Genomic DNA, 144,179 nt, shown 5'->3' with positions numbered 1-144,179 from the left:
TTGACTAGCAACCAGGCATGGGGAAGGACTGTGAGGTGATGGGCTGTATCCTGCTTGAATGATTGTAGATACTGGGGCTGCGGCAGGACCAGTGCACGGGGGAGGGGCTTGGGGTGTTCTCTGGTTCTTCTACAGGAAGCCTGGAGGCCCACAGGCATGTGATGTACTTCTTGGCACCTAGTGGAGATTCAGTAGATGAATGAATGTATATTGGATATATATTAATATTATATACAGTTGTATATAATACATATCCATTTTCTGTGTGTTTGTGTGTGCTCAGTTGTGTCTGACTCTGTGACCCCATGGACTGTGGCCCACCAGGCTCCTCTGTCCATGGAATTTCCCAGGCAAGCATACTGGAATGGGTTGCCATTTCCGACTCCAATATATGATATGTACATATATCAGTTCAGTCACTCAGTCGTGTCCGACTCTTTGCAGCCCCATGGATTGCAGCACGACAGGCCTCCTTGTCCATCACTAACTCCCAGAATTTACTCAAACTCATGTCCATCGAGCCAGTGGTGCTATCCAACCATCTCATCCTCTGTTATCCCCTTCTCCATCCGCCTTCAATCTTTCCCAGCATCAGGGTCTTTTCCAATGAGTCAGTTCTTTGCATCAGGTGGCCAAAGAATTGGAGTTTCAGCTTCAGCATCAGTCCTTCCAATGAATATTCAGGACTGACTTCCTTTAAGATGGACTGGTTAAATATATAATAACATATACGTCCATTTTTTCAAACAAAAATGCCCAATATATAGTCAAGGCTAATTAAATAATACTCGAAAACATGTTATACTTATCTCAGATTTTAAATAATTGTGAATTATGAAATATAAGACATTATAAAGAAATGTCTTCAGTTTATATAAAAGAGCTTGTGAAGATATCAAGACAGTTATTAAAAGCATGTTTAAATGAGATCTGAAAAAATGTCACCATTTCATTCTTATGACATCGTAGAATACTGGCCAAACTGATAATTTTGCACAGGAGCAAATATGGCCAGAATGTTGCTAACTCTCTGTGTTTTGAAACAAAACCCCTAACTATGTAGCTAGCAGTCCCTGGGGGTACTCATTGGACTTGCACCTGTCATCCAGCTGCTCACAGACCAGAAGGGAGTGTCTAGTATTTGGTGATTTCAATGTGTCCTGTACAATAAGGTCATAGGATGCACAGAGCCTGTAGGAAGAGAGGCAGGACACCAGCAGAGGAAGCGGAGTGGTGTTAACAGAAGCTGGGTTCTGGGATTCCTGCAGACAGCTCTGTAACTGAGACACGAGAGAGGAGATAACGTGATTCGGGGAATGAAAAAGTGCAAGAAAAAGACAGAAGAGTGAGAAGGGGCAGATCAGCAAACAGGTGAGTGCAGCTGGAGGAGAAGAGCGAGAGAGATGACCTTGGCCAACTCACCAAGGGCCGCATTTGCCAACTTAACACCCCTGACCTCTGAGTTGCAGGCTTCAAGTCAATGACATTGCGATAACGGCTTTATCACTGTGAATTTCAAACCTTACCATATGCTCAGGGATGTTTAAAAGTATGTCAGCAACACACTAAGCTATGCACTTAGGATGCAAGTCATAAAGACAGTCACTGACAGAGGATCATGGATTAGCCAAAGAAAGTCACATGTGTGAAATGGATAAGTGCACTCTTTCAGAATTGTCAAAAAGTAAGCACCTTCCTGAAACACTTGTATAGCAAATCCCAAAATATTTCATCCTGTGCTAAAAAATGGAACTCCAAACAACAAACAAAACCCTCATCTTTTTTCACAATTCTGTAATGCAAAGTGTAAGTCATGTTTTACCCATAATTTCTTCTTGAATGCTCAATTTTCAAAAGCAATCAGAGTGAGTCAGATCCAAGGGTCTGTATTTCACCAACTTATAGAGTATTAAATTTACTGTTTGGTGGGGTAGAGCCATAAATTTGAGAGGATTGCATATGGAGCATGTAAAAGGTATTCTGCTGTGTGGGCTTCAATACACTTACTTATTTTGTCCTGGCCAAAAAAAGAAAACCCTGCTGTGAATGTTAAATAGTGTTCTATTACTTAAAAAGCCTTTGGGTACAATTCAAGACCTTGACTTCACAAATATTAGGGATGGGACATTTTTAGTGCACATTCTTATTAAGGCTGTTTAGTTCTAATGAGTATGAAATGCAGTGGTAATCACACTCATTTCCAGTTCTTTGTTCCTTTTTTAATTGAAAAGAACAAAACTTTAACAACCATTTACACATGTCCTTTTAGGCACATGACAAATATTCATTCAAAACTGACAAAAATAAATCCAAAGGTCTCTACAACAAAGTGCTTGGCTGTTAATTGTTAACGGTTAGAGTAAATTTAGGGGCTTCCCAGATGGCTCAGTGGTAAAGAATCCACCTGCCAATGCAGGAGAGATTGGAGATGCGGTTCAATCCCTGTGTCAGGAAGATCCTCTGGAGGAGGAAACAGCAACCCAATCCATTATTCTTGCCTGGGAAATCCCATAGACAGAGGAGCCCCAAGGGCTAGTGTCCATGGGGTTGCAAAGAGTGGGACATGACTGAGCAACTGAGCATGCATGCAGAGTAAATTTTCCACAAAATATTTTAGATTGAAAGCTAGACAATGTTTCCCTCTCTTCCATGTTACACAAGAAGAATTCAAAACAGTACAGCAAAATGCACAAGAACGAAACGTCCTTAACTCATGCCTCACTTGATAGGTGTTTGTGATAACCCCTGATGGAAGTTATCCTACTCCAAAACACAATTCCAAGTAGTTCTGACTTCTATTTTCATTCAAAAATGATCATGGAAGTTGAGACATTACCTGGAAGCAGATTATCAAATGTAGAGCTTGAGTTCTTCAGAATAACTATAAAACTCTTTCTACATGTTTTAGTATTTCCTTCCTCAAGGTCCCTGACCTGTGCTCCATTGCTTTAAGAGACCTTCCCAAACATCTCCTAATTCCTTTCAAACACCTGTAGACAATACTTTTGTATAAGAGATTCACTTAGCTTCAGGACCTGTAGAATTGCTTTCTGCAGGTAGCTGTAATAAAAGTGTATAGAAGGAACCTTAGACCTTAAAGGACCTTTTTGTGCATTAATTTCCAACTTCCAACTTAATGCCATTATCTCCTTCAATTTAAGTACTCTTGGACAATTCTCAGTGGCAGAAAACAACACACCGCTTCAAAAACAGTCATTGCTGGATAATCTCAACTACCAAAATTCTTCCTTAAAATAGGAAGCTATCAACATTGTTGACCAAACATATAAAAATTAGCACAGGTTGTTACTATGTGTTGAGACTCATCTTTATTGACTGAATTTATTTCAATGGGTGTTTACTTGTTTCATAATTCAAGTAACTGGAATAGCTGCAATAAGACTTCCTTATATTGCTTGAAAGATGAATATGCTAAGATGAGCTCTTTGGGGCTAGAGAAAACAAGCTTCATGTGTCAACTTTGTCAATATGTAACAACTTTGGGATCTGGCTCCTGACCAGTGCCCAGAATGACCTGCTCCTTTTAATGGAAGAAACTGTGGAAAATTCTGAAAGAGATGGGAATACCAGACCACCTGACCTGCCTCTTGAGAAATTTGTATGCAGGTCACAAAGCAACAGTTAGAACTGGACATGGAACAACAGACGGGTTCCAAATAGGAAAAGGAGTTCGTCAAGGCTGTATATTGTCACCCTGCTTATTTAACTTCTATGCAGAGTACATCATGAGAAACGCTGGACTGGAAGAAACACAAGCTGGAATCAAGATTGCCGGGGGAAATATCAATAACCTCAGATATGCAGATGACACCACCCTTGTGGCAGAAAGTGAAGAGGAACTCAAAAGCCTCTTGATGAAAGTGAAAGTGGAGAGTGAAAAAGTTGGCTTAAAGCTCAACATTCAGAAAACGAAGATCATGGCATCCGGTCCCACCACTTCATGGGAAATAGATGGGGAAACAGTGGAAACAGTGTCAGACTTTATTTTTCTGGGCTCCAAAATCACTACAGATGGTGACTGCAGCCACGAAATTAAAAGACGCTTACGCCTTGGAAGGAAAGTTATGACCAACCAAGATAGCATATTCAAAAGCAGAGACATTACTTTGCCAACAAAGGTCTGTCTAGTCAAGGCTGTGGTTTTTCCAGTGGTCATGTATGGATGTGAGAGTTGGACTGTGAAGAAGGCTGAGTGCCGAAGAATTGATGCTTTTGAACTGTGGTGTTGGAGAAGACTCTTGAGAGTCCCTTAGACTGCAAGGAGATCCAACCAGTCCATTCTGAAGGAGATCAGCCCTGGGATTTCTTTGGAAGGAATGATGCTGAAGCTGAAACTCCAGTACTTTGGCCACTTCATGCGAAGAGTTGACTCATTGGAAAAGACTCTGATGCTGGGAGGGATTGGGGGCAGGAGGAGAAGGGGACGACAGAGGATGAGATGGCTGGATGGCATCACTGACTCGATGGACATGAGTCTGGGTGAACTCCGGGAGTTGGTGATGGACAGGGAGGCCTGGCGTGCTGCGATTCATGGGGTTGCAAAGAGTCGGACACGACTGAGTGACTGATCTGATCTGAAGGTTGCTTTTGTGTCTGGGCAGTTGGGTTGCACCATTGACTTGTGTAGAGTTATTTGTAATGAAATATTGAGTTATTTATGCTCTGTCATCCTCTGTAACTTGGACAGTGCCAGTTTCACCAACTTTAGTTCATTGTTTCTAGTTCATCACAACATCAGTAGCAAAGTGATTCTTATTAACTGTTTCTTGTGTGGTAAGAAGAGTTATGAGACTTTGATTTGCACTATTTCAATTAATTCTCAGAGAAGCACTGTCTGGCACACCAGTGGTAATTTGAAGCAAACTGCTTGAATCTTCGGAATACAAGAATTGTATCTGACTCTATGTTATCACCTTCTACTGGCAGTGGGAACTTAGAAAACTCACTTTCACCAGGTGGGTCTCACTTGCCTGAACAATAAAACGAGTACTGTAATGGCTCCCTGAAATTATAGATAATATTCTAGAGGGTTAGAAATGACTACCAGAAAATCAAGAATGAAGAGATGCTTAAATTTCTGAAAAGTTGCTTTAGTAAAGTATGTAGTACCTTGCTACTTAAAGTGTGGTTTGAGGCCAGCAGCACTGCCTGGGAACTCAGTGGACATTCAAATTCTCAGGCCCTGACCCAGACCCAGACCCAGATCTACTGAATCAGAATCTGCAACGTCACAAGACTCTCAGGTCATTCCTAAGCACGAGCAGCTCTGCAAGTGGGGTGGATTGTGGGGGTAGAGCTGCATGGAGAGGGCAGGGCTGCTGTGTAAGTCCTAGCTTCAAACACAGCAGCTGTTTGCACAAGTCATTTCGACCTTTTCATAAAAAAAAAAAAAGAAAGAAAGAAAGGAAAAGAAAAACACTACTACCTCAAGTTGCAGTTTAAAATAAACTAGATTAAATATACGTAAGTGATCAACGCTCTACCTAGAATATCACTGATATCTTTTACATATTTGTTGAATCCAAACATGGGTATTTTAAAACCATGCTTTCTCTTCTCTGATTTTAAAAATAATACCTCTTCATTGCAGAAAACTGGCAAAATGCATTTTTATGTGCAGTTTTTATTTCCGTTTAAAGCTGTAAAAGACAACTAAAATGTTTATGGGTATTCTGTCAAATTAAGTAGCAGTTGTAACAACAAAAAAAAAACCAAAGCACTTGCACTGCACTTTAGGAAATCAGATTCTATTTTCTTAAAGCAATTCTATGATAACAAGAACAGTACATGCAGTGCGCTTTGCATAATAAGCTTCATAAGGGGTACAGACAAGCTGAGCAAGCCCGGAGTTGCGAATCTGGGAGAGGCAAGTACGGATCCAGAGGTGTCATTGAATAGATGGATGATGTCAGGCACGGTGCTCATGTCTCCTGAACTGCAGTTTCTTCACCTTGAAGTCTGTTGTGGAGAAGATTTAGTTGAGAGGAGAGGCTCAGCTCAGGGGCCGACAGGGAGTATGCCCTTCATAAATGGTGATGATCTCTGTGCTAGGGTGTGAAGACACTCCGTTTCTGACAGCCCATTCAAAGAGAAACTTGGAACAAGTTTTCATATCTATGTGGGATTCCAGATACACAACGTAACCAAGGCAGGAAGGATAGGAGAGAGGGCTGAGAATTCTCCTTGTGATGGGATTTGACATTGCAAAGGCGACAGTTCTCCTGTCAAAGCAGTGTAAACCACAGCTCTATGATAGAAATGATTATATGAAATCACTTGACTATCTGCAAAATGCCCATGCCTTTTCAGACTGGGAGTGATCAGAACACAGAGGACAGTCTAGGAGGACCAAGGTGTGTTTGTCAGGAGTTTATTAAAAGGATGGGTTGCCAATCACATTTCTAGTTGGTCTTTAAATCTCTTTTCATGTTTTCTGGTCATTGGGACCTTTTCAAGTGAGTCAGTGGGTGAGTAATAGTTCATTATTTGTGACACAGTGATAAAGAATCTATAGAAGATGTGGGTTCAATCCCCGTGTTGGGAAGATCCCCTGGAGAAGGGAATGACTACCCACTCCAGTATTCTTGCCTGGGAGATCCCACGGACAGAAGAGCCTGGTGGGCTACAATCCATGAGGTTGCAAAGAGTAGGGCATGATTGAGCACTCAGCACTTAAGATCATAATGGGGATGTAAGATAGCATAACTGATAGAATCTGGTTGAAAACCCACCAGGTAAGAATTGTGTGGAAGATGACAAACAAGCTTTGCTGCAGAGAAAAAGTCTGAACTGAGCTCAAGAAGAATCATTCCAGAGGAGCTACAAGAAGCAGCTCACTTTTGTTTTTGTCCTGCAACGCGTGGCTGCAAAATGCAGTTGGGGTGCAGGGAAGACGGACACTGTGCTGAGGTGTGACGATCCTGCCCGAGGAGCCCAGTGTCTGGAAGAGCATTTCTGAGCCCAGCCTGCTGACCGAGTTACCACACTTACATGTGTGGTGGGCTCAGTGTGTGTGATCGGTTCCAGCTTCCTGCCGATGTACAAGGATTAGAGCCAGTTCCACTCAGATGTCTCCTTCAGTCTTCTTCTCACTCTTGTCATGAGTTCTTCTGCTTTTAATGGAAAATGGAAAAAAAATGCAGTGTAAAAAATGGTTCACAGAGTAAAGGCTGAAGCAATTTTCTACAGAGTTTTGAAGAGAAATATGCGGACATAGACCACTCCCTAAATGCACGTGTTGATACGGAATATGCTTTCGAACCATGCCATCTTTGAATGGGTCAGCATAGTTGTGACTCTATAATTGGTTCATATGCACTGAAATGGGCTTCCCTGGTGGCTCAGACTGTAAAGAATTCACCTGTAATTCAGGAGACCGGGGTTCAATCCCTGGGTGGGGAAGATCCCCTGAAGGAGGGCATGGCAGCCCTCCAGTATTTTGTCTGGAGAATCCCATGGACAGAGGAACCTGGTGGGTTACAGTCCATAGGGTCACAGAGAGTTGGACAAGACTGAGCAACTAACACTATGCATTGAGATGCTGTTTGGTTCGGGTCACTCTTGGGGAATCTCATGAGAAGGAGCATAGAGCAGCAGGTGTCCATAGGTGTCCATAGAACATTGGACACCAGGAGAGAACACGATGCAAACATGTACACAGTTACATAAAATCAACATTTAACACAACAAGGGATGGGCCTCGAGGCAGCAGGGACTTCAGACTGCTTGGATGGTTAGAGGGAGGTGGGGCTTCCAGGGGAGGAACCTGGTACCCCAGAGGAATCCAGAGTTTCTGCAGGTCCTCTTCTGAAAGGTAGACAGATTCCAAGTGTGCAGAGACGAGAAGGAAGGGGAGAACCATGAGCCACAGCTGCAGAAAGTGCTAGGTTTTGTCCTGGAAACATGGATTTTTAAGTTATTTTTCTGTAAGTCTCTCTCTGTGTTACTATATATAAAGTGTTAAAAAAAAAACCTGTTAGAACTCAATTACAAAATGATTTTCTATAACTAATTTTAAGTTGGATACATGCACACCAATGTTCATTGCAGCACTATTTACAATAGCCAAGACATGGAAGCAACTGAAATGTCCATTGGTCATACAATGGATGATTACTCAGCTATGAAAAAGAATGAAATAATGTCATTTGCAAAAACACGGATGGACCTGGAGATTATCATATTAAGTGGTAAGTCAGGCAGAGAAAGACAAATATCATATGATATCACTTATGCATAGAATCTTAAAAAAAAAGACACCACTGAACTTATTTGCAAAAGAGAAACAAACTCAGATTAAGAGAATGAATTCATGGTTACCAGTGAGGGGAGGGATAGAGTAAGAGTTTGAGATTGACAGTAACCTGTGTACACAGTACTATATTTAAAATAAAATGCCTTTCCATGAAATAAAGAAAAAAAGGAGTTTGGAGTAAATAAATCAGATCAGATCAGATCAGTCGCTCAGTCATGTCCGACTCTTTGCGACCCCATGAAACGCAGCACACCAGGCCTCCCTGTCCATCACCAACTCCTGGAGTTAACTCAGATTCACGTCCATCGAGTCAGTGATGCCATCCAGCCATCTCATCCTCTGTCGTCCCCTTTTCCTCTTGCCTCCATCCCTCCCAGCATCAGTCTTTTCCAATGAGTCAACTCTTTGCATGAGATGGCCAAAGGACTGGAGTTTCAGCTTCAGCATCATTCCTTCCAAAGAAATCCCAGGGCTGATCTCCTTCAGAATAGACTGGTTGGATCTCCTTGCAGTCCAAGGGACTTTCAAGAGTCTTCTCCAACACCACAGTTCAAAAGCATCAATTCTTCGGTGCTCAGCCTTCTTCACAGTCCAACTCTCACATCCATACATGACCACAGGAAAAACCATAGCCTTGACTAGATGGACCTTTGTTGGCAAAGTAATGTCTCTGCTTTTGAATATGCTATCTAGGTTGGTCATAACTCTCCTTCCAAGGAGTAAGCGTCTTTTAATTTCATGGCTGCAGTCACCATCTGCAGTGATTTTGGAGCCCCCAAAAATAAAGTCTGACACTGTTTCCTCATCTATTTCCCATGAAGTGATGGGACCCGATGCCATGATCTTCGTTTTCTGAATGTTGAGCTTTAAGCCAACTTTTTCACTCTCCACTTTCACTTTCATCAAGAGGCTTTTGAGTTCCTCTTCACTTTCTGCCATAAGGGTGGTGTCATCTGCATATCTGAGGTTATTGATATTTCTCCCAGCAATCTTGATTCCAGCTTGTGTTTCTTCCAGTCCAGCGTTTCTCATGATGTACTATGCATATAAGTTAAAAAAGCAGGGTGACAATATACAGCCTTGATGTACTCCTTTTCCTATTTGGAACCAGTCTGTTGTTCCACGTCCAGTTCTAACTGTTGCTTCATGACCTGCATACAAATTTCTCAAGAGGCAGGTCAGGTGATCTGGTATTCCCATCTCTTTCAGAATTTCCCACAGTTTCTTGTGATCCACACAGTCAAAGGCTTTGTCATAGCCAATAAAGAAGAAATAGATGTTTTTCTGGAACTCTCTTGCTTTTTCCATGATCCAGTGGATGTTGGCAATTTGATCTTTGGTTCCTCTGCCTTTTCTAAAACCAGCTTGAACATCAGGAAGTTCACGGTTCACATATTGCTGAAGCCTGGCTTGGAGAATTTTGAGCATTGCTTTACTAGTGTGTGAGATGATAAATAGGAAATACAAAAAAATGACTTTTCTGGTTGATTGTGTGTGTGTGTGTGTGGCCAAAATAAATATTAGCTGACTCAAGTAGACATGTGAAAAATCCTTGGCCAGTCTTAACTCTTTAAAATCAAATATTTACCTCCCTGGAGTTCTCAAAATAAAAGTTTCTGCTTAAAAATTATTGCCAGCAAAACAAATGATTTTTTTGCACGACACTGCAACTGGTCTGTGATACTGCCAAATAAATGATCACTAAACAGTATTCTGTTTGGAAAATGACTATAATTGGTCATAGAGCCCAAGAGTTAAAGTTAGTTTTTTTGTAGGTGAGTAATAGTGTGGGACACTCTACAAAAAGAGTGTCAGTAAATCAGGCGATGTTTGCTCTGTGGATATGACACACTTCAAAACATTGGTGAAGTTCCTCCGCAAAGGTACATACTCGCCTGTAAAATAAACACTCCCTGGAAGGTGCATACTGCACATCCCCTGGCTTGACCACGAGCAGCCCAGCTACCATCTCCAACCTTCACAAATGTTAGTAGAGATTTTGTTGTGGAAAACAAGCTCAATCAACCAGACTCCCCTAACTTTGAATTTGTAAATTGCTTAAAGAAGTGAGCTTGAGATCATCCTTTTATAGTGAAAGAGTAAGAATGATTTCAGGGTCACTTTTTAAGGCAACTTAATAGATGGAGTTATTTTTATGTGATGTGGGAAACATTTATTTGCAGGTCACTCCAACCTATGGATTTAACCAAGTTCCCTCCAGATCCTCTTGGATACGTGGACTTGCAGTCACTTCGAGGGTTTTACTGTCAAAGTTTTGTTTTGTATGGTCTTAAAAGTTGCATGTATTTATATTGTTCTCAACTTTGTCTTCTGTGCCCAGTTTCTATGAATCTGGGACATTTTCTTTGAAGAAAGTTACACTGGTTACACTGAAACAGCAGAAATGGATGAGCTCACTCTTCTGGAGGCTACAATCCTGAAATCATGGTGTTGGCCATGAGCGAAGAACGGTTCCAGGCCAGTTTGTGGACTTGCGGTGTTGGGCTGACAATCTCCTGTATTCCTTGGCTCAGAGATACATCACTCCCACATCTGCCTGCTTCTTCACCTGGTGTTCTCCCGGTGCCCAAAGTCCCCCTTTTTATAGCAACCCAGCCATATTAGATTAGAGCTCACCCTAAAGACCTGATGTTAATTTGATCATCTACAAAAACCTTACTTTCAAATTGGTCCTATCCACTCCCTCATACTGGAAGTTAAACCATCAACATCTTTTTAGGGGCCATAATTTAACCCATAATACCATAAATCCTCTGGAGAAAGAAATGGCAACCCACTCCAGTATTCCTACCTGGGAAATCCCATGGACAGAGGAGCCTGATGAGCCACAGTCCATGGAGTCCCAAAGAGTTGAACACAATCAAACAACAACAGAACAGAACCATAGGACCTAGTGATCCCACATCCAGCTATTTTTCCTCAAAAGGCTTTGTGAACATTGTTGTTGTTATTTAGTCACTAAGTCATATCCAACTTTTTGCAACCCCATGAACTGTAGCCTTTCAGGTCCTCTGTCCATGGGATTTTACAGGCAAGAATACTGGCGTGGGTTACCGTTTCCTACTCCAGGGGATCTTCCTGATCCAGGGATACAATCCACGTCTCTTGTATCAGCAGGCTGGTTCTTTGCTACTGAGCAACCAGGGAAGCCCTTGTGAAGATTATATGAAATGTATTTATTTTTAATTTTTTAAAAAAAATTTAAGTGTAGTCAACATACAATGATATGTTTAATTTCTGTCAGAGGAAGTACCATGAAGAAAGTGACAACTGATGTCATCTTAAAAGCTCTGGACAAGTAGAGAGAAAGGCAGTCCAGGTGGTGAAAGAGTAAAAGTCAGGTAAAGGAGATGGGGTGCATAGAAATATGTGGAAAACCTATATATCACTGATAGGAGGAGGGAAGCGTGGGCGAGGTGGGCTTTGGGGAAATATCACTGCATCAGGGGATGGTCCAGGAGGCCATCAGCACAGGAGCTCTGTGTTCTGAAGGCAATAAGGAAAGAAGGGACGCACCTGGAACAGGAGAACGGTGATATTCGTGCTTTTTCAGCAAGTTTATCTTGCATGGGGTGTTGTGCAGTGTGATCAAAAAGGGGAGTATGGCATGGGGGCCACTCAGTGGTTGAAAAAGGGAGGAGATGCCCCCTGACAGGAGCTCCATCTACCTTCCCTTTGGGAAGGCTGTTTGCTCAACTGGCCTTGTACATATCAGCCCATTTTCTTTTAACACCAGTCCAGCAAAGGGTGTGTCTAAGTGGTCAGAGAGGCTGTTGGTCCCTCTAGTTAGGCTAAAAGAGCAACTATTACCTGATGCTGCCATTTCTTCCTTCTCCCATAAGAGAAAAGCTCTTGATCATGCAGTGATACTGGAATAATGCAACGATCAGCTTTATCTTTGCAGAAAAAGCAGCAGCATTTTTTTCAGAATAAAATCTCTGGATCACCAGCATTTAAGATAATTCCAGTGCCACCGTTCTTCCAAGGCTAAATCTTACACCACTGTTACTGCATTATTCTTCTAGGGGAAGGCACCCAAGCATTTAGGGCTATAGCTCAAGTTGTGCAGATTCCCAAATAGCCCTTCACAGCAATATCTTTCAAGGTCAATGGCCAGACAAACAATCTCTGTGAGAAAATCTGAGAATGGCTTGATTGCATAGTAAACTCATAAAATTGGTGATTTAGGGGGGCAAAGTTGAAGGACTTCTAATCCTTTAATTTTATGTCTCTCCTTAAATATGATCATAAAGGTAGACTTGGTATCCTCCTTTCACTAATATATCAGGAGACTAAGAGAGGAAATGGTGGTGGTTTAGTTGCTAAGTCATATCTGACTCATTGTGACCCCATGGACTATGGCCTGCAAGAGTCCTGGAGTGGGTTGCTATTTCCTTCTCCAGGGGATCTTCCCCACTAGAGACTGAAACTGGGTCTCCTGCATTGCAGGTGGATTCTTTACCAACTGAGCCACCAGGGAACCCAATCCCTCACCCAAATATCTCATTCAGTTCAGTTCAGTCCAGTCACTCAGTCGTGTCCGACTCTTTGCGACCCCATGAATCAAAGCACGCCAGGCCTCCCTGTCCATCACCAACTCCTGGAGTCTACCCAAATCCATGTCCATCAAGTCGGTGATGCCATCCAACCATCTCATCCTCTGTCGTCCCCTTCTCCTCCTGCCCCCAATCCTTCCCAGCATCAGGGTCTTTTCCAATGAGTCAGCTCTCCGCATGAGGTGGCCAAAGTATTGGATTTTCAGCTTCAACATCAGTCCCTCCAATGAACATCCAGGACTGATCTCCTTTAGGATGGACTAGTTTGGATCTTCTTTCACTCCAAGGGACTCTCAAGAGTCTTCTCCAACACTACAGTTCAAAAGCATCAATTCTTCGGTGCTCAGCTTTCTTCACCGTCCAACTCTCACATCCATACATGACTACTGGAAAAACCATGCTCCTTCCCAATAAGTTGCTACCATTGCTTCCCTGTTTCTCCAGTGGAGCTGTGTCTTTTAGGACAAGCTCAGTGACTGTGGGGTGAGAACCAGCTTGGAGAAAAGGCTTCAGGTCTCTCCAGATGGCTGGGAGATTGCAGTGTACCAGGCAGACTTCTCACGTATGTAGCTTCAGGAAAGAGGAGGCTCCCTCAGGAAGGCAGCTCCGGATGCCGATCTGTCTCTCATGCACAACAGATGAGTTTGAGAACAATTAAGTCGAATGCACTCACACACCATCTCTGTGAGTTCTCCAGGAAGCATTTTAAGCAGGAAGCAAAATGTTTATTACTATGTAAAGCTCTGAGTTTCCTGGATAAAAAAATCTGTTCCCATATTTATTTATGCCTTAGTTCATATATACCTACGGAGAAGAGCAAAATATTTTAGGCAGGAGCCTCTCTGCAAGGCAGGCTTGTATTTTTAAGGAAGATATTTGAAAGTGGTGATATTTGGTGATCTGAGAACCAAAGGACTCTGTGGTGGTGGTTTTAGTCGCTAAGTTGTGTCCGACACTTTCAGCCCCATGTACTGTACTGTAGTCGCTCTGTCCATGGGATTTCACAGGCAAGAATGCTGGAATGGGTTGCCATTTCCTTCTCCGGGGGATCTTCTGATCCAGGGATTGAACCTATGTCTCATACACTGCCGTCTCTTCATTGCAGGCAGGTTCTTTACCAACTAAGCCACCAGGGAATCACTTTTAAAGGAGTCTGTGGCTTAATGAAGAATTCAGCTGAAAGTTAAAGCAAGTAAATAATTCTCCAAGGTCCCCAGATGAATTGCTGGCTGATTTGAAATCTGGTCCTCACCTTTTGATTCCCTGCTTCTATTATGTCCCCAAATTCAGTGGCTCAAGATAATAGCAATTATTTGGGTTTTTTACATTAATTTTTATTGGAATAAAGTTGATTTGCAATGCTGTGTTAGTTCTAGGTATACAGAAAAGTGAATCAGTTAGATGTATACATACATCCACTTTTTTAAGATTCTTTTCCTGCAGAGGTCATTACAGAGCGCTGAGTAGAGCTCCCTGTGCTATATCGTAGCTCCTTGCACTATATGTGCTCAGTTGTATCCAACTCTTTGCAAACCCATGGCCTGCCAGGCTCCTCAGTCCATGGAATTTTCTAGTCCAGAATACTGGAGTGAGTTGCTGTCTCCTACTCCAGGGGATCTTGCAGGCCCAGGGATTGAACCTGTGGCTCCTGCATCTCCTGTGTTAGCAGGAGGGTTCTTTACCAGTAGCACCAAAGGATTGTGCTGCTGCTGCTAAGTCGCTTCAGTCGTGTCCGACTCTGTGCGATCCCACAGACGCCAGCCCACCAGGCTCTCCCGTCCCTGGGGGAATGTAATTATTGTTTTAATTTGCATTTCCTGGTGAGAGATGATGTTGCCTTCTTTTCCTATGCTTGTTTGCAATCTGTACATCTTCTCTGGCGATTTATCTGCTGAGGTCTTTGGCCCATTTTTCAGGTTGGTTTGTTCCTTTTCTGATGGTTGAGTTTTAAGAGCACTTTGAGTGCTTTAGATAACAGTCTTTTAGTGGATGTGCTTTTGCAAATATCTGCTCCCAATTGGTGGCTTGTCTTGTAATTCTCTTGATATTGTCTTTTGCAGAACAGAAGCTTTGAATTTTAATGAAGTCCAGCTTATCAATTATTTATTTCATGGATGGTGCCTTTGGTGTCGCATCTAAAAAAATAATTACCTTACCTATTGCCATCTAGGTTTTCTCCTGTGCTATCTTCTATGATTTTATAGTTTTGTGTTTTACATTTGGGTCTGAGATCTATTTTGACATGGTATTTGTGCAGAGTGTAAGGTCTGTGTCTATATTCTTTTTTTTTCTTTTGCATTTGAGCACCTAGATGCTCCACCACTGTGTTGAAAAACTGTCTTTGCTCCTTTACGTTGCCTTTGTCCGTGCATCAAAGATAGTTGACTGTATTTGTGTAAGTCTATTTTTGGACTCTCTATTCATCTCATTGATCTATTTTTTTTCTATCCTTTCACCAATACCAGGCTCTCTTGATTACTATCGCTTTATAGTAAGTCTTGAAGTCAGATAATGTCAGTTTTCCAACTTTCTTCTTCTCCAATATTACCTTGGATATTCTTGGTCATACCTTTCTCTATGGATGAAAGAATATTGCCTCTGAAAACCCATGGGATCTCTCCCATTCCCTCAGTCTATGAGTTTTAAATCCCTTTTACATTATTTAAAAAATTATTTATTTATTTATTTTGATGTGAACAGTTTATAAATTCTTTATTGAATTTATTACAATATTGCTTCTTTTTTTACGTTTTGGTTTTGTAGCATGTCTGATCTTAGCTCCCCAACCAGGTATCAGATCTGTACCCTCTGCATTGGAAGACAAAGTCTTAACCACTGGACTGCCAGGGAATTCACCCCTTTTGAGGCTTTTAAGAGTGAAAATTGTGTAAATCAGGTTTCTGTCTTAGCCATGCTGTTGTTTTGACCTACATCACTACTGTGAGCTGAGTTGTACAGTTGTTAACACACTCTTGTGCTTGGGCCATTGTTTACATTGCTGTGGTCACTTTACTTACATGTTGAGGCCACAGTACTATAGTGAAAAGTGGAAATGTTATTTGCTCGGTCGTGTCCGACTCTGTGCGACCCCATGAACTGCAGCCTGCCAGGCTCCTCTGTGCATGGAATTTTCCAGGCAAGAATACTGGAGTGGGTTTCCATTCCCTTCTCCAGGGAATCTTCCCAACCCAGGGATGGAACACAGGTCTCCCACATTGCAAGCAGATTCTTTACCATCTGAGCCACCAGGATACACTTATGTAATCCCAGGGATGTTGTTCTTAGTGTAGCTTCAGGAACAACCTCAGTACATACAACACTTTCAAAGAAAGCCTGTTTCCTGCTGAACCCTGCATAAGAATAATACATCTTTACCCATGGTGATTTTTGAAATGCGATTCTCTGGGTTAAATGTCCTTTCCGTACATTGTTGTGGTTTTAGGACAAACATAGCATTTAACTTTGATTACACAGGGAGTAGATGTGAATTTAAACTAGTGGAACTCAATTATCAGACTGATTAAACAAGAAATATATGTTGTCTATTTTAATCTGCTTAATTATTGAAACAAGCTTTTCTTTTAAAATTACTCCATTAGTCAAAAGAGCAAAATCAATGCATATTCAATATTAATTATACAATAGATTCAAAGTTGAGTCAGGTTTAGCACAGTCCAATAATGTGGTTTTTGTATTGGTAAATTGAAAGTTCATTTACTGAAAGAGAGTAGGGTGCTTTTGACTGTATTTAGAATCACCATGAAGGCCAAATTCTAAATGTCAAAGCCATCTCAGACTCCAAGGGGTTTGTTTGAGTGTATGCAAGTCTGGGTGGGGGGTGTAATATGACTCTGTTCCCTCTGCTTCTAGAAGAACAACTTTTAAAAGATCCAAAGAATAAATTTCCTAGACTCAATTTATAATTTTAAGATCTAGTCTAATTGGCCACAGCCATATAAATTGAGTCCAGGTGATTTATTCTTTCGGTCTTGACCAAAGGGAGGGCAACACAAACATGATTTTTCAATGATTTCCATGCCATGAAGGCTGGAAGTAGAATAGAGTTTATATGGGCAAGAAACAATTTACCATTCTGGATACAGTAATTCTCAATGCATTTGGATTTCACCATTTCTAATTTGTCAGTTCTCTTATCTTGTGATGAATGGACAGAGAGAAAGAAGATGAAGGTAGCATGCCTTTTAGGATGCTTTGGGATTCTTATATATAAACAGACAGAGGGCTTCCCACCAGTTTTTCCCTTTTCCTATCTTCCTCTCCAGGTCTCCTGGGCATATGTTTCCTAGGGTGTCTCTCTCCGATCTAAATCACCAAGTCGTGTGTACCTTTCTCTTAAGAGACAGCATACAGACTTTAAAAATAAACCCTTAGAAATAAGTAATTAAGATAGACAGTGAACAGCCATTAATCATGTGGTTGGCATTTAGGTCCTTTTTGATGACTCACCACTCATTTGCCAAACATTTGCTGCTTCCTGAAAACCCTTGTCTTCACACCTTGGTGTCTGCATTCCTTTCTGAGTGCTGCCTGCCTGGCAGACGGCTGTACACGCTTAGCTTCATTTCCTATCTTCAAGCTTCTACATCCAGCTCACATATCATTTATTCTTGAACCCAATGCCCATTCAAATTTCTTCTGCTAAAACAATAGTCTTTTTTTTTTTTTTTGAGAGGGGTTCTTTTTTCAAGGCTCTTAACCTATGAAGATTGGATGGATTTGAGTTCACCTCCAAGCACTGTGATGGGTGAACGCTGATTGGCCCAATCAAAATAAAACATTCACCTTAATTTGTTGTTGTTCAGTCACTAAGTCATGCCTGACTCTTTGTGACCCATGGACTGCAGCATGCCAGGCTTCTCTGTCCTTTACCATCTAACAGAGTTTACACAAACTCATGTCCATTGAGTCGGTGATACTTTCCAACCATCTCATCCTCTGCTGCCCCCTTCTCCTTTTGTCTTCAGTCCTTCCCAGAATCAGGGTCTTATCCAATGAGTCGGCTCTTCGAAACAGGTGGCCAAAGTATTGGAGCTTCAACTTCAACATCAATCCTTCCAATGAATATTCAGGGTTGATTTCCTTTAGGATTGACTGATCTGATCTCATTGGAGTCCAAGGGACTCTCAAGAGTCTTCTCTAGCACCACAGTTCAAAAGCATAAATTCTTTAGCGCTCAGCCTTCTTTATGGTCCAACTCACACATCCATAGATGACTACTGGAAAAAAAAGAGCTTTGACCAATAAGATACAAAAGACTTCTGCTGGATCTCCTGAAAACATGCAGGTTAACATTATGCCTGGTGTCCTTGAACCTGGAAAAATGTAGTACTGGAGCTGATGCAGACATCATGCCCTGACACGTGATTTGAAAATGTAGCCCCCTCCCACCTGCTGAATGGACCCAACAGAAAAATGAGAGTCTAGTAAAGCCAACTGAGCTCCTCAACCCAATCCTCCCTGGAACAAGTATTAGCATCACTACTCCATAGATACTCTCTTATTTTTTTAAGGCAATCTGGGTTGTGTTTTTGGCTGTTTTCCATGGATAACACATTAACTGACATGCTTTGCCAACCATACCAGGCAGAATGGATGGCTCCCTTCTCTGCATCCTCAAAATGCTTTGTTTATAGCACTACTGGATCACTTGTCAAATGGTTTATAGTTAGTTATATGTGTCTCTAAGCCTCTGGAGGGCATTAACTGTGGTTAATTTCTCTTTCCAACTCCCAGCTGCAAGCACAGAGCCTGGCACATGGTGGGGGCTCCATCAGGGTTTGTTCAATTAAATAACAATTTTACTGCTCTTCCTCTGTCAGCTTCAAATTGGCTTCCCTCTCTATGTTTACAAGCTTCAACAGAATGGGAATGTATCAGCACAATGTTTTAATGATTAAAATAATTAAAAGACAATAGAGCTACATTATCTTGACAACCTCCTCAAAGGTTGAACCAAGTTAGACACTGTTAACTGATTACCATCAGAGGGAAACCAAATGTAGGAAATTGTCAATTATCTGCCAAAAACTGTCACCATGGTTTTTAAGGCATATTTTTTGGACTTAGGTTATGTTAATCCTTCCATAGGCATCAGAGACCTTTGAAAAAAATGAAGTATGAGTATCCTATTGATGAAAAGATAACCTTTCAGGGATTTTAGAGGAAAAGAAATAGCAATTCCTGAGAGTGCCTTCCAAAGCCTTATAAAAATGCTACCAGCTGAATTATTATGGTATTTCTACTTCATTTCAGAAAATCCATGCCTGCCATGTTTGAAACATACCAGCAAATTAGCCATCCAGACAGCATGAGCGCTTCCATTAGACTTCAGATCCTTGCTGAATCTCTCCCTTGCTCCCACACACAGCACACAGCTGGCTCATGCTTCCCATGCGCATGTAATCAACAGAGCAGACTCGTCATTTTTTCACTCTGGTTGCTCGGCAAAACTATGCAGAGTGAGTTCACTCCCACTGTCCATATATTTATGTTTTATCACAATTTTCACAATATCCTTTCCTCACCTTAAATGAATGGAAAGGTCATAGTAGACTTTTATCTATTATTTCTTGCCCTGATCACTAAAGCCAACACATGCTGCTTCTGTTTTTCCATAAGATACTGGCACATTTATCATTAACTGACCTTAAGAGTGTTTTTTGTGCTGTGCTCAGTCACTTCCCAACTCTTTGCAACTCTATGGACTGAAGCCCACCACGCTCCTCTGTCCATGGGATTCTCCAGGCAAGAATACTAGAGAGGGTTGCCATGTCCTCTTCCAGTGGATCTTCCTGACCCAGGGATCGAACCTAAGTCTCCTGTGTCTTCTGCATTTCCAGTGGATTCTTTACCGCTGAGCCACCAGGGAAGTCCAGTAGTGCTTTTTACCATCAGGTAATGGTTTTTCCAGTGGTCATGTACGGATGTGAGAGTTGGACTGTGAAGAAAGCTGAGCCCTGAAGAATTGATGCTTTTGAACTGTGGTGTTGGAGAAGACTCTTGAGAGTCCCTTGGACTGCAAGGAGATCCAACCAGTCCATTCTGAAGGAGATCAGCCCTGGGTGATCTTTGGAAGGACTGATGCTAAAGCTGAAACTCCAATACTATGGCCACCTCACGAGAAGAGTTGACTCATTGGAAAAGACTCTGATGCTGGGAGGGATTGGGGGCAGGAGGAGAAGGGGATGACAGAGGATGAGATGGCTGGATGGCATCACTGACTCGATGGACAAGAGTTTGTGTGAACTCCGGGAGTTAGTGATGGACAGGGAGGCCTGGCGTGCTGCAGTTCATGGGGTCACAAAGAATCAGACACGACTGATCGACTGAACTGAACTGACTAAATAATGCTTTTGAATTTCACCTTCAAAGTGTGGTTTCAGGAAGAGGAATAAAGTAACATGGTGGATGCTAGGACAGTTGGCTGTTTCTGACTCTGGGTTTATGGTTCTTGGTGATATGTGAAAAATCACTTCTCTTTCTTTGACCTCACAGGCTTGTCAAAGAAAAGATATTGGTATAGGTAGTCTATAAAGTGTTAGTCACTCTGTCTTGTCTGACTCTTTTGCAACCCCATGGACTGTAGCCCACCAGGTTCCTCTGTCCATGGGATTCTCTAGGCAAGAATACTGGAGTGGGTTGCCGTTTCCTTCTCTGGGGAATCTTCCTAACCCAGGGATCAAACCTGCATTTTTTGAGTCTTCAGCATTGACAGGTAGTCTCCTGCATTGAACCACCTGAGAAGACCACACAATAGTGTGTGTGTGTGTGTGTGTGTGTGTGTGTTAGTTGCTCAGTTGTGTCTGACTCTTTTGCAACCCCATGGACTGTAACCCATCAGATTCCTCTGTCCATGAGATTCTCCAGGCAAGAATACTGGAGTGGGTTGCCATTGCCTTCTCCAGGGGCTCTTTCTGACCCAGGGATGGAACCTGGGGGCTCCCATATTACAGGCCAGGTTTTACTGTCTGAGCCACCAGGGAAGCCCATAAGAATGGTAATAATATTAATATATTTCTAATACTATATTGATTTTCCCTGAGAAGGTGACTTGCTGATCCATGTACATGGAATGCAATGAAGGTTATTCACAGAACACTTAGAACATCTTGCTTACATTTGGCAATACACATTTTTTTTTCTTTCAAGTTACTTTGCTCAGTTGTTAACTGGGGAACATAGGCTTGCTTAAAGCTGTCTTTCTTGTTTTGGAAATAAAGAAAATAAAGAACTGCAATCATGTGCTAGAAGAAATAGAGCTTTCCTTACCATTAAATCACATGGAAGTGTGCTAGTATTCAAATAAATTCTTGGAATATTAATGAATTTTGAAATATATTACTTTAAGGGTTCTTCTTTTTGTTTGTTGATAATATAACTCAAACTGTCTGATCTAGAGAATTTCTAGTGGCTTGTAGAACTCTGCTCAGGCCTGGCCTGCTCCAGAAGGTCTGCCTGAGAGTCCTGAGCCTTGGTTAGACACCTCTTCTCTGTATCTCCCTGGTACACACCAGCCTTTACACCCCACATGCCATTGTGTTTAGGTCCTTTCAATTATATCAATTTTCTACACACTGAATTCCTTGAAGACAGTATTTTGTGTTCCTCTCTATATGCCTAAGACCCAGCCTAACAGAAAGCATGTTATAAAAATCACAGTCAGTGTATGGAAAGTAGATTTAGATAAAACTTATTAACAAAAATCTTAAATAATACTGATAGACTAACATGCAATGCAAAAAGATTCCCAGAAATGTGTATGGGAAATAGGAAATGAATTAACCAGGGCTGGGAAGACATAGAGGAAAAGAAATAACATTAGAAAAAGAAAAGTATGAATAAATATGAAAGGAAAGTAATGTGCTTTTTATGATTAAGAACCATGATTAGTTCAATATGGCTCAGGAATGTTAGAAAGTCAGGTTGAGGGGAAATTAGAAGAAGCTTTGAAGATTAGGCTGAGACTTAATGGACACATCGATTGGCCAGGCGGAGATGTTTATGAATATATCCTGTGGGCAATTCAATCCTGCATGTGTGTTGTAAAGATAGAATCTCCCCAAGCCTCGGTTCCTCACATGTGAAGCCAAAAGGTTAGATTCCAAGGTGACCCCTAAGGTCTCTTTATGATCCTTTCTCTATGATCTAGGGCTGGACTGGCTTACTCCACACTGACAGCCCTTTGGAAAGTGTTCACCTCACTGGGTCAGTGTTCTCTAAGCCCAGGGTATCAAGTAAATGCAATTATCACCTTGGCCTGTTCATTTAGCTTTCTTTCCTAACTCTCTTTTTATTTGTTTTCTCTTTTTTGTTGATTTATAATTGACACATAACATGATATCAGTTTCAAGTTTCAACATCAGTTCAGTTCAGTTCAGTCGCTCAGTCGTGTCCGACTCTTTGCGGCCCCATGAATCACAGCACGCCAGGCCTCCCTGTCCATCACCAACTCCTGGAGTTCACTCAGACTCATGTCCATGGAGTCAGTGATGCCATCCAACCATCTCATCCTCTGTCGTCCCCTTCTCCTCCTGCCCCCAATCCCTCCCAGCATCAGAGTCGTTTCCAATGAGTCAACTCTTTGCATGAGGTGGCCAAAGGACTGGAGTTTCAGCTTTAACATCATTCCTTCCAAAGAAATCCCAGGGCTGATCTCCTTCAGAATGGACTGGTTGGATCTCCTTGCAGTCCAAGGGACTCTCAAGAGTCTTCTCCATCACCACAGTTCAAAAGCATCAATTCTTCAGCGCTCAGCCTTCTTCACAGTCCAACTCTCACATCCATACATGATGTCAACATAATGTGTCAACATAATGATTTGCTATTTTTGTACACTAAGAAATGGTCACTGCAAAAAGTCTAGTTACTCTTCATCACCATCATATTTACAGATATTTTTTCTCATAAGGAAAACTTTTAAGATGTATTTTCTCAGCAACTTTCAAGTATGAAGTATAGTGTTAATATCTGTAGTCAGCATGCTGTACATGACGTCTCCCAGGCTCATGAATTTTATAGCTGGATGTTTATACCCTTTGACTCTTTTCAACCATTTTTCCCACCCTCTACCCTTTCCTAAACGTCTTGAAGACAATTCGTTAAGTAGCTCCTGCTCAGTTGTGTCCAACTCTTTGTGACCCCATGGACTGTAGTCCACCAGGCTCTTCTGTCCATGGGATTTCCCAGGTAAGAGTACTGGAGTGAGTTGTCATTTTCTCCTCCAGGAAATCTGGAGAAGAAGATCCAGGGGATCTTCCCAATTCTTTAACTCAGCTCTTTAGAAACATAAGATAATTAGTTCAAGAGAACCAAACACACTTTACTGACCTCAGGGAAGTGCTTTTCTCTGGGCACAGCTCAGTCAGAAACCAGGACCTAGAACCAGAGCTGGTTTGACTTCATATTGAGGAGGATGGAGAAATTCTGAAAAGGAGCTGGAAATTGAGGCCAGAACTCCAGAGTATGTGGTGTAGGTATGAGCAAGGAAAGATCTGAAACTCTGAAGTCATTGTGGCCAGGCCCAGAGAGGGTCAAAGTGTTCCAAGGAACCCCAGCAGACTACTGTGGTTGATTAGTTGTGTGTCCATGAGTTTGCGTTCCTAACCACTTCCCATGGGTATCTCCACTTGTGTTTCAGAGAAACATAGAGGCCCCAAGTTACTTATGATGGTTTGGAGGCAAACTGACCACGCAGAAGCTCAGATTGGCCAATACAAAGGCACTTTGGCAAATAGTTGAGTGAAATGCATTTATTATTGTACATAGCAAGCAACTGGAGGAGGAAATGGTGACCCTATCCAGTATTCTTGCCTGGGAAATCCCACGGACAGAAGAGCCGGATGGGCTACTGTCGGACACAGAGTCAGACACAACTGAGCAACTAAACAACAGCAATAGTAAGCAATTTGCATGGTTCTGTGGCAAAATAAAAATAGGACGTGGACCTTTGGATACAAAAAATTTTTGTCTACTATAATCTAGACTCAAAAAAAAAAAAAAGACTTTATATGTGAGGAGTTCCTCTGACTGCTTCTTTCACAAGATGCTTTGACTCGGTTGTTTATTCACACTTGTGGGATAAAACATGACCCAAACACATGAAGTTAAGGTTTTTGAGCTTACAGAGTTTTATAGGAACAATGAGGATCATAAAACACACCTCTATTTACAGAGCCAGGCTCACACGCTTATAATCTGTATTGTCACACCATGCCCATGCTCAGCAGGGTCCCACCATTGGTTCAAAGCTCTGGGATCACCACCTTGAAATTCTCATCATTTTTGAAAAAGGATTCAATATTTTTATTTTGTGCTGCAGTCCTACAAATTATGTAGTGATCCTGTCTGTGTGTGTAGATAGAAAGATGGGTAGATAGATGACAGATGATTGATAGATGATGTATAGAAATAGATGATGATAATGATGATGATGATGGTGATACAGAGAAATCTGAGTGAAGAAAATGAACCTTGGGGATGGGGATCTATTTTCTACCATATGTTGAGTTGTTGGGCCTTTATTTTTCTGCAGATTCACTCTTCTTCTGCTCATTCACATCCTGTCTAGAGAGAACATTTCCATCCTATTATTAAAAGAGAATTTAAATGCGCTAAAGCACCTGATTTTTATGAGCTGCCCTAAGATTAGTTTGCACGCTTCATTAAATGGAGTCAACATTATTTATGTGGGTATTTTAAAAGAGATTAGAAAGCCACTTTTTCCTGAAAAGGTAGTATATTTGTCAATAACCTTCTCTTGACTTCTCTTTATCATAACTTCATGCCTCAGAACTAATCCTCAGTGAGAAAGATGACTCATGAACTCAAGATCATCCTGGATAAGCAAACTCGGACTTTGGGCCTGAGCTGCAAAGTGACTAAGGGAGATGCATTCTGAAGGCCATTCTGTGACAGCTGAGGATCCTTATACGGAGAGAAAGGGTCACTATGACAAGATGAGTATATTTTACAAAATAAGTTGCTTGAGATTCTCTAAACCTCAGTGTTAATCCACACCGCATTATTATTTTGATGATTACATATGAGTGGTTTCCTGCCTTCCCATCATCCAGTTATTCTACATTTGGGTTACATAAAAATATATATGGACTTCCCGGATGGCTCAGTGGTAAAGAATCTGCCTGCCAGTGCATAAGATGCAGGAGGTGTGGGTTTGACTCCTGGGTTGGGAAGATCCCCTGGAGAAGGAAATAGCAAACCACTCCAGTATTCTTGCCTGGAAAATCCCATGGCCAGAAGAGCCTGGCAGGCTACGTAGTCTGTGGGGTCACAGCATTGGACATGACTGAGCATACATGCAAAAAAATATATATGTTTTCTTTCTAGTGAAGGAAAAATCACTGATTCCTGAATTATTAGAGCTGGAAGGTTTATTTGGCATTACTTACTTCATTGTTTTATACTTTTTCAAGTATTTGGTATTAGCTTCAGATACCAAATATTTGAAACAACAATATCCATTAAATTCTGGCTTTAATAAACTAATTTTATGTTTTTCAAAACAAACATACACACATATGCGTAACTACTTTTTCCTAAAGTTTATCTATGATGATCTAAAAAATGGTTCATGTTTTTCTCTAAAAATATACAAGTTGAACAGAGGTGTAATTCAAACTTCTCCTGGTACACATGAGCCAGTGAAAGCAGAATGAGCTTATTAAAATAAAAACACAGATTATCCCACAACCCAATTAAAAATCAGTCTTAGAAATAAATTTCACAATCTTTATTCTGCATTTTCTTACCTCTTTGGAAAAGTCACTTAAAATCCTTGAACCTCAGTTTTGTCATATGTGGAACCTGAGTTTAATCAGCATCCTAGCTCATAGGATATTCCAAAGCAAGGAGGAAAGTTCGTGGTGGGGGTGACAGTGACAGATGACATGTGACCTGATCATGACAGTGAATATAATTCTGAGTGACAGAAGAGACCACCACCCAAGGTCACAGAGTCATCATAACACAAGGGTAGTTGACAGAGCATGAACAAAACCCAACTTTCCTAACTCTCCATTCAATGACCTTGGTGCCGAATGAAATAAGCTAATTAGATGTTGAATAAACTTCCCTGAAATCATGCTTCTGTTTCCAAAGCACTGGGTTTTTATATGGCTGATGGTGTTCACAGATCACTGATAACACTTTTTGATGAAAATATATGAGTACAGTATTGCCTAACGGTCACTGGTTCCATAATTCTTTTCTGACATGGTGGCCTCCCTGCAATTTATCTCTGAAGCAAAAGGTAGGATGGTTGGTTCCTTTCTGATTTTTCTTTCAATCTAACATATGGTTCTGTTTAAATGTGTCCATGTTTGCAACTTACAGTTGACGTTTTTGGCACTCGGAATAGTATCTTGCAATTATACTTAGTTTAGAAAGAAGGGTTTGCTTTAACAGCAGAATGCATGAAATAAAAAAAGTGCAAGTCAAATTTATTGGCTGCTGAGAGTGCTCGAGAATGTAGACGTCTGGTCTGGGGGAACTCAATGGATTTCTGTTCTTGGTACATGCACCCACTTACGTGCTCGTGTCCACCCCCATCCTCACAGCCATTACATGAAAGCATCTGAGTGTTGTACAAGGCTAAAGCTTTTTGTGTTAATCTGTCCCATATGGAGTAGGCATTAAACAGACAGCGAATTCACTCAAGGCCTGGGGGTAAGCATGCATTTGTAACACGGGGACACTGTCAAGGGACTTGTGTAGCAAAGAATAAGGGAAAAAAAATAGAAATGAGCAATAGAGAAATGTGAAAAGTAGTACCTCCTCGGCTACATTCAGCCTGAAAATAATTGTTTTTGAAGACTATGGTGGTTGAGGACATGCACAAACAGCTGAGGGGGCTGTCCTTGGAGGAAGGCTACTCTCCTGCAATTCTGAGCCCAGGAGACACAGATTTTTCCTGTTTCTGGGTCTCCCTGCAGAAATTAGACCCAGAAAGAGAATGATTCAGTGAAACCCAATCATATCCCAGCACCAGATTCTAGACATATGGAAATTAATCAAACACAGGAGTTCTGCAAATGTAACAGAAATGCACATGCAGACCCCTTTGTAATTTAAGCAGGACGATTTTATGTTTTAGGTGCTAGCTTTAAGCAAATGAGAGAGAGATTGAGAGATTTTGGTGGCTAGAGTATCTGTACCAAAGCAAGACATGGTCAGGCCACTTGGTCACGTCTCAGCCGACCCCAGAGATCTGGGATGGCTCCAGGGCAACAGAAGTTTCTGGGGCAAACTAGGAGAGAGAGGCATTTGTATACATGACCTTGGTTCAAGGACAGATTTGCCCCGCTCCCTCCAGAAGGGAGTAATGGAAACTTAATACCAAAACACAGCAATTAGATTGGTTTATTTCTATAACGTCTTATGTACATTTTTGCTTGTTTATTAGATTTAAAATAGCTTTTTCTAGAATGTGGATCCATTTCTTCTGGGCAATTTTACTCTTTATCTGTCCTCACACAGTTCTCAAAGGACTCTCTCAGGTGATGCAACCCTAACATCTATTAATGGAAACCTCTTACACAGAATGAACCCATGCAAAGCCTGAAAAGTCATTTACCAAGCAGAACACATGCCCTAGTGAGTTTGTGAAGAGATGGAGTTTGGAGTTGGATGATGTCTAAATTTTCTTTTAGCTCTGAGACTATTATTCAGTGAAAGTTCCCTGGCTTCAAAAAGCCCAGCAAACATGACTCCCTGGACTGTACTTCTACCCTGCTTCCAGGGACTGAACAGCTCTGTGAGTCATTCAGATCAACATTCTTCTAGTTAATGCAGTTCTGTTCAACAGATACTCAGAATGTGCTATGAGCCCAGTACCGAGGACACAAAGTGAGAAAAACAGGCATAATCTCAGTTCCCATGGAGGTGACAGTTTCGAGGAGCAAATGTCACTCAAAGAACCACAATCAAAAGGACACCCATGAGAGTGCATAGACACAGTTGGAAGGAAAAGAACATGATTTCAGGCACCTCATTACCAAAGAGTCTGAGTCAGACTGGACAGTCAGGGAAGGATTCGTGGAGGAGGTGGTATTTGAGCCAAAATCTGGAGTAAGAGAATTTGACATGGGAAAGGGGAACATGAGAGATGAAACAGCTAAGCCCAAGGGGAAATTGTGACATTAAAAAAAAAAAAAAAAGCCTAGATAGAGGCCAGTGGTCCAGAGTAGAAAGGTGGAGAGAAGTGATGGACCTTCCCTAGTGCAGGAGCTGCTCACAGACTCAGAGATCAGGTGTTGACCCTAAAGGGTGGAGGAAGACACTGGAGGTTTCTAAGCTGAAGGTTAACAAAATTGGAGTTGAATTTGAAAGCATCAATTTGGCATCCACTTATCCAGAAACAACCAAACCTAAATAGTCTTTGTATCAATAGCCAGGAGATCAAACCAGTCAACCCTAAAGGAAATCAACCCTGAATATTCATTGGAAGGACTGATGCTGAAGCTGAAACTCCAATACTTTGGCCACCTGATGCAAAGAACCAACTCACTGGAAAAGACCCTGATGCTGGTAAAGATTGAAGGCAAAAGGAGAAGGGGATGGCAGTGGGTGAGATACTTAGTATCACCAACTCAATGGACATGAATTTGAACAGACTCTGGGAGATAGTCAAGGACAGGAAAGCCTGGCATGCTGCAGTCCATGGGGTCACAGAAAGTCAGACATGACTTAGCGACTGAACAACAACTCTCTTTTACACAATCTTAGTAGATAATTCTCACAAAATCTCCACTGCTAGGTGCCTGCTCTGTGTATCAGTGGCTGGGCTAATTAGCACATGATATCTTAGACCTAGTGGATACTACACACTGGGGTTTCCTGGCCATTTTGTGCAGAAGAGCCTCTTTGATTTCCTTGAAAAGTTAAAGTCTTTGGGAAAAAGCCAGGAGACACAGAGAGGTGTCTGAACAGAGACTGTGTTTGGAGAAGAAATATAATTAACTAACAAGACTGAACAATGGAGTTTTGAGAGATGGGATGTGGGAAGAACAGTCCAGAAAGGTATCAGAAATCCAGTTTCCGATTAGATGGAACACAGAGCCACTTTGCACTTCTGTTTACTTGCTTATAAAATAGGATCTGTTCATTCACACTGCACCTATGCTCTTTCTTATTTTTAAACAATGCAGCCATGCACCAAATCCTGTGCTAAGCTCAAGGGATAAAAAAAAAAGCATGGGGCTAGCCTTCAAGTCGGTTTTCCAGGTGGCTCAGTGGTAAAGAATCCACCTGCCAACGCCGGAGATGCTGGAGATTAGGTTCGATCCCTGGGTTGGGAAGACCCCTTGGAGTAGGAAATGGCAACTGGCTCCAGGATTTTATCTGGGAAATCCCAAGGACAGAGGACCACGGGGGTCCCAAAAGGGTCAGACATGACTGATAGACTGAGCACACACACAGCCTTCAAGTCACTGGTATTCTCCCTGGGGAGGCAAAAATCCAGCATGTATCAAACCCTGACCCCCTTCTAGACCCTGGGCTTGGCGCTTTCACATGTGTTCCATTTTTTTGGTCCTGAGCACAACCAGGTGAGATCAGAGACCTCTTGGCTCCACTCTTACAAATGAGAAAACTGAGACTGAGAGAGAGGGGGGCCCTCGACCCAAGATCTGCAAGCGGCGGAGCCAAATGTCACATGCAGGTCGGTGCAATTCCAAGCCCCTCGTCCACCCCACCACAACACAGTGTGAGCAAGTCATGAGAGAGCAGACCGAGGAGTGTTTGCGCTGAGGTATGTGGCAGGAATGAGGGCAGCAGGGTGCGGAGACACTAAGAATAGCCCCTCTGCCGCCGTGCAGGGCTGTCCCCAGGATCACAGGCGCTGATGGACTTGAAAGTGCCCTGGACATTAAAAAGTGCCGTGTAAATAGAAAGGATTACTCTCACCCACACAACCGGATCTGCTAAGTGGAGGCTCTGAGTAACTCTCAGGGTGAGGTTGCAGGCTGGGATGGTGGCTATTTCATTCATTCTTTTCCAGGACTTTCTTGGCATTTGAGACACCACCGCAGGGGTGGGTCTGCCAGCCAGCAGTCCCACACTTTTTAAATGGAAGCCAAAACCTGACAGCTGTGTGGGGACATTCCTGGGCGCTGAGTGCTGGAATGACACTTAAGGTTTTTATCTCCAAGCCGAGAGGGAAAGGGTTGATCTAGTCTGGAGCGGTCCCAAGGAGCACCCTCTTTCTCTCCCTCCCCTGGGCCTGAGACCCCAGAACTCAGAATCAGAGTCCTCCAGTGATCAGCAATGTGCGCCCCCCGCCTCCACCCCCAGGCCCTCAGCTGTTTCTGGTGGGATTGCCTGGGTTGGGCTGAGTCACGTCTCTACCTTGCTGCTGAGGCGGGGTGGTGGGGCATGCTCAGGAATGGCTTGGGGACAAAGCCTGTTTAAGATTACAGGGGTTTTCCAGGCTGCCCTGGGTGGGGGCTGTGTGGATTATAAACAGCTGTGTTCAGTAGCCAGCGAGTGGCACCAGGGCTTTGTGACCCGGCTGGAGTCCTTGAGGAGACATCTGTGGCCAGGCTCAGGGCGGAAATTCTCACACTGACAGTCCTGGTGTTGTGGTTAGTGTGGGCACTGCCTGTCTGAATGTGTATTAGTGTGTGTCCCGGGGGAAGAGGGGAGGGAGACAGTGGGTGACAGTCTTGCTTTTCCCTTGTCAGGAGAATTACCCTCTCAAGGCAGACTCATATGCCAACTTCTGACACAAGGAATTTTATTTACTTATTTGCTTTTTTTTTTTTTTTTTGAGATTTTTGTGACAAGAAGTAGAAAAGCAGAGAGATGGAAACAACTGAAAAAGAGAAAAGGCGGAACCAGAGGGTCAGGTGATGAGCATCTCGGTGCTGGGAGGAGAGGAGGAGGTGGAGACCTTCCTGACTTCCAGCCACGCGAGAAGAGACGTTTCTGAGGCCTATCAGAAAGATTCTGTGGTTTACACAACATTGTTGTTGTTCAGCTGCTAAGTCGTGTCCAGTTCTTTGCGACCCCATGGATGGCAGCACACCAGGCTTCCCTGTCCTTCACTGTCTCCCAGAGTTTGCTCAAGCTCATGTCCACTGTGTTGGTAGTGCCATCCAGCCATCTCATCCTCAGTCATCCCCTTCTCCTTCTGCCTTCAATCTTTTCTGGCATCGGGGTCTTTCCAATGAATTGGTTCTTTGCATCAGGTGGTCAAAGTATTGGAGCTTCAGCTTTAGCATCAGTCCTTCCAATGAATATTCAGGGTTGATTTCCTTTAGGGTTGACTGGTTTGATCTCCTTGCTGTCCAAGGGACTCTCAAGAGTCTTCTTGCAGGTGGTGCTAGTGGTAAAGAACCCACCTGCCAATGTAGGAGATGCGAGACACGGGGATTCAATTCCTGGGTCAGGAAGATGCCCTGGAGGAGGTCATAGAAATGCACTCCAATATTCTTGCCTGGAAAATCACATGGACAGAGGAGCCTGGTGGGCTACAGTCCATCGGGTTGCAAAGAGTCGGACACGACTGAAGTAACTTAGCATGCAATGAGAGTTTCAGGTTTTCAGGACTCCCATGTGGCACAATACCTACCAGGACTTGAAATACCTTTTCCAAAAAATGAGTCAGTCTGGATAAGCCACCTGAATATTAAATGCCAGATTTCTCTGAAAGAAAACTGCAGAAGCGTCATCCATGAAGGACCACAAATGTGCCTAACTTTGGACCTGGTATCCACACACATCGTAGTTCCCGTCCACAGAAGCTCTGGCCTTTGGACCTGGTATCCACACACATCGTAGTTCCCGTCCACAGAAGCTCTGGCCTTTGGACCTGGTATCCACACACATCGTAGTTCCCGTCCACAGAAGCTCTGGCCTTTGGACCTGGTATCCACACACATCGTAGTTCCCGTCCACAGAAGCTCTGGCCTTTGGACCTGGTATCCACACACATCGTAGTTCCCGTCCACAGAAGCTCTGGCCTTTGGACCTGGTATCCACACACATCGTAGTTCCCATCCACAGAAGCTCTGGCCTTGTGCTGATTTAAGAAAACCATGCAGCACTCTTTCATTTATATTTTTGTGAGGACCGTGGGGTCACAGACAAAAGGTTATTTTCATGTCTGTCTTCAGCACTATTATTTTAAGAAATTAATATCACCCACCTTATCTAGGAATGCTTTTAGGGTCACAACCTGACCCGAACCGTCAATGAACTCCAAACTGAATGGAACCATATTAATTTGCAAAACCAGCCACTGAAACTGAAACCGTGTAGTGATTTTTAGCTGAAATGTACACTGAAACGACATCTTCTAAAAATGTGACTTGGCTTGATATATTTCGAAAGCTAATGAAGGGATGTAAAAACGTCTCTGACCGATGGGTCATCCAAGCCTTATTTGTAATATGAGTCAAAGCACATGCAGTGTGACTAAAATAATTAAAGAAGAGAAAAACCATGCAGGACCTTTGCCACGACTGAGCCATCGGCTTTCCAGACGGTTCTGCTGGGGAAAGTGAGGGTGGGGTGGGAGGCAGCCAAGGCTGGGAGGGGAACGGGGACTGAGGGAGCAAGGCTGAGCCTGGGAGTCAGGCTGGGAGGAGAGAAAGTGAAATAGTGAGTGGGGGACCTCTTCCTGGGGAGTTCAATGAACAGACTGAAGTCTTCTCTTGACGCTGATGAAAAAGGAACGTGCCAGATGGCAAGTGATCCTCACACTGATGACATAATTGAATTAGAAACTTGCCTTGGTCCACGCCACTTTGGGATACTGCTTTTAGTTTAAAGCACAGCTTTGTGGTGGTAGGTCCAGATTGGGGATGCAGGGTCAGGGAGGATAAAGAAAGAAAGAATCTAGAAGGACTTCCCTTGTCTCTTGCACGAAGGACTCCCTGAGAAAGCAGCCCCCGAAGGCCCTGATTCCTCTGAGGTTCCTGCCCCCAAGCCCAGGCCTCCAGATTCACCGTCATGTCCATCCTGTCTTAGCCTCGCCCATCTGTGGACAGACAAATGACTGTATGAATGCCCCAAATACTCTCCTTGCTCTTCCATCCTCCTCTTTGCCCCATGCCATGCCAGCCTGAAATGCATTCATTCAGGGTCCTTTCCCCTGGGTCACAGGCCCTGACTCTCCATCTCCATCTCCATCTCATTCTAATTCCTCCATTCCCTTGCTTGGGTGTTTGTATACTTGGTCTCCCAGTTGTGTCTGACTCTTGAGACCCCATGGAGCCCTCTAGGCTCCTCTGTCCATGGGATTTCCCAGGCAAGAATACTGGAGTGGGTTGCCATTTCCTTCTCCAGGGGACCTTCCCAAACCAGGGATCGAACTCACACCTCTTGTGTCTCATGCCTTGGCAGGCAGATTCTTTACCACTGTGCCACCTGGGAAGCCCTCATTCTCTTGCTTAGCTGCTTTGAAATAATCCTTTTCCTTCAAATACCTTCTACTTGAATTATCATCTTATCTTTCCTTTTACTTTAATAGTTGTATTCACTTCCTAGGGTTGTCTTAACCATGGTTTACAAAGCATTTGGCCTAAAACAGCAGCAATTTATTTTCTTCCAGTTTTGGAAGCTAGAAGCCCCAAACTGAGATGCTTGTAAGGTTGTGCTCCTCTCTTAAATTTTAGAAAAATGGCATGTGTTGAATTCTGTTCCCCCAAATTCACATGCTGAAGTCCTAATGTCCAGTTTCTCGGAATGTGACTTTGTAACTTAATTTGGAAATAGGTTCATTGTAGAGGTAATTAGCTAAGATGAGGTTATACTAGGGCTGGTGTCCTTGTGAAAGGGGGATGAGGGGACACAGCAGAAGCCCAGGGAGAATAGCAAGTGAGGATGAAGCCAGAGAGTGGAGTCATGCATCTAGAGGGAATATGAGACAGTGCCAGCAAATGACCAGTATCGGGAGAGAGGCAGGAACTGACCCTTCTCCTCCCTGAGAACCTTCAGAGGGACCATGGTCCCCCAGCATCAGACTTTCTCCTCCAGAATTGAGACAACAACTGCCCGTTACTGAAGCCATCAACTGGTAGTACTTTGTCCTGGCTGCCTGAGCAGACATGGGGAGACCCCTTCCCAGCCTCCCCCAGCTCTGCTGACTGCCAGCCATCCTGAGCACCCCCTGGTTTGCAGCCGCCCCCTCTGAGCCCTGCCTCATCATCACACAGGTTTCTCCTGTAGCTCTGGGTCTACATTTCCCTCCTCTTATGAGTCATCTCGGAGAAGGCAATGGCACCCCACTCTAGTACTCTTGCCTAGAAAATCCCATGGACAGAGGAGCCTGGTAGGCTACAGTCCATGGGATCGCTAAGAGTCGGACATGACTGAGTGACTTCACTTTCACTTTTCACTTTCACGCATTGGAGAAGGAAACGGCAACCCACTCCAGTGTTCTTGCCTGGAGAATCCCAGGGACGGGGGAGCCTGGTAGGTTACCGTCTATGGGGTCACACAGAGTCGGACACGACTGAAGTGACTTAGCATAGCATAGCATAGCATGAGTCATCTTGGCTGAGTGCCACCCTAATGGCTTTGTCTTAGCCTAATTCCATCTGCTAAGACTCTATTTTCAAATCAGATCACATTCACAGGTGCTGAGGGTGAGGACTCTTTCTGGGGGACACAATGCAATCCAGACTCCTTGAATGGGTTAAGCACACTCCTAGTTTCTTCCTCAGAACCTGGTTACTCTTCATCTTTTCAATGCAAAGTGCATCCTGCTGCAGACACCCCGAACTGGGATCATACCACTTTCCTCTTCACCATCTTAATCTCCGATGTTCTATTTTCTTCCTTTCCCTGACCTTGATGAGATTGCCTCCCAACCACTTTGGAGCAGACTTCCCACCTTTCTGATTTCCTGGGCCTTCTGTTGTGGGCCTGCTCCCCAGGCCTGGCACTCAAAGCACTGGTGATTCAAGCGGTATCCGCCTGCCTCTCCTCCATCCTCCCCTCCTTTGTCCTCCTGCCCCTCCTCCTTCCTCCCTCTCCTCCTCCATCCTCCCTCCCTCTCCTCCATCCTCCCTCCCTTCCTCCCTCCTCCCACTCCTCCTCCATCCTCCCTCCCTCTCTTCCGTCCTCCCTTCCCTCTGTCCTCCCTCCCCTCCTTCCTCCTTCCTCCCCTCCATTTTCTGAGCATGGAGACCGTGTGATTTAGGCACAGGCAGTCCTCACACAGAATAAACATGCAGCAGCTCTTGAAGGAAAGAACAAAGACTTGAATGAATGGGACCTTGTGAATTTTCAGTAAGGGAGAATGACACAGCCTCGACTTGTGGTCTCTTTATCCCACCTTGAGAGATGGGCCCAGTGAGGCACTCATCATGTTCTGCTCGGTTGCACCCCAAGGTAAAGAAAGGAACAACCATGGAGTGTTGTGGAGAAAGGAAATGGGGGCTGTGGACACAGGCTGATCACTGCCCCCTCTCCCTAGGATGTGTGGGTGATGTTTCAGTGGGGGCTGGGGTCCAAGAACCTGCCCACCAGTGGCGGCTCTCAGAGTCCTTGTCTGACTGTGAAATGAATGAACATCAAGGATAAATGTCCTCCTTCACAGGGACATGACAGGGACAAATAGAATATTCTTACTTCTCTAGTGGAGACATTTAAATCCTAGCATAAAAGACTATAATAAAAACATCATAATGTGGGCAATAAGAAAAAATCTTGAATCTGGACAGGAACAAGGGCGGGCTGCACCTACCAGCCAGGAGGGGTTTTGCAACTGCCCTGGGCTCCCCATTCAGCAGACCACACCCCCCCGCCCCCAGTGCAGGTGTGAACAGGTATGCTGTCTACTCGGATGGAATTCAAAACCTTCACTTCACATGAAGGAACTTTGAGCCTGAGAGGATTCAAAACAATGTCTTTAAAGTTATATGGAGACAGTCTCATTGTGAGAGCCCTTCTCTGAAACAGGAAAGCGTGGGGATGGTTTTACAAGAGGCACCATGCCACCCAGGTCCTTTTGACATTGGCTTGTGCAGTTAAAGAAATGACATGATTTGGGTAATTGAAAATTTGCAAAGACCATGATAGAATAGTAAAAATGAGTAATAATGGGTTGTTTCAATTTCTTCTCATTTTCAATTCAGAGCAGGAAATGAGACAGCACATTAGGTCAATGGTTATGAACTAATTAAGGGGCAAACTAAAAGCAATTTCATTTTTAAATAGGTTATGCACGGAATATGCAATACCTTACAAGTCTGTCCACTTACAGGCGTACAGCTTGGTTTCTAGGGCAGATAGCATGGGTTTCCATGGGTTCTTTCACTTATTAGCTGTGTAATATCAGGCAGTTTACCCCAACTCTTTGGATCTGGATTTGTTCATCTGTACTATATACACCTCACAGACTCTCGTGAAAATGTTACTGTATGGCTCATGTCAGCATCCTTTCTGCAGAGCTGGCTGGAGGATCTGTGTGTGATATTTTTAATCAGCATCTGACTTCAGACTGGGGGAAGCCAGAAAGGAAAACATCTCACTAAAAATTAAAATCAGCTGGTTGGGACCTCACCCCTAGATTCCAGCATTCCTTGCTTTGCCACGTTAAGCTGTTCATTAAATATTCATGGGCACTGTTCATCTCTGAATCTACCTGGTAACCCTGGAGGAAAAAGCACATCCTGTGTCCTTTGAAAGGTTACCCCGAGCTAACGGACATGCTTGGATGCTGGTGGTGGGCAATCGAAGAGCAGGCGATGACGGAATGAGGAATGAGGGAGGCTGGAAAAAAGGCAGGTCAATTCAAGGGCAGGACCTGGCTTCTGAGCCACGTCAGCCAGAAGCCTGCCTTGGGCTACTTAGACCCAGAATCTCTCTGTGTTGTCACGCGGGTGGGAAGTGCACCTCGCCCCAGGAGCCCCTGACTGAGATCACAGGAGGGGTGCCTAGAAAGCACACAGGACTTTTCCTGCAGCCTACTTGCAAACTCCACAGTTTCTCAAAAAGACTAGATCAGCAGATTCTATCTTCACAAAGATGACCTCATCAACACAGAAACCATTTGTATCTATAAAAGGCAGAGTAACTGGTAACTACCAAAGTGAAATATTTTTGCTGCCTGTTTGAGGTTTCTTTATGTCTTGTCCTAATGGATTCCAGTAAGAAATGATGGTGAAATAGGGTCCAGAGCGCATGTGTGGTGACATGCTTTGTGCTCCAATTACTCAACTTAAGATCTTTACAGTTTGCATTGCACAGTGATTCGCACCTCAAAAAGGTCGTTTGCCAGGGCTGTTTCATCTCATTCATGTTAGAGGATCATTTTGCCTTTAAGAGAGAATTGGTGAGAGAGTGACCTGAAATAATATTTGCACCACAGGAGGAGAGTCCCTTTCCAATTTTCAGCAAGGAAACTGACTCAGATCAGGGAAGGAAGTGTGGGGCGGGTCCCAAAGCATGTGTTCTCTGCCAGACCCTCCCTGAATGAACGGTCTGGCATATGGATCCTGGGCGAACAGCCCTGAGTGGTGGGTTTTACAGTGTTTTATTTAATGGATGAGGAAACTGAGATTGACACAGGTTAAGCAATAGGGCAAGGCTCTGTGATTAGTTGATAGAAGAACTGGCATTTAAACTTCAGTTTTCTAGCTATATATGTGGTTTTGCTTAAATGATACTGAGAGACATATCAATGTAGCCTACTTATAAAAAGTATTTTCATGGGCTAGGCATAATAGCATATCTGACCAAAAAGAGAAAATAATTTCTAAAAGCAGACTGAGGTTGATGACTCTTGTGTCTTGCTGTTACCTGGAGGATGAAAGCACAGATTTTGTATTATGCAGGACTGGGTGTCCTTCTTCATCCTTTGCTTCCATGGCAAAGTCACAGGAATAGAGAAGAGCAGGGGAAGCATGGACCAGGAGAAAGAAGATGGATGATTTGACCCACTGACTGCACAGCTTGGTGAAGGTGGCCTGGTTCTGGAGAAGGAGAAGGACCTGGAGAAATATCAACAACCTCAGATATGCAGTTACACCAGTCTAATGGCAGGAAGTGAAGAGAAACTAGAGTCTCTTGATGAGGGTGAAAGAGGCACCATCAGCTGGTGGCAGGAGACTTTTCAGAGGCACCCAGTTCACTGGAGCATTGCTTTCTAATACTCTAGAGATGCCACTTTGCTGACAAAGGTCCACGTAGTCAAAGCTATGGTTTTACCAGTAGTCATGTATGGATGCAAGAGTTGGACCATAAAGAAGGTTGAGAGCCAAAGAATTGATGTTTTTGAACTGTGGTTCTGAAGAAGATTCTTGAGAGTCCCTTGGACTGCAAAGAGATCAGAGCCCATTTTAAAGGAAATAAACCCTGAATATTCACTGGAAAGCCTGATGAAACTGAAACTCCAATATTTTGGCCACCTGATGTGAAGAACTGACTCATGGAACAGATCCTGATGCTGAGAAAGGTTGAAGGCAAAAGGAGAAGTGGGGGTCACAGGAGGGGCTGGTTAAATAGCATCACCAACTTAACGAACACAACTTTGAGCAAACTCTGGGAGAGAGTGGAAGCCTGGAGTGCTGCAGTGCGTGGGATTGCAAAGAGTCAAACGTGACTTAGTGATGAAACAACACCACCACCAAAAGGTTTGTCATAGCTTTCCTTCCAAGGAGCAACTGCTAAGTTGCTTCAGTCGTGTCTGACTCTGTGCGACCCCAGAGATGGCAGCCCACCCGTCCCTGGGGTTCTCCAGGCAAGAACACTGGAGTGGGTTGCCATTTCCTTCTCCAATGCATGAAAATGAAAAGTGAAAGTGAAGTCGCTCAGTCGTGTCCGACTCTTAGTGACCCCATGGACTGCAGCCTACCAGGCTCCTCCGTCCATGGGATTTTCCAGGCAGGAGCAAGTGTCTCTTAATTTTATGGCTGCAGTCATCATCTGCGGTGATTTTGGAGCCCCACAAAATAACATTTGCCACAGTTTCCATTTTTTCCCCTTCTATTTGCCGTGAAATGATGGGACCAAATGCCATGATCTTAGTTTTTTGAATGTTGAGTTTCACGCCAGCTTTTTCTCCCTCATCAAGAGACTCTTTAGTTCCTCTTCACTTCCTGCCATTAGACTGGTATCATTGTATATCTGAGGTTGTTGATATTTCTCATAGCCACTGTCAACATGCAGAAAGTTATCAAACCCATGTGATATGGCTCAGGTGACTCTGGCTGTGTGACAAATCACCCCAGAGCTGTGTGTTTCGAAACAATGATCACATCCATTCCACGCACAGACCTGAAACTTGGGTGGGACTTGATGGAGGTAAGGCTCCTTTGCTGCTTGAAGGTTAGCATCATTGAGAAGCTCACCCACTCAGGTCTGGTGACCAATGTGGTCACTGGCTACAGTCTCAGCTGGGTCTTTCGACCAGGACCCCTGCGTGGTACCTAGCCACGTCACCTGAGCTTCACCACAATATGGTGCTCAGGTTCCCAAGGCAGGGTCTCAAGGTTCAGAGGGCCAAGCAAAGCAGTCCTACTTTTTATGAGCTTGCCTCTTGAGTCACATGGTGTCACCTCTGTCACATTCAATTAGAAGTGAGTTACTAACTCCAACATGTATTCAAAAGGAGATGAGTTGGACTCCACGTGTTAGGAGTGGAGTGCCAAAGGACTTAGAAGCATGTCTTTAAAATCATCACAAATATTCCCTCTGTATGAGAGAGGAACACCCACCCTGGAAACCCTTGGTCTTCCTCCTGCCACTAGGATATTCTTACTTTTCTCATTTTGTGTCCTATCTTTTCTAGAATGTTAGCTACATGAGATGATATCAATTTCGCTCAATATCAAATTATGAATATATAGCACACTGTCTAAATATTTTCTGCATAAATAGTATTTTACTGCACTCACTTGTTTACTACATTTTCTTATCCTACCATTGCCCGAAGGCTTGAGCTGTGTTTTATGTAGCTTCATAGTCCATTCTCCAGGCATGATAGGGTATAATACAGAGCGAGAACAACAGCTACTTGTGACAGAAATTAATCAGTGCATGGTGACAATTGCCTTTGTTATCTGTGCATATATGTGATATTTGTGTGGAGGTGTTTTTGAAAGTCTTTTTATTTGTCTGCTAGCTTCCGTGAGAACAGACATTTATTTTTCCTGCAACTCTTCATTCAACTCTAGGAAAGTATTTAGTACATAGATAACACATTGGCTTCCCTTGTGGCTCAGCTGGCAAAGAATCCCCCTGCAATGTGGGAGACTGGGGTTCAATCCCTGGGTTGGGAAGATCCCCTGGAGAATGGAAAGGCTATCGATTCCAGTATTCTGGCCTGGAGAATTCCATGGACTGTAAAGTCCTGCCTTTCACTTCACTAACATATAAAGGAGAAAAGGAAAGATATACCCATCTGAATGCAGAGTTCCGAAGAATAGCAGGGAGAGATAAGAAAGCCTTCCTCAGCGATCAATGCAAAGAAATAGAGGAAAACAATAGAATGGGGAAGACTAGAGATCTCTTCAAGAAAATTAGAGATACCAAGGGAACATTTCATGCAAAGATGGGCACAATAAAGGACAGAAGTGGTATGGACATAACAGAAGCAGAAGATAATAAGAAGAGGTGGCAAGAATACACAGAAGAACTACACAAAAAAGATCTACATGACCCAGATAATCACGATGGTATGATCACTCACCTAGAGCCAGACATCCTCAAATGTGAAGTCAAGTGGGCCTGAGGAGGCATCACTATGAACAAAGCTAGTGGAGGTGATGGAATTCTAATTGAACTATTTCAAATCTTAAAAGGTGATGCTGTGAAAGTGCTTCACTCAATATGCCAGCAAATCTGCAAAACTCAGCAGCAGCCACAGGACTGGAAAAGGTCAGTTTTCATTCCAACCCCAAAGAAAGGCAATGCCAAAGAATGCTCAAACTACCGCACAATTGCACTCATCTCACACGCTAGCAAAGTCATGCTCAAAATTCTCCAAGCTAGGCTTCAACAGTATGTGAACCGTGAACTTCCAGATGTTCAAGTTTTTTTTAGAAAAGGCAGAAGAACCAGAGATTAAATTGCCAACATCCACTGGATCATCAAAAAAGCAAGAGAGTTCCAGAAAAACATCTACTTTTGCTTTATTAACTATGCCAAAGCCTTTGACTGTGTGAATCACAAAAAACTGTGGCAAATTCTGAAGGAGATGGGAATACCAGACCACCTGACCTGCCTCCTGATAAATCTGTATACAGGTCAAGAAGCAACAGTTAGAACTGGACATGGAACAACAGACTGGTTCCAAATTGGGAAAGGAGTACGTCAAGGCTGTGTATTGTCATCCTACTTATTTAACTTATATGCAGAGTACATCATGAGAAACGCTGGACTGGAAGAAGCACAAGCTGGACTCAAGATTGCCGGGAGAAATATCAATAATCTCAGATACTCAGATGACACCACCCTTATGGCTGAAATTGCAGAACTAAAGAGCCTCTTGATGGAAGTGAGAGAGGAGAGTGAAAAAGTTGGCTGAAGACTCAATATTCAGAAAACAAAGATCATGGCATCTGTTCCCATCACTTCATGGCAAATAATGGAAACAGTGAGAGACTTTATTTTTGGGGAGTTCCAAAATCACTGCAGATGGTGACTGCAGCCATGAAATTAAAAGATGCTTGCTCCTTGGAAGAAAAGCTATGACCAACCTATACAGCATGTTAAAAAACAGAGACATTTCTTTACCAATAAAGGTCCATCTAGTCAAAGCTATGGTTTTTCCAGTAGTCATGTATGGATGTGAGAGTTGGACCGTAAAGAAAGCCGAGCTCTGAAGAATCGATGCCTTCAAATTGTGGTGCTGGAGAAGACTCTTGAGAGTCCATTGGATAGCAAGAAGATCAAATGACTCTATCCTAAAGGACATCAACCCTGAATATTCATTGGAAGGACAGATGCTGAAGCTCCAATACTTTGGCCACCTGATGCAAAGAGCTGACTCATTTGAAAAGACCCTGATGCTGGGAATGATTGAAGGTGAGAGGAGAAGGGGATGGCAGAGGATGAGACGGTTGGATGGCATCACTGACGGGAAGGACATGAGTTTGAACAGGCTCCGGGAGATGATGAAGGACAGGGAGGCCTGGTGTGCTGGAGTGCATGGGGTCACAAAGAGTAGGAAGTGACTTTATAACTGAATAACCATAAAGGTAGCTGGGGAAGAGCCGGGTTGACCGTGGCGAAGAGTAATAAAGACAGGTCACAATGACATGGAGTGAATCCTGTTCATGGTGGTTTTGCATGCGTCAGCTCATTCAGTTCATACAGCACCTGGATCAGCCCAGCGTCAGGCAGTGCTTTCCTGTCATGTAGACGAGGACGCTGATGCATCTACGTCTTCCAAGTTCTGGCGGAGTCACAGAGCTCAGAAGGGTGAGTGACTTGAAATCTGTAAGTCTTCAGTAACTCCAGTGATTGCCCATCTGTTGGCCATGCTGCCTTGAAAGCTACAAGAAGATGGCTTTTAAGGAAAGCTATTATAAGGGTGACGCTGAAGGGACTTTGGCAACCCACTAGCCTAACTGCTTGCAAGCCTGTGTGCACAGTGCAGCCCGAGAACCACGTCACCGGCATGAATCTGCACAGTTCAGTGACTATTAGAACTGGCACTGGGACCCAGGTCCCCCTGGTCTCAGGTCTATGCCCCTCTTCTGTGTCTCTCACGTTCCTCCAATAACATAATCCCTATTCTAATGTGCATTATTAATTTCCTATGTGGTTTCACTTTAAAAAATACCATGTCTCCCCAGTCAACCATATCCTCTCCATATGGAGTTTAAACTCATATAAATCAAATGAGAACATGACATGCAGGAATGAAGGAATGACTGCTGGATTTTTTTTTTTTTTAAGATTAAAATGACTTCGATGAATAGGTATTTATGGGAAAACACTAGAATCTTGACACATACCTTAATGCTGAAAACATATTTTATTGGCTTCATAAATAAAGGGGAGGAACTTTAACAGAAGCCTTGGAATTAATCGTGGCTGAACACGATGATTTCTTGGCTGGCATCTTTTGCAGGGGATGGGTTGTGAACCCCTGCATGGCTGGAGCCCTGGCAGAGAGCAGACCGGGCGTCAGAGCAGTGGCATCACAGAAGCCTGCATCTTGGAGACACGTGAGGGCTCAGAGCTTGGGGACGAGACAGTTAATGCCTCCCCGTGCGAGCGAGTTATATCACACAGCGCCAGTGCGAGGTCAGCAGTCTGGCTGGAGCCCGGACGGGGCTGAGTGTGCCAAGCGATGCCAGGCACCCAGGCAGCCCTGGAGAGGGTTTCCACATCTAGGTTTTGTTCCGCAGCTTGGAAGAGGCTTTGACGATCGCTTGGAGAAGGGAAATGTGAAGCTGCATCTGTGATTCCCAGACCAGCCACTTTGGAGCACGGACCTCTCCCAGCTGGAGCCCACTGCTGCTGGGACAAAGGGAGCCTGGGCTGAGACCCAGCTCAGGTGAGACCGGCCGCGGGCTTTGAGGTCCTGTCTCTGCCGTGTTAGGAGAGCGGAAGTCAGTCTGCTGGGACTGGATGCTGCCATCAGGCAGATTGATGGCTGAATGCTGTTGCCTTTTCTCTAATTCCTTTTTAAGAAGCGTGAGCTAGTCCGACGATGCATTTTGGTCAGAAAGCCACCTCTAAGATTGGGGAGCTGGTTTCCTAGAGAATCCAGCAGCTGGGGGATTCTGGCTCAGGCTCTCAGAGGTGTCAGCAGCAGACCAGAGTCGGATTAGCTCGTCCCCAGAGGCGATTTCTCCATGGCGCCCCCAGATTAATACTGGGATGGTGGCGACACAATATGCCAGGGGACCTGGGGTGCTGACTTCTAACTCAGAACCCGCCCTGGGGTTACCAGGGAACTACGTGGTCTCGGGAAAGATCACGTAACCACTTGGCATTTCAGTTCTTCACTGAAAAACGTGATTAAATATTTGCTGCAACAGGTTTGCGCTCCTTGGGGTCAGAATTGTGTCCTGTTTACCTTTGTGTCCTGAGTCCTTGGCACAGGATCTGGTGAGCAGACTGCCTAAAAATTATGCACTGGCTATCACAGTGGTTTAAAACAGAAAACAGCAACAAAATATGGGTGTGAACCTGTAAAGGCCATGGAGCCTAGGTTATCATCGCAGGGAATCCAATTAGCCATTCAGATCCTTTGCAGAACGAAGGAACAGAGCAAAATCATGTGTGGTGATGTTGCCATGAATTGAGATCTGATCAGCCATGAGGCTAGTGTGGGCGCCCGGTTGGTTCCCCGGCCCAGGTGGCCTGTGCTTTGGGTGAAGTGAGATCCCGGTGACAGATCTCAGAGACAGAAAGATGTAGGAATGAGCCTGGGACTTTGGGGGCCAGTCTGCATGAAGCCTAGCTACAAATGCCCAAAAAGTCCAATGACCTTGAGCCATACTCACGTTGGTGTCAGTCTCCAAGATGTCTGACCCACTGGGTGGGGCCTGTCGTTGGGAAGCCCCGTGGCAAACAGGGTTCATAATTGGACAGATACCTGCTTTCGATCGCCAGAAAAGCCCTCCAAATGGCACCTCTAGCTGAACTCTTGAAAAGGCAGGTATGACTGTTCCTTTCTTGGTTGACACTGTCAAGCCTCCTCTCTGCCTTTAGGGCTGTGTTCAGTCTTCCTCTTGTGACCACCAGGCTGATTCCAGCCTCCGAGACCTGTCTCCTGTTCCCCTGTGCCCTCTGGTCTCGTTTCCGGACCCTCTGCTCCATGTGGAGCCTGCGCTGTGCTCATGTTTTCCTGCTGGCTCTCTGGTGCTCTTGTCATCACATCTGTTTCTGTGGGACCCTCTGTCTGTAGCTGGCAGCCTGTACCACTTGTATTCTTTGCTTAAGACCAAGCTTAGCTGCGGCTTCCTCCAACAAGCTCTCTGGGGCTCGTTCAGGATCTTCTCTTCCTGCCCCGAAAGCATCCTGTGTTGTTTCTATTCCACTGCATTGCAATCACCCTGCTGGGGGACGGGGGACGTGACTTGGGCATCCTGGTGCACTCAGAGCCCGACCTGCAGTAGAGACAGCCCTGTCTGACCACATGTAGAAAGAAAGGCTGTCCACTTCTGGGAAAGGCTTCAGAGGCTTCCAAGATTTCTGTGGTTCTCCCCAGGATGGGAACCCAACAACAAGATCAGGGAACCAAAACAGGAATGCAGAGTCCAGACACCAGGACTGAGGGCATCAGAGGGGCCCTGGCTCAGAAAGCTGAGCAGGAGGGTTTACCGGGACCAGGGCACCAAGACCCTCCCACGGGGCTCCATGACTGCCAGCCTGGGTCCACCCTGGATGGGGACACTGAGGCACTGAGCTAAAGACCAAAGCTAGGTTGGAATGCTGGGGCGGGCAGTAATGGTCAAGCTGCATTGTCCCAAGTGTTCATACTTGCATCACTTGGCTCTCACAGGACCGTGCATTGCAGCGTGATGTGGGGGCATTTGCACAGAGAGACCTGTGAGACTCTGAATTTGTCCCCAAATCAAAATCCATGGCCCCCTGGTGTGGAAGGAAATGGGGCCACTCCTGCCCTGGGAATCTGGGTGCACAGGCAGACCCCTGGGCCCAGGAGCCAGGCACATTGAGAAAAAGCCCCTGAGTACCACTTTGCACAGAACTCACTAGGGGAAGGTTAAATAAAAACACACAGGTCACAAGCGGTGTCTGTGAGTCAGAAACTGCCTTGTGGCAAATATGTCTCAGACTGGTTTAGACGTGAAGGGACATTTTGGGGGTCAGGTAACCACGGGGATCAAAACACGATTTTGCTTCTGTTCCCAGCTGAATCTAGGGGTTCGATGAAGTCAACAGAAATCCACGGGTGTTTGTGTTTGTTTTGTTGTTTCCGCCCCCTCTCTCTCAGGTCTGCTTTTTTAATGAGATGGTTTCATTCACAAGCAAACAATGCCCAGAGGGCAGGGCAGAGGCTACCTCTGATAGTTCTAATTAGTAAGCTCCAAGACAGAAGACCTCTTTCCCCCAGAGTTCCAGAGAAATCCCAGTGTCCTTTGTGTGGCCTCATTTGGCTCCCAATTCCATTCTCCATTCATGGCTCAGACAGTAAGGAATCTGCTCTAGGGCAGGAGATCTGGATTCAGTCCCTGGGTGGGGAAGATCCCTTGGCGAAGGAAATGGCTACCCACTCCAGTATTCTTGCCTGGAGAACTCCATGGACAGAGGAGAGAGCTAAGGGTTTTTGTTTTTGTTTTTAATTGGAATATAGTTGCTTTACCGTGTTGTGTTGGTTTCTGCTGCATAACAAAATGAGTCAGCCGTAAGTCTATTTACCCCCTCCCTCTTGGACATCTCTCCAACGCCCCGCTTCCTGATCATCTTTTTTGCATGGCTAAGAAAACAAAAAATGAGATGAAAAGACAGCTCTCAGAATGGGAGATAATATTTGCAAACAAAGCAACTGACAAGGGATTAATCTCCAAAATATACAAATAGCCCATGCAGCTCAATATCAGAAAAACAACCCAATCAAAAATTGGGTGAAAGACTTCACCAGACATTTCTCCAAAGAAGACATACAGATGGCTAACACACACATGAAAAGATGCTCAACATTGCCCATTATTAGAGAAATGCAAATCAAAACTACTGGGAGGTATCATCTCATACCACTCAGAATGGTCATTAGGAAAAAATCTAGAAGCAAGAAACGCTGCAGAGGGTGTGGAGAAAAGGGAGCCCTCTTTCATTGTTGGTGGGAATGTGAATTGGTGCAGCCACGATGGAGAATAATACGGAGATTCCTTAAAAAAAAAAAAAAAACGCAATAAAACTACAATGCTGCTGCTGCTGCTGCTAAGTCACTTCAGTTGTGTCCGACTCTGTGTGACCCCACAGACGGCAGCCCACCAGGCTCCTCCGTCCCTGGGATTCTCCAGGCAAGAACACTGGAGTGGGTTGCCATTTCCTTCTCCAATGCATGAAAGTGAAAAGTGAAAGTGAAGTCACTCAGTCCTTTCCGACTCTTTGAGGCAGCCTACTAGGCTCCTCTGCCCATGGGATTTTCCAGGCAAGTGTACTAGAGTGGGGGTGCCATTGCCTTCTCCAAAAACTAGAATATGATCCAGCAGTCCCACTACTGGGCATACACCTCAGAAAACCTTAATTCAAAAAGACATATGCACCCCAATGCTCACTGCAGCACTACTTACAATAGTCAGGACAGGACATTTACAACAAGGCTTTGAGATTCTGAGTAAATCAGTGCAAGAGGTTATTTTCTGTTTCTTTTGTGGACATTGGCCATTTTACTAATCGGTGAGATTGCTCAGAGGCTTCCCTGGTAGCTCAGCTGGTAAAGAATCTGCCTGTAACTCGGGAGGCCTGGGTTTGATCCCTGGGTTAGAAGATTGATTCCTGGATTGGGAAGATCCACTGGAAATGGGATAGGCTACCCATTCCAGTATTCTTGGGCTTCCCTGGTGGTTCAGCTGGTAGAGAATCCGCTTGCAATGTGGGATACCTGGGTTCCATCCCTGGGTTAGGAAGATCCCCTGGAGAAGGGAAAGGCTACCCACTCCAGTACTCTGGCCTGGAGAATTCCATGGGCTGAGATTGCTCAGAGTCTAACTTCCATCTCCTATAAGTGCTTCAGTTGTGACATGAATTTTCCACTCTGTAAAATGGTGTGGAATGTCCAAATTCAATTTAATTGTTATCGATTAATCCCGATTGATCTACTAACAGGCATTAAACCCCTCGATGGGTCACTGAAGGGCCTCTGGGAAGGGCAGGTGTTCACAGCCCCCATCCTAGACAAAGCCTTGATTCCCTTGGCAGAGAGACAATCCAGGTCTTTTGATGGAAGTTTTCTGGATAGTTTAAGGTGAAAACCAGAATACTTACTCTTCATCTAAGTTCAGTTTAAATATGCAACATAAGGGACTCTCTAAAGAGGACCCTCAGTTACCAACCTATTTGCATGACATGTGTGTGTGGCTCAGTCATGTCTGGCTCTTTGTAACCCCATGGACTGTAGCCCGACAGGCTCCTCCATCCATGGGATTTTCCCAGGCAAGAACACTGGAGAGGGCTGCCATTCCCTTCTCCAGGGGATCTTCCCAACCCAGGGGTCGAACCTCATCTCCTGCCTTGGCAGGCAGATTCTTTACCACTGAGTCACCAGAGAAGCCCAATTTTCAAGATATTTTCAGTATAAAATGTGCACATTCATCCACATAAACACAGGACATGAGCGGGATCTTCTTGAACACCCTGTGGCTGGATATCATTTTTTTTGTTGTTATCTTTGGCTTAGCATTTATGAGATGTGTGCTTGGATGCTCTTGAGCCTCTCAACACCTTCCTTACTGAGTTCAAGATTCTGTGGCCCTTGGTTTGTGAATTAGGTGTGCGGACTATTCCTGTGACAGGAGGTGAAATTGAAGGCTCTTTTGCCCTGGACCTGACATAGAAAAGTTGTCCCGGGGAAGGTTGGTCCCTTCAGCTCAGAGGTGACAAACTCAAGTGGCCACACAGGTGAGGCTGACAGCAAGAAGGGGTGATGCCGGCCAGGTACAGGGGAGCAGGGGTTGCCTGTCCTGCCTGGGGGCTGACTTGCTGAAGACCCTGGTCCAGCATCGCAGGGAAGTCAGAATCTGAACTTGGAGTCTCCTGGCCGTGAGAGCCCCGGTGCACCCAAACACCTTGGTGGGAGGGAGGGGTCTGAGGGCCCCAACTTTGTTACATCTGCTTGGTGCCCTCAACAGAACAGAGGCGTCTCCTGCTGGGAGGCCCAGTCCCCAAACCCAGACCTAGAATGGCTTAGAAGTGGTTAGTGGTTAGAAGATACATAAACAGAATCAATTTGAATGAAAGCATCTTTAAAAGAAGTTTCAGCTCTGGTTTGTCTCAGGCCTCACCACTCCCTGCTGTCTTACCCCAGCTCCCAGGCCTGCATCTGTGCTTCCCCTCTTTTCCCTATAGGCGTCTGCACGGTGAGCTGTGTGTACAAACAGAGGGCTCCCGGGTGGCAATAGTGGTAAAGAATCTGCCTGCCAAGGCAGGAGATGCAAGAGACACAGGTTTGATCCCTGGATCAGAAGATCCCCTGGAGGAGGGAATAGCAACCCACTCCAGTATTCTTGCCTGAAAAGTTGCATGGACCAGAGCCCAGCGGGTTCAGTCCACAGGTCGCAGGGTTGCAAAGAGTCAGATACAATTGAGTACGCACGCATAAACAGATGGGTGTTTTAGTTTCTTGTCTATTCGGGTGTGACTCACTGGAGATCTAGGGTTGAACCAAAAAATGCAGGACCAAAAATTGTTATAAATGACATCCTGTGGCCCACAGAGTGGGCCTTGGCCTTGGGAAGGGGGAGGGAATTTCCTTTCCACCCGAACTTTCCCCTTCTGGTCTGTAACGTGCTAATTGTGATGTTGGAAACAAAATGCCTGAAGCGTGGATCACAGCACTCGATCCATAACAGGAACTCAGTGTATGAAACCTAGTTATTGCTGCCATGAGCATTTTATGAGGAATATTTTTATTACAATAACCTACCTCACTGGACCCAAATACACAAATAGCCTTGGAGTCACTGCAGAAAGGCTTGTGTTCACAAGCTTACAGGGCTCCTCTGCCAGGGGTTTCTTAGGACAAACACAATAGAGGCAAAATTCTAAAGCCCCAATTAAGTGGAAAAGGTCGCTTTTACGGTAACAATAGGGCAGAGCTAAGCAACAACAAAAAAAAAGCTACTTAGTTTGGCAACCTTTGTTCCAAAGAATCTTCTGAAGAAGCCCCCCTGGAACCTTCTGAATGGGGCCTGAGCCAGGCTTCTTAATCCCCTGCCCGTCTCACATAGGGTTAATTGAAAGCTGGGGAGGAGGGGGCGTCCCCTTTTGTGGCAGACGCTGGTCACAGAACAAAAACCAATCTCCAGGTTCCAAAGGGCTGCTTCCTCCGTCTCTGCACTAAAACCACCCGGTGACCCCTTTTCCTTCTCGGCCCGGAGGGGTGGAGAGAAAGGTCAATCTTGCCAACACACCAAATTAACTGGAAAAGGTGGGAAGCTCCACCTCAAGCTCCAAATTTGAACGCAGACCGCCCCACCACTGGTCAGACACTGTGGCCCTTCTTCGTCTGAGGGAGCCACAGACGTCCCTCTAGCTTGGGCCGCAGCTTGGCCTGGAGGCCTCCACTCCGCACCACCCCCAGCCCCACCCCCAAACAGCAGGTTGCACCCGGTAATTAAACCTCTGGGGCCCAGAGATTTTGGACTCCCGGTTTGGAGAAACATGACAGAAAACCCGCCCCCAGCTCCTCCTGCTAGCCTGTGGGAATTTTCTTTAGTTACACATGGCTTCCCAGGTAAACAAGCTTGGAAGAAAAAAAAAGTCACTGGCGGGAATTAAATTAGCACCTTAGCGTTGCTTGTAATGAAGCAGTCTGCTTAATGAGATGAGCATGAACTGATAAGGTTGAAAAACAGCAGAGTGTAGCCAAAAGTGGAGGCTTTGCTCCCGCTTTCATAGGTCCTTTGCGGAACATCCTTATTAAATACGATAACTTCTTAAATACGAAGGTGCTTTGTTTACAGTCAACAGGTTGGAGTCATACAGATCCAGCCCTTGTTACCGAAGGACCATGCTACAGGGGTGCACGCGTCCTCATTCTCTGGGCTCCCTTTCTGGAAACGCTCATGGTTCCACCGTCTGTCTGGGAGTCCGGTCTGAGGGTGAAGGAAGGCTCTGTAAGGCCACGCCCTGAACATTTAGGATGCGGGCAGTGCTGCTGAGGTCCACTCATCTGGGACTCCGACACGGCCTTTGGCACACACAGGCCAAGAGCTGTCGGGCATGTGGGGGTTGCAGTAACTCACCCGCGACCACAGACGGCACGTGACGGCGTCCAAGCTCAAGGGGAGCTCTGCTGATCAGAGCCGTGCTTCCAGCACAGACCAAGTGCCCCAGACTCCGTGCCCACATGGCACAGGAGTGTCCATGCTGTCGCCGGCATCTGTGTCCAAGGAAAGAGACCGTCTTGCCTGACCTGGGGTTTGAGGTCCACTGTGAACGTGGAGTCTGCCCAGGCGTCCCTGAGGCTACAGTTTACAGATGGGCACTTTACCTCAGGAATAATCACGGGGCAAGTCTGCTGGTTGGGCTTCCCTGATAGCTCAGCTGGCAAAGAATCTGCCTGCAATGTAGGAGACCCCAGAGACCCCGGTTTGATTCCTGGGTCAGAAGATACGTTGGAGAAGGGATTGGCTACCCACTCCAAAATTCTTGGGCTTCCCTGGTGGCTCAGCTGGTAAAGAATCCGCCTGCAATGCCGGACACCTAGGTTTAATTGCTGGGTTGGGAAGATACCCTGGAGAAGGGAAAGGCGGCCCACTTCAGTATTCTGGCCTGGAGAATTCCATGGACTGTATAGTCCATGGGGTCGCAAAGAGTTGGACACGACTGAGCAACATTCACTTAATGTCTACTGGTCAGGGGAAGAAGGAAGGACACCTTTAAACATGTGCCGGGGATGGATGTGCAGGCTGCTCTCGCGAGACGTGTGTGTGTCCAGGGTCACCCTGTGGTCTTTCATGGGGGAGGCTGGGTCCCCTGGTATTCTTTCAAGGGTGGACGTGGGCAGCCCCCAGCCTGAAATCTGTCCTTCTAGGGACACAGAGGGAAGAAGATGGGTGTCTCCAGCACCCTCCAGCACGTTCTGTAGAGACTTCCACATCAGCGTCAGCAGACAAAGCTAGTTGTTCAGACAGAGATAGTGATGGGAGAGGGGCTGTTTAGATGCCAGGTTCTTGGCGTTCGGAACCAGCGGTCACTACAGTGGCTGTGGTCGTAGAGGTTATGATAGCAGGAATAGAAGTAGGAGCTGACGGTCAGTGACTATTTACTCTATGTCCCAGAGTAAATGCTGGGATGCTCTTTATTTACCCGGATTTTCTATTTCTTACAAAAACCATAGAGGTAGTAGGGGTTTCATTTTCCCTGTGAACAGACGAGGGGTCTGTCAGTTAGAGAAATGAAACTCTTGGCCCAGGCACCACCCAGCCAGTAGCCAGGACAGCTCTGGAGGATCCGTGTGTCCATGGCTCCCCATCTACCTTATCACAACACATCCTATTTTCTTGGGAGCAGAGGTCTTGGGGGAGAAAACACTGGGTGCGTGTGTGTGAGGCCGAGAGCACGGTGGATTCTAATGACCGCCTCATGAGTGATGGTTTCCCCAGCCTCCTTTGTCCCAGGCACAATTCAAACCCCTGGTCCAGCCAAGGGATCCTTGGTTCCATCTGAAACGAGCTGTGGGCAGGGACCTTGACTGGTGCTCCCCCTAGTGGCAGTCAGCAGAACTGCCCTGTTCCCTCTGGGCAAGCCCCTCCTTGACTTCATCTCTCAATAGACTGAAAGCTTCTTGAAGGCAAGGCCTCTTCAGCAGTTTACTGTCCACCGATGTCTTCTGAAAGCTGGGGGCACAGGGCATCGAACAAGGCACGGTGACTTTCTGTGAGCAGCTGTCGTCAAGAGACAGAGGATAGGAACCCAGGCAGGACAAACACACAGACATCCGAGGACGGTTTTAGGAGCAGAGAAAGGAATGCCTGGTTCTGCCCAGGAGAAGTGATCTGAAAAGGCGATGAGGTGGGGAGCAGCATTGGGTCTCCACCTAATAAAGTCACATGCTTCAACAGGTGGGTTCCTGGGCAGCGGGGCAGGCCAGGGGGTGAAGCTATCAGAGCTAAAAAAAACCCCAGGGACGATGGAGTTGGTCTCAAGCACTGGGGGAGAGAGTGTGAGGAGACGGCAGGTGATTTTCCTGGCTGATGGATGCTCTTTACCATCTCCATTTAAAAAATTTTAGTCTTGGCTGTTCTGGGTCTTCGTTGCTATGCTTTTCTCTAGCTGCAACAAGCAGGTGAAGTAAAAGTTGCTTCAGATCAGATCAGATCAGTTGCTCAATCGTGTCTGACTCTTTGCGACCCCATGAATCGCAGCACGCCAGGCCTCCCTGTCTATCACCAACTCCCGGAGTTCACTCAGACTCACGTCCATCGAGTCAGTGATGCCATCCAGCCATCTCATCCTCTGTCGTCCCCTTCTCCTCCTGCCCCCAACCCCTCCCAGCATCAGAGTCTTTTCCAATGAGTCAACTCTTCACATGAGGTAGCCAAAGTACTGGAGTTTCAGCTTTAGCATCATTCCTTCCAAAGAAATCCCAGGGCTGATCTCCTTCAGAATAGACTGGTTGGATCTCCTTGCAGTCCAAGGGACTCTCAAGAGTCTTCTCCAACACCACAGTTCAAAAGCATCAATTCTTCGGCACTCAGCCTTCTTCACAGTCCAACTCTCACATCCATACATGACCACAGGAAAAACCATAGCCTTGACTAGACAAACCTTTGTTGGCAAAGTACTGTCTCTGCTTTTGAATATGCTATCTAGGTTGGTCATAACTCTCCTTCCAAGGAGTGTCTTTTAATTTCATGGCTGCAGTCACCATCTGTAGTGATTTTGGAGCCCAGAAAAATAAAGTCTGACACTGTTTCCACTGTTTCCCCATCTATTTCCCATGAAGTGGTGGGACCCGATGCCATGATCTTCGTTTTCTGAATGTTGAACTTTAAGCCAACTTTTTCACTCTCCACTTTCACTTTCATCAAGAGGCTTTTGAGTTCCTCTTCACTTTCTGCCATAAGGGTGATGTCATCTGCATATCTGAGGTTATTGATATTTCTCCCAGCAATCTTGATTCCAGCTTGTGTTTCTTCCAGTCCAGTGTTTCTCATGATGTACTCTGCATAGAAGTTAAATAAACAGGGTGACAATATACAGCCTTGACAAACTCCTTTTCCTATTTGGAACCAGTCTGTTGTTCCATGTCCAGTTCCAACTGTTGCTTCCTGACCTGCATAGAAATTTCTCAAGAGGCAGATCAGGTGGTCTGGTATTCCCATCTCTTGAAGAATTTTCCACAGTTGATTGTGATCCACACAGTCAAAGGCTTTGGCATAGTCAATAAAGCAGAAATAGATGTTTTTCTGGAACTCTCTTGCTTTTTCTATGATCCAGCGGATGTTGGCAACTTGATCTCTGGTTCCTCTGCCTTTTCTAAAACCAGCTTGAACATCAGGAAGTTCACGGTTCACATACTGCTGAAGCCTGGCTTGGAGAATTTTGAGCATTACTTTACTAGCGTGTGAGATGAGTGCAATTGTGTGGTAGTTTGAGCATTCTTTGGCATTGCCTTTCTTTGGGATTGGAATGAAAACTGACCTTTTCATTCCAAGGTTTGCCATTTCCTTCTCCAGCACTGTGGCCACTGCTGAGTTTTCCAAATTTGCTGGCATATTGAGTGCAGCACTTTCACAGCATCATCTTTCAGGATTTGGAATAGCTCAACTGGAATTCTGTCACCTCCACTAGCTTTGTTCATAGTGATGCTTTCTAAGGCCCACTTGACCTCACATTCCAGGATGTCTGGCTCTAGATCAGTGATCACACGATCGTGATTATCTGGGTCGTGAAGATCTTTTTTGTACAGTTCTTCTGTGTATTCTTGCCATCTCTTCTTAATATCTTCTGCTTCTGTTAGGTCCATACCATTTCTGTCCTTTATCGAGCTCATCTTTGCATGAAATGTTCCTTTGGTATCTCTGATTTTCTTGAAGAGATCCCTAGTCTTTCCCATTCTGTTGTTTTCCTCTATTTCTTTGCATTGATCGTTGAGGAAGGCTTTCTTATCTCTTCTTGCTATTCTTTGGAACTCTGCATTCAGATGTTTATATCTTTCCTTTTCTCCTTTGCTTTTTGCTTCTCTTCTTTTCACAGCTATTTGTAAGGCCTCCCAAGACAGCCATTTTGCTTTTTTGCATTTCTTTTCCATGGGGATGATCTTGATCCCTGTCTCCTGTACAATGTCACGAACCTCATTCCATAGTTCATCAGGCACTCTATCTATCAGATCTAGGCCCTTAAATCTATTTCTCACTTCCACTGTATAATCATAAGGGATTTGATTTAGGTCATATCTGAATGGTCTAGTGGTTTCCCCTACTTTCTTCAATTTCAGTCTGAATTTGGCAATAAGGAGTTCATGGTCTGAGCCACAGTCAGCTCCTGGTCTTGTTTTTGCTGACTATATAGAGCTTCTCTATCTTTGGCTGCAAAGAATATAATCAGTCTAATTTTGGTGTTGACCATCTGGTGATGTCCATGTATAGAGTCTTCTCTTGTGTTGTTGGAAGAGGGTGTTTGTTATGACCAGTGCATTTTCTTGGCAAAACTCTATTAGTCTTTGCCCTGCTTCATTCTGTATTCCAAGGCCAAATTTGCCTGTTACTCCAGGTGTTTCTTGACTTCCTACTTTTGCATTCCAGTCCCCCTATAATGAAAAGGACATCTTTTTTGGGTGTTAGTTCTAAAAGGTCTTGTAGGTTTTCATAGAACCATTCAACTTCAGCTTCTTCAGCGTTACTGGTTGGGGCATAGACTTGGATTACTGTGATATTGAATGGCTTGCCTTGGAAACGAACAGAGATCATTCTGTTGTTTTTGAGATTGCATCCAAGTACTGCATTTTGGACTCTTTTGTTGACCATGATGGCCACTCCATTTCTTCTGAGGGATTCCTGCCCGCAGTAGTAGATATAATGGTCATCTGAGTTAAATTCACCCATTCCTGTCCATTTCAGTTCACTGATTCCTAGAATGTCGACATTCACTTGTGCCATCTCTTGTTTGACCACTTCCAATTTGCCTTGGTTCATGGACCTGACATTCCAGGTTTCTATGCAATATTGCTCTTTACAGCATCGGACCTTGCTTCTATCACCAGTCACATCCACAGCTGGGTATTGTTTTTGCTTTGGCTCCATCCCTTCATTCTTTGTGGAGTTATTTCTCCACTGATCTCCAGTAGCATATTGGGCACCTACTGACCTGGGGAGTTTCTCTTTCAGTATCCTATCATTTTGCCTTTTCATACTGTTCATGGGGTTCTCAAGGCAAGAATCCTGAAGTGGTTTGCCATTCCCTTCTCCAGTGGACCACATTCTGTCAAATCTCTCCACCATGACCTGCCCGTCTTGGGTTGCCCCACGGGCATGGCTTAGTTTCACTGAGTTTGACAAGGCTGTGGTCCTAGTGTGATTAGATTGACTAGTTTTCTGTGAGTATGGTTTCACTGTGTTTGCCCTCTGATGCACTCTTGCAACACCTACTGTCTTATTTGGGTTTCTCTTACCTTGGGCGTGGGGTATCTCTTCAAGGCTGCTCCAGCAAAGCGCTTTATTGCTCCTTACCTTGGACGAGGGGTATCTCCTCACTGCCGCCCTTCCTGACCTTCAATGTGGGATAGCTCCTCTAGGCCCTCCTGCGCCTGCGCAGCCACGGCTCCGGGTAACTCCTCTCCTCGCTGCCTCTGGCCTCCGGCGTGGGTTGCTCCTCCCGGCCGCCGCCCCTGGCCTCGGGCGTGGGGGCGTGGGGTAGCTCCTCCCGGCCGCCGCCCCTGACCTCGGACGCGGGGTAATTCCTCTCGTCGCCTACCCTGGCCTCGGGCGTGGGTTGCTCCTCCAGGCCGCCGCCCCTGACCTCGGACGTGGAGGCGTGGGGTAGCTCCTCCCGGCCGCCGCCCCTGACCTCGGACGCATGGTAACTCCTCTCGTCGCCGCCCCTGGCCTCAGCGTGGGTTGCTCCTTCCGGCGGCCGCCCCTGGCCTCGGACGCTGGGTATCTTTTCTCAGCCGCCCCCCTTAACCTCGGACGCGGGGTAGCTCCTCTCAGCCGTTCCTGCACTGCAGCAGTCTGGTACTCTTGGCCGCTGCCCCTGACCTCGGACGTGGGGTAACTCCTCTTGGCCGCCGCCCTTCGGGCATGGGGTCCTCCCGGCTTCTGCACCTGACCTCGGACGTGGGGTGGCCCCTCTCGGCCTCGTGGCGCGCCCGTCGCAGCCGGTGGCGTGAAAGTTGCTTAGTTGTGTCTAACTCGTTCATGGGATTCTTCAGGCCAGAATACTGGAGTGGGTAGACTATCCCTTCTCCAGGGGATCTTCTCAACCCAGGGATGGAACCCATGTCTCCAGCATTGCAGGCGGATTCTTTACCAGCTGGGCCACCAGGGAAACCCAAGAATTCTGGAGTGGGTAGCCTATCTCTTCTCCAGTGGAACTTCCCAACCTAGGAATTGAACTGGGGTCTCCTGCATTGCAGGCAGATTCTTTATCAACTGAGTTCTCAGGGAAGACTGTGGCAAGCAGGGATTACTCTCTAATTGTGGTCATGGGCTTCTCATTGCAGTGGCTTCTCTTGTTGCTGAGCACAGGCTGTAGGGCACTCGGGCAAATGGTCTCAGTAGTTGCAACTCCTGGGCTCTAGAGCTCAGGCTTAGTTGCTCTGCGGCATGTGAGATCTTCCTGTATCAGGGATTGAACCCATGTCTCCTGCATTGGCAGGCAGATTCTTTACCACTGAGCCACTAGGGAAGTCCCAGCATCTCTATCTTTGAAAAATCATCTCTAAGATGCTAAGCAACACCTGGATGGATACTTAACAGAAGCCAAGAATTTTAAAATATAAAAAAAAATTAGAAAACTCAAACGGAGAATGAAATAGGAATAAGACCCTCAGAGACTAACATTTATCCTCCCAAAGTTTTAGCTTATCATTTACCTCATTAGTTATCCCTCATGAGGACAGTGGCCAATAGTTGAATACATAAGTTGTAAAATTCAAAGCCAAAGAGCAACACAGGCTTAGTCTACTGTGTAAGTGATCCATGCCTAGTACGCGCTCATCGGCATGCACTTGGTAAGCATTTTTGGTCCAGACCGTGTGTACAGGGTCCCCACAGGGTTGGAGCACAGAGTCACAGGGTCCCCACAGGGTTGGAGCACAGAGTCAGCGGGGTTGTGAGAGGCTGAGCTCACAACACAGAACAGAAGAGACTCCCGTCCATGCTCAGGCATCTGAATACCCCTTTAGCATTTGCTGTGTGGCTCTCTGTGTGAGTTCCTGCACCCCTTTGCCTGGACGCCTCCTGGAAGGAAGATGTGCACTTCAGTCAGGGTGGGCCTCACCCCAAAGCAAGAGCTGAGGACCGCTGTCTCCCTGGATGGCTTCTCAGCGGGTGGGCAGGTGAGACCCTGCCCAGAGATGTCACAAGGCGGGCTGGCAGGGGCCTGGCTGACCTGGAACTGTAGAGAGCTCCTGGGCCCTGCACTCATGAAACCTCAGCTTAGAGTCAGGGGTGAAGCTCCATGGGGTTTTGCCTCGCGTGCCCGAGGCGGGGTCCCCCTGTGATGAGCCCCCAGGCTCCCCTGACCCTCAGTCCCCTCCCTGCGTACTTCTCGCCTTCTCAGTGGACTTGCTTTAAAGCTGTTGGAGCCCACACTTGTGTTTTGCTTCTGCTCTCAGAGACCCAAGGCAGCACCAGGTCCCCTGCCCTCAGAGCTCCTGTTCAGGGACCACAGACCAGGCAAGGAAGGACCACCTCCCCGTGGCTGAGGAAGTCCCCGTAGGCATGAAGGAAGTACTCAGTTGCCTAAGGCGCAAGCATGAACTTAACTACATCTCATCTCTCCAAGCTACTGTATTTTTTTTTTTTTTTAAAGAAGGAGTACTGCTTTGATCTTAAATGAGACAAATGTTCTTTGGATGGGCCCACTGCAGGGCATCAGGAGCAGGACTTGGCAGGGCTCTGGAGCCAGCAGGCACCAGGCCAGGTGGTGATTTCTTCTGGGGCATTTCCCCTGGTGGCTGGGGGTGGGAAGGGGTGGTGTGAACAGACCGGGCTGGAGGCTGCTGTCACTGGGTGGGGGGCGGGTTTCACTCTGATTTTTTCTCAGGTGGCTTCCCGGGGAGGGGTTGTGTTTCAGCAGAGCCCCCGTCCTGCCTCCCCTCCCTCACCCCTAGGGGCACAAGTGTACAGTTAGGAGAACACAGCGGGTCTGGACTCTTTCCACCATACACCCCGCCCTGCGGGGTCTGCCGAGCCCCTTCTCAAATGTCCGGACTCCCACTGCCGGGTTCCCCAGAACAGATGTCAGCCTGGCTCCTATGACATTCACTCATGAACTTCACATATGCCGAGTGACGGACCCCTGGCTGTTGTATGCACTTTACTGCACGTTCTGAACGCACGCTGGTGTGGTTTTGTAGAGACTCTGCTCCCAGTGAAATTCTGATTTCTGTTCTCATCAGCCTTGCCCTAGAACTTTGCCAGGGAAGAGGAACCCTAGCAGCCCCTAGCCTTCCTGCTGGAGGGAATGGCAGACTTAGGAAAAGGAGGTGTTCATCCAGCTTTGCCAAGTTCAGGGACCGGCTTGGGGCTCAAATCTCTGCTCTGAATTTCTCATCCATCTGGGCTCTTTATGTCTCAAAATCTAACTCCATATTATTAGAACTTTTACAGATGGCGTATTTAAAAACAAATGGTTCTGTAATTTTAATTTTTTAAAGACTTTATTATTTTAGAGCAGCTTTAGGCTCACAGCAACATCAAGGGAACACACAGAGACTTCCCATGTGCCCCAAATCCCATAGACGAACAGCGCCCCCTCAATCATCAACACCCGCACCAGAGCGGGACCTCGGTTACACCTGATGAACCTGCCCTAACGCGTCACCATCACCCAGAGTCCACAGTTTACATGAGGTCTCCTCTGGGTGTTGTGCATTCTGTGGGTTTGGACAGTGTGTGATGACATGAACCCACCTTTATGGGTCTCACCGAGTGGTTTCACTGTCCTAAACCGCCCTGTGCCCTGTCCAGTCATTCTGACTTCCAGTCCCTGGAAACCACTCACTGCTTTACTGTGTTCATGTTTTTCCTTCTTTGATGTTTTTTGAGGTTTCATTGCTAGCCCGAGTGATTATATGAGTAAAGAGTTCCACCCACCACAGCCTAGGGGTCAGATCAGCCAGGTGTCCACCTTCAGGACAGAAGCATTTCAGGAAAGCCCTGACAATAGCTTCCTTGTACGTATCAGAGGCTTCCTGTCTCCATGGCGACATGGTTCCACCCCTGCTCTGAAGACCGACGTCCCTTCTGGATTCTGGGATTCTGATTCCCTTCTCTTATACCCTCCACCTTCACCCCTCGGTACACCCCGCCTCCCCGGCACCCATATCCTGGGTGCCTGCCCAGCTTTCTGGGCTCTTCCAAGCCTGTTTGGACCTAGCTCCTCAGGGGGGACCTGGTGGTTGTGCTGACCACTGCTCCCATCCCTGGAGATGCCGGCTGGGTTTCGGAGGGATCTCCAAGGATAAATCTCCAAGGAAAGAACAAATGCCATGTTTAAGCCGGTCTTTCTGACGTGGTACACTACCTACCCCAGAGTCTGAGGTCTTGTCTCAGGGTTTCTAGGACTTTGGGTACAAAGCCATCACTCTCTAAGCCAGACTCCCTGGCTTCAACCACAGGCCCTGAGTCAGTGTGTAGGGTGAGTCCGCCTCCAACACAGGGGGCCCCAGGCTTCTGGGGGAGGCACTGTGGTGTGGAAGAGCCCGTGAGGCTGAGTGCTCCGGGACGGGGGACATGGTCTCCTCACCTGCCGGTGCACCTTTCTGTCCTTACGAGGCCACAAGACTAGGGATCCAGCAGACGTCTGGGCTGCTGGCTGCAGCTATGTGTCCCCCCACCCACCGCTGCCCAGAAGCCATGGACAAGGTGCTGGTGGCCACGCCCTGCGAGGGAACACCCGCACCACATTGCAGATGCTGCCACATTTCCACGTGACCATTCACCCATGGAGGGGGGCCCTCCCATTGTGGAGAACCTCAGCCCACCCCCTCCCTGTCTGCTCCCACTCTCTGGCTAGTCCAGAGCAGCTGGGGTCATGGAAACTACTCAAGACCAGAGGTCAGAAGGCTCAGATTCCAGGCTGCCTCAGCCACCATGGACTGGGACCATGAACTGGTCACTTTCCCTGACTTTGGTTTCCAGTGGACACAGTGGGGGTGTCTCTATGCATTCCTGGTTCTCTACGCAGAGCCTCTGTGTGGTTTCTCTGTGCCAAAAAATACTCTTAACTAGGTTCTAACCTCAGATGCTTGGGCTCGGGAAGTTGGAACAGGGTTCAGACGGACGAAACTTGGGGCACAAAACAGCTGCAGAGTGCTGTGGACTCTGATGGGCTCTGCTGGGTCTTGGTTACAGTGTTCCCCTAACTAGTCATTGCTGGATCTGTGATCGCACCCCCCAACATCAAACTAGCAGCCTGGCCCCGTCGGGACAGCATCCCCAGGCTGTGATGCTGTGCGTGAGATGCGGCCTGCGATTGTACGTCTTCTGCTGCTCTGTCGGCTCCAAATGCACTGGGATCCCCGGGTCATAAGTTGGGTTGTCGTTGTTTAGTTGCTCAGTTGTGTGTGACTCTTTGCAACCCCAAGAACTGCAGCACACCAGGCTTTCCTGTCCTTCACTGTCTCCTCAAGTTTGCTCAGAGTCATGTCCATTGAGTTGATGATGCCATCCAACTATCTCATCCTCTGTCATCCCTTTCTCCCACCTTCAATCTTTCCCAGCATCAGCATCTTTTCCAATGAGTCGGCTCTTCGCATCAGGTGGCCAAAGTATTGGAACTTCAGCATCAGTCCTTCCAATGAATATTCAGGGTGGATTTCCTTTAGAATGGACTGGAAATCAACAGGGACCACCAGTCATAAGTGAGATCGAATCAGTCCTAAGATGCCGTCTGGGAGCGGCACAGGAGCAGCCCCCGCGTGGCCAGCATTCACAAAGCCATGATCAGGTGTTCGGGGTGGAGCCCTGAGTCCCCAAGGACTTTCCTTGAACTCAGAAGGACAGCCCTGGAGTTGTAGCCCTGCAGAGTCTGGCCTCATTCATCTAGGTGCTCACCCCTCACAGGGCAGCTCCACCTGTTGAGGTCACCCTCACTGACAGGCACTCACTCCCATCAGTGGAAAGATGAGACGCGGCCTCTGCTCCTGTCCTGGCCCCTTTGCCTGTGGATTAAATATGTGAATAGAAACAGTGCTAATAATGAGTTTGTCAGGAAAAGTTACTGAGGTTTCCTTGGTATTTCCCTCCCCTTCTGTGGACAAGTTTTCTTTCTGAGAAAATAGGCAAGACCATGTGCTCTCCTGCCTCTGGGATTACCAATATTCCACACCACAGGCTCCGGAGCAGAGGAGTTGAGGCAGCTAGATGGCATTCAAGGCCTTGTATGTGAAAGCCTGGGCTTCCCAAGAGGAATCGTACTGGACAAGCCAGTGGAGGAAGCCACAGGGATATGGAGGTTTCAGGGATGAGAGGCCAAGAAAGGGTACCAGACGGCTTGGGTGGAGCTTTGGATAACTTCCTGTTGCTGACATCATTGAGACTGTGGTCCAGGGAGTCCCCAGGACTCTGCTCACATCCAAGATGCTGGGGGATATGAGGATAATGGACACAGGCCTTGGGGACAGGGACAAAGAATCCCTGTGTTCACACTCAGCTCAGATGCAACCCACCTCAAAGGGAGCACAGGAACTGAACGGGAGTTTATCCATGGGGCACTCAGGGCTGGAGAACAGAGAAGGCTTCCTTGAATGGTTGGACTATACAGACCTTCTGGAATTTTGTTCAAGTCTGGGAGGGAGGGCTAAAGATAAGACTCATTTGCAGTGAGAAGGTTGAAGAAGCATTTGGATCAGATTTTATTTAACTTGGAGAAGTAACGGCATGTGGTAGTTCTGCTGGGGCCCAACGGGCTTGCGGGCCCTCACGGAGGGAAAGGGGTAGAAGGTGATGTGATGGGCTGTCTCCTGGTGTTCATCTCCAGGGAAACGGGGGCTGTCTTCAGGAGCGGGAGAGGTATAGGGCCCGCACTGCCACAGTGCTGAGAGGGAAGCGGGGAGTGCCCTCCACCCGGCCCCAGCACAGCTGGGCTCAAACTGTGCCAACATCTTCAGTGGAGACAGTGAGGGAGAGGAGGAGAAAGTGGAGCAAGACAGGAGTGTGTGTGTGTCTGTGGTGTGTGTATATGTGTGTGGTGTGTGTGGTGTGTCTGTGTGTGTATATGTGTGTGGTGTGTGGGGTGTGTGTGTACTGTGTGTGTGTGGTGTGTGTGCATGTGTGCAGTGTGTGTATGTGTGGTATGTGTATGTGTGGTGTGTGTGTGAGTGATTGTGATGTGTGGTATGTGTGTGTGTATGTGTGTGTGTGTGGTGTGTGTGTGTGTGTGGTGTGTATGTGGTATGTGTATGTGTGGTGGTGTGTGTGTGTGCGGTGTGTGTGGTGTGGAGTGTGCATGTGTGTGGTGGTGTTTGTGTGTGTATGTGTGCAGTATGTGTGATGTGGTGTGTGCGTGTGTGTGTGTATATAAGTGGTGTGTGTATGTGTGTCGTGTGTATGTGTGTCCAGTGTGTGTGAGTGTGGTGTGTGTGTGTGTGTGTGTGTGTGGTGTGTGTGTATGTGTGTGTGTGTGTGTGTGTGTGTGTGTGTGTGTGTGTGTGTGTGTGTGTGTGTGTGTGTGTGTGGTGTGTGTGTGTGTATGGTGTGTATGTGTGTGTGTGTGTGTGTGTGTGTGTGTGTGTGTGTGTGTGTGTGTGGTGTGTGTATGTGTGTGGTGTGTATGTGTGTGTGGGTGTGTGTATGTGTCGTGTGTGTGTGTGTGTGCAGTATGTGTGTGGGGGGTGTGTGTGTGTGTCCAGTGTGTGTGTGTGTGCAGTGTGTGTGGTGTGTGTGTGCAGTGTGTGTGGTGTGGTGTGTGTATGTGTGTGTGTGGTGTGTGTGTGAATGGTGTGTGTATATTTGTGGTGTGTGTGTGGTATGTATGTGTGTGTGTGCAGTGTGTGTGTGTGGTATGTGTGGTGTGGTATGTGCATGTGTGTGTGTGCAGTGTGTGTGTGGGGTGTGTGTGTGTGGTGTGCATATATGAGTGGTGTGTGTATATATGTGGTGTGTGTGTGTGTGGTGTGTGTGTGTGTGTGTGTGTGTGGCACAAGAGTAGACCCAGCTACACAAATATTTCACTGATGCCCAAGTTGCGGCTACTTAGAAATAAGCACTTTCTGGCTGGTAAACGTTCCGTAGGATTTCAGTGTAAATTAGTGTTCGTTTTTTTGAGGAGTTTTCCATTTTCTTTCGTATTGGAGTATGGTAGATTTCTGCTGCTGTGCTCATTTTGGGTGCACAGCAACGTGACTCAGTTATCCGCATGCATGCACCTGTTCCTTTTCAAGTCCTTTTCCCATTTAGGTTGCTAGAGGATATTGAGTAGAGTTCCCTGTGCGATAGAGCAGGTCCTGGTTGATTATCTATTTTATATACAGTAATGCATATATGTTAATCCCAAATGACTAATTTATTCATCCTCACCCTCACCTCTTCCCTTTGGTAACCAAAAGGTTGTTTTCTATGTATGTGAGTCTATTTCTGTTTTGTAAATGATAAGTTCATTTGTATCTCTGTTTTAGATTCTACACGTAAATGATTAAGTGATAAAAATGTATGAGCTTTAAACACACACACACACACACACACACATGCCTCTGTCGCCTGCCCCCCGCCCCTGGCCCCTGCCCCCGGAACAGACAGACCTTAGGCCCAACCAGCGTCTGGAAGGTCAGAGCATGGAGGTGTCAGTCCTGGGCAGCTATCACCCCGAGTGCCCCAGGGGAGCAGGGTGGCCTGCATCGCTGCTCAGAATCTTCCCAACTAAGCCTCCCCAGCCAGCCAGAGGGCAAACTTTTCTGTTAGGGACCAGAGGGGAAACATTTCTGTTAGGATCCAGAGGGCAAACCTTTCTGTGAGAAGTCAAAGGGCAGTTGTGTTCGTGGTGGTGGCTGCATGGGGGAGTCACCTGTCTGCAGCCCTTAGCTCATGGGCTGGCATTAGCCTGTGGGCCCATGGCTCACAGAGGCCGCTGCCTGTAGTGCCTGGTGCCCCACAGATTTCTCACAAGCATCACAGATCTGGAGAGAGACCTGGGAAAAGGCAGCTGGCTTGGGAGTTCATCACCCCCACATGGAGAGCATATATATTCAAAAAGAACCTTCTAGGTAACAAAGTAGTCATGTATGGATGTGAGAGTTGGACCATAAAGAAAGCTGAGCTGCAAAGAATTGATGCTTTTGAACTGTGGTGTTGGATAAGACTCTCAAGAGTCGCTTGGACAGCAAGAAGATTCAACCAGTCCATCCTAAAGGAAATCAGTCCTGACTACTCATTGGAAGGACTGATGCTGAAGCTGAAGCTCCAATACTTTGGCCTCTTGATGTGAAGAACTGACTCACTGGGAAAGACACTGATGCTGGGCAAGATTAAAGGCAGGAGGAGAAGGGGACGACAGAGGATGAGATAGTTGGATGGCATCACTGACTCAGTGGACATGAGTTTGGGTGAACTCTGAGAGTTGGTGATGGACAAGGAAGCCTGGTGTGCTGCAGTCGATGGGGTCGCAAAGAGTCAGACACGACTGAGTGACTGAACTGAACTGAACTGAACCAAGGTAACAAAGGGGCCGTTGAAAGCTCCAAATGGGAGCTTCCTTTCCCAGCAACATCCTAGCTGCTTGTCAAACAGGCTCTGTGGTCTTGCGTGCTCTGTGTACACTCCTGTCCTCTCGTCCTGAGGCAGCTGAAGGAGGGTGGAGGATTATCCTTCCTCGAGGGAGAGCAATGCAAAGGGCAGCATTCTGTCTGCAGAGACAATGCTGAACAGGGAGGCATTTTCCAGGCACCTCTGCAAGGCAGGACGCTGTCTGGGTGAGAAGCCTCTCTTATACTCTGAGACCCTTTCAGCACATGTCCCCCTGTCTGATGATGTCTCCAAGTGCCTGGGATGATGACTCCAAGGGCTTTTATTTCAGATACAGTCACCTGCACAGCTTTACCCTGACTGTCTCGGGAAAAGTCCCTTGGGACTGCTTTGCTTTTTGAAAGGAACCATGATGACTTGGCCTTTTGACTCAGCTGGATGTGAACGTGGTGGCTCGCTCTCTCTGCTCCAAAGCTGTACAGAAACATGTGGAAATGTTCTGTTTCTCAGATCAAAAACCATGTGCGCCACGTTTTCCCAGACCTGATCTTAATGTAGATAAAAGTGAGAAACCCAGAGGGGAGCCTGCTGTCGAAGGCCTGCATTGTATGCTCTAATTTAATCATCATGTGCCTTGGGATTTCTTTGCATAAATTATAACCACGGCATCACTTTCACAAAAGGTGGCCTCTAATCAGTTCAGATCTCCGAGAGATGGGCGGCAAGTCCAAAGCGAGAAGGGCTGCCCTCTGCCTTCCAGAGCTGGAGGCGGCACCTGGGGCTCGTGGCGGACGCCCATCCACCAGCACCTCCCGGTTCTTCACCTACTCAGTTCATTTTCTTTTTCACTTGACACCTACTAGCTGCTTGGTTCTTATTTTCTGGGAACAAAGGGTCATTGGCAGTGGGTGCCAGCCTGGTGTCTGGAGGAGGGGGCTTCCAAAATGCCCCCCAGAGTAGAGAAGTAGTGGAGGGAACTGTCCTCTTCGGGTACCTCCCGTGGCCTCCTGTTTCTTGTCCTCTCCTTTTTCCCTTCTGTTGGACAAACACAGTTGTTAAATTGTCTGCATTTTCAGCGCTCTTGGGTCTTCATCAGGGAATGCACTGTCTCTCATGCTTCTCTGAGCAGACCTGGGCCCATGGCCTCCTCTCTCCAGGCCTAGGAGGGTCTGTCTCCCTAGGAGCCCCGGGAGAGGTTTTATAAGCCCCTGCATTGAAGGCAGGCTGCCAGCCAGCTGTGCGTGTCCACGTTGTGCTGATCCCAGAGCATATGAACAATCCCTCTGGAAGAATGGCGTTGAGAAGATTCTCAGGATAGAGACAGCTCATTTCCATCTTTGGAGCTTCCCCTCACAAAGGACATTTGCTGTAAAGACAGAATTGAGTCTGTGAAAACTTTACTCTTTATTTCCCAATGGGTTAACCCTAGAGAAAATGGAATTTTTTTTTTCACATTTTCCCAATAGAGTGATGCTTTTAGTGCCAAAATCCTCAAAACAGAACAAAGATCGCATATCACCTGTATGGGCAACAGCAGGAATGTGTGATGAAAATTCAGGGACTACAAGGGGAGAGCTGCTCTTCGATAAAGGTTAAATGAATGAGTGAAAAATTCAATAGTGTCCGTGCTGCTGAATGAAGTAGTGGTTATCAACATATGCAGGTGTACACCGCCTTTTATGACCACAGCAATGCAAAGCCTTATCTCCTGTCAAATCACCATGAGAACCACTGATATTTATTCCTGAGGGCAAAATAGGAGACCAGCCGTCCTGGGGGTGCATGTGGGTGTGTGGGTACATGTATGTGTGTGTGCGTGGACACACACACGCCAACCCACCTGGACAGCCCCGCTCTGCAAGAACCCCTCTTGTTTTGTGTGTTTTCAGTGGGGTGAGGGGTCATAAGTCAAAATGCTTCCTTGGAATGATGTAAGGAATGTTAGACCATACGGCCTGAGCCAAAAGTCTTCCTCTGACTCAATTGACATGTATAAATATGAAGTTCTGAGTCTTAGAGAATAGTGAAAACAGACATGGCTACGAAAGGTATGAAGAACACAACAGATGCCTTTTTCTTTCTGCAAATCAGATTGTTCTGTCTTATGAATGCTCCTTTAATGCTCCTATGAGGTCAGACTTGGGAGATGTTTGGATTAGTAGCCTAATAAATCTCTGGTGTAAGACTCTGTGTGTGTGTGTGTGTGCGTGTGCGTGTGTATACGTGTGTGCACATCTACACACGCACGCGAGTGCATGTGTTCCCGTCCGTGCTGTGTAACTGAAGTCAGTCTGGACCCTGTGTCGTGCACATTCACCTAGCAAACAGCCCTCCTTTTCAGTTTCAATGGGGCCTGCCGACATGGGAACCCAGTTGTGGGATTTGTGTTGGGGCTGAAAGAAAAATTTGGCTTCATAACACTCCCCAGTTTTGTTTCTATGTGTTCCTTGTTTCATATTTCCCCCTCTTGTTTCTTTAGATTAAAAAGAGAAAAAAGCTATTGGAATGGTCCTGTGGGGTTTCTATTTGTTTAAAAATAAGCCTCCTCACTCAGTGAAACCTCGGATATTTGGGAAGCTATTAACACTGGCTCCGGAGTCGGGCAGAGATGGTGTGCATCCTGGTTTCCCTGTTTGCTTCGTGGAATCTTTCCATCTACTCTGCCACTCCAGCCCTCTTACTGAGGGTTTTCTTACCTGCAGAACAGAGGAAGCTATTCTTACCTTGCTGGGTCATAGTATTGAGTATAGTTCACATAGGAAAAACACGCACAGTAGGCACTTAATACATAAATAGGAATTATTACTTGGTTTGTGGGTGTGTATCAAAGTGCACAATGCCCTTGACAAGTGAAAGTGAAAGTTGCTCAGTCATGTCAGACTCTTTGCGACCCCATGGACTATACAGTCCATGGAATTCTCCAGGCCAGAATACAGGAATGGGTTGCCTTTCCCTTCTCCAGGGGATCTTCGAAACCCAGGGATTGAACCTAGGTCTTCCGCATCACAGGTGGATTCTTTACCAGCTGAGCAACAATGTCTTTTTATGTATTTAAAGCAAGTACATTACAGGTTAAAGACAGAGGTTTACAAAATGCCAGAAATGGGCAAATTTGAAATATTCACAAAGCTTTCAGTAAGAGATAATACAAGAGGGTCTTAGCTCTGCCATGAGTTAGTTTATGTAGCCTTAGACAGGTCATGTCACCTCCCTGGATTTCAGCTGTGTCACAGATAACCGTAAAGAGTCAGTGCTTCCTGCAGGGGCCTCTGGTGTGTCCCCTGGAGGGAAGTGTGGGTCTGCACCTCCCCCTCCCCAGCTGGACCCCTGCAGATCCACTTTTGGGTTCTCCTCCCGGGAGACTGTGGCCCTTCTTTTCATGTCTCACTTTCCCGAGATTGTGAGGGGTAGTGGTCTTTCTGGTCCTCAGAGGCAGGGAGGCTGAGCCTCTGCCCCACCCCACGGCCGCTCGGACGTCAGGTCTCCTCCCGTTGGCCACCCTGCTCCTCCAGGGCTCTGCTTTGCTGAGTGGGAGGCTGGAGGCCCCATCTCTCTGGAGCCTCAGGGGCAGCTCTCTCATTTCCTGCCACCAGAAATCAGCCACTCCTCAGCTCTGGTTCTGGCTGGGGCCTCAAATTCGCTCACCTCCAAGAGTTCCACTCCCCCTAAGAGGTGGAGGGCAGACCCAGGGCTCCTGCAGCATCAGGATATCAGGATTTCCCACGAGAACCCAGGAGGCTGCTGGAACTGGCAGGGACTTATCATCCAGGTGGCGTGCCCCATAGCAGACCCCCAGAAGCAAAAGGGACAGCCCACTCCACCATCTGTGGGGACACAGAAGGAGGGTCCCTAGCGAAACAAAAGACATTCCCATCAGCGGGGGCTGGGTGGGAAAGCAGCCGGTGGAGACGCCGGGGACGGAAGGTGACCAGAAGGCTGAGTCCCCGGAGACAATTAGAGACAGGCCAGCAGGCAGCAGCTGAGGCCTGGGCCCCGAGAGCCATTTCCTTTGCAGGGCTGCTGCAGAAGGGCCTGCACACTGTCTCTGCCCGGCAATTTGTCCACAAGGGAAATAATAGCCCGGGTCTCATTGCTCTGGGTGGCAGAGAGGACAATGACCTGCCGTGAAAAGAAAGATTCTGAGGACAGGAGAAGCAGGCCCACACGGTGGCAATTCAGGCGCCTTTGGATGCCATGAGCACGCTCTTTAATGAAGCCCCTGTTCTTCAGCACAATCCTGCGGAAACGCACCTGCCTTCCATCTGCCCGCTGGAGCGGCCCGAGCGTAACTTCACGCCGTCCTTCCTGAGTTCTGCCCGGGACTGTTCACGTGAGGCGGCCACGGGCTCACTTGCTCTTTCTCTCTTTTTCCTTTTTCTTGCTCTGAAAGATTCTATGAAAATCATGTTAAAAGTGTGTGAGCCAAGCGATTCCATTTATCAAAGGGAGAAAGCTGTAAATAGCATTCATTCCGAGAATAGCAAACAGTACTACCAGATTCCTAGGCAAGGGAGGAAGGCCAGAGTCCCCTTAATTGACCTAATCTCCATTTCATGCCCAACGCTGCATCTGCGCCTGCAAGCTGGAACACAAAATATCTTCCTCTCACAGAATTATCTTCGGCAGCAGCAGTAAACAACCAGGGCCTGAGACATGGGTGTGTGCGCTGTTTGCTGAACGACCCTGTCTTGTTTTGTGTCGCAGTGGTGGTGGCTTTTTTCGGGTGGTTTGGTGCTGACTCCGTTCTGCAAATGGGTTCCACTCACGTGGGCCGGGCAGTGGGCAGGGCCCCATGTCTGGCGAGGAGGCAGCGGGGTGCGCCTGTCTGCCCTCCTGGAAATCTTGCTGTTGCCAGGATGGTGCTGGGTCATCACTCGGGGCCCCTCCCCTCCCCTCACAGATGTTCTTGCATTTTCAGGAGAGGCCCTGCGTGAGCTGCTTCCCTGTCCATATGTGCCTGCTGGCTCCAGCAGCAGGGGAGGCTGGTGCGAGCCCAGCCCAGGCCTGGCACCACCCTGGCCCCCATTGCAGCTCAAGCTGCCTGGCTACAGCTCTGGCTTCAGCAAAACCACACCCTTTATACCTCCTGGGAGAATGGCTGTCCCAGGAATAGGGAAGAGAGGGCCCCTATTGATTTGTGCAGGATGCACAGTAACTGCAGGAGATGCCTGTGTCCTAGAAGCTGTGAGTGGAGCCTCGGAAGCGGTCGCCCTGGGATCTGAGATCCTCCTGGGTCCTCCTGGCCCTGAGGGCTCACCCATCAGACACTGGCTCCTGCTGGCTGATCCTCTGCGCCTATGCACTCTCCAGGCTTCCCTGACCACCACCCCCATCCCCAACGTGGTTTCTGGACACACCCCCCTTTCCCTGCCTCCTTCCTTCCTCATTGACTTCGGCTTCTCTGTGCATTGCCCTGAAGGCTCAGGACCTCTGGGAACACCCTTGTTTCCCCATTGTCCCATTCTTCAGTGATCAGCCCAGAACTTGCTGGGTCTGTGGAGCTGAGAGGGCTCTTTCTTTCTTTCTTTCTTTCTTTTTTTAATATGTTTGTAAGTATTCAGATAAAAGATTGCTAGGCTCTGATTTGTCTTCACTGCCTAAAGAAAAATGGAGAATTAAACACAATTCTGCTTTGAGAAAAACCCAACTGTAAAAACAAAATGATGATTCAATGGAAGGTATTCAGGAAAATCTGCAGTTTGAATAAGCTTGATGATTTTTAGCACTTCCAATAGATTGCAAGCCCTTAGCATCATTTATTAACTATTTGGAGACTGTGGATTGATGATTATTCTGTCTCCTTTACAGACTAACAGAGGTGTCCACTGTCTCCCAGAGTGGCTGGGGAAAGGAAAGAAAGAAACCTGCCAGAAAAACAGTCTGGCTTCTCAAATGGCTCATAATGGCTTGTGAAATTGAGGAGAGGAGTAGAGACAGAGAGGGAGCTACTATTCCGGTGGAATCTGTTTGCAGCTAAGGCCTGGGCAGTTCTATGTGGGACATGGTTTGAAGTCAGGGATTCAGTTTCACAGTTTGCACAGGAGAATGTACACGCTCTCCCAGGTTAGGGGGTTGGGGCAGAGTGTTCTCTGGCGAAGGGGCTGCATCTTGCTCAGGGGTGCCTCTAGCATCCGGCAGCCTGGGCCACTGTCCTATAAGGTCTTGAGCGTGCCAGCCCTGCCCACCTCCACAGGTGTGGGTGATGTGTCCAGGACACACCTCCATGATTCCACGGGTCCTCCTCCCCTGTGGGTGTCCCTTCCTGGAGCAGCTTTTCAATCTTTCTCATTGTCTGCTTCCAAGGTACACCACTCTTCACAAAGCTTTCTCTTGCCTCCCCCCACCTTCACTTGATGCTATACCTTTCCCTTCAACGTTCCCACTGACAACGGAGACTTTGACTTCCAAGTTTATGCTCATAATGCTTTCTATCCAGCTCACATCTCTCTGATGAATCCTAGACAGATAGCTTCAAAGCCTGCTGGGCTCCTCAATGCCCCCCAAATGTCCAAATGACCCAGGGGTCTTTGCTGTCTCTGCCCTGACCTTGTCCTTCACCGTCTGCTTCTTCTCCATGGAGTCCCCCTCCGTAGAATCAGTGGCATTCGTGTAATTAACCTAGACTGGAGATGCACCCCTTCCTTCACACCTTCACACCCCTTTTTAATTGATTTACTGAGTCTTGCTTCCTCTGATGCGGGAAGATTTCTGGACCCCCTTTCCTCCCGTGACCCCTGCGGGCGCCTGAATTCAGTTTCTGCCCACAGGGATCCAAGGGCACCTGATGGGTTCCTGTCTCTGGTTTGCTCCTCACCCTCCAGTAGGTCTTCTACCTGCTGTGGCTTGTTTTTGCATAGAAAACTTTTATTTTCCAGCACTTAGACAATAAGCTCTTTAGCCTGACACTCGAGTCTTTTCAACAGAGCCCCCAACCACTCTGTGCTCCTGGGCAAGCTCCTGGCTACCCTCTTCCTGAGAGGCTGTGTACAGGGCCTGGCAGCTCTGCTTGTGCCCCTCCACCTGACACCATCCCTCCCTTTGCATGACAAATCATGTTTTAAGATGACTTTAAAAGTTATCTGTGCTATATAATAATAATACTACAGCGTATGGTATTTGCTCTCCGGTGTATGCCATGTGGTATATGACATACAATATATGTCATGTGATATAAGTTATCTGGTTGCATTATGTGGTATATGCTATCTGGTATGTCATACGATATACACGATGCAGTATATGTCATGTGGCATATGCTATCTAGTATATGTCATACTGTATATACCATGTGGTATATTCCACATGGCATATGTCATGTAGTATATGCTTATATAGTATACTGTATCTAGTATATACCATATAGTATTAATGTATACCATGTGGTATATGCTACATGATATATGCCTGTGGTATATACTATCTAGTATATGTCATATAGTATGTACCATGTGGTATATGCCATTTGGTACATGCTATAGAGTTTATGCTCTCTCGTATATGCCATATAGCACATATCATGCGGCTTGTGCTGTGGCATATGTCATGTAGTACATGCTATTTGGCATACATCATATGATATATCAGTGTTATTCTCTCAGTCATGTCTGACTCTTTGTGACCCCATGGACTGTTGCCTGCCAGGCTCCTCTAACCATTGGATTTTCCAGCAAGAATACCAGACTGGGATGCCATTTCCATATGCTATACAGTATATTCCATATGATATATGCCATGAATTGTATGACATATGCTGTATGTGTCATATGATGTAATATGGTGGAAAATGCAACCAGACCTTATGAATCAAAGTATAATTCCATCTCGAGCCCACCATCTGCCTCCCACTCTGGATGCTCTGCCTGCTCTCATGTGCAGCCTCGTATTGGCTCCAGGTGAAACGAGGTGGATGCTGACCCTGGAATGGTTCTGGGAGCCTCTCTGCTGTTTCAGGGGCTGAGAATAAGCCCCTGACTAGCTTCTTCATCCCAGGTTGCGGTGAATGTCTGCCTGTAAGGCGGCATCCTTGCTGAGTCATTAGCAAGCTGTGTGCTTACTGTCTATAATGACTCAGCACCTGTGTTGTTGTTATTCAGTTGCTAAGTCACATCTGACTCTTTGTGACCCCATGGACTGCAGCGCGCCAGGCTTCTCTGTCCTTCACTATCTTCTGGAACTTGCTCAAACTCATGTCATTTGAGTCAGTGACGCCATCCAACCATCTCATCCTCTGTCACCCTTTATTTTGCTCTTTTCAAAGTACTTTCCATTCATTTCTTACTCAGGGCAGGGGATTTCCATCCTATCATACAAAGAGGTGATAAAGATTCAGAAAGGGTAGCTCATTTTTCAAGGCAGTGGTTAAACCCTGGTTTCTCCTGACTTGGACCACTCTGTGGAAGGCCCACCTCCCTTTCTCTTTCTCTGTCTCTCTCCTCCCCCAGCCCCCTCTCTGCTCTGGTCTTCCCCCTATCTCATTTTCTGGCTACTCAGAAGTCTTGCCCTTTGCCTCGGCCCCATGCCATAACCTGGTCTTCCTCTGAAGTGCTCCAGGGTTCCCTGATCCTGTAAAGTCCAGAAGTGTGAGTGGTGACAGGTATGTAAGCGATGCTTTGATGGAGGTGGACGGACCACCAGAAGGGAGCTCTGCTTCCAAGGATTCCCCTGGTGGGCTCTCAGTTTTTATGCCAGAAGATAGACCCAGCTTCATCTGACTCACTGTGTCTTTTATGTAATATTGAATTTACATTGGTTTTTTGCATCTTGACCAAAGGAATGTGTGATAGTCAGAGTTGAGTTTCCCAGCGGTTTTGCCCACGCTCATTTGAAGTCCTTCATTAAGAGGTCTGATTAAGTCACAAATATCAGTGCAGCACTATATTGTACAAAGTTCATCAAACTGCAGTGGGAAAGGGACCCTGGAGGCTTTCAAAACCTGTAATTGGCCTCATCTCTAGAGATTGTGACTGAGTCACAGGATTCCTTGCATGCCAGATGATTCTTTACCTTTTCCAGATTCCCTGAGATATAATTAGCTAATAAAAATTATACATACCTAAGATATATAACTTGATATAAACAGATAAGAATCCCACTCAGAGAGTTTCTGGTAGAAGGAGAATTGACTTTACATTTAGACAGAGGTGAATTCAGAGCTGATCTTTGCTTTTCATTAACTTTCTAATTTTGAAACAAGTGTTCATTTTTGACCTTCACTTTATCACTTAGGAAAAAAAAAAACTATGTCAAAGGATTGTCCTTAGGGTTAAAATAAAATCAATTAATTATATCATTAATATAAATACCCCCATGTTCCTCATGAAAATGGAAGATTGCTTTTTTATGTGAGTGACTAGTTTATTAAACTATAATGATATGTAAATAAAAATACTACAATCCATTGGGAAATATATTGGCTGCTTTATTTAGTTTGAGAAATGCATACAATTAATGTATTTCTATCTCTGGAAAGTGTGCAGGAATTACAATAGAAAATGATTATAATAATATATCTTGACATTTCAACTTCCACAGTGTGTTAGGCCAAGTACCAAAAACCTGTACCTCTAAAACCGAGCGGTAATTCTGATTACTCAGTTACAAGCAGGGTTTATGTGTATGGCTGAGTTTACAAAGAAGGATGGAAGGTCAGGAGCAGCCAAAATAAGGAACAAAGTATTAGAGCCCTAGGGCTGGCATGGGAGGCGGGCAGGAGGCAGGGAGGTTGCTCCGCTTTGTATATCAAGGGGCTTCTGTGTAACCATCAGAGGAGACACTGAAGGAAGTCTTGGAGCAGAACTCAGTCTACTCTCCTGCCCTACCTACAGGATAAAAATCAGGTACGAGGTGATTACATCTTAGTGGAAATCACACAAGAAAAACTGTTCACCAGCTCAGTGAATTGACAAGTTTTCAGGGCTAATTCCACCTGGAATAAGGTTTAATTAAAAGGCAGGGGTGGGGGCAAGCTCCCCTGAACGCGTGCGGCTGTGACCTACCTCATGTGGAGTTGGCAGTCAAATGGAGGATATCAAAGCCGTGAAGTCTGGGCAACCTGGCAAAAGCAAACCCAAAGCCACTCCAGAAAACTCAGGTCCACCAGAGAGGAGCCCAGCATCGCCAAGTGCAGACTCCCTGTGGCATGAGGGTGCTGGAAGCATTTAAAGACATCAGAGGAGAAGGTGAAGTCATTGAGAAGACTACTGCAAAGATGTCAGGTAGATTTTGGAGAAACAAGATAAAATGAAACGCTTAGAAATGAAAACTGTCACCACTGAAGTGAAGATAATTCAGTTCAGTTCATTTGCTCAGTCGTCTCCAACTCTTTGCAACCCCATGGACAGCAGCACACCAGGCCTCCCTGTCCATCACCAACTCCTGGAGTTTACTCAAACCCATGTCCATTGAGTCAGTGACGCCATCCAACCATCTCATCCTCTGTCATCCCCTTCTCCTCCTGCCTTCAATCTTGCCCAGCATCAGGGTCTTTTCCAAGAAGTCAGTTCTTCGCATCAGGTGGCTAAAGTTTTCAGCATCAGTCCTTCCAATGAATATTCAGGACTGATTTCCTTCAGGATGGACTGGATGGATCTCCTTGCAGATAATTAGAATGAGATAAATAGTATGTATGTCTGGATGCAGGAGAAATCTTAACATAAAAGAGCCCTCACGCCTTCCTTTCTTCTTGGTTATCTCCCACAGAGAGGGTGGACACATGTCTCCTCAGGTTCGCGCAGTCAGTGAGTGAGGGAAAGCTACAATTCAAAGGTGCTTTGCTCTGCCTGCAGCCCATGGCAGGAGTACGCCTTACAGAGTGCTTTGTGCACCAACGTAGGGAAACCACATCACAGTCAAAAAAAGTGTCATTGGCCAGAAGAAAGACTGACTTCTGTGGACCTCCCTGAAGGCAGGCGGCCTCCATGGGCCTCCTTGAAGGAAGACGATAATGTGAAGGTTGTAAAGTATAAGAAAAACAGAGAACAAATCTGCATGGACCGGGCCTACCAAGGATTATCTGTGTACTCTCGAGGCCGTGGGAACCTAAACCAGAACTCAGGGAGTTTCGGTTTTTCTGTGATATCGTGAGAACTATTATAATGAGAAACATAATTATATGGAGACAAACCCCCAGTGGTTTCTAAGCATCCTTCTCAGCCTTTAACAAATAAAGACATATGCATTTTGCATTCACGCTAAGGAATAAATAATAAATTATAAACAGAATAGAAACTATAATACAGTGGTGTGGTGTCTGTAGATTTTTATGGTCCCTGGAGTGTGCTGCTGTAGTAATGTATGCTCTTTCCTGATTTGGAAATATTCACAAGTCTTTGTGAATCCAGTTCACCATATCAGTACAGGAACATTGGAATGGAAAATGTATTTAGAATTCCATGGGCTCCGTTCCTCCATTGCATTTCAATTAGAGACACCATTTGTCTTGGGCCTTTTATCTCTTGGAACATTCTCCCATGTGCTGTCGGAAGATAACGTGGTTTTCAGGTCTTTGAAGTTGTGGGGTTTTACTCTGTGTCTCCACACGCCCCACAGGTGTATGTAATCTGGCTGTAACAGAGTGTTGTCATGTCTTGTTGACTAATTAAGCCCCTTCCCTTGAAATCCCAGCAGCTGAAAGTTCAAGTGTTAAACGGTGGGACGGTGAATCCAAAAGGGAGCGAACACTGAGCCGCCCCAGCCCCAGCTGGGTTTCATGTTTCTGCCTTTCTTTGCTCTATTTCCTGTCTGTCTGGCCAGGGGCTGCCTGATTAGAGATGCTAGTGTGTTCAGTCTAGAGCCAGAGACACCATCCAAACGCGAGACTTGGAACCAGCTGATACGTGATGAGACACAGCAAATTCTCACAGCTTGGTATTGCAGTGGCAGGGTGAAAATTGTCGTCATCAACTGATCTGTGTATTCACAGGGCAAACATTGAGTGTCTACTGTGTGCTGGACACTGGGAAAAAGACTGGAGCTACAAAGATTTGGAAGACGAGATTTTGCCCTCAAAGTACACGATCTGGTGGGAAAGAAAGACAAACAGACAATTGCGGGACCTTGCGGTGGGGGTTGAAACAGGGTGTCTCAGGAGTCCTGAGAGCTTGGAAGAGAGAGGAAGACCGTTATCTTTGTCATAAACAGGGGTCAAATCCGACAAGGTGACTTTGAACTGTGTGAAAATCAGTTCAAAGAAGGATGTGAATTGAAGGAGAGGAAGCAGGGCCCATCATAAAGGGCCACACATTTCACAGTCCAGGCTTTTGGTAAAAGACTTGAGGGTTGGTTGAAAGATTTTAACTGGGAAGTTCCAAGGGAAACCTTGAGGTTGAATCCATACATTGACAGCAGTGTTCAGGGATGGACTTACTGGGGAAGAAAATGGGATCAGACAAACTGGGGGACTCTTTCAAAGAAAGGGAGACACTGGGGCTCGGGGCTGAGACAGTGACCGGTTCTAGAATTACGAAGGAGCTCTTTGGTAGATGCAGCATGCAGCTGGGGTGAGAAGGGCTGGAGTCCCGTCTGGCTGCCTCGAGTGGAGAGGATGCTGCTTGTTAAAGCAGGGACTGCGGAGAGAAGACAGCAAGCTTCCAGTGCTGGTCAGTTGTGGTCTGACATACCAAGGAGGCATCCAGGAGGAAATGTGATGACCAGATGGCCAGGAGTGGCCAGAACCCCAGAGAAAGATCTGGGCTAGTATATAGATAGGTTCCTAATTCAGAAGCTTTCCAGAGCAGCTATAAACCAGGTGTGTAAACCATAAAACTACAGGTAGCAACAAGATAACTATAAAATTCTGGAGAATGATTCAATGGAAAGAAAATGGAAAGAAAGAAACCTGAGAGGCAGAGAAGGAGCCAGGGCCTCAAGAGGAAAGAGGAGACCCAGAGAAGGGAAGAATCATCAAAGCTAAGAGGAGAGATGCCATGGAGAGCTTGGGTCAGCGTAGAAGGGACCCCTACTCACTGCACTTGGAAATCCGAAGGCTCAGGTAAACATGAGATGAGTGATGTCAGTGGATTAAAGAGTGAATTAAACACTAAGCAAAGCAGAGGTCGTGTAATGGAGGTGAAAAAGGAGCTGAGAGTTACTCTGGCTCATTTGCCTCTGTCTGTAGATGAAGAGATTGAAGTCCAGTAAGGGTGTTTACCCAGCACACTTACAGGCTTGAAAACTGGGCTCATATAAGGGACTGGAAGAAGCATGCTTAGAAAGATGGCAGCCGGCTCTTGCATATCATCCTGAATTCCAGTGCAGGAATACAAGCTTCGCTTTATTGCTGTCATCAGTTTCAACACGGAGCCACTGAAGTTTTTGTGCTGAGTGCTCGCGTGTTCATAAGAACATTTAAGAAGATCCATCTAAGGTAAATGAGCATGAGGGTGCAGAAAGATAAAGGATGAAAAGACAGGAAGTAGAGATTGGAGACAATAGCAAATTCAGGTGAAAAGGGCTGGGCTTACAGGATGCGAGAAAATTAGAGAATCATGAAGACTCTGTCAACATATGAACAGAGGAAATGAAATTGAGATGTAGGTTCTCTCCATTCTTGTCTTGAAGGAAGAGGGATTCACTGGTAGGAATAGGAAAATCCAGAAGTATTATTTTTGACATATATCTAATGACTTTTTTTTTTTGGCCATGCTGCCCAGTTTGCGAAATCTTAGTTCCCAACCAGGGATTGAACCTGGGCCCTTGGCAGTGAAACCACGAGTTCTAACCACTGGACTACCTGGGAACTTCCAAAATGCTTTATTTTTCAATGGTGCTTCTGATTTCCTGGAGAAGAACCTAGATTGTACCAGGAGGAGGCTAAACACGTCACCTAATATGTGTCTTTTAAGGTGTGTGTGCTCACTGATGGGAGAACACTGAGCAACCTTCACTTTATCCCTGAGTAAATTCTTTCTGACTCTCATGCTGCTGTATTCCCCAGCCCAGCCATTGGAATGCAAGCCCCTGGTGGTCTGCCTCACCTGTCAGGAGCGATTGAATAACAGAGAACAGCGGTGAGGGCTCATGTTACTAATATTCCATTACTTTTGCAAAGGAGACAAGAGTACATTCATTAGTACACTATGAAATATTACCCTAAATAAGTAAAATTAAATTATGCTTGTCAAAATAAATGAACACTGCACATGCCACAATTCCGTGTCTCTAATTCTTTTAATTATGTTTTTTTTTCTTACTTGCTAATTTGTGAAATTTGCTAACTCACAATGGGCTCCCCTGTCATTAGTGAGAATGAGCTGACTTCTGCCTAGCAGTTTGCACACCCTGCTACCCGTGGCTTCTGGCGTGTTCTACCTTGGCCCCATACAGACTAATTGATTGGTTCTTTTCCTCTCTTCAAGCTTGCTGCAAGCTACATATTAATTTTCACCTTTTGAAATTGGTGATTAGGAGACAAACATTCTCTCTGCAGATGGAAGGACACCATTTCGCTCTGAAATTGGAAATTCCAGTCTACACAGTGACTGTACTTGCCTTCTTTTAAGTGTGGTGTGTGTGTTGTGTTTTCTTTTCAATGAAGAGAAACGATTGTGTTAATTTCCAGCGTGTGACTGCTGATCCATCACCCGGAGGGATGCAAAAGTCACTTTGGCCCAGGTGTTCCTTGAGAGGGCTTCGAATCCAGGCCGTTGTTCCCTGAGTACCTTCTTGTAGTGTGATGCATTCTGAAAGAGTTTTGCAAATATCATCCAATCCATCCTCCCAGTATTTCTATAAGTGAGGCATTTTGAACACCTTTTAATGAATCTGTAGCTCAAAGCTGCTGCTGCTGCTGCGTCGCTTCAGTCGTGTCTGACTGTGCGACCCCACAGATGGCAGCCCACCAGGCTCCCCCATCCCTGGAATTCTCCACACAAGAACACTGGAGTGGGTTGCCATTTCCTTCTCCAATGCATGAAAGTGAAAAGTGAAAGTGAAGTCGCTCAGTCGTGTCTGACTCTCAGCGACCCCATGGACTGCAGCCTACCAGGCTCCTCCATCCATGGGATTTCCCAGGCAAGAGTACTGGAGTGGGGTGCTGTTAAAGCAGTTAGAGGGATTCCCCAAGTTCACGTATTCGTGAGAGACAGGATGGGAACACGTCTCCCCATCACATGTCTTTTCCTGACCCTGGTGTGTTATGGGCTCACATCAAACTGCCCGGAGATTGCCTATTATTAAGAAACCATAAAGAAATAGAACCTGTGAAGAGAGAGAGAGAGATGATGGTGGGGAAGTGTTAGAGGCAGGAATTGAAGAAAGGCTTACATAGTTATCTCATTCCTAATTTTAACTATTTTTTTGAAGGATATGTTTATTGAAGAACATTGAGGAAAGTACAATGAAAGAATGGGTTTCCCAGGTGGCTCAGTGATAAAGAATCTGCCTACCAATGCAGGAGACGTGGGTGTGATCCCCAGCTCAGAAGATACCCCTGGAGGAGGAAAAGGCACCCCACTCCAATATTCTTGCCTGGGAAATCCCATGGACAGAGGAGCCTGATGGATTAGAGTCCATGGGATCACAAGAATCGGACACGGCTAAGCGACTGAACAATCACAACAGTAACGACAGAATTGATGCCTAGCAGCGCGGTATTTGCACATTTTATCTTTTAATATTCTCAAGCTGGGGTCACACAGCCTCCCCTTGACCATGCACTGGATCTCCGGGCTCACAGAGCAGGAAGAAGACATAGGACGCTACCTGACCTTCTCTCAGGCTGGGCTCTGTGGGGCTTCCCACTGGCTCTGTTCTTCCCTGGGGATATGCCCCGGGGAACCCGGCACGGCCATGCTGTGTGCTTGTTCACCCTGAGGCCACCAGGCTGGAGACACAGATTAGACTCAGGGAAACCCCAGGAGCTTAGTGTGGTCCCGGCACCCGCGGGTGAGTGAGCGCACCTGCCAGCCTCAAGCCACATCAGCTCTCCCAGGGAGAGATGCTGTCCTCATGGAGACCTGCCCTGTAGGCTGAGTTGTGAGGGAAATTAAAAGAAGTGGATTCTGTTTTAAGCCACTAAGTTTGGGGTGGTTTGTCACATAGCCATTGTTACGGGAACACAGGCATAGTTTTCCTTTCCTGCTTGTGATCATACTGTACCAGGCTCCTCTGTCCATGGGATTCTCCAGGCAAGAATACTGGAGTGGGTTGTCATCCCCTTCTCCAGGAGATCTTTCTTATCTAGGAATTGAACCGGGGTCTCCCATATTGTGGACAGATTCTTTACCATCTAAGCCACCATGGAAGCAATTAAGTATATGTAATGTCTAAAAGAAAAGCTCTTGCAGATACATTTCTTTTGTCTAATTATGAGAATGTCCATATAGTAAGGGGAAACATTTTTTGCTGAAACTATTTGATACTTTGGCCACCAGATGTGAAGAGCCAACTCATTAGGAAAAACCCTGATGCTGGGAAAGATTGAGAGCAGGAGGAGAAGGGGGTGACAGAGGATGAGATGGTTGGATGGCATCACCGACACAATGGACATGAGTTTGAACAAACTCTGGGAGTTGGTGATGGACAGAGAAGCCTGATGTGCAGGTGACCTTGGGGTTGCAAAGAGTCCAACACAACTTTGCGACTGAACGATAGTTTACTTTTAAACGTCTAATGTAATCATGAACCAAATCCATTGTGTAGATGTGTTACTGTGGCCAATTCAATAAGATAGGTTTGGCTCAGATGATTTTTAATTCTCCTTCGAAAACATTTGGATTGGGTCTTGGTTAGTCAGAAGGTGATCACCAGATCCAGTGCCATAAAATAATGTGTGCTTAGTAACTCAGTCATGTCTAACTCTTTGCCACCCCATGGACTGTAATCCTCTAGGCTCCTCTGTCCATGGGGATTCTCCAGGCAAGAATACTGGAGTGGGTTGCCATGCCCTCCTCCACGGGATCTTCTCAACTGAGGGATAGAACCCAGTTCTACTGGGTTATTACAAAATAATGGTAACATGAAATACCTTACATTCTCTTAAAACTGAAGCAACACTAGTTGCCTTATTCATTTAATTTAAAGACTGTCAGCATCAGTGTGGGTGTCAATCTAATATGCACTTGGGGGCTCACCTTATGTTTTGGGGTGTTTCTAAAATCATGGATGTCCCACGTGGCACGGCATCTCGCACTATTCACTGCATCCCCAACCCGGGAACTCCGTATGAATTTTGCCCTTCTGGGGAACTTATGCTCCCATTAGTCCATCTTCCCATGGCTCCTTCTCCATCTCAATATTCAGGCCTTGCCTCCTCCTCAGATCCTGATCATGTGAACTAAAGAGTTTCCCATATCTCTCTTAAGCCCATCACCCTATTTCATATTTTAAAAGTATGTATCATTATCTGAAAACACTCTACCACCCTGCTGGTTTGCTTGTTCCGGCCTCTCCTATTTTCTGTGGAACTGAAACTGCTGAGAGCAGGACCCTTCCCTGTTATTCACTGAGTTATCCCCCACTGCCTGACACATGCCTGGAAATTAGCAACTGTGCCATAAATACTTGTCAAGTGAATATAGGAAGCAAGGATGGATAAGGACTTGATTTCCTTAACAGAAAATCCTTAAAAAAAAGGTTATTTTTGATGTGCTGACCACACCTGTCCCCATCTTCTCTTATTCTGGCTCCTGATTCTTTCCCACCCTGTTTTGAATTCTGCTTTTGGCTCCCTTTGCAGACATGGCAAGCATGTTGCATTCAGATCTTCTGCTATCTTTCTGCATCCATTTCTTTTATTTACCCTGCCTATAGCATCACACCAGTCAATCAATCCCAAAGGAAATCAACCCTGAATATTCACTGGAAGGACTAGTCACTGCTAAAGCTGAAGCTCTGTTACTTTGGCCACCTGATGAGAAGCGTCAGTTCATTGGAAAAGATCCTGATGCTGGCAAAGATTGAGGGCAGGAGGAAAAGGGGGTGACAGAGGATGAGATGGTTGGATGGCATCACTGACTCAATGGACGTGAGTTTGAGCAAACTCCGGGAGATGGTAAAGGACACGGAAGCCTAACATGCTGCAGTCTATGGGGTAGCAGAGAGCTGGACACAACTTAAGTACTGAACAACAGCAAAATGTAGCACAAAAGCCCTTCACATACACACACCTGAAAGTTGCTGGATGTAACTGGTTATATAAACAGAAATATTTGGTTGGGAGAATATGACAGTGACAAGCTCACGGAGCAGCACTTAGGAAGCCAGGCGGTAGCCTGAGTGTTCCAGTTTGGAATTTCCCTATTATGGAGAAAATGAGAAGCAGGGAAGAGGATTCTTTTCATCTGTCTTCAGACAGGCTTGGCACAAGTACATGAAAAAATATTATCCACTTAGTTCCACTGGCCTGGCAGTTGTCGTAAATGTATCTTAAATTCCTAAATGTATCTTAAATTGCATTCTATCCTCCCATGGTGTAGTCAGAGGTTTGATTTCTGAGGCTACTAGCCAGACACACATTTTAACAAAAACTGGGGTCCATTTGTCTTTACTGGAAATATATATATATTTCCAGTAAAGATATATATATATATGTGTGTGTGTGTGTGTGTGTGTGTATATCTATCTATATATATAGATATATATGAACAGATCCAAGTGGGGAAGTATTCACAGAGGACAACTGGTTTTCATTCAGTCTTCACATTGGTGCTATTTTTGATGGAAGTGTAATTTACACAGAGTAGCAAGAGATGCTTTGAATACTCTGAGATCTGACTCTGAGAACCAAAGGTGGTTTTCACAGAAACAGCTTTGCAACCATCAAATCTATATCCATTAGTGGAATAAAGGTTTCAGTCCCATTGCATTCCAATCAGAAATTAATGCTTTCAATGCAGATTAACTGTGGGTTACTTTCTCTATCTGATTTTTAAATGTATCCCTGGAAACTAAGCTTGATGCTTTGCCAAAGAGCAGGCCTTTGCCCTTGGCCTTGACATAGCTATTCTTCCTCCAGCAAGCCCCTAGATAGTTACTATCCAGAAGGACCAAGAATCCCACTCTAACGTGTCGGGGTGCAGGGAGGGAAGGGGGCTGAGGAATCACGCAAGAACTGCAGTGCTGGGGGGGAGAAGAGCCACCCATCTGGGTGTCAGCACGTGTGAGACCTCAGCCTGGACACCCATGTGCAGGACCGCTAGGTTCATTCACCCAACAGTAAGCACAGGGAGATGCAAGGTAGACTCTGCATGGTCTCCTTCTGTCTTTTTAGACGGCATTTCACTTGCAGTTGTAATACTTTGGAGATGATTTAATCTTTCATTGAAAGAGTCATGTGAATCAAAGCAAGCAGTGGTGACTATGCAGGCAGTACTCAGCAGGAGTGAAGGAAGGACAGGAACCAGATTTGAGAGGATGACAGATTTTAAGAGCTTTGGAAACTGCTTAGCTGTGGCAGAGGGGGAGAAGGGGCAGGTGAGTGAGGCTTGCAGGACCACTCCAAAGCAGATGCCCTCAAATGCACTGGGTCAGGATCCAACAAGCCAGTCAGTAAAATTAGGCTAAAAACCAGTTTAGTTTACTTCTCTCTGGCTCTGTCGATGCTCCTACTGAGAACAGCAGCTCTTCAGATTCCCTGACTTCCACTTTCCCATTCTGTGAATGCAGCCGTGGCATCTCTGAAGTGTCCTCCTTTGTCATGATGCAGCCACTGCCTGCTGCTTTCCTCTGGCCCCACTTTGTCTACTAGAGGCCTGGCCCTTTCCCCATCTGTGTTAGTTTTCTCCAGCCCCTATAACAAAACACCAAAGATCAGGTGGCCTAAAGACAGCAAATAGAGAAATGCATCATGTCACAGTTCTGGAAGCCAGAGGTCCAAGATGGAGGTGATTCAGAAGGCTGTGGGGGGAGTCTGCTTCTGGCCCCTCTCCTAGCTGCTGCTGGTTTGCTGGCATCTTTGGCCTCCCTTGGTTTATCGATGAACCTCCCCCGTCTGAGCTTCATCTTCACCTGGTGTTGTATATGCGTGCAAGGCTGTGTCCAAGCGTCCCCCTTTTATAAAAACTGCATTAGGGCCCACCCTGCTCCTGCCTGGCCTCATCTTAACTAATCACATCCACAACAGCACTGTCCACACATCAGGCCACAGCCCAGGTGCTGGGGGTTAGGACCTTGACATGTGCCTTCCCAAGGAACACGTTTCAGCCCATGACACCATCTGGTGCTAGGACCAGCAGATATACTCACCAGGACAGGGAAGACACTGCCTCCAGCGGCCCATGTTGGAGGCACCACCGTTACTGTTGATGAACCCCGAAGCTTCCACGCTGGGTATTCTCTCCAAGGGTAACATTACCTGTGCACGCAATGAGTGGTGTGGTGCTGCTGTGATCTCAGATGTTCCACCCTCCCAGGAGACCACAAGGAAATGTTGTCCACTTGAGATTTGTCTTTAATACATCCCTCTAGCTGGGCAGTTGAGCATGACCCACAGAACTGGACTATTGGATGACTGAAGAAGAGACCCTTGTTTTGTCTAATGATCCCTGTGATGGCTTGCCATAGAACATGGACAGGTGATGAAAAGGCTGATACTGAAAACCACTGTTCAGCACATCACTTCACAAAGTCATATGGCGACATTCTGAAAACCACAGTCTTTTCATTGTCTCTCTTAGCCTTGCAAGGCCTTCTGTGTTTTATAAAACCTGAATGAAGTTAGGAGGAGATAACAATGATGAATGGGTCTCATTCATATATCAAGGAAAAGTACCAAATGATTTTTTCAATTCTATGTAAAGCTACTGAGACCACTGTAGAACTCACTGGGTACATAATACTGGATTTGAGTCGGGAAGTTGTGCATTAAAAAGATGTTGTCAAGATTCAAGTTACTCCGTGGAGGATGGCATGGATATAGAGTGTTGACCGTAGTGAATTCCCTGTCAGTGAATGTGGTCAAGTCCAAGGTAAATGATGAAAGGCCAAAGAGCTGGGCAGAGAGCCAGGTGGTGACTAACTCATCATGGGGGTTCAGTGTCTGTTGGAGGGATGAATGAATGAATGGAAGCATCATATGCATCACCCAAATTCATTGACTTTAAAGTGTCTCTTAACCCTGAGAATCTATGAGTCTATAATTATCTTGTCCCATATCAACCTGTGAAAAACTAGCAGTATTCTTTCTAAAATGTGTGTGCAATGTAAATTACTTTATTGATAGCTAAGCCATAGATTCATATTTTGGCATTCTGAGAGAGGAAATTCTCTCTGAATGCTCAATGCTGATACGTGTATTGGCTGTCTGGCATGCCATCATTCATGCCATCTGTTCTGGTGGCATTATGCCTAATTGCAAGGTGGCCTGACAGTTTTAAGGGGCTTTGCATGCCAATCACATTTGAGCTTAGCTAGCTAACCTGCAGAACTCAGAACATAACAAGCTGAAAAAAGTTGCCCTGCTGGTAGATCACAACTTCAAATGAAAAGATCATGCCTCATTAAAAATGGCCATGTTTTTTGAGTGTGGCAGGTACCCTTCAAAGAGTCTCTTGCATTTACCTTTCCTTCAGTGACCACTGCTGTGGGCAGGTCATGTGTGAAGAGGATATAATTGACAAAGATTCCGTCTTGTCCAGCCTGAATCACTGACATGTTATAAATGCTCAGGATCCCTAAAACTCTCATGCTTGGGAATAAATGCAGCGACCTGCCAGAATTTCACAACATTGTCTTCCTATAATGAGCAAACATCTGTTCACTCAAATCCAGTTTATCTTTTGGAAATGATGCAGTTGGAGGCTGGATGTGGGTGCATTTGCTTACCTCCTGGAATTGTCATGGAAAAGACCCAACATAAGCATTAAAATATGTAGATTGCAAAACAGGAAATTAAACTGCTTTCTTGACACTGAAAATCTGGGAGTGTACACTTAGGCTTACAGCTGCTGGTTACAGATGAGATAGTAGTAGGCTCAGAGATGTTAAAAGACTTACTCAAAATCAAATAGGTAGCTTCTGCAGAACTGGGATTATATCAGCCAATATACTCTCCTTTCTTCCAACATTACTGGAATAATGATATTTGTTATTCTGGTTAAAATGGTCATCATGGCTCTACTCAAGTCTGGATTGACCATAATGTGTTTTTCCTTTTTACTTTCTCTCCCTTTAGTAGCCTTTTTTTTTTTTTTTTGCAGTATCAACTCAACTGTCCATGCATTTAAACGTATGTCTTAAGTATTGTTGTCATTGTTTAGTCACTAAGTCACATCAATTCTGCAACCCATAGGCTGTAGCCTACTAGGCTCCTCTGTCCCTGAATTTCCCAGGCAAGAATACTGGAGTGGGTTTCCATTTCCTTCTCCAGGGGATCTTCCTGGCCCAGGTTTCAAATCTTCATCTCCTACTTGGCAGGCAGATTCTTTACCATTGAGCCACTAGGGAAGCCCTTCTTAAGTATAATTTGAAGATCTGATGTTTTTCATCTTATAAATAAACTCTTTGAGATATTTAATAAGAGTTAATATAAGTCATATTTTTAATGAAGTGATCTCTGTTTGGAGCTGAGCTCTCACTGTACCTGCTGCAGACAGATGCTTTTGTGTTTTCATATATTCCATAGTATAGTACTCAGTACATAGCAGAAGCACAATACTATTCTGTTCTGAATAGAGAGGAATGATGTGAATAAGACCAGAGAAGGTGGGAATGGAAGGAAAGGGAAGTAACATTGCCCATGACTGTGTACATGAATGATGGTGGCTTCCGAGGGCAGTGCTCCTCACACACTATTTCTAGGTATCATTCTCTATTTAAACACATTTGCACGCATGCGTGACTTCAATACTGCATGCACTGAACTTGACAGAGCCTAGTTAAGACTATATTTTTATCCCATTTTAAACCCACCTTACTGGTCTTCTTTACTTCATTTCTAAGTGGTTAGTTCTCATCCCTATTTTCATCATAATAATGTGTTAAAATACACTCATTTGCAGTCATTAAAACCTCCAAGGTAGTCTAAGTCAGCATTTGTATCTCACTTCTATATTTCCATTGATCCCTACCCCAGGATTCAGGCCTGAATAAGGCTCTGCAGCCTTCCACGGGAAAGCAGGGTTTCATCTGCTCTGACTCTTCATCTCATGTTACTTTCTAGTTTCTTACACATGCTTCCTCTAAAGGAAGGAGCAGGATAAGGTCCTCTGTGATTAAGGACCTCTGTGCAGATTCTACAACATTGGTTAGTCACGCTGGCGCAAATGCTGTGGGTTTAACTGAAGTATTATTGGCTCCATGTCCTCCTTGTTCTCCCTGCTGATGTCAGATAATGCATTGATTGTGTCAGATAATGCATTGATTTTGTCAAATAATGCATTGATTATGTCAATTCAGATCAGTTCAGTCACTCAGTCATGTCCAACTCAGCAACACCATGGACTGTAGCATGCCAGGCTTCCCTGTCCATCACCAACTCCTGCAGCTTGCTCAAACTCCTGTCCATTGAGTCAGTGATGCCATCCAACCACCTCATCCTCTGTCATCTGCTTCTCCTCCCACCTTCAATCTTTCCCAGCATCAGGATCTTTTCCAAAGAGTCAGTTCTTCACATCAGGTGGCCAAAGTATTGGAGTTTCAGCTTCAGCATCAGTCCTTCCAATGAATATTCAAGACTGATTTCCTTTAGGATGGACTGGTTTGATGTCCTTACAATCCAAGGGATGCTCAAGAGTCTTCTCCAGCACCACAGTTCAAAAGCATCAATTCTTTGGCTCTCAGCTTTCTTTATGGTCCAACTCTCACATCCATATGTGACTATTGGAAAAACGATAGCTTTGACTAGACAGATCTTTGTCGGCAAAGTAATGTGTCTGCTTTTTAATATGCTGTCTATGTTAGTCATAGCATTTCTTCCAAGGAGCAAGTGTCTTTTAATTTCATGGCTGCAGTCACCATCTGCAGTGATTTTGGAGCCTAAGAAAAGAAAGTCTGTCACTGTTTCTATTGTTTTCCCATCTATTTGCCGTGAAGCGATGGGACTGGATGACCGACAGAGGATGAGAAGGTTGGATAGCATCACCAATTCAATGGACATGAACTTGGGTGAACTCCAGGAGATGAAAAGGAACAGGGTAGCCTGTTGTGCTGCAGTCCATGGGGTCCCAAAGAGTCAGACACGACTGAGCGACTGAACTGAACTGATGGGACCAGATGCCATGATCTTCATTTTCTGAATGTTGAGTTTTAAACCAGCTTTTTCACTCTCCTCTGATAATGATTTCACTCTTTTCTGATTATGTCAGATAATGCATTGATTGCATCAGATAATGCATGGATTGTGTCAGATAATGCATTATCTGATGTCAGACTCTGTATTACACATGACCCAAAGTACCTTTAGTTCAAAATGACTTCTCTAGATGAAGGATGTGTACTAGTACAATGTTTTAAAGTTTTTTTTTGACAAAACGTGGTATTATCAATGTTTATGGGAAAGCAATGAGATAATGCCTCAGTATGGATGATGTTCAGTTGCTTTCCTGGGAGTCTTCTCTTGCCTATAGGAAACCCCCAGAATTCTTGCTCTCCAAAGTCTGCAAATACATACATCTGCCAGGGGAATACACACCTCTCCCAAGGGAAATGAAGACACTTGACAAGAGACGTAGGGCTGCCTGAAAGGAAAATGCCAGCACTTTCCAGTGTTAGAGCATCCCTCTCCAGTGGAAAGGCAGACACATCCCTATAGCAACACAGACCTTCCCAACAGCAGAGGTGTCTGCCACTGGAGTTACATTCGCCTCTGGAGGTGATGCTGCGTCCACGACTCACCCAAGTGGAATCCAGGCCCCTCCTGAGAGCCCTCCTGTTCCCTTGGGGAGAGGCTAGTGTCCCCAGCCTCTCCCAGGTTTGTTCCTGACTGTGGGAGTGGTGCAGTTATTCCCAAGATGGGATGGGGGAACTGGCTGGCTCTTGGTCTTTTCTTGGGGTGGCACCCATTCTCTTCCTGAGGCACCTCACTTGCACCAGCCTGGTGGTGATCCTGGGGGCCCTCTGCCCTGTCTTCCCTTTTCTCTCTCCAGCTAGAGTTCATTTCTAGTATCTCCTTATTTAAAGTTCAAATAAGAATGATAGATTATCTCAGAACCACCTTTGACTACTTCTTAGTAATTTCTGAAAAGGATAGGTCTACCTACCATTTTTAGAAAGTGACAGACTTGTCCATCTCGGTTCTCAGCTTAATGGCTCTAAAAATGAGGAAAAATGTATATCCAGTTACATTTATTTATATTCAGTCTTGATCTTAAAACTCTCCAAGGTAGTTCTTAGAAAAAATAATATTTAATTACTGGTGCACGATAACACAGTTGAATAATTTTTCTAGGAATTCACTCAATCCCTGTGTTTAGGACTGTTTATTATATGATGACCCAAAGCAACCTTCAGTTCAAATGAGTTCTCTAGACAAAGGATGTATAATAATAGTACAATGTTTTAAAGTTTCTTTGATAAAATGCAGCATTTATCCTAACAATGTTTATGAGAAAGCAGTGAGTCATTTGCTCAAAGGGAGGCAGAGATCAAAACGCTATAGATGGTCCAGGTGCCATACATGCAAATTGAAAGCCTGTGATTCACTTAGCTCTTAGTGAATTCACTTAGTTCTTACACAGAAGGAGCAACACCATTTTGATAGCATTCCTGTAAAGAATGGAAATTAAATGTATCTCAATGAGTTAATCTAGGGTTTGCACAATGTAGCATAATGTCTCCTAACTGACACATAGAAACATTTCTTTAAATTTGTGAAAGAAAAATGTGATTTATTAAAATCAGTCTTACCTAAGTAAACACATTTTGAACCATTCAGAGGATGAGATGGCTGGGTGGCATCACTGACTCGATGGACGTGAGTCTGAGTGAACTCCGGGAGTTGGTGATGGACAGGGAGGCCTGGCGTGCTGCGATTCATGGGGTCACAAAGAGTCGGACACGACTGAGCGACTGAACTGAACTGAACCGAACTGAACCATTCACATCTCTCAACATTTCGTTTCAAGAAACCCGGATAAATATTATATCCCCATATAATGGATGGGAAAATTGATCCCAAGGACATATTTGCTAAATAAGTAAGAACCTTTCTTGAAAGACAAATCATAGCATCATAGTTTTTATCATGACTGGGGAGTGAAATCACTTCGCAAAGCGAGAATGTTCTCCGCGTGCTGTCTGGGTCAATTATCATCATTTGGCCGGTCCTTCTGCCTCTCACAGGGAGGCCATGTCAATAAGCCAAGCCCTCCAAGGCTTCATGTGGCTGCAATTAAGGTTCAGCCCTCCCCTGGGATTTTCAGAATCTGGGCATATTGTGGATAAATCCACACCATCTGAAAAGGTGGAGAGGAGAGAAATAAACAGGACAGGAGATTGCCAGCTTTCCATGAGACATGCTTGCTTTTCTGCAGCCTTCTTCGCTTCAGTGATGACTTTTATGTTCTATTGATTTTCATGTTATTTCCCATTTTTGAGCAGAATGGCTTGAAGCAATAGCAGCAATAAAGCAATGTTTCTGTCAGTCATCTCTGTCTTTCTCACTCACACACATGTTCTCTCCATCGCATACATACAAACACACATAACTCTTGTGAGTGTTGAGTTTCCAAATAGAGGAAATAAGGCTGAGATTTCTAGGACAATCTAGGACCACCCCTCAAAGCTTTTAGAATTTAGAACTGTTCTTAGAACACATCTGAAAAGGGATGAGCGCATTGAACTCCAGCACCTCTGATCTTGAGGGCTGGCATCATGGACCCGTCAACTTTTTCAACTTTGGCATTTTACCCAGAAATGTTCCCCCCCCCCCCAGTTTCTGCCCTGTGTTAGGCCATGTGATAGTATTCAAGAGTATCTGTAGAATAATCCTGAAGAGGACAGCAGGGCAGAGTCAGCATAAAGCCAGGAGGAGTTAAAGACCAAGGGCCATGGTTGACAAAATTATAAGAAGCCCACCTGGTTTACACACCTGGTGTAATCCTTAGGACAGTGAATAGAATGGATATCACTCCCACGATAAGATTAGATTACAAAGCAGAGCTGGCCCTAAGGTAGAATGTCCTGGGAAACACTGAGCTAAAGATGAGCCCTTATAGGTGATCAGCCTAATCCTGAATGTATGCGTGCTCAATTGTGTCCAACTGTTTGCGACCTCATGGACTGTAGCCCACCAGGCTCCTCTGTCCTTGGAATTCTCCAGGCGAGAATACTGGAGCATGTTGCCATTTCATTCTCCAGGGGATCTTCCCAGCTCGGGGATCAAATCCCCGTCTCCTTCAAGTCTCCTGCATTGGCAGACAGATTCTTTACCACTGAGCCACCTGGGAAGCCCCTCATCCTGAATAAAGATGAGGAAACCAAATACATAAATAAGAACAAAGTATGAGCAGGGAGATTTTACGTGAGGAGGATACTTTATTTCTGGCTTTGAGATGGGGGGGACCACCTGGCAGGGAAGATAGGAGGCCTCTAGGAATGAGTGGTACCAGCTGTGAGTCCTTCAACTTTGTTCTTCTGTTTAAAGATTATTTGGCTGTTCTGTCTGCGCTGCATCTCCCTGTGAATCTTAGGTTTGGCATGCATTTGTTTTTCCTTAAGATTATTTATTCTACAAAAAAAATAAATAAATAATTTTCTTAGGTACAGAAAGCAATTCCATCACCATTTATGGAAAATGAAAAAGGTTTTGATGCCGGAACACTGAATCTTGAGTCCTGTGTCTCAATCACTTTACATTTATTGTCTCATGTACTTTCTTAGGGAGGCAGTGGGCTGGTTGAGAATAACTGGCTTAAGGGAAACACTGGGACTGTAGCTGAGAAGGAAAGAACAACCTGAAGGCCAGGAGTGAGAAACAGATAGAAATTCCAGGCCCGAGTGAAGCCACAGCCACAACCATAAGTGATGTGGTTGAGGTGCCTGGCACACATCACACTACTTCACAGGCATGTACTGAATTAATTACTAGGTCAAGGTCAAGAATCTGAGTAATGGTGTGGGATTCACACGGAGGCTCTCTGAGCCATGTGGAGGGCCAGAGGGTCATTTCTGTGAGGGTGTAGCTGTTGCCTGGGTCCCAGAGCAGCTGAGTAATGAAAGTATACAATCTACATTGTATAATTGTGTCCTCCTCTCTTATTTCCCTCTAAGTCCAGTTCTTTTGAGCCTAACCGCGACACACTCTTATGACATTTGATTACTGGCTTTTCAAGCACAACATAACACAGTCTGTTTTCATCTGCTGTTTGCTTAGTGCTCATCAGATGCTGGCCACCCCCAGCAGCCTCTCAGTGGAAGGGCACTGCCTAGAGATCAGCTTGGGTCTGCATGCTAGTGTCTTAGCTTGTTCCGATGCCGTCAGAAAATCCCACGGACTGTGTGGATGGTAAACAGCAGAGATTTATCCTTCACAGTTCTGGTGGCCACAAGTCTAAGATGGAGGCACCAGCAGGGTCTCCTTCTGGTTGAGGGTCCTCCTGGTTCACAGTTCACACCTCGTTTATGGAGGAAGGGGCGATGGAGCTCTCTGTGTCCTGTTTATAAGGATCTCCTAGAACTAACGCAAAAAAAAGATGTCCTTTTCATCATAGGGGACTGGAATGCAAAAGTAGGAAGTCAAGAGATACCTGGAGTAACAGGCAAGTTTGGCCTTGGAGTACAAAATGAAGCAGGGCAAAGGCTAAGAGAGTTTTGCCAAAAGAATGCACTGGACATAGCAAACACTCTCTTCCAACAGTGCAACGGACGACTCTAAACATGGACATCACCAGGTGGTCAATACCGAAATCAGATTATATTCTTTGCAGCCGAAGATGGAAAAGCTCTATAGAGTCAGCAAAAACAAGGCTGGGAGCTGACTTTGGCTCAGATCATCATTTCCTTATTGAAAAATTCAGGCTCAAATTGAAGAAAGTAGGGAAAACCACTAGGCTATTCAGGTTTATAAAAACATGAGTCCTATTTATGAGGGTTCCTCCCTGGTGACCCTCCCAGCTCCCAAAGGCCCTATCTCCTAACACCATCACATGTGGGGTTGAGGCTTCAATATATGAATTTGGGGAGGACACAAGCATTCAGTTTCAAGCACAGGTCAAACGACATAATCTTTCCATGACTCAATCTCTTTGTCATTAAAAAACATGAATAATCGTCACACCTACCTCATAGTTTGTTTTGAGGATTAGATGAGTTCGTATATGGAAACTACTTAGAATAACCTCTGTCACGCTGCTGCTAAGTCTCTTCAGTCGTGTCCGACTCTGTGCGACCCCATAGACGGCAGCCCACCAGGCTCCCCCGTCCCTGGGATTCTCCAGGCAAGAACACTGGAGTGGGTTGCCATTTCCTTCTCCAACATCTGTCATAGATAGTATTAATCTAAATACATATTAATATATTCCACTGTTCTGAAAGGTATCTGAAAAATTATACTTCTCATTTCTCCAGGGATTTAAAAAGTACTTAGGTAGATATAATGCAGACATGAAATAACCGGAGCATAACTAAGTAATAAATCTTGTTTAATTGCCTGTAAGTACAATGGGTATCGGGGCTTCCCAGGTGGTGCTAGTGGTAAAGAACCCACCTGGCAATGCAGGAGCTGCAGGAGACGCAGGTTTGATCCCTGGGTCGGAAGATCCCCTGGAGGAGGGCACGGCAACCCACTCCAGTATTCTTGCCTGGAGAATCCCATGAACAGAGGAGCCTGGCAGGCTAGAGTACACGTGGTCGCTAAGAGTCAGACATGACTGAAGAGACTGAGCATGCAATGGTTATTCAGAGGTCGAGAGAGCATCTGGAATAGGCACAAGCAGAGAAGATTCCTAAAGAGGATCAGGAGTCATCCTCAAAATACAAGATGCCGCTTTTTTCTGCTACACTGTTTCTCCTCAAGTCCAACGTTTTTGGCAAGAGCAGCTACTGCCCTAACTTCCCCCTCCTGTCACATTATGCAAAATATTGCCATCTTTAAACCTTGGCCAGGAGCATTTGTGCAGTTATATGAGGAATGGAATGTGTATTCCAGAGGGATCTAATTCCATATATCACTCAGCATCTAAATAGCATTTTTGAGTAGTTTTTAGGGTTCTTTGATTAATCCTCTCCCCCTGACAGGTTTTAAATAATCTATTCAGGATGTTTAGAGCTTAGCAGAACCTAAGCACCACAGTCCTATTCCGGAATTTCTCTCTGTGGTCACTGCTACACATTATTCTCCATGGTCAGGGTGCGGAATGGTCTTCCCTGGTGGCTCAGATGGTGAATCCGCCTGCAAGGCAGGAGACCTGGGTTCAATTGCTGGGTTGGGAAGATCTCCTGGAGAAGGGAACAGCTACCCACTCCAGTATTCTGGCCTGGAGAATTCTGTGGACTGTATAGTTCATGGGGTCGCAAAGAGTCAGACGCAACTGAGCAACTTTCAGTTTCAGGGTGGGGCGCACCCAGCACTCGGTCAGGAGGACTCACTCCAGCCAGCGCTGCGGGTGCTGACCTGCTGGGCTCCACCAGCATCTGCATCAGGTGGTGTGCCTTCTCTCTTGCTGGTCCTGCTTCCCGGACACACTGAGTCTTCTTGAGAGGATTTCTTCTGACTTAGGATGGTTCACCTTATTTTCTGACATTATGACATGCATGCAGTATAAACGGCACATGAAGTTTGAATTTTGATTTTTTCCACGGTGAGAGGCATGCTGTGAGAAACCCTCTGGTGAAGCTGGGAAGGGACAGTCCCAGCTCCTGTGAGCCACGTGATCCAAAGGGTAAGTAGCTTCCACCCTGACAACTGTTCTGCACCCAGATGACACTTCCAGCACAGTATTCAATAAATCACAGGAGATTTTCAGCACTCTATTATAAAACAGGTTTTGTTCTAGACAGTTTTACCCAACTGTGGGCTAATGTCAGTGTTCTGAGCATGTTTAAGGTAGTCAATGACAACTGACTCCAGTACTCTTGCCCGGAAAATCCCATGGACAGAGGAGGCTGGTAGGCTGCAGTCCATGGAGTCTCGAAGAGTCAGACACGACTGAGCGACTTCGTTTTCACTTTTCCCTTTCATGCATTGGAGAAGGAGATGGCAACCCACTCCAGTGTTCTTGCCTGGAGAATCCCAGGGACGGGGGAGCCTGGTGGGCTGCTGTCTATGGGGTCGCACAGTGTCGGACACGACTGAAGCGACTTAGCAGGAGCAGCAGCAGCAGGCTACGTTAAGGTGTTAGGTAAATTAAAGCATTTTTTACTTACAATGTTTTCAACTTCTGATGCATTTATCAATCTCTACTTAAATAAGTCTGATAAGTAGATAAAGATCTGTACATAAAATAATACATATATATAGAATACATTTATACTTATATATTAACTAGAGTATAGGAACTCTATTTTTGGAATATTAAAATAGAGTTTAATATTTTTAATTTTAATTTTAATATTTAAAAATATTAAAACTATTTTTACATAGTTTTAATATGTACAATATACAAATTGTTATGATTTATCAGGTTTATATAATGCCATCATAATTAAAGATCTGTACATAAAATAATACCTATATATATAATACATTTGTGATTATTATAGATAATACAGGAATATATGTCACATATAATGTATTTATATAATCTATAATATGCACAATATAAATATACAACATATTTATACATTATATATTATATATCATGTTTTATATACATGTATTAAAAATCAAGAGTCTTCCATTCCAGAGACAGTAAGAGCATTATTTCTCTTTGGAGGCAGCGTGGTAAATAATTAGCATGTGTATGTTGAGTGGAGGACAGAAGATATTGTAGAAAAGGAGAGGTCAGGCAGCAAGCAACAGCTAGGAGCAGGAATCTACCACTGGCCACTGGAGAGACTCCCTGTGGGTAGGATAACAAGGTGAGGAAGGGTCTGCCTTTTGGAAAGAAGCTGAGATTTCTTGGCCTGCATTTGCCACATCTGAACTATCTAGTATTGGGCAAGCCTTTTTGCATTCTTATCTGCAAAATGAGATTAGTAACACAACTTATTCCATAGCATTGGTGAGAAGAAAAAAATTGAAAGTAAAAGAAATAGTTGTGTTAGGACATTGCATAACACAAGATAACTTTGTCATAAATATCAGCTTTAATCATTATTATTTTATCCACTTTTAAATGAAATGTTTGAGAAAACAGCTATACCAGACTTTGATAGATAACATAGCATTTGAATCATCCAACTGACTCCACATGTTTGGTTCCCATTCTTACTAAAACAATTTCTGATTTTGCTTCTTTCATAGCTCAGTTGGCAGAAAATGAATTCACGTTCACACTGAAATGAACTTTCCAGCCTGTGTGACACAGCTTTCTCATTAGAAAGGAACATCCTGACATTATGGTTCTGGCATTAAGAACTGAATCAGTATCATTTAATCCCCCTGAGACAAATCTCTCCTGGGTATAAACAAGAGTGGATTTCTGGTCAACCTCCCACCCCCAAGCATTTTGAGTTCATTTGAGCAACATCAATAAATGGGACCTTTAGTGGTCACCTGTGGTGCTAGTTCCCACATCTACTTAGAACCCACTGAAGTGTCCCCAGGACACCCAGGGGAGTCCTATGCACACTGAAGTAAGTGGGAAAGGTTGGTTCCATTGGCCTTGCTTCCCTGGGGTTTGTTAATCATAATATGATCTGATACAAACATCTTTGTTCATTATTCTTCCCAGCAAAACACCTACAAAGATACCCATCTGATTGTTATATCCTGTATTTGAGCTCTTGCTGCTGGACAGGCTGCAAAACCAACTGGGAGGTATGCAATCTGTTATAGGTTGAATTGTGTCACCCAGAAAGATATGTGAAAGTCCCAACTCCCAGTGTCTCCAGATATGATCCTATGTGAAAATAGGGCCATTGAGGATAAAATTGGTTAGCATGAGGTTATGACGGACTGCAGTGGGCCCCAAACCCAATATGATTGGTGTCCTTAAAAGAAGAGGAGAGACACAAATAGGAGAATGACATGTGAAGACAGACACATGCTAACCAAGGAAGGCCAAGGATTGGTATTAAGTCTAGAGATGGAAGTGGCAAGAAAGACTCTCTATAGACTTCAAGGGGAGGATGGTCCTGCCAACACTGTGATTTTGGAGTTTTCCTCTCCAAAACTGTAAAACAATAACTGTCTCTTGTGCTAAGTCTCCCAGTTTGTGGTGTTTTGTTCCAACAGCCATGCCCCCCACCAGCAGCCATTAGAACCCTTGGCCTCACTGACCCTGGATTTGCTTAAGGCACCATCCTATGCTGAGCATGTGTTTGACATGAGGTTGGAAATAGGCAGCACTTCATCTTAGGCATCAAATACAAACAAATAAGAATATTTGGGATCCTAATGTGAAAATGCCTGTTTCTATTAGTTGGCTCTGATTAGCTATCTGCCTTTTCCTACTAAAAGGAAAATCCATGGCATAATTGAATTAGTCAGTCTCTTGTAAATGAATGGTTTAGAACAGAATGGCTTTATCAAGATATCCTTGTAGGATTTTTATCCCTCATTGATTCCATCCCAGTAAGTGCATACAATTCAACATCAAGAAAAAGAAGAATATGCTGAAGACGCATTATTTTATAATGCAGGAAAGCAGACCTATAGAGATTCTTACAGACTTTGAATGTCAGCCAGATTTTTAAAAGGGCTAAATTCTTCCGAGTTATTTCTTATTTTGGGGAACTGGATCCATACAATAGTGAAAATTTTACCATATCAGTTAATATGTGATGTATTGATTATCCTCTGATCAAATACTCCATCTCATAGAACTCTTGATTCAGACATTCTGACTTGACTGGATGGGTTATTAGCCAAGGAATAAACTGGCTGATCTCATGAAAGCATTATAGTGAGGGAGGTGCAGTTGTTAAAAGAAAAAATAAAAAGAGCGCCATAAATTTTGTGCTCGGTAGCTCTTCATGCACTCACATTCTACACAGATGGCAGTGCATTTCAGTTGCAAAAGCAGCCCCTTATCACCATCTCTCTCTTTTGTGTACGTTACCGTGGCAAGCAGAGCCCAAGGCTATTGGCAGAGCTGAAAAAAAAAATTTTTTTTTAAATGATTGCCACTGCTTTGGGATTAGGTAAACTGCGAGGAACCAGAAGCAGGGCTTTCCAGTTTGAGAGCTTGTGCATTTGCCAAATGAGTGGTTTTGAAAATTGGCCTTCCTTTGCTGAAACATGTTTTTCTACACTCTAAGAAACCTCCGCATAAAAGGGAAATGTTGTGTCAAGACACAGGAGGCAAATTGAACACTGTGTCTCCTACTTTTTCTTTATTTTTATTTTCTCTTGTGGAATGAAGACAGGCCAAATACAAGCCACATTTATATTCCACCACTCTTTTTGGTGGCTTCCAGGAGACAGTCTGGAGGCGGTTGACAGACTGACCCCACTTGCAGGAGCACCTACTATGCCTAAGAGACAGCTATGAGTAACAGGTTGACCAGAAGTCCAGGTGAGCGGGGAAGCCTCCAGGAAGCATTTGAGATAGATGTTCGGTGACCTCAAGTCTATAGAACAGACTTTGACAAAGGCACAAGGGAATATTGTCCAAATGCCCTTCTTCCAGTCTCACGATTTTTGGCAGAATATATTGTCAACTAAGAGCCAGGGTAGTATGGAGGACCCCCAAAATAAAAATCTTGAAATCCTGGAGGTTTAAGTAAGGAGACCCTCCTTCCCAACTTGCTGCCAGAGGCAAAAGCTAGTTGAGTTGGAAGACTAGTTGCAGAGAGAGGGTGGGCAGTGGGGAGGTTGGTTCAGAACCAGTATCTACAGCTCACAAGTGGTAAAGGAGAGGAAGGCACACATTTCACCCTCCTAAGAATCTAGATATGTGGCCACAGAGCCTGTCTCCTCAGAATAAGACTTTTGGACTAAAATCTAGAGCTTCTTCCATGACATCAACTTGCCTTCTCTTTTTATTAACCATGATAATGGAGACCAGAGATCTCAGATGTTTCATCTTTAAATGATCTGCAGCAGTTACTACTTGAAGGTAACTAATGGTTACCCTCCCCAGCCTGAGGGTGGGGGAGGGGTGATAAGCTCATGCTGTCTTGGCTCAGCATCCAGATCCCAGAAATTTGAATGAGGTATAGGAATTTATTTGGGAGCCAGGAGACCACACATGGTTATTTATTTGTTATCCTACCATGTATGTTGCATGTCCATCAGCTGTTCTAGGCCCAAGGGAGCAGAACCAATATGCTGCTGCAGATGCAGAGGGCAGCCCCGGAAGGGGTGAGTCTGGCGTGGGGGCATTGGGGGAGGGGATGAACACAGCTCGGCTGCACGTGGCTGTTCTGGGGAAAGCCCACTTAGCACCTGTCATTTAATGAGAACTGAGAGGGAAAAACCGGAATCATTTTCTTACTATCTGATGATTGAGTCTGGTATGGAGACAATTGAGGGGAGGAAACAATGAAAACTCAGGAACCTGAAATATCACTGAATCTTCAAGGCAGAAAGCACTTGGTTATTGGCCCACATGCCTTGGGAAGTCCTGTTGGCCTGGGGCTGCCCTTGCTTTCCCATGGACAGGAGCCATGAAGCCTGAGAAGACATCACACTGTATGTCCATGGACTTCTGCACCTGTCCTGGTCTAGGTGTCCCACGAAGTCCAGGACTCCAGCATCCTCTGTCTTCCCTTCAAGAGGAGAGCTTAACAGCATTCCCCTTGAGTGTAGGCTAGACTTGCTTCTAAGACACAGAATAAGGAGGAAATGATGGTGTCTGACTAGGTCACAAAATCTATAGCAGCCTGAGTGGCCTTCTCCTCTATCTTTCTCTGTCTTTGTCTCTCTCTCTGTCTCACATACTCTCCTCTCTGTCCCATCACTTGATTTGAGGGAATCTGATTGATTTGTAGATGGGCTCACATGCCAAGAACTGATGCCTCCAGATTCCAGGCACATGAGGTAGCACCTTGGAGGCTCACAGTCAAGCCTTCAGAGGTTGTCACTCCTAGCCAACAGCTAGACCATCACCTTTCAGGATACCCTGAGCCAGAGCACTGTGCTAAGCTGAACCATTGTTTGTTCCTGACCCTAAGACGCTGTGTGTTGTGCTAAACTTCCAAGTTTTAGTGGTAATTTGTCACAGGCCAGAGATAACTGATATACCCTGGACTCATCCTTTCACACAGCTTCTCTAGTCCTCTGGCAGTACTGCTCTTACCTGGGTTATTAGTAGATCCAACCTGCCCTCTGAATTTCTAAACCAATATACAAGCTCTTGAACCCAGAATCCAGCGTTCTTGTTGGCATCTAAGGGATTAGCTCGGAAACCTTGAATGGACCTTATTATATTGGTTACACTTCCTGGAAACAGCTTCATCCTGGTTGGTTGCTTAGGGAAAGTATAGGAAATGTAAGGGGTTTCATGAGAAGGTGAACGGCACTGAAGCTGAGCTCTGTTGTTCTTGAGTGGGAGTGAAGGGGTGGAGGTAATTTTAATTTGACAAACAGTGGGCATGGGAGTGAAGCAACCATGTAGTATCATTTATTCTGTGACAATCATTATTTCTTGACATTAAATTAGTATCATTTCCCATCACAATTACAAAGGTGCTTTTTTTCTCCAGTCTTCAAAATAAAATTTCACCAACACATATTGAGTAATTACATGCCTGAACTCTGGCATTTTAAGTATGATTAAAACATTGAAATTCAATTCTATAAGGGACACAGACATCTCTAAATCCCTGGGTAACTAGATTAAGAGCTACTCTGGATATATAAAGGATATGTTAATTGAAATGCTTTATGGGAGAGAGATTGCATGAAGACGACAAGACTTTATGGAAGAAGGGTGAACAGAGTTGAAATATGAAACATGTCTAGAATTCCAACAGGGTAGAAGTGGGGAAAAAAATATTCCAGGTGAAGGAAACACCCTAATCGGAGGCTTGAAGATGGAGGAAATACAATTTTAATGCAGACTGAATTATCTGAGTTATTCAGGAGATAAGACTGGAAGAATCCACATGGCCAATGTTGAAATATTCATAGGGGTCTGGCTCTTTCTTGCATTTTAAAACCTATTCCTATCAAATATCTCAACTTTGTTAATGCTGTCATTGTGGTATTCTATAGTTTTCCACGGTCTTTGAAACTTGCAAAACATTTGAGTTTCATTAGCTCATAGAAATTTACTAGAATGAATCAAATTTAGCAAACTGTTACAGCTTCTTCCAGTGGCAACAGGAGTGGAGAACAAGCTCAGAAACACAGAAGGGACTCATAAGACATTAATCATCGTGTTTCTTGGCACCGGTGCTGGTCACACCAAGAAGCATTGGCAAAAGCCCAAGAGACAATGAATATGCAACATTTAACCTTTTTCCTTCAGATGACAGGTACTCCTTTAGATGTGTTATCTGACACTCAGTATAACAGATACCCTAGAAAGCATGACTCTCTCTCTCTCTCTCTGCAATCCCTAAATTTGAAGTCAAGTGGATCTGTTTACAATTCTGTGAAAATGTTCATATCTGATATCCCAGATATATTAAAAAATTCTGAATTTTTTAAATTTAAATAGTACAGTTCTTTCTGTACTGTTTCATATAGGCCTGTATGATTTTATTGATTCTTTTTTTTAAAATGACTGGCTTTCTTATTTGTATTTTCTGGATTTGGCTGAAATTTGATGTTAATTCTTTTAAATGAATAATCTTAATGGGATACAGAATTTTCCATTATTAATTACTAAACTGCTAACTTTGTATCTGGATAATTGCTGCTGCTGCTAAGTCGCTTCAGTCATGTCCGACTCTGTGCGACCCCATAGACGACAGCCCACCAGGCTCCGCCATCCCTGGGATTCTCCAGGCAAGAACACTGGAGTGGGTTGCCATTTCCCTCTCCAACGCATGAAAGTGAAAAGGGAAAGTGAAGTCGCTCTGTCATGCCCGACTCTTAGTGACCCCATGAACTTCAGCCTACCAGGTTCTTCCGTCCACAATTAAAAGTTGAAGTAAATCCTTCGAGAAGTCCACACCTAAACCTAAGTCATTCAAATTCAGGGCCTCTCCATAATTATATTATGAAGTAAACAGAATATGTTACTTTCTAATCATGACATTTCCTAAGCATCCCATGAGAGCATCATCAGGGGAGAAAATAAAAGAAATATTTAGTACCAAAATAGGCCAAGAGGGCAAAAAATGTTTCATATCTCGTATCTGAATGTCTTACTCTTGGAGCTCTTGGTCTAAAAATGATATTTGTAGAGTGTTTTAGAGTTTAAAAAGAATATTCATCCCCTTTTTCATGTTATTCTTTCAGTATACTCTGAGTCATCATCAGCCTTATTTTTCTAATGGAGAAACTCAAGATCATAGAAGTTAAATAATTTATTTTGCTGGATTACGTTTTGCCTTAATATCTTTGAAGTAAGGATCCATCTCACAATTAATGCATTAGCAATTATGCCTTTGTGGCAGTATTTTCTTTCATATCAGTGTTACATATACATCTTCAAGTCAATAAAATATGCAAATTCTAAATTTCACGTGGCTTATGAGTAGTGTTTAAAATCAAACAAATTATTAATATAGTCTCTTCGCATGAAACTGCTACCTCACTCAAGATCATCTGTGAAAAATAAATCAACCAACAGAAAAAGATTTGAACACAGTGGATTTTGAGCTGCAAATACATCCATATTCAAAATATGCAAATATTATATGCTGCATTGCTTTTTAATAACAAAATATCAGTGCATTCCTATCAAATTTGAATTATCTATATCTTTTTGTTGTTGTTCAGTTGCTCAGTTGTGCCTACTCTTTGTGACTCCATGGACTGCAGCATGCCAGGCTTCCCTGTACTTTCTCCCAGAGCTTGCTCAAACTCATGTCCATTGAGTCGGTGATGCCATACAACTATCTTGTCCTCTGTTGTCTCCTTTTCTTGCCTTCTATATCTTTTAAATCCAGTGTAATTACGTAAACACTTACCAAGAGTGTCTTTTGTGCAGGAGACATTGCCCTTCCTTGTGAAACTTCTACATAGCTTCTTAAAATTCAGATTACACACTTATGAGAGAAGATGATGGGGAATATAAATTGATAAGCAATCCTACTATGTAAGGGGTTTGTGTTCAGAACTTTTACAGACTTTGCCTCATTAGAATTCCCTTTTTGTAGACGAGTAGACTGAGGCTTATAAAATGATGCTTTCCCCATGATATCAGAAATAAAATTGTTGAACTGAAAGTAAAATCAAATCTTCTCACTCACCAAACCAATTTTCTTCCTTTATTTCATGTAAGTAGGTAGCTCTTATATAAGATATGGAAAGAGACACACAATTATTTTGGGGTTTTGTAAGAAGAGAGTTTTGTAGTATATGGAGAAAGCTAGTACAAAATAATCTCTCCTCTAATCAAACAAACTTTCCTTTACTTTGTGAGCAAACCTCCTGCTGGGGGTATTTCTCAAGAGACATTCTCATCACAAGTGGAGTATAAAATCAATAAAATGATCAAAGTGTTGGCACAGGAGAAAAGAGAAGCCCTGGCGACTTTATTTGTTAATAAAAGTGCTAGATAACTGGAAACTTTAAATTTGTTTGTGAGTTCTTTTCATTTCATAAAGATACTTCTATCCAAAGAGAAGGAGAAAAGGCACATTTTTTTCAACTCTAACCCTGAGCTGGGTACTGTATGTTTACCATTAATTTTTATTCCTGAGACAACTCTGTGAGTTATTGTAACTCTTGTAAGTGTAAATATGTTGCAAAGCAAATATCTTGCTCAGGGTCACATAATTGTGTTTCGTTCCAGAACCACAGGACCTTTCTACTATATAACACTGATGGGTTTGGAGAGCCTACCCCGTATGCACATTGGCCAATAAATGAACAGCTGGAGTCTGGAGACTGCCACCCAGCTGCCTGGGATACTGACTCATCTGAACTATTGGAGCTTCTGTTTGAGTTCTGATAGAGTGGAACTAAATGAATCTGAATTAATACTAATCATATATTTCATTGATCACTATTAATCTTAAAACCTGTTTTCCACTCTCGTTTATCTTCATAACACTCCGTTGCTGATTACCATGTTTGTTGTAGCTGTTCCTACATCATAAAACTAATATTATTTTTCAGATGAGGAAGAGTACATGTGTAGAACTGACAAGGTCACACAGATATTATGGGATGGATCTCAAATTTTTAGCTCTTTCTCAACATTGCTCTCCATTTGAAAATGTGTTTTTGGGGGGAGTCCAGGCATGGATAGGTGACGGATTTACTTCCTTGGTGTATTTAAAAAGGTTGAAGATAATTCAGTCAGAGATGTTGGTGTTTTGGAAACCAAAGACTGACAGATAGACCTATGTTTCCTATGCGGAATATACAAAGCAAACCCTGGGGGTGATGATGGAGACAGAGTTAGTGTGAGTGAAATGGATGTTAGTAGGAGTTCTCCAAGATGGAGGCACTGCAGTTGGAGAGAAGGAGACAGCCTCAGCAGCACAGACTTCATCCTTCACAAGAGGAGTGGTGTGTTTCCTTGGCTATCTCTATGCCCTTGGAGAAGGGCACGGCAACCCACTCCAGTATTCTTGGCTAGAGAATCCCATGGACAGAGGAACCTGGGAGACTGTGATCCATAGGGTCACAAAGAGTCAGATAAAATGGAAGCAACTTAGCACACATGCCCTTGACCTGTCTTTAAAGAAAGGCGAACTGGTGGGTCATTCAGAATGTGAGCCAGAGGTGGGAAGGAGATTCAAGAAGGGGGGACATATGTACACCTATGGCTGACTTATGTTGGTATAAGGCAGTCAGTCAGTTCAGTTCACTCAGTCGTGTCCTACTCTTTGCAACCCCATGGACTGCAGCACTCCAGGCTTCCCTGTCTATCACCAACTCCTGGAGCTGCCTCAAACTCATGTCCATTGAGTCGGTGATGCCATGATGCATGTATGGCAGAAGATAACACAATATTATAAAACAATTTTCCTCCAATTGAAAAAAAAAGAAATTGAGCACTAACCATTCTTGACCCCGGCTTCTCCACTGAATATCTCTGAGACCTCAGGTGGTTTACCTCTGTTCTCTGTGCCTCAGTTTCCTCCCAGGAAGTCATGGTGATCTTACTTTCATCTGTCTCAGACTTTTCATGAGAATATATAAAGTGCTTGGAGCCATCTTGGACACAGATTCAGGAAGGAGGTGTTAGGGACTGTTCTTCTACCTGCTATAGCCTCCATGTTCCTATCTGTAGAATGGGGGTTGATGTGACATTCTGACAAGAATCACATGAGAAATACAGATTTATCAAAATACATAAAAGCAGAAAGTGAAGAGGAACTAAAGAGACTCTGATGAATGTGAAAGAAGGGAATGAAAAAGCTGACTTAAAACAGCATTCAAAAAACTAAGATCATGGAATCCAGTTGCATCACTTCATGGTGAATAGATGGGGAAAAAATGGAAGCAGTAACAGATTTTATTTTCTTGGGCTCTAAAAATCACTGCAGACAGTGACTGAAGCCATAACATCAAAAGATGCTTGCTTCTTGGAAGAAAAGCTGTGACCAACCTAGACAGCATATTAAAAAAACAGAGACATCACTTTGCTGGCAAAGGTGCATATAGTCAAAGCTATGGTTTTTTCAGTAGTCATGTATGGATGTGAGAGTTGGACCATAAAGAAAGCTGAGCATCAAAGTTGATGCTTTTGAACTGTGTTGCTGTAGAGTCCCTTGGACTGCAAGGAGATCAAACCAGTCAATCCTAAAGGAAATCAGTCCTGAATATTAATTGGGAGAACTGATGCTAAAGCTCTAATTCTTTGGCCACTTGTTGCAAAGAGCTGACTCATTGGAAAAGACCCTGTTGCTGGGAAAGATTGAGAGCAGGAGAAGGGAGCAACAGAGGATGAGATGGTTAGATGGTATCACTGACTCAATGGAAAAACATGAGTTTGAGCAAACTCTGGGAGATAGTGAAGGACAGGGAAGCCTGGTGTGATGCACTCCATGGAGTCGCAAAGAGTTGGACACGACTTACTGACTGAACAACAAAGTAATAAAAAGAGACAACAGCAGTGGGAGAAACCTCTCAAAGAACAAGTACCAGATGCTTTTCACTCATCAGGAACTGTTTTGTACAAGAGATACTAAAACAAATAATACACAGATTCTGGTCCTCAGGGGCTCACAAGAGAGTAAAGAATCCAGACATACAAAGAAACATTTCTCAAATGCTGTCATGATTTTCCTGGAATCCTGAAGAGAAGGGAGGAGATGTGTCTGGAAGCCTGTGAGTGTCCATGGACTCATCTAAACACAAGGGAAGATTAGCTTCCTCTTACTGAGTTTTACACCAGGTGGTATCATGGAGCCAGGGCATTGCACCAGCGCCCAGGTGGCCTCATCTTAGCCTTCGATGCTGTGTAACTCGGGGATATTGCTCATTTCTTTATGTTTCAAACTACTCATCTGTCTTTGACTGAGTGTTTGCTGACTGGAAACACCTCCAGTGCTACAGGCAGTCAGAAGACAGAGGGAAGTCTTTGAGAAGTTGGCTATTTTGTTGGTGAGAAAAGACTTAAATATGAAAACCCAGACATTCATGGGTTAGGATTGAGCAACATACATCTGCTCCCGTACAGTGTGGATCAGTGTCACTTCCTGGAGGAGGTGAGAGTACAAGCCCAAATCTGGGACAGAATTATTCCAGGTCTCTAGGAAGGTGATTCTAGGGATTAAGTTGAACCTTGAGCTTCTGACTCAAAGATTAAAAATAATCTTCCCTCCTCTCAACAATTAATACTTGTGATCTATCCCCCCCACATGGGTTTTGTCACTTTCCAAAAGTGCATTTAAGTTGCTTGTAGGAATTTTTAAAATTCTCTTAGCAGCCTGAACATTCTTTAATGACAGAGCAGGTTTTAATTATCTTTATTGCTCCAGCATGCGTAACTTAATGCAAGCTCATGACATGTGCTTATTAATGGTGGTAACAAATGCATGAAATAAAGCAGAAATGGAGTGGTCCCTGAGTGTGGGGCAACCTCCTGAATGTCCCTCAGCAAGAGTTCTAATTAAAGGGAATAAAATCTGATGGCCAAAGCCATGAATAAATGGGTCAGGATTTCAGCCAAGTGACCCATCGCCAATTAGGTGAAGAGGGTGACGCCCAGGCCAGGGACCCTAGGAAGGAGGTCAGCTCACAGTCTAGCCTTCTTCCACCTGCCCTGTTTATAAGCTTTCCTCTAGCTTCACCTCCCCTGTGTTTGGCCCCGGAAATGAAGATACCTTCTTTGTCATCATTGTGGGTCATCCATATCCCTCTAAGGGAGTCCAAAATGGAGAAGCAGACACCAGGCAAGAGACAGGTGCAGAAAGGAGAAGCAGGGTCACGGATGGGAAGTGAGAATGGAGCCTGCACTCTGGATCTCCCCTCTCCCTCCAGGACCTCTCCCTCCCCCTTCTCCTCCTCCCCTGGCAGGACTGCCATACCCCTTGGACTCCAGGAGGGCTTCCCCTGCAGGGGTGTGAAGCAGGAGAAGGAGGTCTCAGCTCTGTCCCTGCGGGGTGGCCTCCGGCTGTTTCCCCGAGTGAGGGTCTTCAGATACCCTCTCCTTGCACCTGGTTGCATGTACACCATCGTCTTTGTTTCCTGGCAGCCTCTCAGAGCTCTTCCCTCCCCTCACCCCAGTACTGGTGCTGGGGGCTATAATAGCTCAATTGATGGCAGCCTCCAAAGTCCTACAACCCACCCCAAGCTCTGTCATTAGCATCTTTGCAAATAAAACTTTATAAATCCTCCTATTCAGGATCTATTTCCTGTTAGAACCCTAACAGATGTGGACCCATAGATCAGAACTTAATTGCCCAGCACAGAGCGGTTTTATGTTTTACTTCCTGCTCCCCATCTACTCTGTAAGTTTTGAGATACTTTCTTTACTCTGTGACCTGAACAAGATATTTAGTTTGCACAGCACTTCAGTTTCCTCTTCTCCAAAGTACAATTAATACTTGGGTTGTTCTAGGCCTTGGACAAAATAATGCATGGGAGATGCAGGTACCGGGCTTGGAAAACAGTAAATATTGGATGTATTTCAGCTTTGAGAAGTCCTGAATATTCATTGGAAGGACTGATGCTGAAACTGAAACTCTGATACTTGGGCCACCTGATGTGAAGAGCTAACTCATTGGAAAAGACCCTGATGCTGGGAAAGATTGAAGGCAGGAGGAGAAGGGGACGGTAGAGGATGAGATGGTTGGATGGCGTCACCATCTCATTGAACATGAGTTTGAGTAAACTCCAGGAGTTGGTGATGGACAGGGAGGCCTGGTGTGCTGCAGTGCATGGGGTTGCAAAGTGTCAGACACAACTGAGCGACTGAACTGAACTGAGTCTTGAAGCACCTTATTCTTTCCACTTTAGTAATAAATGAAAAATACACATCATTGTGTGTCCTGAGTGGGGTTTTATAGCAAAACAGTAAAAGTCAAAGATGAGGGGAAGTTGTTAACTAAAAAAAAAAAACAAAAAACAGAAACTAAGAATCACTCTATGTGAGTGATATTAGCCTCAAAAACATCACTGCCTCACCCCCTCTATGCTCATGGATTCTAGAAAAAAAGAGAAAAATAGGTCTGCTCAAAGGGTCCTCTGAACAGTACAATTCAGAGAGGTTTTATGAGAGATTATATAGCTCTGGAAAGAACTTGATCAAACATGACAACAGGCTCACTGATAACATTGTTGTCAATTTACTTGATTGAGTTATCTGAAAAATATGGGATTTAATTAGAATCTATTCTCTGTTCTCTACCAACATGAGCAGAGAGAGGTGCATGCCAGCCAACCCAGAACAAAGATGCCGAGCTCCGAGCAGAGCCGCCCACTCCTCATCCTTCCCAAGGCCAAGTAATTAGAAATTATTAGGATGCTTATAGCTGAGGCAGAGAAGAAAAAGCAGGAGCTTCTCAAAAATGTGAATTATCTTCTTGCCTGAAAGGAGCACAGAGAGAAATTCCACACGTATTTCTCTGAAAGGCAGGACTGGGCTGTAAGATTACCCCCAAATTATTCAGGATAAAGTAAAAGACGGTTGTGGTTTTGAAAACATGAGGCCCAGGAGGCGTCTATGGAAGCAGTGAATAGAGAGACCGTTCGTTTGGAAAGAACACCATTTATCGGAAATTCCTCATCTCCTTTTTGTCTTCAGTCTTGGTGACTGGATGGCAGAAGTTAAACTTGGCAATACATATTTCCCGCCCTTATGATGTAGGAGAGGGTCTGTTGATTTTCAAGAAAAAAATGAGTGAAAACTTTATTTTCTGCATTAAAGTCAGAATGGTACATTTTCTTTATTCTTCAAAAGTTTCCTGCCAGGGTTAGGCCATAGAGTAGAACCTAAATAATTTGATGTAATACTAACATTAGGCTCTTTCATGAGATCAGCTCTTACAGACTTTGATCAATAGATATTCCATTCTTTCTGGCTGATTTGAAATCCTTGCTCTCGCTAAGAAGACAGAATAAAAGTATCTTGTGGTGGCAGGGGAAGGGTGGGAGCATTCAAAAGTGTGGCTCTTTATGTGCAACCTTCTTCAGGGCCCAAGGAGGCACCAGCATCTTCTCATAGTTTATCTGGTCCTCAGATCTGTCTGGGACAAATGCTCAGACCCCAGTTCTCATCCCTTTCCTTTCACAGCAGCATCCACCATGGGGGTGTGGGGCTTTCCTAAATGAGCATGTTTCAGAGGCATAAACTGGTGTTAGACCCAAGAAGGGCCAGTCTATGCATTAGTAGCAAGGTGCCCATTAGTTCTGAAATCTAGGTCTGGTTTTCTCTGTATTCCATACTATTTTGTAGATATTTGGTCTTCTTCTCTTTGTTAAGCTAAAGGGCTTTCTGCTTCCCAAGTTCACCCAGCTCATCCCCAGACACTTCTTCTAAACAAACCAATAGAGCAATTCTTCCTGAAACAGCAGCTCTTTAAAGCAAGGCACTGGCCTTCCTGAGGCAGGTGTGCAAGTTACAGCATCCTACCTGAGTGGGGGAAGCAGATGGTTTGTGCAGGAGTGTCACACTTTTTCTGACAGTCTTGCTTCCACTTTGCAGTTGCCTCTCCAGATCTCTATGGGAAAATGCCATCCTTAGAGGACCGTGAAGGGCAGCTGGGCCCAGGTGGCTACAGGGTGGGAACCGTCATTGTCGTTGGCCACAGCTATGGTGTCCAGTAATGGTGTGGTTTGATGTACTCCTGGCAAAGTTTCCAGGGTTATCTGTAAACAATAGCTTTCTGTGACATGAACGAATCCCAAGAACAGATTCCATTTCTTAAAGCATCAGTTAGACTTTTTATTTTTTTCTTTTCAAATGACAGAGGGGTATGGATGCTCCTGGCACTGAGTGAATGAGTGTGGCAGGGTGCTGGGTGCTCCACATACGTGGCTGGAGTCTCAGCTTGGGTGAGAGTCATGGTCGACCGGGGCCGGTGTGGTCACCCTACGTGGTGGCAGGGGATGACCTGGGGACACGCTCCATACTGACTATTTGCTCAAGTGTCAGCTTTCCTTCAACATCGCCTGTTCCCCTTCAGCCACCTGTGCCCGCAGGGAATCCCTTGTGTACTCACTCAGGTTGTGTAGCTGTCGTGTGTAAGAGGGTGCTTTTTTCATAGCTGCCCTCTTCCACACTGCTACTAGAAACCACATGATCATGAAAAGACAAACGAAACAATGATGCTAATGCAGCCCTTTCCAAAATAATCAGAGACATGGATGGCATTCACCAGAGCCGCCGTCCTCACTTATTTATGTCTCTGAGTACAAACATCTCCGCATTGTAAGGCTTCCTCTTTTCTTTCCAGTGCCCCAGAAATGCTGGTGAGGCAGCTTCCTTCTCAGGCCTGAATGTGTGGGCACCAGTGAAACTGCGACTCTAGAGTTTCCACTGGGCAGTCAGTCTTTGCTTCCACATCTAAGGTTGCAAACACTGCACTGCGGAAGGTGGTCACCTCGCCTTTTCACAAGTGGAACCCACAATGGAGAAAGGGAAGAGAAAGGTCACAGGGGATTTCACATCCAGAAGGGAGAGGCTCTGGGGCACTGTGAGGGGCACCAGTCAGTGGGAGGGGTGAGGGGGGAAGGGGGGTCTGGGGAAATGTGGCTGAAGTCTCAGCTCCGTCATGGAGCTCTTTGGTACCATGGATATATTGTTTACTGAATCCAGCTCCTGCTTTCCCTCCTATGAAATAAACGATGTTCTCAAACTCTCCAGAAGCATTTGGAAAAACTTACAAATTCATAAAAATGTTGCAAGAATAAAAAATAAGAGTATAAAGAACACCTATATACTCTTGATCCATTAATAGATTTGTTTTGAATTTTTTACTGTATTTGTATTTTCTCTATCTCCAGATATGATATAGATAAAGACAGAGATAGAGATTGAGATCAATATTGAGATATATAGATACAGATACGTGGAGCTTCCCTGATGGTTCAGCAGTTAGAGAATCCACCTGTAATGCAGGACACACAGGAAATGCAAGTTCAATCCTTGGGTCAAGAAGATCCCCTGGGGGAGGAAATGGCAACTCACTCCAGTATTCTTGCCTGGGAAATCCCATGGACAGAGGAGCCAGGCAGGCTACAGTCCATGGGGTCACAAAGAGTCAGACACGACTGAGAAAATAAACACATACACACACATACACATATATACACATACGATTGTTTCTGGATCATATGAGAATAAGTCCTATGCATTATAACCCTCTATCCTAAATACTTCAGTGCACATTATATACACTAATATGTACATATATACATGTAGCACAGTTATAAGCTGTAGTGAAATTAGTATTGGTATAATACTTCTATCTAACCTATTATTTTATTGCAGTTTTTGTCTCTCTCATCTCTTTTAGTCTGGATCATTTCTATAATCTTTCCTTGTCTTTTACGACATGGACATTTTTGGAGAATACACTGCCTTTCCATTTTAACACCATGTTTCTGAGCTGGGGTTTGCCTGCTGTTGCTCCATGGTTACACCAGCTCATGTTTTGGCTGTAACACGGCTTAGGAGATGCTGTGTCCTCCTCCAGGAACTTGATCTAGAAGCCCAAGATATCCATGGCTGTAATCACCCCATCAAAAGATTTTCTGATTTCTCTGGCACTGTAGTTTATAATTTTATTTTGGAGCTGATAAGCTATGCAAATAAATACTGCTCTGTTCTTCATCAGAATGTCCCTCTTGATTTAGGATAAATGGATGATTTTTTTCATGAATCAGTATTTACTGTGAGGTTTGAGAAATGATGGATTTCATTCTGCTACATTCTTTTCACATTTACTAGCTTGCCTTAGAAGTTCTACTAGAAATAAGAGCCCCTTCTCAGTCCCCAGTTTCTTATGTATTATTGGTATGAACTCTGGACTCAAGGTTATTACAGTTTAATTATCTTGATATCCCCCAGCCTGGCTGCAGAGTCTCCGTGACTTATCCTTGTCTTGGTTTTGAGCACTTTACTACTTTCTGGTATAAAACAATGTTCCAGGCTCAAAATGTACCTACTCTACCCTCGCCCTGGAATCACCATGACATGAAAAATTTTTGAAAACATGAGTTCCATTGTTTATCCTGGAACACTGCTAGCAGAGCAGCCTGCATTATGTGAGACTGAAGCTCTTTAGACAAGAGTAAAGTAAGTCCCTTCAGTCGTGTCTGACTCTTTGCAATCCTTTGGATCTGTAACTGCCGGGCTTCTCTGTCCATGGGATTCTCATGCAAGAATACTGGAGTGGGTTGCCATACCCTCTACTAGGGGATCTTCCCAAACCAGGGATCAAACCTGGGTGTCCCACATTGCGAGCAGATTCTTTACCATCTGAGCCACCTGGGGAGCCCTTTAGACATAAGAGCATGTTTGTAGGGTTTGTTTCATTTCTAGCTTCAGGAAAATTCAATTATCTAACCTTTCTCTGACTAATTCCTATACCTGAAACATAGCTTAAAAAAAAAAAAATCCATTAAGAACATGATCAAGTGCTTTAAATTTCCAAAGTTCCTGTCCGTGGCATCGTGTAAAATTTAAGGAAATAAGAAAAAAGACTCTATCCCCAACATTTGAAGGATACGATAATTAATCAGAAACAGTTACTAGAAGGTTAATTCAGACAAACAATCTCTGCAAGTCTGAAGGTGGGCAGACATAGGCCAGGTAGAGGATCTCCCTGGACAGGACACAGCATCCTTAGTGGGCAGCCTCAGGCATGTTTGACTGGTTCTTACACTTACCTGCGTGTAGAATTCAAAGGCATCTGGAAAACAGTAAGAGCTTAGTTGCCTGATCTTCATTATCTGAGGCTTCTCTCTTGGTAAAACCGACAGATGTTTCTCATAGATTTCTGACAAAGGAAAGGGGAATGCCACATGCCAGTGGACTGCAGCTGGGCTCGTGGTTTCACCAGGAGAGGAGGTGATGGGGTGTGCGGACCAAGGAGTGAATGCTGAATTTCAGGTCCCCAAAGTGCCCAGAGTAGGATTCTACCACAGGCCAGTCACTGAATTCAGTTAAGCTTTCTCTACATAAAATATTGTACTTGCTTCCTAATTATTTTAACCCATCCTTTAGACATGTTAAGGATATGTATGTTTTAGCCAAATAAATGTTGGTTGTTAAAATAAAAGCAGAGTTATTTCCCAGACAATATATAGATAGACTAAAATTGTCATAAACAATTAGAAAATTTTAAAAGGTGAATATAAAATAAAAATTAAAAAAGCAAAAAAAAAAATCGAAACAAGAAAGGATTCTGCCTTGAAATCTTAAGCAAATTCTATTTTGTCAATGATATTTGATGTTTTCTTTTTGTAATTGTGTCAATCAACTTGTAAGGGACTTTTAACTTCCATTGTAAAGTAATAACATACACTATTTTTTTTGTTCACAGTCAATTATACCAGTAATATTTATTAAAAAGCCATATTTTCAGTAGAAGTCTGAAAAAGAGAAAATTTTAAAAGATATATATGTATTTTTTCAGAGCACCACTTTATGTCTAAAGGTGAAATATCTGCTTATTTCTTTTGCCAAGTTCTCACATGCCCACCTACGCCCCTGTGGGTTTATCCAAGTCACAGGACTCTCTGCTATTGCCCAGTGAAAATCAAAGACAGTTCTCCACTGCCTGCTGGAGCTGCTGAACAAGAGTCTACACGTGGTGATGTGGACAGAATTCTGCTCTACTCCACACAGGGTGAGGACGTCCACCAGAAGCTGTGACGTGAACTTACTGCTGGCTCTCATCCCACAAGGGCAATAATATAATACAGAGGCTCTCCCATAGGCTTGATTTTTTTTTTTTTTGTACTGGGTGTTTTTTATTGTTGTTGTTGTTGGTTTTTTTTTTTTTTTTTTTGATTTTAAGGAATAGTGTTATTGAGAAATAATTCACATACAATTTACCCATTTAAACTATAAAATTTAGTGAGTTTTAACATGTATAAATTAACTATATACATTTATACTAAATATATACATATATCCGTAGCTGTGCAATCATTACCAGTGTCTAATTTCAAACAATTTCATTTCAAAGTGAAACCCAGTACTCATTAACTGTCATCCCCCTTATAATTGAGTTGTGATAATTCCTTATATATTCCATACCCAAGTTCTTTATCAGACACATTATTTATGAGTATTTTCAGTCAATGATCTGTGACTGGTCTTTTCATTCTCATCACAGTGTCTTTCAAAGAGCAGAAGCTCTTAATTTTAACAAAGTTCAATTTGTCAATTATTTTTCTTTTCCAGATTGAGCGTTTGCTGGTATTCCTAAGAAATTTTTGCTTAGTCTCAAGATCTTTTCCTGGGTATTTTTAATGTGCTTGTGTAACCAAGCACTAATTATAACCTATCTCACCAAGGTCAGAAAATGCCCAGACCTTGGCTTTCAACTCCAGCCTTTTTCTCAGGCAAAATGGACTCCACAGGCCTGCTCCGACGTTTCTTTTGTCTTCCCTCCCAGAGATGATCCCAGAACAAAGTATTAAACCCACTCAGTGGCTTTCTTTCTCCGTCTCCTCCCTTTTTCATTAATATTTCATCTCTAAGCCCGAACTGCCAGGAACCATGGTCAAAGAACGGTGTGGTTTTGATGAAACAGACCCTCAGTGTCTGACTCACTTGAGAGGCCAGCCTCGACGGAAGCCTTGAGGATGGAGCGAAGTGGCCGCCAGGCTGGGGAAAGAGAGCTGACGACTCTGAGATCAGGCTGTCGCCCACCCCCAACCCCCACCTCACCCCCGCCCGTGTGAATCCATCTGCCTGTAGCTCCTGGTTTTGTGAGCTTTTGTTCTTTTCCAGTTTTTTAAGCAACTGATTTTTGTTGCTGTTGTTGTTGTTTGTTTAACGTATGCATGGTGGGGTTGGGCACACTGGTTAATGAACAAGAAGCTGCTTTCTGATTCTCCCCGCCCCCTCCATCCCCTTGTTTCCACTGCTCAGATCTGCGGGGCCCCATGGAATAGGACCGCACTTTACACCTCGCCCCTGCCTGGCAGGCGGCAATTAGATTGTGTCTGAAGACTGAAGAAGGTGAGCATCTTGCAAATAACGTGAGAAAAGGCTCTGCAGCAACTGGCGCTCCAAAGCGGAGGCGCGGGGGTCCGAGATGCTGGATCTTCGGGGCTCACCGCTCGGAGGCTGAGGGGATGTTCGTGTTGTTTGGGAAGGCACGAGGCCCCGCGCCAACGGGGCTCGGCGTGCCCCAGCATCCGTCGGAGAACGCGCGTCTGTCTGAATTTTGCCTGGGTGAGCTCCTGCTCACGGGACCTCGAGGCGCTGGGAAGCCTGGCTGTGTGCCTCCGTTGGGGAGGGGGAGGGATGGGGCGGGGGTTGCCTAGAGGGTGGTACCCTAGGGGTTCCCAAGAGAGTAGCGACCAATATGAGCATCAATATGGAAGCAGAGGTGGTCTGGGAGCCTGACCAGAGCGAGGTCTTGATTTTTCTTCTCTGTTTCTCCACCGTCAGCTCGGTCCTCCTCTCAGAAGCCCCTCCCCGGGGGAAGGGCTTGCGTCTACCTGGGGAGAGAGAAGACCGCAGGCTATTGGTCTCCTTTCATACAGCATATGTGTAGCAGGGGCGTTTGCCAGCTTTATTAAGGAAGCTTTAGATTCACGTTCTGGTAGGTGAGAGGGAAGGGGAGTCAGACAGGAAACAGTGGCCGCAGCGGTCAGTCCGTGACGGATGCCCCCAGCGCCCCCCACACACGTGAATTACCTGCTGACCTTCTCCTGGAGACAGAGGGAGGTTACAGTCCAGTGTGGGGGGAGGCAGCAACTAATGTGTATAATAATATGAGTTTAAAAAAAATCCCCGTGGATGAGGAAACCGCAGATAATGGGTGGCTACAGTTATTTAATAACTTTTCTATCTTCACACTGTCTTATCTTGATCAGGAGACCCATCCCATCAAGCCTGCTAAGTATCTCTAGCTACATGTGGTTGTTATATGCATTCGGGGATGTTTTCATAGATATCTAGATGCCAGAACTGCAGCCACCCATTATCTGTGGTTTCCTCATCCACAGGGATATTTTTGAACTCATATTATTACACATATTAGTTGCTGCCTCCCTCTACACTGGATTGTAAACCCCCTTCTGTGAGAGTGTAATTCCATAAGGCAAAATGGATCTGTCTCTCAACTGAAATGGGTAAATAAGAAGCATCAACACAGTGAACTGGGTGTCCCCTCTTGTAAGACCCCAAAGGTCTTGCATATTAGATAACAAAGTGGCTTTTGTCAATTTCTGAATGGTCCTGGTGAATATCAGATTGTACAATACAAGCTGTACTCATATGTTAAAAAGGAAAGGGAAGTAGAATATGGTCTTACACACTTCACATTCAGCTGTGGAAACACACACACATGCACTAGGATGGACAGGGAAGCCTGGTGTGCTGCAGTCCACGGGTCACAAAGAGTCAGACACAACCGAGTGACTGGACAGCCACAAAGGATGGATAATGAAGCAAAGGAATGAAAAGGAGAAAAGAAACGAAGGATTTCTTTACTAGGAGAAAACAGCTGTTTTAAGAGCGCCTAGATAACTAATGCTTCTTTCTGTTGATCAGGAACTATCATGAGTTTGAACAAACTCTGGAAGACGGTGAAGGGCAGGCAAGCCTGGCATACTGCAGGCCATGAAGTCACAGTCAGACATGATTGAATAACAACACCATGCTGGGAAATGGAGGAAGGTAAGTGTGTGCAGGTGTAGATGTGCACACACGGCTGCAGGGCCTTGATTCATCAGGACGTTGACAACACGCTCTTATCTTGTGCACAAGCTGAAAAATAGTGTTAAAGGAAGAGTCATTTGGATTTGTGTCTGATGATAAAACCTTTCTCTCGATATTTTGATGAATGAATTTCTGTCCACCAGATGAGGAGGAGATCTAGACCCGTGGCAAGGATCCTACCTAGTCCTTGTGTGTCCAGTTCAGAACTTGTATTAGTATAAAGTTGACCGTGTGTGTTTCAGATTTTTTTTTTTATTAAATAAGGGAAAAATGAACATACATTTTCTGATGTCTTGAAAGCTTATCATTGTCATATGATAAATCTTATACACCCTCAGAGTTGGTGTTTCTTGCTTTCCCTGACTGCCTGGGTTGTGTATCAGCTCTGGTGCTGATTCTTGCTGATGTACTGACCTGGGGGCCATTGGGAGCCCCCACTCCATCTGCTCCATTTGCCTGAACACTGTTATCTTTATCCTTCATCAAATATTTAGTGGGCGCTCCTAAGCTTTCTTATACAAAAGAAAGAAGATCAACCTTTAGGATTTGAAGCTTGTATCACAGTGTAGCCTCAGCCTCACAAACAAGGCTCCTTCAGGAAACCTGTTCAGCTGCATTCAAGGTTCCAGTGGAACCCCAGGATCCTAAGAAGACCTGGACTGGGGGTGGCTCCTCTGCCCCACACAGCTCCTCCATTTCTCCAGTTGCTTCCACCCATCCTGTGATCTGGGACCACTATCCCTAGCCCCTCCTCTCTGCCTCCAATCTGCTGAGGTCTGGCCCCCACACTTAGCTGTGCATCTTCCTCCTGCTTGCTCTTCCCAGCTCCTCCTCTCCAGAACTCTTCATATGCCTCTTGAGTCAAGGAGGTCATGCCCTTGCAGGATGGGACTGACCTTCAGCTAGTGGGCTTTGGATGTGGGCATGAAGGAGAATATTCTCCCAGCGCTCTTCCTAAATCAGGGACAGTGGTTCTGTTGTCATGTGAGAGTGAACATTTAGCATCTAGGCCAATTTTTATATGCTCTCTAATTTTTTTTTCTTTTGTCATGCTGTATGGCATGTGGGATCTTAGTTCTCTGATCAGGGATTAAACTGGTGCCCTCTGCAGCGAAATCTTGGAGTCTTAACCACTGGCCCACCAGGGAAGTTCAAAATATGTATTGATTTTTGACAGCTCCAGCATATCCAGATTTACACACACGCATACATTTTTACAGACAAATCCATCTGTCTAGGTTATAAAAGGCAAAATTGTGTAGTAGCTAAACTAGAGTCAGAACGTCAGTATTTGAATCCCTTCTCTCATCTCACCAGTTGTATATTCTTGAGCAGGTTATTTAACATTTCCCTGAATCAGTTTAAGCATCTGTAAAATGAGGATGACAATGGTATTATTCTCTTGCCTTTGTTACTGAATTTGCATCAGTTTATTTCATATGATCCACTCAGGACAGTATCACCTTTTAGGTTTACAATTCCATCCTCAACATATCCATGAAAAGAGAGTAAACTTCGCAATTCCCAGGGCTACAGACACTTCACTGACCTTAGTTGATTGTTGACTATATTTCAGGAGCTGTGCTGAGCACTTGCTGTCAGTTGAATTACCCAAGTTTACTGATAACCTCTGTAATTAGGAAAATCAGGCAGCTCCAATGAACAGTTTTCTCATCCACAGAATGGGCACAGAATCTCTCTTTTGAATTGTGATAACAATTTAAGTGAGCTTAGGTGAAGGACTGGTCACAGCGTTTACTACACGTAACTGCAGTTATTGTTGTGATGGTTGTTAGTACTGTCCTTCTTACTATTAATCACAGCCACTTGTTTTCTTAAAGAGTTAAAACAGATTGTGCTCATCCACAGACCCCACTCGCCAGCAGAAGTATACCATGATGCATATGTGTTCTTCTCAGGCCCTCAAGGTCTGGGGGAACATTTATTTCTTTTCTCCTTCTAAAAGCATGTTTAGTCAGTGTATGGGTGAAACAGGGCTTCCCAGGTGGTTCCGTGGGTAAAGAATCTGCCTGAAATTCAGGAGACGTGGGTTCAATCCCTGGGTCAGGAAGATGCCCTGGAGGAGGAAATGACAACCCACTCCACTATTCTTACCTGGCGAATCCTATGGACAGAGGAGCCTGGTTGGTTACAGTCCACGAGGTTGCAAAGAATCAGACATGACAGCCTTGACTGAACACACGCACACACCCCATAAGTGAAACGAGAGCAGGAGCAAAGGTAAGAGAACTCAGTCTTTGTTTTAAAATAACACCATTATTTTGATATGGGATGGGATGTTCTGATTTTTCCAAACCTGTGTAGTTTTATGTATTTTGCTTGCATAATTGAAAAAATTAAGTACTGCTCGTTCTCATTAACAATAGGAAGAGAAAAAAAATGGTAAAAAAAAAAAAAAGGATCAAATAATGTCCTGCAAACCTCACTGGTCCTGGACGGTTTAAAATTGCTTCTCCACCAATGCAGCTGTGACACAGAGAGTGTTTCCTGGGCTCCTGGAAGCTTTGTCTATAAATGACTCCATTTTGAGAGTGGCCCCTTGTTCTTTGGTGGTGGTTGTTGTTGTTACTTATTTATTTCTTCCAGGAACAATATAAGGGTCTCCAATTAGTTGCAGGTGCAAATATTATGCATGCAATTAATTGTCTTCAAATGGTTAATTATGGGCAGAATTGGCTAATTTGGGGTGCAATTAACTGCTTGCCACTTCTTCGGAGAATGCCCGTAGACAATTGTGTCTGCAATTAATTTACAAGAGCCATTCCAGTGAAAACCTTGAGCTATAAATCCAAGAATAGAGTGGGAGGATTTTTTTTTTTTCGAAGCAGGATTTCATTCTGGGTTAATTGCATTGACTCTTTCCTTTGGCTTTTCTATGCAGGTTGACTGTAAATGGGGTTTTCTATGAGCTTCAGACGTGATTGGAGCAGGCCTGCTCCCTTGGAGAATGCTGAAAAGGAACAGAGAATCAGGGAACCTTCATGGAAGCCGAGGGACCCTTGAGCAGCCAGGATCCAAGTGGCCTTTCAGGGAGCCCTATTGTCCATGTGGTGGTGGCTTAGCTGCTCAGTCATGTCTGTCCGACTCTTTTGTGACCCCATGTACTATAACCTGCCAGACTTCTGTCCGTGGGATTTCTCAGGCAAGAATACTGGAGTGGGATGCCATGCCCTCCTCCAGGGGATCTTCTTGACCCAGGGATTGAACCTAGTCTCCTGCATTGACAGGTGGGTTCTTTACTGCTAATCTGCAGGGAAGCCCCTGTTGTCCATTAGTTCAGTTAGGTAGCTCAGTTGTGTCCGACTCTTTGCAACCCCATGGACTGCAGCATGCCAGGCTTCCCTGTCCATCACCAACTCCCAGAGCTTGCTTAAACGCATGTCCATCAAGTCTGTAATGCCATCCAACCATCTCATCCTCTGTCGTCCCCTTCCCCTCCTGCCTTCAATCTTTCCTAGCATCAGGGTCTTTTCCAATGAGTCAGCTCTTCACATCAGGTGGCCAAAGTATTGGAGCTTCAGTTTCAGCATCAGTCCTTCCAATGAGTATTCAGGACTGATTCCCTTTAGGATGGATTGGTTGGATCTCCTTGCAGCCCAAGGGACTCTCAAGAGTCTTCTCCAACACCATAGTTCAAAAGCATCAATTCTTCAGTGCTCAGCTTTCTCTCGGAGAAGGCAATGGCACCCCACTCCGGTACTCTTGCCTGGAAAATCCCATGGATGGAGGAGCCTGGTAGGCTGCAGTCCATGGGGTCGCTAAGAGTCAGACATGACTAAGCGGCTTAACTTTCACTTTTCATTTTCATGCACTGGAGAAGGAAATGGCAACCCACTCCAGTGTTCTTGCCTGGAGAATCCCAGGGACGGGGGAGCCTGGTGGGCTGCTGTCTATGGGGTCGCACAGAGTTGGACACGACTGAAGTGACTTAGCAGCAGCAGCAGCAGCAGCAGCTTTCTCTATGATCTAACTCTCACATCCATACATGACTACTGGAAAAACCATAGCCTTGATTAGACGGACCTTTGTCGGCAAAATAATGTCTCTGATTTTTAATATGCTGTCTAGGTTGGTCATAGCTTTTCTTCCAAGGAGCAAGTGTCTTTTAATTTCATGGCTACAGTCTCCATCAGCATTGATTTTGGAGCCCCCCAAAATAAAGTCTCTCACTGTTTCCATTGTTTCCCCATCTATTTGCCATGAAGTGATGGGACTAGTTGCCATGATTTTAGTGTCCTGAATGTTGAGTTCTAAGCCAACTTTTTTCACTCTCCTCTTTCACTTTCATCAAGAGGCTCTTTAGTTCTTCACTTTCTGCCATAAGGATGGTATAATCTGCATATCTGAGGTTATTGGTATTTTCCCTGCAGTCTTGATTCCAGCTTGTGCTTTACCCAGATCAGCATTTTGCATGATGTACTCTGCATACAAGTTAAATAATCAGGGAGACAATATGCAGCCTTGATGTACTCCTTTCCCGATTTGGAACCAGTCTTTGGTTCCGTGTCTGGTTCTAACTATTGCTTCCTGACCTGCACACAGGTTTCTCAGGGGACGGGTAAGGTGGTCTGGTATTTCCATCTCTTTAATAATCTTCCACAGTTTGTTGTGATCCGCACAGTCAAAGGCTTTGGTGTAGTCGATAAAGCAGAAGTAGATATTTTTCTGGAACTCTCTTGCATTTTTGATGATCCAGTGGATGTTGGCAACTTGATCTCTGGTTCCTCTGCCTTTTCTAAATGCAGCCTGAACATCTGGAGGTTCTTAGTTCACGTACTGTTGAAGCCTTACCTGTAGAATTTTGAGCCTTACTTTGCTAGCATGTGAGATGTGTGCACTTGTGCCTGTTGTCCATGGTTCCTGCTTATTTGTTTTCTCTGCATGTTCATCCATCTCTGTACCTTTTCCGGAGCTGCATTTCAGTGCATTTGCAGAAATGAGTGTCCTCATGTCTTCCCCATCATGTTCAACGTCTCCACTCAACAATCGATTTTCACAGCTACTTTTTAATTTACTTATCAGCAGAGATCAACACTTAAACAGATCCTTTCCACAATCATTTAAGTATAGTTTTAAAATTTGCTATGTTGTTTCTATGGGCCAACCACTGAGCTAAATACTATGATTACGTTATCATATTTAATCCTTACAATAATCCCATGTACTAGGCCCTCTTTTTATCCCCATTTTGCTTATAAAATTAAAAGAGTTTTGGTGTCTTGCAGGTAAATGGTGGAGCTGAGGTTAAACCATGCCTGTGTGAATCCAAGCCTTAGATCTTGGCGACTCTGAGATATTGGGGATTTCAGACCTGAAAGAGCGCTTCCATGCCACCCTCTGTAACTTCTTCTTGGACAGATGGAGGAACCCATGACACACAGCTAGGGACAAAGCCAAGCTTAGGAACCAGGTTTCCAGCCACCCAGACTAATGTTCTAACTACAAGGAGTTGCCAAATGCAAATTCCATGCACACAGCTTGGTCCGTTTTCTGTCCTTTCTTCATAAAGGATCATTTTCCTGTGGAGTCTGAGTTGTCTGTGTGTCCACATTGACCACTGATGGGGAATGCCATTCCACTGAAAGTGCCTCTCAGGACTGTCCAGGGACCACCAGCAGAGAAGAGCTCAGGTTGCAGCCACTCTCCAGGCTGGAACAATTGTGCTACCCAGCCATTCCTCACATCTTGTTTCTTTAGCACTGGGATAGGACGGGTAATCAAAGATGACAAGCTCCCTCTGCTCCTCCGGTGTCTCTCGCTATGCAGGCCGGCCACATGCACATGAATCTGCAAAGGCAGCTGCTGCGAGTCTCAGATACAGAAACTCTGAGCCACATGGGGCTTCATCACGTTGCTGCAAGGAAGGAAGGAATGGCATCGGTCATCACATTATTGGAAGGAAGGAACATGTTTGTAGCTAGCAGAGAAGAAAGAAAGTTCTACCAACATGAGATTAAATCACCTTGAGTTTGTGTAACTGATTTGGTCTGCATCTCTTTTAAGGATGCTTCTCTGGTACTCAAATATGGGGATGGCAGAGCAACTCATCCCATGGAGGCTGGCCCACTTGAAATTTTTTGTTACCTGCCATTGGCAGAGGCTCTGAGAAGCTAAAGGGGTTCAAGTACAAGTGGCAATAACCTAAATGCTGTATGATGAAGGAGGTCAGCACAGAAAGGATGGATGTCCTTCTCTTTGTTTCTGGTGAATTGTAAACTTCTTGGAATAAAAGTCTACAAAGGGAGTGAAAGAAATCTACCCAGATATATACATCTGCCATGTGTCAGGGTCTTCATACACCTTGTCTTTAAACCTATCCATCTGCCTTGCATGAGGGATGTTTGTTACCATTTAAATAAGGAGTAGATAAATCTGGGAGGGACGAGCCAGCTTGCCAAAGCTCACACGCCCCATCAAGCAGAGAGAGCCCAAAAGGAGGTGTCATGGGGTTGACGATAATGATAGTCACGACTCGTTTCCTTGTGTCGTGTTTCCCAAAACTTTCTGTAAGATGACTTTGAGTAAGGTTGAGTTCTCACCACTTTTTAGGATGAAGGGTAGCTCTAAACTCTTTTCTCCTGTAAAATATGATTTTGTTTTGCTCCTAAACAGGTGTGGCTTGGGGAAACATCTTCTGTTCCCTTCAGGGCATATGTGATCATTTGATGGGTGTGCGGGGATGATGTGTGGAGCCCCTTGAATCTGATCTCCTACTCTGCATCCGAGACCTGGTTTCTTATTTATGTCTTAGGTCTTGGCCACACTCTTGGATTTAGGATTTCTGATTTGCACTTCTAACAGAGATTAGGATGTTCAGTACTACTTCTATCAGTTTGTCATTGTCTTCAAAATCTCAGGCCCAGCGTGACAGCTCATAGTGAGCTCTTGTTTTGAACACAGACACTCCCCTGCCCATTAAGTCCTTCTCCCCACTCCCACCCCCTGATGTGACATATACCTCATGATCAAAGTGTGGATTCCAGAGCATGCACCTGTAATAAGAATAACATTGTTCATTCCTTGTCCTAGAAGATACAAAAGGTACCAGAAGGCTAAAAATTTGGTTTTCAGAAAGAAACAAGAAAAAAAAAATAATCAATTTCAGAAAGAAAAGACTTGTCAAGGCAATTTCTTGCAAGAGCAAACCTTTCATTAGAAATCAAGTTAGGTCTAGTTTTGAAGGCGTGGCGAGATGTCGCCTGGCGTTTCCTATTGTCATTTCTTACATGACACAGACAGAGGAGAGTGATTGTTTTCAGTCCCACTTATATTAAAAGAGAACTAACCAAATGAGTAAAATCAAATATAATTAGTTTTACCTAAATTGTAGGTTTTCAGAGCAATTAATAAAACTGAGAGTTGAAAGCCGCTTGTTAAGCAAATCAAAGATCAAGGAATATATTTCCTTTATTGAATGTCATTCCTATGTAAACCAACCTACACAAATCATCTTCATGTTTGAAATATAGCAAGTGGGTAATTGGAATATTCAGCCACAGCAGTAACTTAAGCACTGCAGGCATCTCCCTGGATCCTGACTATAACATGATATCTCCACCCCTAACTCCAGTTCTCATCCCTGAGGAGCTGAAGGCATAGTTGTCAAATACCAGAATGCTGGAATCAGGAAGGACTCCAGTTTGAGTCTCAGCTTGGTTCCCCCACTGACTCTGGGAGCAGGAACACTCCCTTTACCACCAAAGCCCCACATTCCCATCAGTAAAGCTGGTCTACCCAAGTGGTGTAGACCCTGATGCCAGGAAAGACTGTGAGCAGGAAGAGAAGGGGAAGACAGAGGACAAGATGGTTGGATGGCATTACCCACTCAATGGACATGAGTTTGAGCAAACTCAGGGAGATGATGAAGGACAGGGAAGTCTGGTGTGCTGCAGTCCATGGGGTTGCAGAGTCAGACACAACTGAGTTACTAAGCAAGAACAACCCAAGTCATATTGAGTTGGAATTCTTCAGGAGGAATTCTTCAGATGCCTTATGCAAAGTATTAATATTTAGCAAACTGCTTTTCATATGGCTTAAGCCAATAAGTGCTTTTTACTACTATTATTCTTATTTTCCAAATGATATGTGAAATAATTCTGGGGAGCCAGTTATGGTCACATTATCTTTTCCAGAACTTACCAACCCATTATAGTGTGCCGTAATCGTGCATCTCTCTCTCTAGTTGATGGCAGGAAACTCACTTTCCTGTCTTGAGCCTGGATCTCATCAGTACAATGGACACTCCCTTCAGCCTTCATAGGAAGGTCCTTGGAATAGAGGTCCTTATGGCAAAGTTGTGCCACATGCAAGAGCTGTATCCTTGGGTGCCCTTAAAAATTTTGGGAAAATATTTCTCCCTCTAAAAATTCATACAGCTTAGGATCCCAGGGTGACTTTCCAGGGACACGTCATTATAGAACCACAAGCCCAGGGGATACTAAGAATTCCAAGGCAGCATCTGAAACTCCATTCCCATGTGCTTCATTCTATCAACCATTGAAGCATTTGCATTTGTTCTACCTGAGCTGATCTCGCATTTTCCATGGAAAATAAGGCACATGTGATACTGTGGTTTTATATTATATATATAACATATAGTCTTTGTTTCTACTCAGAGTTCTGAAAACCCTTGAGGTTTCTTGAGTGAAGAGAGTGACAGAGCTGTCTTTTGTTATGTTAACGAGGGGATGTTTGGAAAGCACCTCAGGTCAGGGCAGAGCAGGGTGTGGGGGTGGGGGTTGCTGATTGCCTAGAGAACCAACCGTGTGTTTGAAGGGCTGGCACTTTAATGCCCTCCTCCTGGCAGCTGAAAAGGGAAGAGGAGTTGGAGTATGCACCAGTGACCAATGGCCAATGATTTCATTAATTATACCTATGTAATGAAGTCTTCATAGACACCAAAGTGGAGGGCTTGGAGAGCTTCTGCATCCGTGAATGAGGGAAGACTTGGGGAGAGCGGCATGATCAGAGAGCCTGGAAGCACCACACCCCGTGCCCACAGCTTGCCGTCTACATCATATCCACCTGGCTGTTCCTTATCATAAGCGGTTAATCTAGTGAGTGAAAGGTTCCTCTGAGTTCTGTCAGCAGTTAATGGAACCCAAAGAGGAGTTGTTGGAACCTTGTTTCTAGCCAGTTGGTCGGAAGGGTGGGTAGTTATTTGGACTTGCGACTGGCATCTGAGAGGAGGTTGGATGGGTGGTGGGCAGGCTTGTAGGAAGGAGCCCTTAACCTGTGGTGTTGGACACTATCTCCATTGTCAAGACACCCAGCTCATATCCAAGATTTGCCGGGTGGTGTGGAAATATCTGCCATACACTGGAATCGGGGACTGGAATCCTTATCATGTATCATTATGCCTGTTTAGCAGATAAACACACTGAGACAACAGAGCACAGAACCTGTCCACAGAGTGTGGGATAAAGTGTAAAACGTACCTTCTCTTAATGTTTATGACAATGACTCCATAGACCTCTTACTTTAGCATCTTGTTAATATTACTCCTGCTTTTAGGTTTCTGTTGTTTGGTTGGTTGATTTTTTTTTTTTTAACAGATGGCAGAACAATTGCAGGAAAGATGAGGACCTAATTTGTATGCCTAGTTTCCTGCAGCTCCAAGGGGTCTCCAGGATTCCACTGAAAGTGAAAGTGAAGTCGTTCAGCCGTGTCTGACTCTGCGACCCCATGGACTGTAGCCTACCAGACTCCTCCGTCCATGAAATTTTCCAGGCAAGAGTACTAGAGTGGGTTGCCATTTCCTTCTCCAGGGGATCATCCCAACCCAGGGATCGAACCCGGGTCTCCTGCATTATAGGCAGATGCTTTTCCATCTGAGCCACCAGGGAAGCCACTGAACCAGGCATCAAATGATGGGTGGTCCTTTGTTGAGGACCTGAGAGTCCCCTGAGAAAAAGGACCAAGGAGATGCTGGAACTGACCTTCCAACCAGGGTATTGAAAAATAGAGGTTTCCATAAAGGAGCAAAGATTTTTCCTGGAATCTTCTCAAAGAGAAAATGTAGCACATTTTATTTGGACTGTAAACAAACTTACATTAAAAAATGCTTGCCTTACTTCTAAATTAGATGTGGTAACAGGTAATGGGGTAAATGGGCAGCCTGCAGGTTTGGGAGGCAGAGTAGTCTAAATTGTCAATCCTCCTGTGAATGGCCTCATGCCCCAGGTAAGCTCTGTTCTGTGGGTTCAACTGAGAGTGAGGGCAGCGACCTTTTTCGCAGCTCTCTGGGAGGACCCAATGAGATGCTGCATATCACCTGCCCTGTTGACCTTAGTATCGTGAGTCGATTGTAAATGGAGAGATGTTCAAACCCATTAATATATCACCATTTTCCATCACATCTAAGTAAGGTTTCCTTTTTGGAAACAAACAAGGGTGTACAGACTTTAATATAAAACCCCATTCCCAAATAAGCATACAAACCTTAATAGAAACTTAAGGAAAAAAATATTGAATAATTGAATAATAAATAGAACAGCATATAGATGAATTAAGAGCCCAGGAATGAGCACCATATGGGTGAGAATTTGCTTAAAATACACACAGGGCTTGGAGGGAGGGGGGCAGAAATAGAAGATTGTTGGCAAAAAAATATATGCTTTGGGACGATGCCAAATTTGAAAACATTTGAATAAATAATTTAAGCTTACAGAAAGTATAGAAAGATTTCTCTCATCCTCCTAGATAAACGAGAGAGAAGAAATGTAGGTGTAGATCCAGAAAACTCGCAGTGAACATGCAGGCGTTTTGGCAGAAACTAGTTTGGAGTTGGCTTGGCCAGATTCAGAAACAAGACTCTTCCTCTAGGATGTTACTATTTAGCACACAACACTCCGTTGAATGCTTGCATGTAGAGGCATCTTTCACTTTAGTTTCAGCATAAGCTCCACCAGGATTCAAATAAGGGGTGTGCCTGGCACATAGGACTCCTCATACCTGTGTAATAAGAGCCTGCACCTGTCTTTTCTGCAAAAAGGACATGAGATCCTCCTAGAACATCGGTTCACAATCACATTCTTTTTGTTCAGTCCACCGTCTCACTTTTCATTTTCATATTCTCTGCTGTTGTGTGTGAATATGGAAATGTGCCTTACTTTCACTCGTTTTAACCAGGACAATGACTTCATTTAAATAGGCATCATTCTCCCAAATATTTTGGTCCTGGGCTCAAGAATCTATTATATTTCAAATAAAACATGTACAGGGAGATATAATGTTGTGTTAACTGTGCACTGACTATCAGGTTAGAACTCACTGACATCCATTCTTCGGTACTGTGTGGTCAAGTTCAGTTCAGTTGCTCAGTTGTGTCTGACTCTTTGTGACCCTGTAGACTGCAGCACGCCAGGCCTCCCTATCCATCACCAATTCCTGGAGCTTGCTCAAACTCATGTCCATTGAGTCGGTGATGCCATCCAACTGTCTCATCCTCTGCCATCCCCTTCTCCTCCTGCCTTCAATCTTTCCCAGCATCAGGGTCTTTTCCAATAAGTCAGCTCTTCACAGCAGGTGGCCAAAGTATTGGAGCTTCAGCTTCAGCAACAGTCCTTCCAATGAATATTCAGGACTGATTTCCTTTAGGATGAACTGATTGGATCTCCTTGCAGTCCAAGGGACTCTCAAGAGTCTTCTCCAGCACCACAGCTCAAAAGCATTGATTCTTCAGTGCTCAGCTTTCTTGGTCAAAGAAAGCACAACCTTGTGGTCAAAGATAAACACCATTTTGGGTTGGAAAGAAGTCAGTTGTGTCCTCACTGTCCAGGGAGAGATGATCCTTCATTTCTTCACCCTCGCTGCCCTCAGAGCACTGACCTGAGGTTTCCAAGGCTGAAGTCCCATTTCTGAAATCAGAGGAAGTCTGTTTGTGTGCCCAGCACTCTGTGCCTGCTCCAATTTCCCAAATTCTCAGTTACTCACTCATGGTGCTCTGCACTGAGCACCAACTGTGTGGCTTGGCACGCATCATGGCAGGTCTCAGTTTACAGAGCCTCTGCCTTGAGAAGCCCCCGCCTGCCCCTGGAGCGTGCACGGTGCATACTCAAGAGGCTTCAGAAACACAAGAACAGCAGACAGGTGGACCGTGATTTAGCACCTCACGTGGCCCTTCGCTGCTCCCTGGACGTCAAGACAAATAGAACATATGACAAAAGTACAAGCTATCCAGCCTGCTCTCCCCCTTATGCCTTTCTTGTGGATCATTCTATAAGCCATGTGCTCTGTCGCCTTGAGGAAGGTAATTTGTTTTTATCAGGGCAAGTTATAATACTTCTTCCAGGGATTTCTGTTTCTAAAAGATTCTAATGACTTACCAGTCTTTGGTGAGTAGACCTGGTCGCTGGGACCTTCATGATCTGGGGTTAAATCTCTCCTTTTTTTTTTTTTTTTAATGATTCAACCAAAGTGTTGGAGTCCACACTGTGCTTTTCCCAACCCTGCATCTCTGTTCACTCCTCTTTTTTCTTGCACAGAATGTCCTCTGTCTTCCTTTGTGTCTTTGCTCCTCCTCTCTGGACCCACCCAGTTCTTGAAGTGCTGAGTCATCCTTCATCTGCGCACCTGGACCAGCTAACAGCCTGGTAGTGAGATGCTGATTTCAGGAAGCCTTGGCTGTGGATCTTGGATCCTCCAAATTTATTGATAATTTTGGGTGGATTATTTTCTCTCACTGATCCTCAAATTTCTTCACCTGTAAAATGGGACCAGCAGTGCTTATTTCTGAGTTACTGCAGGTGAGATTAAATAAGATGAAAGTTGCTCAGTGGTGTTCAACTCTTTGCAACCCCATGGACTGTAGCCCACCAGACTCCTCTGTCCCTGGGATTCTGCAGGCAAGAATACTGGCATGGGTTGCCGCTTCCTCCTCCAAGGGATCTCCCAAACCAGGGATCAAACCCAGGTCTCCTGCATTGCAGGCAGATTCTTTACCATCTGAGCTACAAGGGAAGCTATCTACATGCATTCAGTGCTACTCAAAATCTTTGTTTTAGTTATTTTTATATTTTTTAACTCAACGAAAAGCAGGTTCTTGTAATTCAAGACACTACTCTTCTTTTATACCACCATGATCTTAAAATGATGCCTTGACAGGCAGAGTAAACAGGACACATGCCAGTATTAGTATTGTTTCTAAGTAGTTTTCAGGCACGTAAAGTAATACCTATATGACAAGAACAGTTCAGAATTTTGTCTTTAAAAAAAAATCTACAAAACACAATTTTGTTTTAGTTTATTTGTTGATTTTTGCACTACTCAGATGTGTTCTCATGCTGTACTCTACACATAAATTTTATTTTATTTATTTATTTTTTTTAATTTTATTTTACTTTTAAACTTTACATAATTGTATTAGTTTTGCCAAATATCAAAATGAATCAGCCACAGGTATACATGTGTTCCCCATCCTGAACCCTCCTCCCTCCTCCCTCCCCATACCATCCCTCTGGGTCGTCCCAGTACACCAGCCCCAAGCATCCAGTATCGTGTATCGAACCTGGACTGGCAACTCGTTTCTTACATGATATTTTACATGTTTCAATGTCATTCTCTCAAATCTTCCCACCCTCTCCCTCTCCCACAGAGTCCATAAGACTGTTCTATACATCAGTGTCTCTTTTGCTGTCTCGTACACCGGGTTATTGTTACCATCTTTCTAAATTCCATATATATGCGTTAGTATACTGTATTTATGTTTTTCCTTCTGGCTTACTTCACTCAGTATAATAGGCTCCAGTTTCATCCACCTCATTAGAACTGATTCAAATGTATTCTTTTTAATGGCTGAGTAATACTCCATTGTGTATATGTACCACTGCTTTCTTATCCATTCATCTGCTGATGGACATCTAGGTTGCTTCCATGTCCTGGCTATTATAAACAGTGCTGCGATGAACATTGGGGTACACATGTCTCTTTCCCTTCTGGTTTCCTCAGTGTGTATGCCCAGCAGTGGGATTGCTGGATCATAAGGCAGTTCTATTTCCAGTTTTTTAAGGAATCTCCACACTGTTCTCCATAGTGGCTGTACTAGTTTGCATTCCCACCAACAGTGTAAGAGGGTTCCCTTTTCTCCACACCCTCTCCAGCATTTATTATTTGTAGACTTTTGGATCGCAGCCATTCTGACTGGTGTGAAATGGTACCTCATAGTGGTTTTGATTTGCATTTCTCTGATAATGAGTGATGTTGAGCATCTTTTCATGTGTTTGTTAGCCATCTGTATGTCTTCTTTGGAGAAATGTCTATTTAGTTCTTTGGCCCATTTTTTGATTGGGTCGTTTATTTTTCTGGAGTTGAGCTGTAGGAGTTGCTTGTATATTTTTGAGATTAGTTGTTTGTCAGTTGCTTCATTTGCTATTATTTTCTCCCATTCTGAAGGCTGTCTTTTTACACATAAATTTTAAAATTTTGTTTTTCAGATGTGAGAAAAAAATGTTTCCATATGATAGGATGTATTAGTCTTCTAGAGTTATCATGGTGAAACATCACAGACTGGATTAAACAGCAGAAATGTATTTTCTCAGAATTCTGGTGGCTGGACGTCCAAGATGAAGGTCCAGCAGGTGTGAGTCCTGCTTGCAGACGGATGCCTTCTGGGCTTGTGCTTGCCTACGTGCCTGTGGAGGGAGAGGGAGTGAGGTCCCAGATGTTCCTCCTTATAAGGGCACTAATCCTGTCAGATCAGGGCCCCATACTAAGGCCATACTTAGCTGTCTTTACTTTCTTAGAGTCTCCATCTCTGAATAAACCACACTAGAGGTTGGACTTCAACATCTGAGTGGGTGGGAGACAGAATCATTCAGTTGGTAACAAAGGATAATGGTCATCATCTGAAAATAACCTCCCAGGACCTTATGTGGGTAGGGTTTCAAGCAACATTTTCACCACTTCTTGGGTTGATGCACACTCCTGTGCATCTTTTTGTTCCTTTGAACATCCGCAGGATCTTACTTTCCATTCGGTCCTCTTTCCAAGCTCTGATCGTGTTTGTTAAAGAAAAGTCACCAAATAGTGGTTGACTCTATGACTCAAATCTTGATGCAAAGATCTCTCCAAAACTAAGGAATATTTTTAAATAGATCTGATGTCAATGTGTTGAGTGGAAACTGCTTATGTGCTGGTTTCCCCAGAGTCAGTGGAATGGCTATATTTTGTGTGACTGGTTTGTATTTAATTTTAAAAAAGAAAGATGAAATCATAGGCCCTGAAAATAAATTTAGAAGCAATTGAAAATAATTGCATCATGACAAAGTAGTGCAAATTTTTATTCCAAACCTAATATTCATTATTTTACCTCTTTGTATTTCTCTGCATCTATATCTAAACACATACAGGTATCTCCAATATGTGTGAAATATGTCGAAATAAGTATGTAATCTTTTTGCTTGATTCACAAGTACACAGACTAATCCAAACCCCAACATGTGCACAAACCAATCCAAACCCCAACATGTACACAAACCAATCCAAACCCCAACATGTACACAAACCAATCCAAACACCAACATGTACACAAACCAATCCAAACCAGCTATTGTGATTCAACTCAAGAACAGGGGATTCTCTAGAAATAAGTGTGCAGGTAGAAATTATACAAATCCTCCATGTGTGATAAAATTCTAATTCTGCAAGGTGCTCTGCACACCCCCTGCCGCACCCCCAGCCTCACTGTGTACAATCTTTTATCTTTAATATTTCCATATATTTTATACTAGTGGATCTTGATGAATTTAAGCCTGGGCACTGCACGGATTCCAGATTTCAAATGAATAACTCTTTCATTTAGTTAATAGCTGCAGCAGAGCCATAAAATGGTAATAGTTTATGACTTTCAGGATATAACCTGCAACCACAGACAATATAAATTATATTACATTGCACTTTACGGCCGTGTGAAGCATAGCCAGGAGCTCACCACTGGTGTAAAGTCTGAGGAGGAGGGGGTGGGTGAGGGAAAGAACTGTTTATTTTTTTGCTTGTTGGCTAAAAAACGCTTTCCTCCCATGACCCAGTGAGCCATAATTCTGATCGGAGGCGTCCACACCACTGTGCTGAAGACAATTGTGGCCACAAAAGAAAACTATTCATAAGGAATGGAGGTGGATATTTTCATTCCATCCTCAACTTACAGGGCTTCATCCAGCACAAATGGAAAAGCAACCTCCATTTCTGCTATAGGCATCAGTAATTATTTTCAAGGAGACATGTGTCTTAGAAAAGTGAGGTATGGGGGAGCGCATAGAAATGTGCTGTGTCTGGACTCGCCAGGGTTTTTGTTTTGTTCTCTTATCTGTGAAGAGGAGCCTGGGTGATGTTATCCTTCCTTCAATTGTTCCTGTGGCTTCTAAATCCTGCTTCATGTCTGGGCTTAAGGTTAGGCCTCTGAACTGAGAGGGGAGGATGAACCCTGATTCTGTAAATGGACCGTCTAAATAAAAAATGAAGATAATAGAGCTTCAGAAATTGTTAAGGGCCAGAGGGAGAGAGTGAGGCAGCCCAGCTTTTGAAATGACGGAAGGCCACTCACTCCTTCGCTGCACCTGCTGCCTGAGAAGGGCTGTGTTTTTGAAGAGGGCTGTGGTCCGATCTGCATATCAAATAGCTGATTTGTAGATGAGGTCATTCATTTTGTGGTCTGTCTGTTTGCTGGGCTGAGGATGGGCTGTTGCCTAGCAGTGGCCCCCAGGGTCCCTGCAGCCCCTTGAGTCAGCAGCCCTCCTTGTCCATTCTGAACTCAAATCCAGGATTGCCTTTCATGAATAAATCTCTGAAATATCTAAGGGATTGGTAAGTTCAAAGCATGGGCAATACGTGACCAGCAAAGCTTTTCCTTGATGGCGTTGGTTCATCAACTTAGGTATTGTTTAGGTAAAAGAGTGAGCTTGTCAACATTTCTGTCTCCTGCTCACTATCACAGGGATGGATAAGGCTTTAACATAGAAACATGGTACCTGCTTTGGTCGTGTTTAGGAAAAGCTTACTGCTTGAACACAGGGTGAAAGGAGAAATTAAAATATGCTGCCCTCTCTGTGGAAATACATAAATATGGTAGAATTCAATGTGGAAGATTGATTCCAACTTCCAAGCAAGTTTTCTTGTTCTAGAATTCTGTTAACCTTCTGGCTGTTACTGTGTGCATGTATGTGTTTGTCTGTGTGTGTGTGCATATACACACCTGCATATTCCTGTACACACACACACACACATTTTAACTGCAGGCTCTTTCCAATAGAAATCTGCAAAAGAATAAAATCATGACTTCAAGTCAGCCAGCGCCTTTGTAATGTAGTCTTTGTATGCTTTTCAAAAGAGAATAGTCATTTCACCTGGTCTAATTCTTTAGATTGCATTTTTCATGGCTTCATGGCTTTGTCTAGTAGAAAATGTTCCAAAGCAGAACTTTCTTCTAAAACTTAGGAATTAGAACCAGGAACAAAATTTGATTTAAATACATAAAGATGACACCCATGTTGTGGAGGTGTGCATCTTATCACAGATCCTTTTCTGGAATAAATATCTTCCTTTGTTATGGATCTCTGGTTCATTACATTTTTCAGTCTCCAACTGCTATTTCAGGCTGAAGGAATAGCTTTGCAGACTGGGAATATCCTATAAGATTACAAAATGTTGTCAAAATAATCACACACATCTATAAAAACATTAGCAAGAAGGGGAAAAAAAGCTAGAGTTCCATAAGTCAGGTGGTGAAATATAAAGAGTATGTTTAGATCTTAAGGTGTCACTCCCGGAATAATCTGTTTCCTTCCTTAGACAAGGGAAATTATCCGACATATAGAACACTACCATTTACAAATTACTTCAGTGAAGTGTGGTCAGTAAGGAATGCTTTTCTGATTGTGAAAGGGCCATTTAGAAGTAGGTAACCAGAAGTAAACTGGTCAACAGTGAAACCAACTAAATAGTGCTATTTGTGCATTTTGAAGATTGGCAATTCTACTGATTAATATCTATATATATCTTTTAGTATCTTGCAAAGCTGACATAAAATTATGGAAATAATGACCTATGTTTGCATGAGTTTGAAGCTCATAAATACTTGGGCCTCCCTTTCTTGATCTGCAGGGACTGAGGCTTCAGAAGCTGTGACTTAGTCAAGGTCATTTAGCAAATATGGAACCAGGACAAAAATGTGGTCTTCTCACTTCTGGACCGATGCTTTGTAATGGCATTCCCCAACAGATAACTGAGTGGATATCTGATGAGAACTGTAGGCTAAGCACATAAAGAAATTCTATGATAGGATAATTATATATATGCATTACATATATATAAGAGGATGAGATGGTTGGATGGCATCACTGACTCAATGGACATGAGTTTGAGCAAGGTCCGGGAGTTGGTGATGGACAGGGAAGCCTGGCCTGCTGCAGTCCATGGGGTCACAGAGAGTTGGACACGACTGAGTGCCTGAACTGAATGAATGTATAGTTAGAAAGCAAATCATATTTTTTCAAAGTGGCATTTTTAATAGCAATGTGCAGGAAAAAGAATGCATTTCTGAAATCCAGTTCTGGAAATACAATCTGGTTATATATGTTGTGGAAGTGAGCAGACATCAGTTTCTTCAATAAGACTGGAGAGTAGAGAGCTATCCAATCCTAACCGTTGTTAAAGATACGTTCCTGTATATGCAACATTGAGTAATAAAACCGTAGTGACACAAGGTACCCAGAAAGCCCAGGAGGAGTGGAATTTACATCTAGATCTAGCCTGATCTTTGACCCTTTTTACAGACCAAAAGCCTTTTGGAAACTGAAGCTCTCAGCCACAGATTAATGAACTGCAGGCGGGCCGTGGGCCCTGCAATGCTGCTCAGAGAATGTGTTCAGTTCCTACAGCAGCGAAGAGGTTAACATCAGTCATCTCCTAGGGAACCAACTGACGGTTCACTGCAGAGTGCCGGGCGATGACTGGTTTTCTGTTTAATAAAGTAAAGGTTGATGGCTATGGATGATTCTTTTTTTGAGTCCATTTTTTTTTTTGTCACTGTAAGCAAGTTAATGCCACCTACCATGGTACAAGCCCAGAGATATTCTTCACACTGGGAAAAAAACTTGGGATTTAAAAGCAACATCAACAACAGGAATATTTGTAAAAATGCTCTGATAGTGTGTATATTTACAATGTCTTATTTTAAATATTTTTATGTGGAATTACAAGGAAAATAATGCAAAGTGTTCCCACCTTGTAAAACCATTTACAAAGCTGTATCACTTTCTTCTTCAAGAATGAGAAAAGGTTAATTTCTGTAAATTACACAAAACAATTTTTAAGGTATTGGATATTTTGTGATATATTTGCCAGCTTTTTTAAAAAAAACCGGAATCTTGATTCTGAAAATAAACCAAAGCAGAATTGTGTAGATACCCCACCTTCAGACACACACACAAAAAGATTCAAAGTTCCTTATGCCTTTCTCCTTTCTTTTTCAAAAACAGCTTTTCTGCGTGTTGTGGTGTTGACAAGAGGTAACAGGAAAACCAGTGCATTTGAGCTTAATGAGCAATTCATCTGCACACTGAGAAGGAGGAGGGAAATAAATTCAGGCCAGCACTGTTCAGGTGGTGGTGGTGGGGGAGAGACATTTCTTATTTATCATGCTGCATAGTAGAGAACCGATCTCCTGTCCATAAACTCCCAGCCACCAACAGAACATCTATTTTGCATCCTTCTGCTCCAGCACTGACTTTCCCCAGGAAGCAACTTTGTTCCTCCACCTAAGAAGCCTCGGTACCCAGCTTGACATGGATTTTGTTTGTTTCTTGGCTGTCTGATTACTGTCCCCAAATATACCCTTAATAATTTAAATATACACACACAAAGATACTGGCCTCATTGATCAAGGGCAGAGCATATGCAGGTGTGGATATAAAATGCACAGACTCTGGCCCCATAAATGAGGCCACCATCTCACAACAGCAGGGGCAGGATTGATTTGGGGGAGCCACAGAGAAGACGGCCCTGTGAGGAGCCTTCTGAACACATGGCCAGGGCTCCGGTTTGCACCGGGAGCCCAGGAGGCTGCAATCCTACAAAAGAGCTTTGTTAAACCAAATCTTTAATTCCAAGAGGAGTGCCTAATTTACACCCTGCCTCAGGCTGGGCATTTTGCATCTGCTATTTTTACAACATTTCTGAGGTAGCCCTTTGTTGCAGTTACCAATGGAAAATCAAAGGCTGGCTTTCTCCCCTCTCCCTAGTAATCTCCCCGTGTTTTGTCATCCTCACTCTGCTCGAGATTAGAAAAATCAACAACATGATTCCCAAACCTAATGAATAGACAACGCTAAGGAATGTATGTGATTTTTTTTTTTTTTTTTTGCACCAAGTATATATTCTGGTAGTAAATTCTGTGATGTTCACTGCATCAATGGTGCGTAACCCTGTGCTTTTCTTAATAGGATTTATGCTTGTCGGCTTTCTATATGCCCTGCCATGCTGGATAAAGGCAGGCAGAGTTCCCCTGGTAACCACGGCCACTCCAACACTCCCAACTCTTGGCAAATTCCTCCTAAAGCGTAAAACAGACAGCGCCGGGAGACAATGTCCGCTGATACATAAACATGACAGACCCATCTCTGGAAGCCCAAGGTGTCCAGCCTCCGACCGCATCGTGATTTTTCTGATTGTTGGGCCAGATGCTTCTATTCAGTCTTCCCTTTGAAACATCTGCAACTGGCAAAACAAGAAAATCTTAATTCTTTCCAGATTCAAATCTCTTTCTAGTCAAATGTCACCCAGATTCCACGGAGGATGGAGGACACAGAAGTCTTCCTGCCTCTGCTCAAATTGCAAAGGTTATTTCACTGTCTTCAAGATGGCTCGAGCTGCCGGGGGAGGGGGGTGCTGGAGGGGTGGGGGGGGGGCTGGGGGGCTGAGCCCTGAATGCAGGGGTTGCTAGGAGATAAGTCTAGCTCGCTGACCACATTGGTTGGCGTTATCTCTAATTGACAGCTCCTTACCCTCAGGGTCTCATTCTAACCTTGAGACCGAGACTATAATGAGAGGGCAGCTTGCCGTCACCCCTGTTTTGGGCTCAGGCAGCGAGATTCCTGGCAGCCTGTTCTTCTGGGGTTTTGTTGGGTCTCTTTAGGATGGAGGCCCCGAGAGGGAGAGAGACTGTCTGCAGCCCCCCTCCCTCTGGGCATCACTGGGGGCTTGTTCGGTTCCTGCCACCTGAATAAACTTTCTCTTTCACTTAAGATGGTCTCCCTTTGAAATCAGAAGTGTGTGCTGGGAGAAGCCTTCACTGAACTTTAAAAGGATTTGGAATTTGAGCAGGGAAGGTGAATTTTAAAAAAAGGGGGGGTTAGGGGAGAGGGGGAGGGGAGTTGGGCGAGGAGGAGGGGGAGGGACAGAGAAAGGAAAGAAAAAAGAAAAAAAAACCCCACTCTTTCTCCATGTTCAGTTGTCAACGCCACCCCCCAACTGTCCTTAAAGGGGTTTGCTGTGGCCTGTGCTGCTCATGAGACACGATTTAGTTCTTGAGGATAAACAATAAACAGAGACGCAGCACCAGGAAGAGGCTGCCAGGCCTGAAGAAGGCGGTTTGGTCCGACAGTCTGAGGAGGGTGCTGACTTATTATTCTGACAAAATAACATAGATCATGAGATTCTTCCAAAGCCTGAGGCTTATCCACCGAACGGGCTGAGGGATCCTTTGCTTTGCAGAGGTGTCTGTGAAGCAGCTCAGATTGCTGTGAGCAGGAAGGTGAAGCCAAGGAGGGAAGCTGAAGTGATCCGAGGCCGAACCATCCCCTCTACAGGATTCAGCCCTTTCTTCTCTTCCAAGGCCTCGCCCCACCCCTAACTGCCAAGGACCCATTTAAAAATGACACCAATTTTGCATTTTTGAATCTGATTGTTGTCATTTCACGGATAGCAAACCCTGATCCCTGCTTTTCCTACAGGAGGAAAATTGTTACAGCGGGTGCTTTCCTGCTTAATAAACATATTTTGAACATGCAACATACAATTTTATTAGAGGTTGTAATAATTGTGACAAGGTAATATTTCTTTTTCACCAGGGGAGGATGGCTAAAGGTTCATTTAATTGTGAGTGGGTTTATGGATGACTTAAAATAGGGAAACATCTGAGGAGTCAAGACCCAGAGATTAGAGACTCTGTTTATCTGATCATGAACAGCCTAGACACCAAAGTCATGTGTTTTCAAGCCAACAGAGCGGGAGTGGGATGGATACAAAAGACCAAAATCAAAGCATATTCTTGAACAAAATAGTATGTTAGTTTCCTCCTATTTTCTAAATATTTTTGTTGAAATTTCTGCAAAGCAGGACTGTTTCTAAAAAGAATATTATTTCTAAATGCAACCTTTGATGGAGTTAAAAGAAAAAACTACAAAAGCATCATCTTTACAGTTTTAATTACATTTTTATTCAATTTAGAAATGTAATTAAAAAAAGAAAGAGTACATATCCAAAAAAAAAAAGACTGGTAATGATCAAAATAGTCAATAAATAACAATATTTTCTTCTTATATTTTAAAGAATATTCTGGATGCAATTTTAGTTTACAGAAGAGTTGCAAGAATGGTTCAAAAATGTCATATCCTTTGCTCATATTCTCCAATTGTCTACATTTTGCCCATGGCATTCTCAAATTATCTGTGAGAGAGAGAGTGTGTGTGTGTGTGTGTGTGTGTATTTATAGATTTTTTTTTCCTGAACCATTTGTAATAGGTTGGAGACAACATGTCTCTACCTCTAAATGCTTCAGTGTGTTTCTCCTAAGAATGTTTCCTTCCACAACCACTGTGCAATTACCCAAATCACAAAATTTAACACCGCTGAGAAATTACTATCTAATTCACAATCTAAAATCAAATGCTGTCGTTTGTCCCAACAAAGTCCTTTATTGCAATGTTTTCCTAGTTTCAGATAAATTCTAGATCTCATGTTGAATTTAATTATCTATAGGAGATTTGTCATCCTCTCACCTGGAAGGGTGTAGAATGCTTACAATGGAACACTGTAAGACACATCAATTTTTGGCTGTTTTTAATATGCAAAATTGGGAGCAAAGAGAAACTCCAAGGTGAGTCTGACACGGGTTCTATGAGATAAGTCTTGACCTCTTTTAAGGAAAAATGGGTCATTTATCCTCACATACTGCCTCTAACAAAAATCAGTAATGGCAATTTTAAATAAATACTTTGTAAAAAAAAATTATTGATCTTATACAAAATGAGAAACGCCATTGACTACAAGATAGCTGTAGAAACCAGCATGTGTATTTCTAAAAGATTCATACATATAAGCTGTCACTAGTGTGGAAACTTTTCCATCACAGGTTGAGAGAAGGGGAATTAGAGATCATGAGAGAGAGAGTGAAGAAATGATATAATAATTAAATCATCAGCTCAAGGTGTAAAGAAACAAAACTGTTGAGAAAGGCAAGAACAAAATCAATTTTAAAAGTTCAATTTTGTATCATCTCATTACCATGAATATTGTTGTTGTTTAGTTGCTAAGGCATGCCTGACTCTCACGACGCTGTGGACTGTAGCCCCCCAGGCTCCTCTGTCCATGGAATTCTCCAGGCAAGAATACTGGCATGGGTTGCCATTCCTTCTCCAGGGGATCTTCCCGACCTGAGGATTGAAGCCGTGTCTCCTGCATCTCCTGCAGGTGGATTCTTTATCACTGAGCCACCAAGGAAGCCACTACCATGAATACTGTTTCATAAAAATGAATCCTCCTGCCTTGTAGATATTGTCTTGCTCTCAGGTCCTTCAGACCTGTTTGGAGTCCTGGGGGCTGTTGCCTCTCTTACGTCCTTATCAGCCAGAGCAGGGGTAATGGGCCTTCTCTGAGCGGTGTTGACTTTATTTTTTTAATTGGCATATAATGCTTTCCAATGTTGTGCTAGTTTCTGCTGTACAATGACATGAACCAGCTATAAGTGTACATATATCCCCTCCCTCTAGAGCCTCCCTCCCATGCTCCCGCCACCCTCTAGGTCATCACAGAGTACTGAGCTGAGCTCCCTGTGCTATACACAGGGAGCTTCCCACCAGCTACCTATTTTACTCATGATAGTGTATATGCTGCTGCTGCTGCTGCTAAGTCACTTCAGTCGTGTCAGACTCTGTGTGACTTGATAGATGGCAGCCCACCAGGCTGCCCTGTCCCTGGGATTCTCCAGGCAAGAATACTGGAGTGGGTTGCCATTTCCTTCTCCCGGTAGTGTATATATGTCAGCTATTCCCTCAATTGGCCCCACCCTTGAAAAACAGTACTAATGAGCCTGTTTCCAGGGCAGGGATTAGAGACACTGATGTAGAGAACCAACTTGTGCGCACAGGCAGGGAAAGAGGGGGTACTGACTTCCAAGCACATAACGTGTATTGAGTCAGTGGCCGAGCTCTCTTCCCAGACAGCTGTGTGCCTGTTCCCAGCTTGCTGCACTTCCAACCTTCTCCGCACAAATGAGCACAAGAGCCATCACATAAGGATGTGAGATCACCAGGGTGTCCCTCCCTGTGTTTCTCACTAACACGGGACAGGAGCCCTTGGCGTTTCCTGGCAGCATGAAGCTTGACGTGTGTGTACACCTGCACCAGCATTTGCACAGCCTCAGGTCTAGCTCTTTTGTTCACAGCCAGGATGCTCCCTCCCCTCAGTGTAGTTTTGTAGCTCATAGGACTTTCTGTGCAATTAAACAAGCGTATTAACAAGCAGAGACATCCTTTGGTCAACAAAGTTTCATATAGTCAAAGCCCTGGTTTTTCTAGTAATCATGTATGTATCTGAGAGCTGGACCCTAAAGAAAGCTGAGCACTGAAGAATTGATACTTTCTAACTGTGGTGTTGGAGAAAGCTCTTGAGAGTCCCTTGGACTGCAAGGAGATCAAACCAGTCCATCCTAAAGGAAATCAACTCTGAATATTCATTGGAAGGACTGATGCTGAAGTTGAAACTCCAATACTTTGGCCACTTGAGGTAAAGAGTACACTCATTGGAAAAGACCCTAAGGTTGAGACAGACTGAGGGCAGGAGGAAAAGGGGACAACAGATGATGAGATGGTTGGAAAGCATCACCAACTCAATGGACATGAATTTGAGCAAACTCCAGGAAATAGTGGAGGACAAGGAAGCCTGGCATGCCACAGTCCCTGGGGTCACAAAGAGTCAGACACAACTTGGCAACTGAACAACCAAAACATTATTTTCTCAGGGGCAAGGATTCTTTGAGAGCCAGTTTTAAATTCACTTTTCAAAACTTTGCTTTTTTCTTTCAAAGTAAACCACAAACTTTAGGCTGCAGCCTGTCAAAAGAGGTGGTGGTAGGCAGAGAATTCTACTCAGAAGGTGGCCTTTTCCAGGAAAGAAGTTCCTCAGGGTGGGAGGACAGGTCCTGATTGTCTGCAGCAGCCGTGACATTGATCAGGGTTTGCTGGGCTGAATTGAACACTGTTTCTGGCAGTGG

At 44.6% G+C, this 144,179-nt stretch overlaps 1 long non-coding RNA gene and 1 other non-coding gene across 4 annotated transcripts; one reads left to right on the top strand and one right to left on the bottom strand.

Annotated features, from left to right (window-relative positions):
• Window positions 1–42,900: 42,900 nt before the first annotated feature.
• LOC133257483 (uncharacterized) lies at window positions 42,901–135,977 on the top strand. 3 transcript variants are annotated; one of them, XR_009739574.1, is made up of 5 exons: window positions 42,901–43,345; window positions 118,508–118,633; window positions 121,578–121,923; window positions 123,922–127,752; window positions 128,251–135,977. It is a non-coding gene; the product is annotated as an uncharacterized LOC133257483 (long non-coding RNA). The 3 variants fall into 3 exon arrangements; XR_009739573.1 differs by having other exon boundaries at window positions 42,908–43,345; window positions 123,922–135,977; XR_009739575.1 differs by lacking the exon at window positions 42,901–43,345 and adding an exon at window positions 112,528–117,554 and having other exon boundaries at window positions 123,922–135,977.
• Window positions 128,470–128,541, bottom strand: TRNAY-AUA (transfer RNA tyrosine (anticodon AUA)). Its single transcript has one exon. It is a non-coding gene; the product is annotated as a tRNA-Tyr (tRNA).
• Window positions 135,978–144,179: the final 8,202 nt, after the last annotated feature.

The sequence above is a fragment of the Bos javanicus genome, chromosome 11 (genome assembly GCF_032452875.1).
Source record: "Bos javanicus breed banteng chromosome 11, ARS-OSU_banteng_1.0, whole genome shotgun sequence".
In the NCBI taxonomy this organism is placed as follows: domain Eukaryota; kingdom Metazoa; phylum Chordata; class Mammalia; order Artiodactyla; family Bovidae; genus Bos; species Bos javanicus.
Note: the sequence above shows the minus strand (reverse complement) of the source record. Positions and strands in the feature narration are given on the sequence as shown.